The sequence below is a fragment of the Mesoplodon densirostris genome, chromosome 2 (assembly GCF_025265405.1).
Source record: "Mesoplodon densirostris isolate mMesDen1 chromosome 2, mMesDen1 primary haplotype, whole genome shotgun sequence".
NCBI lineage: Eukaryota > Metazoa > Chordata > Mammalia > Artiodactyla > Ziphiidae > Mesoplodon > Mesoplodon densirostris.
The window spans coordinates 21,143,758-21,283,382 of record NC_082662.1 but is presented as its reverse complement, the minus strand read 5'-3'; the positions used below and the strand labels follow the sequence as shown (position 1 = coordinate 21,283,382).

The 139,625-nt window shown below is 47.5% G+C and overlaps 6 protein-coding genes and 1 non-coding gene across 14 annotated transcripts; 4 read left to right on the top strand and 3 right to left on the bottom strand.

The window, feature by feature from the left end:
* Nucleotides 1–17,392: 17,392 nt before the first annotated feature.
* On the top strand, nucleotides 17,393–17,466 carry TRNAG-GCC (transfer RNA glycine (anticodon GCC)). Its single transcript has one exon. It is a non-coding gene; the product is annotated as a tRNA-Gly (tRNA).
* A 12,961-nt stretch (nucleotides 17,467–30,427) lies between these two features.
* STMN1 (stathmin 1) lies at nucleotides 30,428–35,954 on the top strand. Its single transcript, XM_060081043.1, has 5 exons — nucleotides 30,428–30,511; nucleotides 32,095–32,167; nucleotides 32,675–32,847; nucleotides 34,802–34,993; nucleotides 35,438–35,954. Exons 2-5 carry the CDS (start codon nucleotides 32,155–32,157, stop codon nucleotides 35,507–35,509), a joined length of 450 nt encoding a protein of 149 aa, XP_059937026.1. The 5' UTR covers nucleotides 30,428–30,511; nucleotides 32,095–32,154; the 3' UTR covers nucleotides 35,510–35,954.
* An 18,325-nt stretch (nucleotides 35,955–54,279) lies between these two features.
* Nucleotides 54,280–55,400, bottom strand: LOC132502612 (V-type proton ATPase subunit e 1-like). Its single transcript, XM_060118600.1, has 2 exons — nucleotides 55,372–55,400; nucleotides 54,280–54,830 (listed from the first exon to the last, which is right to left on the bottom strand). Exons 1-2 carry the CDS (start codon nucleotides 55,398–55,400, stop codon nucleotides 54,503–54,505), a joined length of 357 nt encoding a protein of 118 aa, XP_059974583.1. The 3' UTR covers nucleotides 54,280–54,502.
* Nucleotides 55,401–68,357: 12,957 nt separating this feature from the next.
* Nucleotides 68,358–74,695, top strand: PAQR7 (progestin and adipoQ receptor family member 7). Its single transcript, XM_060089188.1, has 2 exons — nucleotides 68,358–68,446; nucleotides 72,599–74,695. The coding sequence occupies exon 2, from the start codon at nucleotides 72,620–72,622 to the stop codon at nucleotides 73,670–73,672; it is 1,053 nt and encodes a 350-aa protein (XP_059945171.1). The 5' UTR covers nucleotides 68,358–68,446; nucleotides 72,599–72,619; the 3' UTR covers nucleotides 73,673–74,695.
* AUNIP (aurora kinase A and ninein interacting protein) lies at nucleotides 68,388–109,900 on the top strand. The gene is given in 7 exon segments (XM_060089196.1): nucleotides 68,388–68,446; nucleotides 75,535–75,719; nucleotides 75,928–76,022; nucleotides 105,299–105,440; nucleotides 106,977–107,798; nucleotides 109,763–109,774; nucleotides 109,777–109,900. Coding segments are annotated over 5 exon segments (1,110 nt in total). The 5' UTR covers nucleotides 68,388–68,446; nucleotides 75,535–75,719; nucleotides 75,928–75,941; the 3' UTR covers nucleotides 109,830–109,900.
* Nucleotides 108,987–120,575, bottom strand: MTFR1L (mitochondrial fission regulator 1 like). 6 transcript variants are annotated; one of them, XM_060089193.1, is made up of 8 exons: nucleotides 120,515–120,534; nucleotides 118,554–118,633; nucleotides 117,490–117,631; nucleotides 116,962–117,066; nucleotides 114,033–114,142; nucleotides 113,603–113,814; nucleotides 112,069–112,390; nucleotides 108,987–109,996 (listed from the first exon to the last, which is right to left on the bottom strand). In XM_060089193.1, exons 3-8 carry the CDS (start codon nucleotides 117,511–117,513, stop codon nucleotides 109,891–109,893), a joined length of 879 nt encoding a protein of 292 aa, XP_059945176.1. In that variant the 5' UTR covers nucleotides 117,514–117,631; nucleotides 118,554–118,633; nucleotides 120,515–120,534; the 3' UTR covers nucleotides 108,987–109,890. The 6 variants fall into 6 exon arrangements, with proteins under 6 accessions (XP_059945176.1, XP_059945173.1, XP_059945175.1 ...); XM_060089190.1 differs by having other exon boundaries at nucleotides 120,487–120,529; XM_060089192.1 differs by lacking the exon at nucleotides 118,554–118,633 and having other exon boundaries at nucleotides 120,487–120,575.
* A 1,768-nt stretch (nucleotides 120,576–122,343) lies between these two features.
* SELENON (selenoprotein N) lies at nucleotides 122,344–139,333 on the bottom strand. 3 transcript variants are annotated; one of them, XM_060089186.1, is made up of 12 exons: nucleotides 139,104–139,333; nucleotides 138,345–138,462; nucleotides 134,851–134,984; nucleotides 131,908–132,120; nucleotides 131,567–131,691; nucleotides 130,872–131,009; nucleotides 129,190–129,271; nucleotides 128,583–128,771; nucleotides 128,099–128,204; nucleotides 126,897–127,009; nucleotides 126,702–126,803; nucleotides 122,344–124,767 (listed from the first exon to the last, which is right to left on the bottom strand). In XM_060089186.1, the coding sequence occupies exons 1-12, from the start codon at nucleotides 139,284–139,286 to the stop codon at nucleotides 124,597–124,599; spliced, it is 1,674 nt and encodes a 557-aa protein (XP_059945169.1). In that variant the 5' UTR covers nucleotides 139,287–139,333; the 3' UTR covers nucleotides 122,344–124,596. The 3 variants fall into 3 exon arrangements, with proteins under 3 accessions (XP_059945169.1, XP_059945170.1, XP_059945168.1); XM_060089187.1 differs by lacking the exon at nucleotides 131,908–132,120; XM_060089185.1 differs by lacking the exon at nucleotides 139,104–139,333 and having other exon boundaries at nucleotides 138,345–138,666.
* Between the last annotated feature and the right edge of the window lie 292 nt (nucleotides 139,334–139,625).

Sequence of the window (139,625 nt, the reverse complement as noted above, 5' to 3'; positions counted from 1 at the left end):
AAGATGTTATTGCCATAGACTGAATGTTTTTGTCTCCTCAGAATTCATATGTTGAACCTAATCCCTGTTGTGATGGTGTTTGGAGGTGGGGCCTTTTGGAGATATTCAGGAGGGTAGAGCCCTCATGAATGGGATTAGTGCCCTTATAAAAAGGACACCAGGGCTTCCCTGGTGGCGCAGTGGTTGAGAGTCCGCCTGCCGATGCAGGGGACACGGGTTCGTGTCCCGGTCTGGGAAGATCCCACGTGCCGCGGAGCAGCTGGGCCCGTGAGCCATGGCCACTGAGCCTGCGCGTCTGGAGCCTGTGCTCCGCAATGGGAGAGGCCACAGCAGTGAGAGGTCCGTGTACCGCAAAAAAAAAAAATAAAATAAATAATAAAAAAATTAAAAGGACACCAGAGAGTTCCTCCTCCCCTTCTACTATGTGAGGACACAGTGAGAATACAGCCATCTATGAACCAGGAAAGGGGCTCTCATTAGACATGTAATCTGCTGGTGCCTTGATCTTGGACTTCCTGGTCTCCAGAACTCTGAAAAATAAGGGTTTGTTTTTTAAACCACCAAGTCTATGGTATTTTTGTTCTAGCAGCCCAAACAGACTAAGACAGTTACCACTGGGTTAAACTGGGGAAGGGTATATGGAATGTCTCAATATTATTTTGTAAAACTGAATGTTAATCTAAAAATTAACTCAAAATAAAAAGTTTTTGAAAATCCACTATGATCGACATCTTTTGTATGTACATGTGTACATCTCAACTCCTAATTATTTCCTTAGGGTAGATTCCTAAGAGAGAAATTACTCAAAAGAAAATTGGGTAGAAATAAGAGCTCTCAATCACAGCACATTGAGGTTTATTGGCTATCACCCAAGAAGCTTCATGGGCGTGGAAAACTGATCTGTATGTCAGCAGAGGAGGAGGGGTTAGCCATACTCACAGACTGTTCTACAAACCCTGAATGCCAGCGCACTAATTTACAATGAGAAATGTAAGCGGAGGGGACTAGGCTCTCCTTTTTCTGCCCGTAGACCCTCCACTGGCAGAGCCATGTTATAATCAGAAGATTGATTGGTGATATGGGTGCAGTCAGAGCCAGGGGAATTAGGTGACATGATCCAAATGTTCAAGATATCAGGCCAAGATCTGCTACACATGTCTCTATAGTAGGGCTAAACCACTGCCACCAGGGACACACAAATGGGTTGCTGGGCCAGGGCACCCTTCACTTAGTATGTAGTGCTCGAGTGGGGACATCCTATGTTTGCCTCTGTATCTCTCCACTTCTGTGCTCCCAAGGTTTACTAAGCCCTGTTCTATACACTACATTGTCTCTTTAGTTGTGGGAATATATTCTAGCGAGCTATAGTCAAATTTTGTTGGCCTGGGAAACCATCTGTTTCTTTAAGGCACTTGTCCTTAACCCCTGGCTCAGTGGCCCCCTGGAAGGCTCCAATCCCCTCTGAAATTGTAGGCAAAATTTTGAGTGTATGGTCAAATGTGCATTTTTCTAGAGAGAGAGTTTGTTGTGTTTATCGGATTTTCAGAAAAGGATATTAATTTAATAGTAAATGTCATGTGGTCCCCAGGTTCCAGCCCTGGTACTGAGGGTTTTACATACATTATCTCATTTAATCCCCCCTGAGGTTAAGACACTTCCCCAGGTTATCAGTTTGGGCAAGTTAAAGAACTACTGCTTTTTTTTTTTTTTTTTTTTTTTTTTTTTGCGGTACGCGGGCTTCTCACTGTTGTGGCCTCTCCCGTTGCAGAGCACAGGCTCCAGACGTGCAGGCTCAGCAGCCATGGCTCACGGGCCTAGCCGCTCCGCGGCATGTGGGATCTTCCCAGGCCGGGGCACGAACTCGCGTCCCCTGCATCGGCAGGCGGACTCTCAACCACTGCGCCACCAGGGAAGCCCAAGAACTACTGCTTTAAAGTGAGTTCGTGGGAATTCCCTGACAGTCCGGTGGTTAGGACTCGGCGCTTTCATTGCTGGGGCCTGGGTTGGATTCCTGGTTGGGGAACTAAGATCCTGCAAGCCTCGTGGCATGGCCAAAAAAAAAAAAAAAAAAAAAAAAAAGTGACTTCATAAATCTCTTCTCTGGTACAGTTAGTGTCTGTGCTGCAGGAAGTCTTACCTGCACACCCACCCCCCTTATCTTCCTAAATGAAAAAAAAGCTATTGGCAATCCATGCCAAACAAAGCTGTGGAATGGCTTTGTTGATTCTTCCTAGAGACTGAGCTCTGTTGTCCGCCCAGCATCTCTAGTTACCTGTTTTATTTTCTTACACACAGATCCCTGTGTGCACTCAAATTAACTTGTGAACTAGCACCTCATATCTGCATCTCACCCACTTTGACAGCTTGGATGCCAATTTCTCCTATAAATGCCTTTTTTTCCAAAAAGCAAACCCGCTGTCTGTTTATTCTGTCGGAGTCTAGAAACTTCAGGTTTTCTAAAGGACCATTGGGTTGCTTTTTATCAAAAGTGGAAGGCATTACTGCCCACTTTCCAATAGAAAGTCAGGCAAGAGGTTCAACATTCACTTATTCACTGAATAATTCACTCATTTTCCAGACACTGTTCCTAGGCGCTAGGGATATGGATAAAAATCTTTGCCTTCATAGAGTGTAGGTTGTATGGGAAGGAAACAGACAATAAGCAAATAAACAAGGAAAGATACAGTAGGCCAGATGCTTTTAAGTGCTGAGAAGAGAAAGAAAATAGGGGGACTTACCTGGTGGTCCAGTGGTTAAGACTTCGCCTCCCAATGCAGGGGGTGCGAGTTCAATCCTGGTCGGGGAGCTAAGATCCCACATGCCTTGTGGCCAAAAAAACCAAGAAAACATAAAACAGAAGCAATATTGTAACAGATTCAATAAAGACTTAAAAAAAAATGGTCCACATCACAAAAAAAGCAACCTTGAAAAAAAGAAAGGAAATAGTGACAGGGCATAGAGAGCCCCAGGAAGGAGGCAATGCGTGTTTACTCTGGGGGGTCAGAGAAGGCCTCACTGAGAAGTGGCAACTGAGCAAAGATCTCTGTGGTGTAGCAGAGAAAATGTGGGTTTGGGGGGTCAGACAGGCCTAAGTTCAGATCTTGGCTCTGTGCTTTTTATTGTGTGACCTTGGGCTATACACTTACCCTGAGCTTTAGTTTCTCTATTTACAGCAATGCAAGTAAAAGTACCTACTTTATGACGATGTTGGAATGAAATAATATATATAAAGGATATGGCTCCAACACTATACATGGGAACCACTGTCATAGTATTTGCTAGATGACAATGAGAGTCCATTCAGTCCAGGATTCTCTTAGTTTTGGAGGGTCTCACTTGGGTCTGAAGGACCAAGGAGTGGGGCTAGAGTCTACTTCCCTTCCTGAGTCCTGCACCAAGATGGGGTCTAAATTTTTTCCAGGGATGATTTAGATGAAAGTCACTCTGCAGCCATATGAACACTCCTCTCTGAAAAAAGAAGCTCTTCATTTGTAAGAAAGACTCCTCATATTTCTCTCTTCTCTCTCTCTCTGAGAAGGGTGTGGTCTCCAATCTAGTTCACTGATTGCAAAAACCTGGGTTGATTCAACACACTTGATCTCTTTTCATCTCTCTACCACTTGCTTAAAATAAGAGCTCATTGCTATTCTGCCCACGGCTGCATCTAAATCATAACTAGGTTGGGTGTTGAATACATTTTTCTCTCTTCTGTTAAATACCATTTTCATCTGTGCTGAGCCCACAAGCCCTCAGACGACAGTGTCTGCTTTAGCAGCCCACACGTGGGCCTGAGGGAATACACGGGTGTTGAAGGAACCCTTGCTAGCTCAGAGTGAGACCCCCTCCTAAGACCTGTTTGTCTCCCACTGAAAATCCTCCTATACCTGCAGCTAGCCAAAGCCACCTTCCAAGCTGTCACCAGGTCCTCCTGCTGTCACTATCTTTCATTCCTTGGTGAGGGTAAGAGGGCTTTGTGAGCCTTTGAGTCTCTAGTTTCTCCTGCAAAGGCTTGAATCTAAGCACCCGCTGGACTCGTCTCGCCTTTTTTTGACTCTTGTTATAGGAGATGGAAAATTAGCAAAATGAGGAATTCAAGGAACTCCAAAAAGCAGTTTCATAAACATGAATTAAAAGAGACACGACTTCTAAAAAGAATGATGTCATACTCTAAATTCAGCCTGAAACTCATGCTTTTTCATCTCTAATCTTCTCTCTTCCGAGCTTTAACTCCTCCCACATACTTCCTCTCTTCCTTCTTCCCATGAAAAGGGTCAGCATTATTGCCATCATTTTAACAGACAATCACATCAGCCCCACTGGGGAGGGAGTCAGTGACTTGGCCCAGATTAGGATGTGAGGCTTCCCTGAGGACCGACAGGATCCTGAAGTGTCCCTTGACTGCCTCATCATTTTAATCACTGTGAATTTTTCCTTTTCAGTCAGCCTCCATGCACTTGTATTAAGAAATCCTTGGGCTTCCCTGGTGGCGCAGTGGTTGAGAGTCCGCCTGACGATGCAGGGGACACGGGTTCGTGCCCCGGTCCGGGAAGACACCACATGTCGCGGAGCGGCTGGGCCGGTGAGCCATGGCCGCTGAGCCTGCGTGTCCGGAGCCTGTGCTCTGCAACGGGAGAGGCCACAACAGTGAGAGGCCCGAGTACCGCAAAAAAAAAAATCCTTGCCCCACCATTGCAGACATCAGGTATAAGGAAAGGAAAAGGATAAGTGGCTCATTCTGCTTTGAGAGAACTGAAGGTAACTGGGAAAGCCAAGGGTAAGGGCCCCAGAGAGAGTCAGGAATACAGGAGAGAGGATCAGGAGCAGCCTCTGCCTCTCAGCTGGAGAAGTGGCACTATGAAGGAAAGGGTTTCCAGCAGTGGAGGTGGATGGCATTGAGCCAACTACAAAAATGGCAAGAAAACAGACTCTGAAGCTAGTCATCCTCTATGCAATCCTGATTCTGCTATTTCCTAGCTGTGTTGTCCTAGACAAGTTACTTTGCCTTTCTGAGCCTCAGTTTCCACATCTGTAAAATGGGAATGATAATATCTCTACCTTGTAGAGTTGTTGTAAGGAATACATGAGATGATACATAAGAAAGTGCCTAGCACAGTATACAATAAACGGTAGCTATAATTATTAAATGTCTACCGTGTGCTAGGCACTGTGCCAGTTACTGGAAATACTTGAATAAAGCAGATTCCTCACCTCTGAGGAGTTTATTTTGTGGATAGGACGGGCAAGTAAATATTTACCAAACAGTGCAATAGGAGCGGCACTGTCTATAGCTTTGGAATAGATCTCCCTGTCTCTAGGTGAAGTTAATTGTGTGGGAACAAAGACTGAACTCATGACCTTAATAATGGGAACATTAAAAAATAATAATAATAGCAGATAGCAACTGGCTATTTCCAGGGAGAGGGTATAAAATGTCACAGTAGTCAGCCATTTCATTTTATGCTCTGCAAGGCCTTATAATATTTGAATAACTGAAGAGGTGAGTGTGGCTTTTCTGGAGCCTTAATAAAAGTAATTGTCCCTAAGGCCCTGTGCATACCAACCCCTACCCCAATAAAGACCAGCAGGGTCGGGACTGGTATGTTACAGACCTCCCACCCACCTCTTAGAGGGGAAAATAAGTAGCAAAATGGCCAAAGGGTAATCTGGGAAGAGGCTGCTGGCCAGAATCTGGTGAATCTATTACCTACCAGTAAGTAGATCATTTTTATGAGGTCAAGGAATTTAGGAAAATGCCTTTTTGCAGGTTTAGATTGAAGTGAAACCCTTTACCCTGCCCTTTCCCCAGCTGGCTATAGGGCAGTGACAGGAAAGGCAGGAATGATATGACAGAGGGCAGCTTGTGCCAGTGACTTCTGCTTAAACATAGAGCTCCGAGGCCATGTCCTGGCACAGGTCTGAACTTGAGGCCTTGTCCACCTTGCCTTGTATTTGCCATGTCATTTTTGTCTTTCCCCTCATATACGTATGACACTTTAACAGAGAATAAATTATTTTACGCCCTGGATGGCCACAGATTCTATAATCGCCCTGTGAAGCCGACACATGCCACTTCTTAGGAACTGAGGCTCAGAGAAAGTAAATGACATACCCAAGATAAAATAGCTAGAAAGTGGAAACCCCAAGACTGGAGCCCAGCTCTGCTGGCTCTGGGCCCAGTGCTTCCACAGTTTCAGATGCCTTCTTCCCTGGGCTGTGGATTTGGGCTTTTGCTAAGAAGGAAAGGTTCCCCCCAAAGGACCAAAGGATCCTTAGCCTCAAGCTCTCTTCCTTTTCCTGACATCCCTTTTCATGTGGGACATGAGGAAGCCAGTGGTGGCAGTGGAATGAGCTCCAGCTCCAGAGTCAGGAGGTCAGAACTCTCCTATGACTCTGTGCCATCTCTCCTGTGACCTTGAGCAGGTCACTGTACCTCTCAGCATCTTGGAGTCCTTGTCTACCAAAGGGAGTCATATTCCTCTCCATGCCTACCTCTTGGGTATGATGAGAATCAAAGTAACAAACAATGTCAGAAATGCTTTGAGAGCATTAAAAACATGCTAACAAATGCAAGGCATGATTCTGAACATCTTCACACAAAAATGCGGGCTGGCGGCCCTCAGATTGTCTCTTTCATTCATTCACTCAATGCTGGAAAAGTGTTTATTGAATACTTCCCCTGTGCTAGATACTGTGTTAAGTACTGGGGACCCAAGAAAATCCCCAGGCTATGAGGAATTCAAAGGGAGGAGAGACAGATCTAAACAAATAATTGGCACATAGACGTGAGGGCTTTTAAAAAGATGTCCACAATTGGGGAGACCTTTTACTGAGGTGTCCAGAGGTGCTATGAAGTTTAGAGAGTGGTACGGTGAGCAACAATTAGAGCCAGAGAAGGTTCCACATAAGGAGAATAAGAAGGAGCTTTCTAGGGGTGGGGATGGAGGGGGAAGGGCAGAGGATGGCACGGGGGAGTATAGTTTAGTGTAGCTGGAGCACAGGGTATTGGAGGGAAGTGTGGTGGCTGTTTCTCATTGTTCGGATGGAGCCTAGCAATCACCCTGGTGTTCTCTTAGGTGTATATGTCTGTGTGTATTGGCTGCAGGAAGAAGCCCACGTAAATAAAATTCAGTGATGGAACTTCGTTATGAGATTCCACGGGGAGAGGAGAGATTTTTAGGAAACAATCTCAGCTACTAGCTGGACATGCTCTGGATCCCTAACCTTCCAAGTCAGTGCAGAGCTATTCAGGTTACAACCTGAGCTCCAGGGTCCCACCCTCTCCATGAGCACCTCGTGTTGGTTGTTGGTGGTTCCTGAGAGACAGAAGGTCCAGTTGTATTGGTTTGCTTCTGACCGATGTAACGCCCCATCAGGCAGAGTTTTGAGCCCAGCCACCATGGTACGAGTTGGTTTCCATACTCGGGCCCAGCATACATCAGGTCATCCCATCCTTGGTCCAAGCAGAGTTGGTTTTAATCATAATCCACTACAAACTTATGCAGAGAGAACTCCTTAGGACACCTTCCTCAGGGGTACTGTGAGTGGGGCAGGTACTCAGCTTTCCAGAACTCACCTCCTGGATGGCATTTAATCTGCATAGACTGCATTGTCTATTCTCCGAGCCCTTTTCAGTTGTGACATTACAGTCTGTTGCTGCCATTTCATGACTTTTTCTCTTCCTTAATTTATCTTGATTTTGATCCAATTTCCCCTACGAGAGCTTTGTGGATTTCTCCCTGAGACAGAGAGAGTGGGAGCTAAAGAGGAGACTTTAGTGATCACAAGTCCAACTTACTTCACCCATGGGGAGAGTGAGGCCCAGAAAAGGCAACAGACTTGCTCAAAGCCGCGCAGCAAGTTAACTGCAGGGCTAGGCCTAGAACAAGTCCCTTGACTCAAGTCAGATTTTTTGGCTGGTACATAAAGGTACTTCTGTGCTATTGAGGTGTTCAGGAACCCACCTGCTGTGTACGAGGCAGTGTGCTGGATCCTGGGAAGAGGCAGCCATATAATCCCTGTCCTCTAGGAAGCTTATAGCCAGGGTGTCAGAAGCACAGATAGAAAAAGATAGCTGTCCAATTAAAAATGGCCCTGGAGGAAGCCAGGCAAATTAGGAAGTTAGGCAAATTTTATTATGTCCAAGGGAGAGGTCTGTAAACCTCTGAATACCTGCCTGACCCTCCGGGACGTTCTGAGAAAGGAGATCATCAAGATTTTTTATGATTCAGGCTTGTGAGAACCAGACAGGCGACAGAAGGCCTCCTGGACCCAGCCACAGGCCAGCAAAGAGCAGTGAGGAGCCTGAGGGAATGGAAAGGGGTAAGATTGTGGACCTGGGTGCAAGTGACCTGTCCCTTAAGCCATCTCTTTTTGCAAATCCCTACTAGCAGCCCAGAGCAACTAGGGAGAGGGACGGGGTCTTTGAAACACAAATCACCAGTGATTACAAGGCCATTGGGCGTGTCTTTCCTCTCTCCAAGGGGATAAGATTTATAAAGGATAAGTAGTGTGTTTTTTCTAGCCGGCCCAGGGTGCCTCCCATGCAATGGCTAGAGGATGCTGTCAGAGGCTCCTGCGAGTGGCAATTGACTGGTTTCCAGAAAGATAAACTAAAACCCAGCTCCAAGGTAAGCTCCGGAGCTTGGACCCTGGCAAATTAGTCTTTTGGCCTGGTTGCCATGGAGACAGACAGGCAGCAGCTGCGCGGGAAGAGGGACCAGCAGCTTCACCAACATCTAGGATTGAGACAGCCATGGTGGGGGAGGGGCTCGGCACCGCCCTCTCTCCCCCAGATACAGAGGTTCCTGTCTGCCCCCCAACATCCAGACTCGCGGGACCTGGTGAGTTGCCAGGGTCACAAAAGGAGACATGGCAGCGCTGGCTCCTGAAGCCCCGGTTTTCTGCTTCCCGGCCAGTGCCCTCCCGCTGCCCCCCCGTTGCCTCCTGCTCAGCTTTTGGAGCAAACAGACCTTCCAGCGCTGAGCTCCTGGGCCCCGGGAGGGTCCCCAAGCTCCCTCTTTGGAGGGGATAAGTCATTGGAGGTGAATCCCAGAGTGTTCACCACCAGAGGCCAATTTGGCCCCGTGCTCTGTTGCTGTCTCTCTGGAAAACCTGGCAGGGGCTGTGACCAGCCATTGTCTGGGAAAGGAGCTTGAAGCTGAGCCCAGAGGGAACTCGGTAAATGATGGGGTTTATTGTTCCCTCATTTGACACTACACTGATATCATTAATTTGTGGCTTCAATCCCTGTCCTCCCTGGCCAGGAGGAAAGAGTCCTGGCTCTCCCCTCCTATGGGTTATTTCTGGAAATTGAAGGTAGGAGAGAGGGGGCCTGGGATCCAGATTGCCCGAGTCCACTTTTCCTGCAGAGCTGCCAGGAGGTCGTGTCTCAGCGTCTCGGTTTCCTCAGAGGAGAAACGAGGCTGGTGTCCTGGTGTCATCTGGGGCTTTGCGCTCCTGGGCATTGCATGTGAGCAGGGTGGTCACCTGAGAATAGAGCCTTAGTGTGGAGGGACAGCAGAGAGCTGGGGAAATGCAGAGGCTACTGCCTACCAGGAGGGCTTTTGATATTGCTGTTTTAATTATGGAGGTAGTTAATGGGTGGGCATAATTAAAGAAAATGTCAATGCCAAGGTATATAAAGTAAATTGAGAAAATGACCCATCACCTTAAGTCCCAATCCCTCATCCCTGCTGGAAACTACTGATAATTTTGTTGTGTATCTTTTCAGGTCTTTCTCTATGCTTATACTTTTCCCCCTGTTATTATTATTTTTTAAATCACACAAATGATATGAGAACACATTTTATAAAAGATGCAAACACCACAGATAAATGTAAAGTCAAAAGGGAAAGTGTTCTTTTTGTGTATTCCCTTCGCCAGAGGCAGTTATTGTTAACAATTTAATGTCCTCCATATATTTATGTCCAAACACAGAGTTTCAGCTTTCCTTTCTTTAGCATAAATGTAGTCATAACATCCATATTGTTCTCCAAGTTGCTTTCCCTGCCACAATAATATGTTACTCTGCAGATTTTTTTTAATGTTGGTTTACCTACCCCATTCTCCATAACTGCTGCTTCATATTCTGCATTATGGATGTTCTGTACTTATTGAAGTGGTCTCCTTCAATAGATGCTTGAGTTGTTTATGATCTTTTGTTATTAATAATAACACTTTGCAAACTTGTGCATCTATTTATGCAGGGTTTATTTCTAGAAGTAGAATTGTTGGGTTAATATGTCTGTATATCTTTCATTTTTCTAAATACTGTGGGGATTTATTCTTAAATTTTGTTTTTTAAAGATTATCTAAGACATAGATGCCCATTGCAAAAAAGTGGGTAAGTATACAAAGCTATATAGGGGGGAACAAAGTCACTCACAGTCCCTCCACCCAGCAGTCATGACTGTCTACTTTTCAGTAATTATTGTCTATGCCTGCTATTGTTACAGTGATCAGAGCATATTGCACAGATAATTTTCTACTTGGGTGTTTTTTTTTAATGTAATGCTATAAGCATTCTCCTACGTCACTAAAATATTTTTGTAAACACCCTTTCTGTGATTTTATGACAGTATTATATGTACATACCATAATTTTCTTTTCTCTGTTGTTGGACTTTTTTTAAAAAAAATAAATCTATTTAGGGCTTCCCTGGTGGCGCAGTGGTTGGGAGTCCGCCTTCCCATGCAGGGGACGCGGGTTCGTGCCCCGGTCCGGGAGGATCCCACGTGCTGTGGAGCGGCTGGGCCCGTGGGCCGTGGCCGCTGGGCCTGCGTGTCCGGAGGCTGTGCTCCGCAACGGGAGAGGCCACAACGGTGAGAGGCCCGCGTACCGCAAAAAAAAAAAATAAATAAAAAATAAAATAAATAAATCTATTTATTTATTTTTGGCTGCATTGGGTCTTGGTTGCTACTCACGGGCCTTCTCTAGTTGCGGCGAGGGGGGACTGCTCCTCGTTGCAGTGTGTGGGCTTCTCATTGTGGTGGCTTCTCTTGTTGAGGAGCACAGGCTCTAGGCACGCAGGCTCAGTAGTTGTGGCACATAGGCTCAGTAGTTGTGGCTCGCGGGCTCTAGAGCACAGGCTCAGTAGTTGTGGTGCTCGGGCTTAGTTGCTCCGCGGCATGTGGGATCTTCGCGGACAGGGATTGAACCTGTGTCCCCTGCACTGGCAGGAGGATTCTTAACCACTGCGCCGCCAGGGAAGTCCCCTGTTGTTGGACTTTTAAGTTGCCTACATTTTTCTCACTATGATCACACCTCAATGAATATATTTTTGCATAAATCTTTGTCTGAAATCTAATAATTTTCTTAAGCTAGATTCCCAAAAGGAGAATTATTGGGTCTAGAGGTCGGAATTTTAGTGAATCTATATTTTTAAGTTGAATTTTGAATTGCTAATACGTACACATGCTAAAAGTTGCAAAGGTACTAAAGATTACACAATGAAAAAAATGTCTTTCTCCTAATTGGTCCCTCGGCTGTGGTTTTCCTTCTTAAAGGCAACACTATTACCTGTTTGTGTATCTTTCTTCTGGAAAAAAAAAAAAAAAAAAAAATATATATATATATATATATATATATTCCTCTTTCCATATAAAACTTGTAGCACATCATATACATACTTTTTCCTCTTTTCACTTAATATTTCTTGATGATTGTTCCATATGTAAAATAGAGAACTGCCTTATTTTCTAGAAATACTACATAGAATTTCCTTAAATGGAAATGGTTAATCAATTGGTACATTGGTACATTTTTAGGTTGTTTCCCATCTGTTGCTATTCAAGCAGTGCAGTAATGAATGTCCTTCCATATATACCATGTTCTCCATGTGTTAGTGCATCCATCTGTAGCATAGATTCCTTTAAGCGGAATTGCTGGGTCCTAGGGAATATGCATTTTACATATTGAAAGCTATTGCTATCTCTGCAGAGGGTGACCATTTCCTCATTAAAGGATGTGGACAGTTTTTTAAGCTCTTGATTCAAATGGCCAAACTGCTTTCCAGAAAAGTGTTACCTATTTACACTCTCACCAGCAATACAGTGTCCTGTTCACTCCTCCCACTGAGTTAAAATAGTATGGTGATGTTTGCAGTGTTATTGTTTCAAAAGGATTACCAAAAGTAAGCAAATAGTGACTTTTTAATACTTTTTTAAATAAAATAAATAAAAAGACAGGATCTGGGAGAAATTCCTAATCCCAGATTTGCCACTGTGTGCGTGACCCTGGGAAATCACTCAACCTCTCCGAACGTGTAATGTCTTAGAGTTGTCATGAGGAGGAAAGGAGGTAATACCCCTAGTACAGTGCTTGGCACATAGCAAGGGCTCAAAACGTGGTAGCTAAGAAGAAAATTTTGTTAAGGAAAATTAATAAAAAATTCCAGCCCTCCCAGTAATCCCGACTGTGAGGGGATGGGAGCCTCCCAGGCGCTTTAAGTGGCCTGGGCGGGGCCAGCTTTGTTCTTTCCCTCAGATTATCCCACTGATCTTTCCTGCCTTGGGGAGGAAAAAGGAAATCTGGCCACCAGCTCCTGGGGAGAAACACCCCACGCCAGGACTGGCTCTTAAGAGGGGCTGGGGTCCGGGACCTCACCCAGCTTCACCGGATGCCTCTCGGAGGAGCCCAAGCAGAATTTAGTCGTCGCCCTCCCTGGAGGTCCCTTTCGCGGAGCTGACACCCTGATCCGAGGCTGGGGAGCGAGAAGTGCCGGCCCAGCCTTCCATTGCTCCCTCAAAGCGAACGGCAGACGGCCGCTGCCCGTGCTTCGGTGGGCGCGGCTGGGAGGTCCCGGTGAAATCTCCTCTGTGCCGTTCTCTGCGGCTCTCGCCCCCTTCCAGTCCCTCGGCCGCCGGCTGCAGGCCCCGCCAGAGGCAGCCCACCCTCTCCGAGGTGCTGCAAGTGGCAGGGAGGTGTCGCCAGGGCTTGGTGCTGGATGTTGCGGTCCGGCTTGGCGAGGCTCTGTCCGGATTCAGGGCGGCCACTGTGGGCTCCACAAGCCCAGCGAGGCTTGGCCGCCCCCTCCTCCCAGAGGAGCTGCTGCCCTGAAAAAACAGGCTGCTGGAGACGCCATTTCTGGTCCCACCCTGTGTCGGCCGAGGAAGAGCCAATCACCATCCTTGTGTGCAGCTCTGAAAACTGCAGGTAGAAACTGCCTCGGGTGGGAGAAAAGATCTGCGGGGCGAAGCCATTTTCTGGGAGGATTTGCAATCATTACTACTCACAGTATAATCACCATGCTGGAGAATTTTAGTCATGCCGTCCCCGCCCACCCCCCTTACACTGGAGTCTTTCCTGGATTTTCCAGGGAGAGCTAACAGGGGCAATACGGCGTGGTGCAAAATTGTGCCTCGGGTACCAGCTGAGGAGGGGTCTAGCTTTGACCCTGAACTTAACCTGTTCTGTGACTGAGAAAGAAGTACAGCCCCAGGCCTCATTCGTCTCATTTAAAAAAATGTAGGGAAGGAATAATATCAGACCATGGCAAGGATTGGTGAGGTTGTGGGGAAATGGATTCTCTCGATTTGTCCTTATCTAGTAAAACCGAAAATATTCATACCCTGTGCCCTGACAATTCTCTTTCTTGGTTTCTACCCTGGAGAAATACTTGCACATGTATTCAAGAAGGCTGTCCATTGCACACCCATATCTAATAACAAACCCTTGAAAACAGCTCACTGGCCATGAATAGGGAAAGTATAAATAAAATAAGGACCGTATTCATAATGAGTCACTATATTGCTGTTAGAAGGAATAAGTTAGATCTATATATGCAGAGACGTGCATAGAGTTCAAAATCTATTAAGTAAAAACAGTTGTAGAATAATGCGTACAACATAATACGGTTTTTGCAACATATCAAACAGAACTGTGGATTTTCTGTATCTTCAAACATATGTAATAAAAGACTTTTTTTTTAAATGAAAGGACTGAAAAGTGGCTTTCTCTAGGGAGAGGGGCAGGGAGTTGGGATAGTGAGTGGAGGTGAACAGGAACCTCAGCCTTCTTTGTAAATTCTAATTTTTTCTTTAAAAAAATGACAGTGCATTCCTATATTAAGGAATTTTTATTTTTATTTATTTATGGCTGTGTTGGGTCCTCGTTTCTGTGCGAGGGCCTTCTCTAGTTGTGGCAAGCGGGGGCCACTCCTCATCGCGGTGCGCGGGCCTCTCACTGTCGCGGCCTCTCTTGTTGCGGAGCACAGGCTCCGGACGCGCAGGCTCAGTAATTGTGGCTCACGGGCCCAGTTGCTCCGCGGCACGTGGGATCCTCCCAGACCAGGGCTCGAACCCGTGTCCCCTGCACTGGCAGGCAGACTCTCAACCACTGTGCCACCAGGGAAGCCCTATATTAAGGAATTTGAAACTTCATATTCATAAAGAAGACACTGGAAACAAATGTCAAAATGTAAACAATGGTTTATTCCAGGTGATGGGAAATATGTGTTATTTTCTTCTTTGTACTTCTTGGGGTTTGTTTGAGTTTTTAAAAATGCAGGGGTAGGGCTTCCCTGGTGGCACAGTGGTTAAGAATCCGCCTCCCAATGCAGGGGACACGGCTTCGAGCCCTGGTCCGGGAAGATCCCACATGCCGCGGAGCAACGAAGCCCATGCACCACAACTACTGAGCCCGCGCTCTAGAGCCCGCGAGCCACAACTACTGAAGCCTGTGCGCCTAGAGCCAGTGCTCCGCAACAAGAGAAGCCACCGCAGTGAGAAGCCGGAGCACGTCAAGGAAGAGTAGCCCCCACTCCCGACAACTAGAGAAAGCCAGTGTGTAGCAACAATGACCCAATGCAGCCAAAAATAAGTAAATAAGATAAATTTTTTAAAAAGAGAGAGATCTAATGCTATTTTATAAGGAAAAAGAATGCAGGGATATTTGTACACCAGTGTTCATAACATCATTATTCACAATAGCCAAAAGGTGGAAACAACCCAAGTGTCCAATCAAAGGACTAATGGATAAACAAAATGTTGTGATAGAATATTAGCCTTAAAAAGGAAGTAAACTCTGACATATGCTACAACATGGATGAACTTTGAGGGCATTATGCTAAGTGAAATCATCCAGCCACAAAAAAACAAATACTGTATGATTTTGCTTATATGAGGTACTGAGTAGTCAAAATCATAGAGACAGAAAGTAGAATGGTTGCCAGGGATTGGGGAGAGAGGAGAGGGGGAGTTATTGTTTAATAGGGATAGAGTTCCAGATCTACAAGAGTTATGGGAATGGATGGTGGTGATGGCTGCACAAGAATGTACGTGCATTTATTTATTTATTTATTTATTTATTTATTTATTTATTTATTTATGGCTGTGCCGCGTGGCTTGAGGGATCTTAGTTCCTAGGCTAGGTATCGAACCCATGCTCCCTGCATTGGGAGCGTGGAGTCTTAACCACTGGACCACCAGGGAAATCCCTATGTGTACTTTAACAGAATAAAAAAAAATTTGTAAAAAAAATTCAGTAGAAGACATAGCTATTTAACAAAATCCTGCTATCAGCCGTTCCATCAATCTAGTAGAATACATCATCAAATCTAAGATGTTGTCAACTGTAGAATGCACCATTATTTTATGTAATGCCAAGAAAGAAAAACTGGTACCAGTTAAACTCTGATATCAACCAATTAAAAGACATTCTATTCCAAAGATGGTAATTTTTTTATTTTTTGCGTACACGGGCCTCTCACTGTTGTGGCCTCTCCCGTTGCGGAGCACAGGCTCCGGACGCTCAGGCTCAGTGGCCATGGCTCACGGGCCTAGCCACTCCGCAGCATGTGGGATCCTCCCGGACCAGGGCACGAGCCCGTGTCCCCTGCATCGGCAGGCGGACTCTCAACCACTGCGCCACCAGGGAAGCCCAAAGATGGTAATTTTTTAAGTGCATCTTAGATTCAGTAGAATATGGTAAGCAGTTTATACAATAAATGATCACCTTTTAAAATCCACCTGCAAAGTTCAGACTGGTTTTTAACTGTCCTTTGTTTTTTGAACAGATTGTGTTTGCAAACCATCTCTGAAAAATAAATGGTGACTTGTCTACCTAAAAAAAATAAAAGGCAGGGAAGGGGTTCAGGAGTGACTGTGTGACCCATCAAATCCCTCAGCTCAAGAGCCTGCAATCCTGTGATTCTAGTCATCATCCTTAAAGTCCTCGCCCTACCCTAAAGGGCTTTCAAGGGCCCTGGTGCTCCAGCCTCCACCCACTCCGAAGTCTTGGGTGCAGTCTCACCAGTTGAAGCTGGAGGGCTCCAGCCAGGGCAGGCCTCTAGCGGTTCACAACGGTGCTAGGCTCACTCTCTCTTCTGGGCACTTATTTGTGCTCTTTCCTCTTCCTGGCACCCTGTTCCCTTCCTCTCAGCCTGCAGACTTCCTTCAGGTCTCCCTAGCTGAGCTGCCCCTTTCCCTAGCAGGCCTTCCCTGCTGTCCCTCCCCTGCCTGCCGCTGCTCCCTGTACCCTCTCAGTACTCTGAGCTGATTGCCATTTACTGTGAGCTCTTGGGACCAGGGACTTGCCTTCCTCATTACTGTACTCCCAGGGCCTAGCGCAGGGCTGCCCCCTGGTAAATGAATGTCCAATTAGGATCAAAAGCAGCAAACTCTTCTCGGGCTGTTTCCTGGTATTCATTCTAGAGACTCTGAAACTCTGGGGGTTCCACTTGCATAAGGTAAAGGGCAGAATGGGCTTCCCTGGTGGCACAGTGGTTGAGAGTCCGCCTGCCGATACAGGGGACACGGGTTCGTGCCCTGATCTGGGAAGATCCCACATGCTGCGGAGCGGCTGGGCCCATGGCCATGGCCGCTGAGCCTGTGTGTCCGGAGCCTGTGCTCCGCAATGGGAGAGGCCACAACAGTGAGAGGCCCGCGTACTGCAAAAAAAAAAAAAAAAGGGCAGAACCAGTATTTGAACCCAGACTATGGCCCCAGAGCCCACACTCTTAACCACTATGCTTTAAGCCCCTGATGCCTCAATTTGTTCATGAACCAAATACGTACTGAGAGCCTACTATGTGTCAGGCACTGTTCTATAGTAATAATGAAAACGTAATAATGTAAAACACAGCCCCGATTCTCACGGATCTTACATTCAAGTTGGTGGTGGGGGAGAGACAGAAATAAATAAGTATATAATTTGCCTATTTGTGATAAGAGGGAGGGAATATACAGGACAATGGGAGGAACAGGTTGGAGGGTGGGGGAAGATCAGGAGTTCAGTTCTGGACACACTTAGTTTGAAATACCTAAGAGACAACCAACTGAAGATACAGAGTAGGAGTTGGATAAGTGTCTAGAGCCCAGGGTGTAAGCCTAGGCTAGATGATACAAATTTGGAAATCAGCAGCATAGATGGTATTTAAAACCATAGGACTGGGACTTCCCTCGTGGTCCAGTGGCTAAGACTCTGCACTGCCAATGCAGGGGGCCCAGGTTCAATCCCTGGACGGGGAACTAGATCCCACATGCTGCAACTTATTATCCCATGTGCTGCAACTAAGACCCGCCACAGCCAAATAAGTAAATAAATAAATAATTAAAAAAATAAATAAATGAAAATAAAACCATAGGACTGGCTGAGATTGCTAGGGATGTGATTGCGTGTAGAGAAGAGGTCCAAGTACTCAGTCCTGCCATACTTAGAGGTGAAGGAAATGAAGAGAATTAGCAAAGGAGACTAACAGGGAACAGCCAGGGAGGTAAGAGGAAAACTAAAAGAGTGTAGTACCCTGTAAGCCAGGGAATAAAGTGACTCAAGGTCAACAGCGGCAAGGATGAGGTGAACATGGAGTCGGCCATTGGGTGTGGTAACGTAGATGTCATTGGTGATCTTGACAAGCAGTGTCTGTAGACAGAGGTGCAGCACACATCTGTATGAGGAGGGTTTAAAGAGAAAAGGCAGAGAGGAGTCGGAGACAACAAAAAAGACGGCCCTTTTGGAGAATGTCGTTATAAAGGCTGAGCAGGGAAATGGGGGACTCGGGAAGGAATTGTCGTTAGGTTTAAGGCGGAATGAATAGCAGCCTGGAAACATGCTGATGCAGGGAAGACTGATGCAGGAGAGAGATGTGAGACAAGTATGGGTCCTAGGTCCTCCTTTTCATACTTCTACCCCTCCTCTTTCTCCAGCTTTGTTTCCCTGGGTTTTCTCCTGCTTTCTTCTCCTTGCCCCACTCTCTCTTCTTGTCATGAGCCACCATAGTCAACTTTATCTCTGCGAGCATGCAGTGCAGCAATTTGCTCTTTCTGGAAAGTTAGCCAGGTTTTATCTTGACCTTTCTTCCTAAAAAACAGTGCTCCATGAGACCACTAAAACAGGATCTTTTCTGTCCCACATGAGGATGACCACCAGAGGCCCCTGGAGCCTCTCCTTCTGCCTGTTGTCATATACCACCAGTATGGTTTGCTTTTTCTTTGGTGTGTATCTTGTGAACCCAGCTGAACTGTAAGGACCTTAAGGACAGGGACTCCACATGATGCTTCTTTGGGTCCCTCATGATACCTAATTGGGTGTTGTGCAGAGTATTCATTTACTCAACATTTATTGAGTACCTGCCGTGTGCTGGGATCTGTGCTAGGTGATCCAGATCAACAGTCCCTATCCTCAGAGAGCTTGTGGTCCAGACAAGAGGCAGACGTGTAATCAAATAATAGCAAATAAAATGTTGTGTGCTGTACTAGGGAAATGTAGGGTGCAGTGGAGGCTTAGAGAAGGAAGAGGTTAACTACATGGGGGATGGACAGGGAAGACTTCAGGGCGTCTTCCCTGGGGGTGGCAATGAGAAAGCACTTGAAAGATGGCCAGGAGTTTCCTGATCGACTGGAGGAGAGAGGGCATCAGGCAGAGGGAGAGTGCAAAGTCACAGAGGTGTAGAACAGCACGGCATGTTTGGAAAAGGACAGGTCTTTTGATATGATGGTACGGTGGGGAGGGGCACTGCAGGAACAGTGGTGGGAAAGGATCCTGGAGAGACAGAAAAGAATTGGATTGTGGAGGGCTGTGTGTGCCAGGCTAAGGAACTTGGCCTTCATCCCATAAAAGGGAAGGATGGGATCAGACTTTTAGAGAGAACCCCGTGGTGACCGTGGAGTAGAGGTTGACTTGCTTTTGGCAGTCATGGTATTAGAAACAGTTTACTTATTATCTAATTAGATGCCGATATTTAAAAATCAGGCGGTTTCACAAGAAATCCTAAATTCCAGCTTCTCTAGCCACACATTGTTCAGCGATAGCCATCAGCCAAAGCTAAGTGGGAGCCTTCTGTTATGGATTGAACTGTGTCCCCCCGAAGATGTTGAAGTCCTACCTGTAACCTTGAAAGTGACCTTGTTTGTAAATTGGGTCTGTGCAGATAGATGATCAAGTGAAGATGAGGTCACCAGGATAGACCTTAATCCAGTATAACTGGTGTCCTTATATAAAGGGGAAATTTGGACACAGACAGATGCACGTAGAGGGAGACAATGTGAGGACGTGGGGAGAATGCCATCTATAAGTCAAGGAACAGCTGGGACTACTAGAAGCTAGAGGAGAGCACAGCACATTCTCCCTCCCAGCCCTCAGGAGGAACCTGCTATCATCTTGATTTTGGACCTCTGGCTCCCAGAACCGTGAGATGATAAATTTCTGTTGTTTAAGCCACCCAGTTTGTGGCACTTTGTTAAGGCAGCCCCAGGAAAGTAATGCTCTCGCTTAGATGGGGCCCGCACTCTCCAGTGATTTGAGTTGGTAAATGCCTATGCTGGGAATGGATTCGAGGAAGGGGACGGACTGAAGACCATTTAGTAGGTGGTCTGTGGTGATCCAGTAAAGTGGTGGGGAAGGAGGAGCGGTCTGTCAGAGCTCCACAGTGCTAGTGCTTACTGATGGATGTAGGGCTTAGCAATAAGCCCAGAAGGTCTGTAAACCAGCTCTGAGTTCCAGAGCCGCATCATCTGCTTTTCTTTCCCTCGTGTATTTTCTCTTCCACAGTATCCCACCCTTCTCCACCTGACGCCTCAGCCAGCTCCACCTTCCGGGCTTGAATTCTACTCAGTGTATAACTTTCACCCTGCCTCGGAATGGGTGTGATTTCAGCAGCCTTGGTTTCAACTTCCTGTGACAGCTGTAACCTCAGTTCTCACTGAATTACTAAGACTGCTGATAAATGCCAACTGCTTGGAAGTTTTTATAAGTAACTAGGAACGTGTTTTGTGCCAGGCCATGGGAAAATGGGCTATGGAATGGCCCAGAAATTTAATGAATTAAAAGTAACGAGTCAGGAATTCCTTGACAGTCCAGTGGTTAGGACTCAGGGTTTCCACTGTGGGAGGCCCGGATTCCAACCCTGGTCAGAGAACTAAGATCCCGCAAGCTGCGCAGAGCGGCCAAAAAAAAAAAAAAAAAAAAAAAGTAACTCCCTGCTGTTTTTAGGCCCATATGTGTCCATTCAAGAAAAAGACTAGATCTAAGATGAAAATCATCCTCCCAGCCCCATGTGGGAAGAACGGTTCATTTCCCTGTTCAAAGTCCCAACACCCAGCAGAGGGTGAGTGCTTCTACGTCACCATCCCCATGCCATCGCCATCTTTCGTGTCATATTTTGATTATTTGGAAAAGGTTGATTGGAAGGAACAATAGAAAGCGACCTGCCTACCCCTCCACCCCCAACCCCCGCCAAGCCTCCCCACTAAAAGAAATGTCACTGGCTAAGGAAACAGGATGCTACCTGCGAGGCGGTATCCTGAATAGGATCCTGAAACACAGAAAGGACCCCAATGGAAAAATGGGGAATCCAGTTAAAGCTGGCCATTTGGTTAATAGTGCTGTACCAGTGTTAATGTTTTAGTTTGGATAAATGGACCATGATTATGTAAGATGTTAACATAGCGGGGAGCTGGCTGAAGGGTCTATGGGAACTCTGTTTACTACCTTTGCAACTCTCTGGAAATCTAAAATGATTTCAAAATTAAAAGTTTAAAAACAAGTTAAATATATATATATTTAAATGTCTCTGTGATAATACTGGTCCAGAATATACCCTTAGTTATGCTGTCTGACCCTCAGCCCTAAGTGTTGTTTAATGGCCAAAAAGACATCAGCCAGATGATTTGACATTTGCCGACTGTCTATTCATGGCACTGTAAGGATACCAAGACAAAACCATATAGAACCCTGCTCTGAAGGAGTTTACTCTCTAGTGAGGGTGACAAACATATGTATAAATAGCTACAATACCAGGAGAGTGTGTGGGGATCGGAGAGATTGATCAAGACCCTGAAGGTGGAGAGAATTTCAATAGAGACAAAAGCCAAGGACTCAAGGCTGGGGGTTGGTGTCAGCAAAACGTATAGGTGTGTGACTTTCCAGGGAGATGGGAAGAGTCCAATAAAGCTGAAACTCGGAGGCATGGGGGGAAGTGGGGACAGAGGTCTTAGAGACGTAGAAGGACCTAAGCTCAGTGAGGAGGACAAAACTCCTTTCTATTTTTAATATATAATTGTTTTATCATTAATAAAAGGAATATATGTTCACTTCAAGAATGTTGGAAAATCCAGACTAGTACAAAGAAGAAAACTAAACTCAACTGTTGTTTTGCACTCCCAGAACAAATATTTTGGTGCATTTCCTTCATTATATTTTGCTCCTTGTAGTTGAGCTCATATTGTACACACAGTTGGGTAGCCTTTGTTCATTTGTTTCATTTAGCTTAATATTACGAGCCTTTCCCCATCTCATTTAAAAAGAATCTTAAAGCACGAAGGGAGGTCACTTTCCTCTTAATACAAGAATCCTTCTTCACCATCTTGGTAGCTGGCTGACAAATCTTTGTCTGGACACCTCTCCTAGCCAGAATCTCATTCAGTCTTTAAGACATCCATTCTATTGTTAGCTAAGTCCAGTGACCACAGAGTTCTTCCATGCATCTTAATTGTGCTTCCCTACAACTAACCCTTTTTGAGATGACAGATCAAGAATCAAAGAATCAAAGAATTTCAGGGTTTAACTGATCTTGAGGTAGGTTGCAGTTACCTCAAATGCCATGCCAAGGACCCTTGGACTATAATCTAAGGGAGTCATCAATTTTTTTTCAGGTTTCAGGAATTTTAATTTTTCTCATATAATGTGCCCCAAAGTTTAATTCATCAAATGTTTTCAAGCAGAAAATTCGTGTGGTCAGAGCTTTGCTTGATGATAGCTGTCACTTATTGAAGGTTTATTAGGTATCAGACATAATGCTAGGTACTTTACACATATTATTTCATTTAGTCCTGACAACAACCCTATGAAGTAGGGGAATCCTCCCCATTTCACAGATGATGAAATGCAGGCCCCAAAAGAGGACATCACGTGCCCAAGCTCACACAGTAGTAACTGAACAGTACCTACAGCATCATTTAAAGCACAGATTCAAATTCCTGCTTGTGTGACCTTGGACAAATGTCTAAAGTTCTCTGGGCTTTCCTCCCCCCATTCGTAAAATAATAGGGTTAGGCTGGTAAAACAGTTTACAGTGACAGCTAAAAACACAGACTTGGAACCTGACCGCAAAACGTCTGTGCTTCTCTGTGTGTGGACTAGTTGGTTAAGTGACAATCTCTTTGTGGGCCTGCTGCTAACATTTGCCAGACCCAAGTCAGGAGTATAAAAGGGAAGCCCACATACCTTACGGCTAAGCATTTAAGAGTTATAAATCAAGCTAACAAACCATTTTCTAAAAATATATGCTTTATCCTTGTACTTTGACAAGTATACCTCCAAAGTAACTTAGAAAGCCAGGTTTTGAGTTGAGAATTCTTGGGTTCCTTGGAGTTCCAGGTCAGACTGTGGCCGAGCTAGATCCCTTCTCTTCCTATTTCTGGCTCCTGTGTGCACCCCCTATCCCCCAGCCCCCACACCCCTTACGAGCAGCAAGCCTACAGGGGTGTACTCATTGGCAGGGAAGTTTGCCTTTGGGAGGATAGACCCAGGGAAGGGGCTGGTGCAGTTGCTGAAAGTGGACTCTGGCCATTTGGACAGGGGATTCTGGAGTCCCGGTTCCCAGAGTATGGTCTAGAAGGGTGCCCAGGCTCAGGGTGGGCAGGGCTCCTTGGCCCCAGGGGACTCCTCGCCTATGAAAATGGGCACAGCTGGAGGAGGGTCAGAGTGAAGCCCTTTAAAGTGCAGAGCCTAGCACAAGGACCCTGTTGACAAGTCTAGGAAGATACTGTCTCTTTGTGCCTCAGTTTCCTTTAGAGTGACCAACTCATCAGGGTTTGCCTCGAGCTTTCACGGTTGTAGCACTGAAAGTCCTGAATCCCAGGAAAAACCCTTAGTCCCAGGCAAACCGGGACAGTTGGCCACCCTCACTTCCTCATCTTTACAATTAGGTTAATAAATCTCATAAGATTGTTCTGGAGATTACCATGAGTTAACAAACATGGAGTGTTTAGACCAGTGCCTGCCCTGTGGTAAGCAGTCTATAAGTATGTTGGCTATTATCATTTTTTTTCCAAATTTCTTTATTGTAGTAAAATATATATAACATAAAATGTACCATCATAACCATTTTAAAGTATACAGTTCAGTGATATTAAGTACATTCATAATGTTATGCAACCATCACCACCATCTATCTCCATAACTCCTTTCATCTTATAAAACTGAAACTATCCCCACTAAACAATAGCTCCCTATTCCCCCTCCCCCCACCAGCTCCTGGCAAACACACTTCTACTTTCTAGCTCTAAGATTTTGCCTACTCTAAGTATTTCATAAAAGTGGAATTAGGGACTTCCCTGGCAGTCCAGTGGTTAAGACTCCACACTTCCACTGCAGGGGGCACGGGTTCGATCCCTGGTCGGGCAACTAAGATCTCACCGCCGCAAAATGTGGCCAAAAAAATAAAATAAAAAAAATAAAAAGAAAGTGGAATCAAACAGTATTTATCTTTTTTTGACTGGCTTATTTCACTTAGCATAATATCCTCAAGGTTCATCCATGTTGTAGCATATTTTAAAATTTCCTTCCTTTTAAGGCTGAATTATGTTCCATTGTATGTCTATACCACATTTTGTTTATCTATTCATCTGTCAATGGATATTTGAATTGCTTCCATGTTTTAGCTACTGTGAAGAATGCTGCTATGAACATGGATGTATGAATATCTCTTCAAGACCCTGCTTTCAATTATTTGGTGTGTATACCCAGAACTGTACTTGCTGGATCATATGATAGTTCTATTTTCAATATTATGATGAACCTCCATACTGTTTTCCACAGTGACTGTACCATCTTACATTCTCACCAACAGTGCACAGGTTTCCAATTTCTCCACATCCTCATCAACACTTATTATTTTCTGTTTTTTTGATAGTAGCCATCCTAATGGGTATGAGGTGATGTCTCATTGTGGTTTTGATTTGCATTTACCTCATGATTAGTGATGTTGCTTATTTTCCATTTGTACAGCTTTTCTGGAGGAATGTCTATTCAAGTACTTTGCCCATTTTCTTTCTTTTTGAAAAAACTTTTCATTGAGGTATAATTGACATATAACATTATGTTAATTTCAGGTATACAACATCATGATTTGATATTTGTAGTAGCAAAATTGTTACCATAATAACATCTAATTAACATCTGTCACCATACATGTTACAAAAAATTTTCTTCTTGTGATGAGGACTTTTTAAGATATACTTTCTTTGCAACTTTCAAATATGCAATGCATATTACTAACTATAGGCACCATGCTGTACATTACATCCCCATGACTTATTTATTTTATAACTGGAAGTTTATACCTTTTGACCTCCTTCACCCATTTCACCCTCCACTCTGGCAATAACCAAGCTTTTCTCTGTATCTGTGAGCTTGTTTTTTTGTTTTGTTTTGTTTTGTTTTAGATTCTACATATAAGTGAGATCATACAGAATTTGTCTTTCTTTGTCTGACTCATTTCACTTAGCATAATGCCCTCCAGGTCCATCCCTTGGCACATTTCAAATCAGGTTGTTTTGTTTTGAGTTACAGGATATTAATCCCTTGTAAGATATATAATTTGCAAATATTTTCTCACTTTCTGTGGGTTGCCTTTTTACTCTGTTGATATTGTCCTTTGATGCACAAAATTTTTAATTTTCCTGAAGTCTAATTTTTCTTTTGTTGCCTGGTGTCACTCTGAGAAATCATTGCCAAATCCAACATCATGAAGCTTTTGCCCTATGTTTTCTTCTAAGAGTTTTATAGTTTTAGGTCTTCTAATTAGATCTTTGATTCATTTTGAGTTAATTTTTGTATATGGTGTGAGGTAAGAGTCCAACTTCATTTCTTTGCATGTGGCTATCCAGTTGTCCCAGCACTACTTATTGAAAAGACTATCCTTTCCCCCATTGAATGGGTCTTAGCACCCTTGTCAAAAATCATTCAACCGTATATGCAAGAGTTTATTTCTAGGCTCTCTATTCTATTCCATTAGTCTATATATCTGTCTTTATGCCAGTACCACACTGTTTTGACTCCTGTAACTTTGTAGCAAGTTTCTAAATCAAGAAGTGTGAGTCCTCCAGCTTTGTTCTTGTAGATACAATCATTTTAAAGGTTCCATTCTATTAGAAAATGCTAAGTTTCTATAAGTGGAAGCTTGGGTGAGAAAGAGGGAAGAGTTGGGTTTGACTGAAGTTTTAAATCTGGAGGGCAAGAGTCTAGCAAAGCCTCTAGCAGAATGGGGAATTGAGATATGGTTGGTGGGAAGATGTTAGTTCAATGTGGGTCATACAGAATTCGAGGACCTTATGGGGCAGCCATGGGGAGATGTCCTTTAGGCAGCTGGAAATGTTTTTTAAAGTTCAGGGGAGAGATGGAAGCTCAAGAAGGCAAATAGGGAGTCATCCCCATAAAAGGAATTGTTGGAGGAAGGCATGGAGGTAGATAAGAGGGATGAAGGTTAGAACATAGAGTGAGAAGATGGCAGGGGCAGTGACATCTAGGCCCCGTTCCACTCACACATTTAATATGTGTGCATTTTACCATATTTTGTTGACTCACATATGCCATTTATTTTTAAGATAGCATTATTTTATATGCCACTAAGAAAATGTGCTGTCAGCAATTATGACATGGTACTTATGGACTATGAGCACACTGATTTCAAAGATACACAAATGTGGGGGAAAATACATCTTAGAATGGATTAAATAAAATATATGCCAGCCACTGTGTCAGGCATCATGGAGAGGGGAGTGGGATCCAGCTATGAAGAAGACCCTGCCTTCAGTAATCTTCCAATCTCATGGTGACACCTGCAGATACTTCTACCACAAGGCTGATTGAGACAGTGATACAGTGCAGGCACCAGAGCTGTACTGAGATCAGCTGCTGCTTTTCAAGTATTGAGAGGAGTTATTAATATAGACAGAACTGACAGCCATGTCTTTCTTGGGATTTCTAGTCCTCCCCCTCCTTTTCCCTAATGCCTGAAATTTCTAGGGACAAAGCCTTTCCATCCATTTTTTAATGAACTGAGATAATGAATTAAAACACCATTGTTTTGTGGTGGGTGTTGAATTGGTACAACTCCTATGAAAGGCAATTTGGAACTATCCAAATTACAAATGTATTTGCCCTTTGACCTAGCAATACCACACTTTCAGATATACTTACCCACATGGAAAATGCCATATATACTAGCTTGTTTATTACAGCATTGTTTGAAATAGCAAATAATTGGGAATAACCTAAGAGCCATGGAAGGGGGCACTGGTTAACTAGATTATGGAACATTCATACATTGGATCCCAGATCCAGGAAATGCTTGATGTATGAACAGGGAAAAGATCACTGATATGTACTGTAAACTGAAAAAATGCTAAGTGCAGAACAGTTACAGCAGACTACCATTTTATTACGAAGTGGGGAATAAGAATACATAGCTAAAAATTTGCTTATGTACGCATGGAGAAACCCTAGGATACATAGGAAACTGATAACAATGGTTAAGGTGGGGGAGGGGTAAGTAGAGAATTTGGCAGATGGGGATAGAGAAGGGAGGAGGACTTTCTATACTTTATTTCTAAACTACGTGAATGTGTTGATCTATTCAAAATGTTAAATTAATTGAATTTTTAAAAATACCCCATAGGAAGAGTTAAGCCATTGACAATGATTCCCACCAAAAGGAGAAAGTCTACTAGTCATCATTCATTCATTTATTCAGTAACCTATAGTAATCAAGAAACTTCTCTAGCAATAATGGTTAACAAGTCTCAGCACTGAGATGTGCCAGGCATTGTGCTAAGCACTTTCACATACATTACCTCATTTAATCCTCACCACCTCTATCTGGTGGAGGTGTCCAGCACCAGAAGAGGAAGCTGAAGATGAGAGAAGTGGTTGTTGCCTAAAGTCAACTGCAAACATCCAGGCCCCACCATCCGGGGCCAGGCTCAGTTCTGGGCAGTCATTAAGGATACCGAGACAAGGACACAACCCCTGCCCTCTTGGACTTAGTTGTCTGGTGAGGGAGACAGACAAGTAAAATAGCAGATTCACAGACAGGTTTTGAACAGGAAAAGGAGTGTTAGAGCACGATGCCTAAGGATTAGGGGACAAAGGGAACAGCGAGGCTGGGGACAAGGAGAAAACCTCTCCCACGACACCCTTTGGCCAAGGACAGGCCCTGTAAGCAGCCGTGGAACCTGGAGGCGCCTCTGTGGCAGACAACCCTGCAGCCTCAAAACCAACAATGAACAAAGGCTGCCGGTTCTCTGTAAGAACAGAGCAGATCTGACAACAGCCCAGCTTGTTTGATCAGTGTAGACATCCCTTCTGCACTTTGAAGCCTGAAGCGCTCTCCTTTAGCTGTCTACACAGATCAAATAAGCTGGATGGCTGCCATATCTCTACTTCACTTTGTGTTAATCCATAGTCCCAGCCAGCTCCACAGCAATTCGACCAAACCATCTGAGCAGAGGCAAAAATAATTCTCATGGGCAAAGACAGACAATTCCAAGATGTGAACATTAACTCCTTGCTGCCATTTCAGGAGGGAGTGGATTTTGAAGTTGGTTTTAGGAAGCTTCCAAGAAGTGAGCTTCTGCCCCTCTCCAAAGTGAAATGGCAAAGCTGTTTCCTCTCCTTACATCTGAAGCCCTTCCTATTCCAAGGCTCATACATGAACACTCATAAGAGTTGACAATTGGGGCTTCCCTGGTGGTCCTGTGGTTAAGACTCCGAGCTTCCACAGCAGGGGGCACGGGTTTGATCCCTGGTGGGGGAACTAAGATCCCGCCTGCAATGCGATGTGGCCAAAAAAAAAAAAAAAAGAGAGTTGACAATAAATAGCTGTGGTCTAGCTCTTAGAAAAGCAGCCCCATCCTAAAGAATAGGATCATCCCACCGGACACATTTTTATTCACAGGATCATTCTGGGGGAAACATTACTCCAGCCCCCTCAAGTCCTCAAGCAGCAGTGGGGATCTCAGGAAATCCTTGTCATAGAGACTGGCAGGGCGAGGCTTCTATCAACAAACCCAGGAGCCAAGTGGCATCGTTAAAAAAAGATTAAAAATCTACATGAGTTCTAACATCTTCATTCCTAGCTGTGGTTTCCATGGAAATAGACATCTGCTCCAGGGAGAAAGAAAAGGTGGGGGGAAGCGGTATAAGTGCTTTAAAATAATCAGTGTTTTGAAAGATTTATTTTTTTTTTCTGTCAAAACATTAATAGTCAGAAATGTGAGATTTTTGTGGCAATTTCTTGTATTAAAAAAAAGTGTATCAAATGGATGGGACCTTCCTCTGCAAACCTCCAGATCAAGTACAAAGACTTCAAGATAAAGGCTGGTTCAGGGGATAACAGACCTCTTGGCCTTGGGTTTCTTGCTCATGTGTGTTGCCTACCAATCTGTCACTTTTCAGCGAGCTCTTATCCCCACTCCTCTTCCTAACGATTTCTGAGATTTTGCTCAGAAAATCTGAAAGATGGAAACACCTGGCTGTTTGGTGGCTAAGTTTGGTCTGAGAGGGAGAAGGCTCTCAGGGCTCAGAATCTGAATTATTCTTGGTCCTGCTCACATGCTAAGGGAAAACCACTTAGATCATGGGCGGGGGAGAGGCCGACCCCACACAAGGACGATTGTTGGAGAAAATGCTGCAACAAGCATATTTCAGGCATCAGTGCATTGCTAATTGTTTGCTTTGTGTGGTGTGTCTGCTGCCTGTATGATCCAGTTTTCCTTGTCTCAGGCACTCTGAATTGTATTTAACTCCAGCATATCCCTAGTGACTAGCTGGACATGGGGAGTCTTTAAATTAGGACTCCTGTTTCAGCAAACTGGGTCATGTTTGTTTTTTGGTTTGGGGAGGCGGAGCAATAAAATGAAGGTGTCCTTTTGCCTAGTCAGGACCTCAAAACAGGTGCTTTGGTGGAATGACCACCACCGAGGACAGAGCCTTGGTCAGGGGAATGGGAGAAGGGGCTCGGGAACCATGTTCATTTTATTTATTTTTCCTCTGGCTTTTCTGTGGTAAGAATGAGGCTAGTCGTTCTAAGATAGCCAGGGTCAGACCAATTTCCTTTGTGTATCTGCTGTGCTTCTCATCCATCCAGGGCAGGGGGAACCGTGACCTTGTGGCTTCTTTTGATTCTTTAAAAGCGCCCCCACTGATCAGGGAGCACGTGCTTCAAGAACAAAAGCAACACTCAACTGCAGTCTGTGTAGTAGTCTAGAACTGCTATTGCGCTTCCTTCCCTATCATCCGGCAAAAGGCTTGGCAGAGCAGATGGGAGTCTGCATTTAAGCCGAGTGACTTTGTTAGACCAAAGGAGATCAAATTCCAGAGCCTCTTGCTTTACCCCCACAGGTCTCTGGTCGCCAGCTCAGGGACCCTAATGTGGTAGCGAGAACTCACTGTGTGACTTAAGGGCCACGCCCGTGCCCTGTTAGGGCTGAGTGGGTTAGAGATTATGATGATGTCACAATACAGGTGACAGATGGGGGCGTCGAGTGGCATTGTCCTGTCACAAGGGCTTGGGCGTCTTAGGTGGCGGTACAGGGTGGGGCACCGAAGGGGCAATGCGCTGTCCGAGTGCTGCCCTTGGGGCGACGTGGGGCAAGTAGCTCAACAGACGCGGAGTCCAGGCGGCCACCGTCTGAGAGGTAGAAAGGGACCCTGCCCCGCCCTTTTCCTAAGGATGGGAGAACTGGTTCAGACCCAGGCAGGGTCACCGCATCACCCTCTTCCGCGGCCAGACGACCGTCCTAGCCCCCGGCTCACACCTGGAGACACCGCCAAGAAGCCCTCACCCCTCGCATTGTCCTTCTGTCCCGCCAGCCTGAACTACACTTCCCGAGGTGCTCCGGGGTCCCCAGGGGCGGGGCCCACTTGGGCTGTGGGGGGTGGGGAGGGGCCGGCACGTGCCGCCTCTCTCAGCCAATGCGGAGCCCTGCGGGGAGGTCACGTGCCGCTGTTTGGCGCTTTTGTGCGCGCCCGGGTCCGTGGGTGCTCAGAGTGTGGCCAGGCGGCTCGGACCGAGCAGGTGGGTGAGGGGTTCCAGGAGGAGGTGGCGGCGGCGGTTGCAGGTTGGGGGCAGCGAGAGGGACGCGGCCGGAGGGAGGGGCAGGGTCTTGGCAGCGACCCCTTGCTGGAGGGCGGCGGGCGGGGCCGCGGGCCCCAGAGTGGCTGGCAGTCGGGGATCGCTCCGCTTTGTGTGTGGCTCGGGCGGAGCCTCGGCTTTGTCCCCGCTCCCCGGGGGCGCGGCTGTGGTGGGGAGGGGGCGCGGCCTGCTGGGCGAGCTCAGTGCGTTAGCCCCGGGAGGTCGTCGAGGAGACAATAGGGGGCGTAGGCCCTCGTTTGGCCCCCACCTTCCTCCTGCAGGCGCGGCCCCGCTGGGGTCCCCATTGTCTGAAGGGGCGGGGCGGCGCCCCCAGGGAGCAGCGCCCGAGAGGCTGACACCCCATGAGAGCGCTCCAGTCCTCGCGGCGTGGGGCGCGGACCGCTTGGGTGGCGGCAGATTGGAAGTGAAGGAAAGAGGTGGCGAGCCGATGGTGGGGTACCCCACGGTTTCTTTCCGGGGACTGCCCCACCCGCCCAGCTGCGGCGAGGGTGGGGGCCGCCGCAAGGTGTTTTTGGCGGCAGCTGGTGGGGGCGTCCGCACGGGGCGAGCCCGGGAAGGGCGGAGTTACCCGGATAGGACCGTTAGCCCCGCCTATCCCGCCCCTTCCCACGCGCGCGGGCTCCGGGGTGTTGTGAGTTCGGGGAGATTCGAAAAGGCGCGGGGAGGAAGGGGGCGGGGCCAGGGACCGGAGTGTAGGGCGTGCTCTGATTGGCCGGGGGCGGCCTGCCGCTTTTCCTCGCTTGGGCCAGGGCCACGCCCACCCTGAATCTGGTGCTGAGTCTATTGCTCCGCCGGGATTAGACCGTGTTGCTGACTCGGATTTTAAGTTCCAGGTGTTGAGACCCTGTATTCCTACGGTTTTGGTACTCGTCTGGGGTCTACAAGAATCATGACCTTTAAAAAAAATCAAGGGATGTAGAATTTTTCATGAAAAAATTCTACACAAGGCAGCAACTATTGTAACCTAAAACCTAGAGGTTCATAAAACTAATGTTACCAGCTGTTGGACAAGGAGCTTAAACCGCAGGAACAATGGGAGTTCGACATTTTTGGTTAATATTAGCTTGGGCGTTTTGTTTTCCACATGGCAGACACAGACAAAGCAGGGGTGGGTATTTCATTTGCACAATGAGTTGTAGGCAGTGTTAAGATGGCTCCGGTCTCACTAGGCGTTGAACCTGGAATATCTTCTCACCAGGAGGAAAATATGGGGGAGGAAAAAAATCTTGTGACTTAAACTCCGTCTAATTTTAAAAATATAAGTATTTTTTGAACAGGCAAGCTCAGTTAACTTCATCTTCTGCAACCAGCGTTCTATTCAATTCAGATTTTCCAGTGTTTGAGTATTTTATGGATTTTTATAATTTTCTAGTTGATGTCTTATTTAATTCCACAGTAGTGATTTTTCTGACATTGATTTATATGGGTGTGATTTGAGGTCCCTTTGAATCTATGGCATGGAAATGCAAAGAAATTGATCGCATGCTTTTGAAAATCGTTTCCAGGGTTTTCCTTGCTAGTGGATTGTGTAGAATACACTGCCAGTCTCTTGTCTTCTGTTCACCATGGCTTCTTCTGGTAGGTAATCTATTTGGAAAATCCGAAATTGTGATGGGCTTCTAATTTTAGAATAGGAGATGGCTCAATTCTTAAGCTTATAATTTGGCACTTGTGTTTTGGTCTTACCAAAAAAAAAATCTATTTTATAAATCAGAGAATAATTAAAGAAGAAAAAATTATTATTACTTGAATGTACTGAGAGCTCATAATTAATTGTTTCATTATTAGATGATTTGGCTTGGTGTAAAGCAAAATGTGGAGTTTTGCATAAGTCTTTGTTTTGTTCAGGGAAATGATTGTCAGATACGGATATCTTAGAATGGTATTTATTAATCCAAAAATGTTGAGCTTTGTTTTTCTGGGAGGTGGTATTTAGATAATAATTTCTTGCCTGTAAACACAGCTGCTTCATCAGCCCTAATTCTATTCATTAAATTGATTTGGTTTTTAGAAAATGGTAGAACAGTTTATTAGAATAGGAAAACTCCATTTTTCTGAATATATTATAAATATGATCAAATCCAGATATCCAGGTGAAGGAACTGGAGAAGCGTGCCTCAGGCCAGGCTTTTGAGCTGATTCTCAGCCCTCGATCAAAAGAATCTGTCCCAGAATTCCCCCTTTCCCCTCCAAAGAAGAAGGATCTTTCCCTGGAGGAAATTCAGAAGAAACTAGAAGCTGCAGAAGAAAGACGCAAGGTAAACATCAATTCACAGAAAATAGGATATTTATTAATGTAATATGGCAAATCTGTTTTATTTTTATAAGAGGAGGAAAACAGAATTGTAGCCAGATGGTGATTATAACTGTGAAAATTACATATGCCAGTAGTGGGAACAAAATACCAGCCATCATTTATTGAGCTTCTATTGTGTACCATCTCCTTTACTTATATTCTCCTTTTCTACAGTGACCCTAGAGGGTAGGTGTTGTCTGAGATACTAGATTAGAAAATGGTCTCAGGAATGTTGTCATTTTTCTGAGTCATATAGCTAATGAGTATTGGAGCCAGAATTCAAGCCCAGGTCTGCCTGAAACCAGTTCATGCTTCTCATGCTTTCCTTTTGAAAAATAGATTTGTTGGTGGATGATTCTTTTTTTGTCTCTTAAGGTTTTGGGTTTTTTTGTTTTGTTTTGTTTTTTGGGTTTCTGTGTATGTCTGTGTGGTTTTTTTGTTTGTTTTGTTTTTTGAGAGCTGTACAATAAAAACATTTTAAATTGCTAGTTATGTGATTGTGTTGCTCAGCTGGCATACTGGTAGTGTGGCAGCTATTATCTAAGTACTTCTATTATAAAGTAGCTATCTTTAAAAAGAACTAGTCAGAAAAGTCAACAAATATTAATATGCTTGTTATAGAAAAATTGAGAACCGCAGAAGTTTATAAGTAGGAAATTAAAAGTATCCATTATCCTACTTCGCAGAAATAACTATTGTTAACATTTTGGTGTATTTCCCTCTGTTCAACGTTTCATTAAGAATTTTACATAAATTCTCATTTAGTCCCCCTTTCCAACAACCTTGTTTGGGGTAAGTGGGTTTAATTTTAAAATTAGAGAAATGAAGGCACAAAAAGGTGAAGTAGTAACCTGCCTACGACCAACACAGTTAGTGTTTTGAAGTCTGGTACATATAACCACACACAAACACTTTGGGCCCCTTTTTAAGCTGCTGTAGCATGTGCTGTGCACCTTTTGGTGCCGCATGTTTTATGCATGTGTGCTGACCCACTGTCAACATGGAATTATTTCCCCAGGAAGAGTGGCTGTGTTTGCAATGGTGTTTCATCTCCCACCTGCTCTTCTATTTAGCCTGAGTTGATGGAGTTTGATGGAGTTCACGTAGTTTGAGTTCATGGAAGAGATGCAGCCGAAGGCTGGACGGAGACTTTTTTTAGGAATCAGTGCTGGCCCTGTAGTCATTAGTCTGCGCTTTACATAGTAACTGGCTAAATATAGTGAAACTCTTATCACGACTGGGATTTTGAAGAAGAGAATGAACAGAACCAGTGGCAGATGCTCTGAAGTTTTCCTGCAAGTTGATGCTTCCAAACACATTGGAATCTGTTTGGCAATAAGCTATTCTGAGTCTGTTGAAGGAGGCATACCGTGGTAACAGAGCTCCAGTGGTCTGGAATTTAATGCAGCTTCCACAGAAAAAAGCTAATAAGCCTTTCCTTGAAACAAATCCTCTGACTTAAATAGTAATTTGGAGGCTTAGTCTTAAATTTTCTATCATTGCCATGTATTTTCTTTTTATCAATATGGTTACATTTTTCATAATGACCTAATTTTCTTTAGGTAGCCTTTGAAGTTAAAAAACCAAAATTCTTTACAATAAAGTGCCATTCCTAAGTGCATGTCACTCCAGTCATCTTGATACCATTAAGCAGTAAATCTTACGAATATTTCCTTAAGGAATAATTGGGCAAGAATCTCTGAACAAATATGGGCAGTCTTCCAAAGTAAATACAAACACTAGAAAAAGAATATCATTTTCACGGTATTTTGATATGGATAATTCAGGTCCTGACTTCAGTATTATTTAAAGAGATCAAATTTTCTATCTTCAATCCTCAATTAATATTTCTTTTGTGATTGTTAACTATGCTAAATAACATTTCAGAGAGCCTAGCCTGTTGAATTTTTTTCCAGTCCCATGAAGCTGAGGTCTTGAAGCAGCTTGCTGAGAAACGAGAGCATGAGAAGGAAGTGCTTCAAAAAGCGATAGAGGAGAACAACAACTTCAGTAAAATGGCAGAAGAGAAGCTGACCCACAAAATGGAAGCCAACAAAGAGAACCGAGAGGCGCAAATGGCTGCCAAACTGGAGCGTTTGCGAGAGAAGGTTGGTGTATCTTCCTGGCTTTGAGGGGCTTAAGAGCTTGAGGTTTGATACACCAATGAAGTGGCTTGAACTCTCTGCCTTGATCACATGTGCTTGGTGCCTTTGTCATCAATTTTGGGGTTAACATGTTAAATCAGAGGCATCTTATTTTAAATAAGGAGGAATATTCAGCAATTTCCAGCATAATTGCACATTCTTTGGAAGAGCAGTAGAAGGCTGAATCACTAGGTTCCATGAGTGACCCAGGAAGTTCAAAGATGATGTCTTAGAACTCTAATTATGTGATTCCCATAATATATAATTATATAATAATAGTATATTATTATACTATATGGGGTTATATATGTTATATAACATACGTCCTGATGCTGATTTGGGCCTCTTGGGGGTGTGACCTGGCAGGCTTTTTTTACTTGACTGATGATATATACTGTTTCTTTACAGGACAAGCACATTGAAGAAGTGCGGAAGAACAAAGAATCCAAAGATCCTGCTGATGAGACTGAAGCTGACTAATTTGTTCTGAGAACTGACTTTCTCCCCCTCCCCTTCCTAAATATCCAAAGACTGTACTGGCCAGTGTCATTTTATTTTTGCCCTCCTGACAAATATTCTAGAAGCTGATGTAGGACTGTATAGGTAGATCCAGACTGTATGATGTTGTTTTAGGGGCTAAAGGGGAGAAACTAAAAGTGTTTTACTCTTTTTCTAAAGTGTTGAAGTCTTTCTAATGTAGCTATTTTTCTTGTTGCATCTTTTCTACTTCAGTACACTTGGTGTGCTGGGTTAATGGCTAGTACTGTATTGGCTCTGTGAAAACATGTTTGTGAAAAGAGTATGTAGTGGCTTCTTTCAAACTGTTAGATGCTGAATATCTGTTCACTTTTAAATCCCAATTCTGTCCCGATCTTAACAGATGCTACTGTACTTGAATGGTTAATAAAACTGCACAGTGCTGTTGGTGGCAGTGACTTCTTTCAGTCCAGGTAATAAATTGTCCAGTGATAGAGACCCTCCTAGTTTATATCTGTTCCAGATGGGGCCTTTAGGCTGACGGAAATACCCAGTACACACATCACTGTGAGTTCTCTGCCCTGGAGTTTCTCGCTCCAGAGTTGTATGCATTGTCTTCTTCCACAATCATCACTTTGTTGTGATGCCTCGGCTCCGATCAGCTGTTATGATAGTGTTTCAGATGTTTATTGGCAAACAAGCATTTTTTGTTTCTGTGCCCCCATTAAAAAGGCAAATGGTGTTTCTAGAGAACAGTTGAGAGAAATCTTAAGATCCTAGTTAGATATATTTGATGGTTTATTTGCTTTATGTTACAGCGGGGGGTGGCGTGAATCCTAATGCTTTCCTGCCATAGGAGCCATTTCTCAAGAATCAAGAGTAGTAAAACCTTGTGTACCACTGTAACAACCCTTATGAACTGATAAAGGGAACCTTATTTTCTGGAGCAGCGTTGACTTGGGTGGTGAAGGTTGGCAGTTGCTTCATCTTGTATCCAGAGGCTACAGTAGTCACAGTTGTCAAGGATTGCCTCTCAATTCCGGGAAAGCCTTTGGCAGCTTTCCTAGGCTATTTGGGAAATAGCCTTAATTACGTATGATTATTTGCTTCTCAGACATCTGTGGAAAAGCTCTTGGAAGCCACACCTTGAAAGTTTCCAGGATGACTGCTAATACTGCAGTGGGGTCTGCATATTGCCATGCTTAGGCCTCTGCAGCTCTTGATTTGGGTTTTACCAAACTTATAATAATAGCCTACCAACCTTTCTTCTGTGTTGTTAGGATTAAGTGAGTGTGTGTGTGTGTGCGTAGAGAGCACACTTAGAACTGTATTTAGTATATATTTAGCACTATATATAAATAACTTTTTAACCAGAGGCTAGTGAGTGAGCTAAGCGTATACTCTTGAGGTAGAAATGACTATGAAGCTTTTGTATGCCTTGAATTGACTTATAAATTTACTAGGTGATCAATTGTAGGGGTTCTGAAAGAAGGCTGAATTTAAAGAGTCATGACCATGTAGGGCAAACAGGAAAAGGATCAAGTGTAGTTCAGTTAATGCTGGCAATACCTGAACACGTAGGCAAAGGTGAGGCTTGTGTGCATATAGTAGGTATTAGAGGTTTACATGGGTGAGATGGTGCCTCTGGGAGTCTTTAAAGCACCAGTTCTGAGTCGTTGGGATATAAAGATGGCGTGAAGATAGAAATTTGGAGTAATGATACTAGATGTCCTACAGTTAGCCAGTAAGTTTTTGTTTATATGGGACATGTAGGCTAGGGAACAGAGATCTGGAAAAAGCAAGAAGAGGGTCAAGATGGGCTTGAGAGATCCCCCAGTTAGTTATAGCCAACCCCACAGTGGCCCTGACTTAGTATCAAAAAGTGGTCCTGAGCTCCCACCTTGTGACAATTGTCAACAGGGAACTGAAGAGGATGCATCTTACCCACAAAATCAGAAGCCCTGGCTTTTCTATTTTACCTCTGACCTTTGGAGAGGTACTAGTCCTGGGCCTCAGTTTTCTCCAGGATAAAATGAAAGGGTTGAACCAGGTTAAGTAATTTCCACTCAAGTCTTTGCCTATAATTTGGAGAGAAGGAGGAGTGGGTGTCCAGGAGCTTCTGGGGAGCGTCTGTCTGTGCTTTCCTGGGCCCGGGGACTCTGTCCTGTCCTTAGAGTGAACAGGGCCAGCCTCTCCTGGCAGGACTTCTGTCGTAGGTTGGGCTTGTAAGGCCAGAGTGGTTTGACTGCAGTCTGGGGGCTGTCATCATGGAGCACACTCTGTTTCCTTTGACTTGAGTGGAAAGTGAGGTGTGTCCCTTCTTCCTGAGGCTTTTGTGCTTGGACATGGTGATTGAGTGGCCTCAGCAGAAGAGAGGTTTGAGGGATGAAGAAAGCCCTTAAATCCACCTTTAACAAGCTGCTAGAGTGTGCCCCACACTGAGCTATGTGCTAGCGATGAAAAGATGAGATGGGGTCCCAGCGCACCTTGTGCTTATGCGTGAAGTGGGCAGGAGGGCTGTGGAACACTTTGCTGAGAATACGGTCTCGACCACATGCTTGTACTTGGCCAAGTGTGTTTTGGTGGTTTGGTGGAGAGTGTAACCACAGGCGTCAGTGGTCTGGAAAGCTTAACAGAGGAGGGAAGACTTGAGCCAGTCCTTTGAGAAGTCAGATGTTGACCCAAGCATGCACTGATGAGCACGCACTTTTTGAGAGCCTGCCATGATTACTGGCTCGTGGCAGGCTCTCATTCCCTTTATCCTAAGCAGTGGGGCTTTAGAACACAGGAATGGTAGTGTTCAGTGAACAGAGCCATTCTGAGGGAGAGAAAATGGAGGCAGGGGCAGGATGAATTGGAGAGAAGGCAATGGAGACCACAGCAGGAGCCTGTCTCAGCAGCACGGGGATGAAGTGATGAGTGTCTGAGCTGGAGGGGGCCACCCCATATAACTCTGCCCACCCAGGTAATGGTTTGGCCACCTTACTGTTAGTTTGGCTTCTGAATCACTGTTGAAAGTGATTTGTTTGGGGACAACAAGAAGATAAGGCCAGGCTCCTTATAGAGGAGATTCCCCCTTTGGATGGGAGGCTGGACTAGGTGCCCTGGGAATTCCCTTCCACATTCAAGACTAGTTGCAGATCTTCTCTACCTGGTTAGATCGGGGACCAACCATATCTTGGCCATTGAGGATCCCTCCACAGAGCTGAACTTCAAGGCCCCAGAAACATTGCTGGCACTTAAGCCTCTTGCCGTCTGCCTCCCCGCTCTTTGCCCAGGTCAAATAGAAGGTCCACAGTGTCCCCCTGCCAGTGGAAGCTGGTGTTCTGCACGTCAGCGGCACCAGGAAGGTTTTCTGACTTGTTTTACACAGGCACTCAGATTTGTAAAACTTAGTTGCAGGGTTTGATAAGCTCTGAAGTGCAGCAACCTCAGTGGAGGGGCTCTGGCCCATAGTGGGAAATGCCCAGCTTTCTCCCAGTGTTGTCAAGAGCAGTACCTTCCCTGTCCTTGGGCACCAATCCTACTAGGGGCCAGTGGGCTGTGAAACTGATACAAGGGGAGAAGAAACAGGTGGGAGATTGGCCAGATGCCCGTGGCCGCTACAGCAGAATGGTGGGTCCAAGGAGGGCTGAGCTCTGGGGGTGCAGCAGTCCCTGGGCCTTGCTGGGAACAACAAGAAGATAAGGCCAGGCTCCTTATAGAGGAGATTCCCCCACTGGACGGGAGGCTGGAGGCCTGTGGCCTCCCACTCCCCTCTCTGGGGAGAAGCTCCAGTATCGTTGGGATTGGGGGGCCTTGGTGGGATTCTCTGCGAAGCCTAGGCTCCCTCTTACGTGATCTCACAGCTCTATATACTTCATGGCAGCGGCTAATAATTATTTGCATTATCTCAATGGATCCCCAGAACAACCCTATGACATTATCATGCCCATTTCACAGGCAAGAAACGAGGCAACTGAGACAGGTTAAGGTATTTGCCCAAAGTGACATAACTGGCTAGGTGTGGAGTCAGGAATCTAACCCGAACTTTTTTTTTTTTTTTTTTTTTTTTGCGGTACGCGGGCCTCTCACTGCCGCGACCTCCCCGCTGCGGGGCACAGGCTCCGGACACGCAGGCCCAGCGGCCATGGCTCACGGGCCCAGCCACTCCGTGGCACGCGGGATCCTCCCGGACTGGGGCACGAACCTGCGCCCCCTGCATCGGCAGGCGGACCCCCAACCACTGCGCCACCAGGGAAGCCCTAACCCGAACTTTTTTTTTTTTTTTTTTTGCGGTATGCGGGCCTCTCACTGTTGTGGCCTCCCCCGCTGCGGAGCACAGGCTCCGGACGCGCAGGCTCCGGACGCGCAGGCTCAGCGGCCATGGCTCACGGGCCCAGCCGCTCCGCGGCATATGGGATCCTCCCAGACCGGGGCACGAACCCGTATCCCCTGCATCGGCAGGCGGACTCTCAACCACTTGCGCCACCAGGGAGGCCCTAACCCGAACTTTTAACCCCCATGCTATGCTGCAGCTCCTCATGTTTCACAAATGAATTCATTATCATGCAATTATTTATTTCAAGTGTGTCTCTCTAGTTAAAAGGAAGCGTCCCCCAGAGCAGGAGCTGTGCCTGTCACATCACTGGATCTCCAGCACTGAGCCTGGCACATGGTGGGAGGTTAATATGTGCTGAATTATGAGTGGGTGGTGACTCCTCTCGGCACCTGCTTTGTTCTTGTCCTGTGTGGACCCCGTGGGGAGTCAATCCGATTTTCTAGAAGCAAAGACTGGCTCTGTCCTGGCTTTGCAGACTGGCCTTGGAGGTGCCCAATCCTAAACAGCATCCTCCTAGATCCAAAGGCGCCAACTGGTGGCCTGCAGCCAGAGTCGGTCAGCAGGCATGTTGTCTTCACTCCATGCTGTGCTTTAAATTTTTGAATTAGTTGACAATTAATTACACTTGGAAATATGATTTCAGGCTTATCTTGAAAAACCAGAAGATCTGGCCACCCTGGGCTCACAGTCCCACCGAGCAAGCTCTGGGCAGCTGCTGCCCCCTTGAGGTGGGATGTGTGCTCTATAGCTCTCCATTCCTCTGACCCACCCACTTCTGTCCTTAAGGACCGCAGCCCACAGGCCTAGAGTTTGCAGTTCCTCACATAGATGACAGCCACCTCATCAGTCAGTCAGCCACACATTTTTTTTTTTTTTTTTGCGGTACGCGGGCCTCTCACTGCTGTGGCCTCTCCCGCTGCGGAACACAGGCTCCGGACGCGCAGGCTCAGCGGCCGTGGCTCACGGGCCCAGCCGCTCCGCGGCACGTGGAATCCTCCCAGACCAGGGCACGAACCCACGTCCCCCTGCATCGGCAGGCGGACTCTCAACCACTGCGCCACCAGGGAAGCCCAGCCACACATTTTTTTAAGGTCAAAGTCCAATCAGTACAAAAGGATATATAAAAGTGCCACTCCTTCCCAACGTCCCCCAGCTCCCGTCCCGGAGGCCCCCGAGTCTCCTTCCACAGACATGCTGCACCACTATGACCACAGTCACCAACCACTCGAGGGCACCTCTTATGGGCCAGACACCAGCTGGGCATCAGAGTCACATGGCACTTTTTCAAAATACAGAGATTCAGGACCCTCATCAGACCTTTGGAGGTAGACTTTCTGAAATTGGAGCCCAGGTGTCTAGATCTTTCAAAAGCCCACAGTATTTTCTGCTGCTCAGCCAAGCAGAGACCACTGTACTCAGATGCAACATCCCAGACATGGGCCCCTCTCTGGAGTACCCCACAGCCTGGTGGAGATGGGCCCGGAACCCCAGTCATCAGCGCAGTTGCTCAGAGTTGTGCAGATAATACCCTGCGCAAGAACGCCTAGCCAACGCCTGAAATCTGGCCAGACCCGCAAACCCCAGAAGAGTAGGCACCACTTTCAAATTTTCCACGTCAGCCATTCAATGAGAATACAGGGAGATGTGAGCAGGGGGAGCTGGAGGCTCCTCAGTTCCACTGTGGGCCCAGGATGACTTCCTGTAGGAGGTGATGCTTGGGCCAAGTTTGCTATAGGGGTTAGATCACAAAGAAGATCACAGTTCTACCCTGTACTTCTCTCTCTCCCAGTTCACCCCACTCCATCCCCTACCTCACAATTCCCTATGCTTATCGGGGCCACGAACGGGGCCACGTTATTAATAATGCACATCAAGAAGACCCTGGGAGACAGACTAGGGTGGAAGAAGGGGTCCAGGCATAATTCAGATCAGTGTGCCTGGCCTGGGGCTGCTTGGGGTTGACTGGCTTGGTATCCAGAGGTATCTGCCTGGGGAGCAGAAACCTTGTTCCTTCTGGAAGGTCTCCTGAGAGGCTCTGCAAAGCCAGAGTCCACCTCTCAGCACCCTGAATCAGTACTGTCAAAGAGCAGTCCTGGGGCTTCCCTGGTGGTGCAGTGGTTGAGAGTACGCCTGCTGATGCAGGGGACACAGGTTCGTGCCCCGGTCCGGGAGGATCCCACATGCTGTGGAGCGGCTGGGCCCGGAGCCATGGCCGCTGGGCCTGTGCGTCCGGAGCCTGTGCTCCGCAACGGGAGAGGCCACAACAGTGAGAGGCCCGCGTACTGCAAAAAAAAAAAAAAAAAGAGCTGTCCTGGGGCCGCTGTCAGTCCACAAAATATTACTGGTCTGCAATGAGATAAGTACAGAAATGGAAAGTAAGCATCTAGAAACCCTCATAACAACCTTACAAGGTCTGTTGAAGACTATTAAAGTTGAGGCTAGCATTTTGCATCTTTTTTTTTTCATTTCATCATAAATTTTTTATTGTAAAATATACATAGCATAAAATGTACTGTATTAATCACTTCTAAGTGTACAATGCAGTCGCATTAAGAACATTCATAATGTGTAACCATTACCACTATCTAGTGTATTTAATTTTACAAAAGTCTAAGTTCTTAGCAGATTAAAAACCAATTTTTTTTTTTTAGTTTGAGAAGCACTGACCGAAATCTTGACCTGTGGGCTCCCCAAAGCCTTGAAGATTTGGGGGGGAATAGGCTTCTGATTGAAGGGCTTGATTCATTGTTTTAGTTTCATTTCCCCAAACTGCTGAGCTGAGATTTGCCCCAGAAAGTGGGGGGTGCTGAGGCCCAGGCTCCCTGGGCTAGAGGCATGGAGGGATGGGTACCACCCTGGAAGGGAGGGGAGGAGGCATCGTGCTGCCCGGGGCTGGGGCAGGACGAGGGGCTCTCCCTGGGCAGGGCTGCCCTGTGTTCCCAGGGCAAGAAGGCCGCGTGATAGGCTGTGGGGTATCTGGCAGGCCTTTCTCCTGACTCAGCCGGGGGAGGCTTTTGTTTAGAATTCTAAGAATGTCAGCTCCAGCTGGAAGGGCCCTCAGTGACCAGTGTCTACCTTCCTTGTTTAGAGGAAGAGCTTGAGGCCAGAGAGAAAGGATTGCCCAAGGTTACAGCCAGTTAGTGTTGGTCCCAAATCCAGGCCTTTCAATTCCCAGGCAGAAGCGGGGCAGGGCTTTTTGGAGTCACACAGACTGAGGTTGAAGTTCTAGCTCTGTTAGCTCTTCAGGGGCGTTGGGCATCTGTGCCCTCACCTGTGAAATGGGGATAATCTCTCTCAGACTGGATGAGTATTGAGTCTGTGCTGGGTTTAAGGAAGTGCCTCCTAGCACAGGGCCTAGGCAGGATGAGTCGGTCCCCTGCCCCTCCCTGCCCCTCCCTGTCCCTTCCTGCCCAGTGATCCTCTTCTCAGTCTGCTGTGATCTGAGGGGTCACTGTGGCCGAGGGGATAGGAAGGCAGACCCTCTCCCTCTGGACTGCGGAGAACAGGAAACGTAAGCCAGGGCACCGGCCCGTCTTTGCGGCTCCCTCCCCAGCTGGCCATCATCCCTCCGCACTTGGCTCCTCTGCCAGCCCTCTGGGCATCTCAGAGACATTTTTGTTCTTTCTGGGACTCAGAACCTTTATAAAATGAAGGTGTTGAACCAGAAGAACTCAAGTCCATTTTGGGGAGTGGGTGCTAAAGTTTGGATGCTTTACCTTTCTGTATCTTTTGTGGGAGAGTCAAACTTCCAGCGGGTCAGACTGGGCTGCCCCTGGGTTACCAGCCACCTGCCTCTCTCTGTCGTTGCCTCTTTGCACTTTCTGACTCTCTCCTGTCTCCCTTTCCTCCTTATGGCTAAGGTGTTTTGAGCACTTACTATTTGCCGCACACCATATAAGTGTTTTACATATTCTGTCAATGAATCCTTAAAACTTTCCTGTGAATTAAATATTATTCTTATTCCAGGAGAGGAAACTGAGGTTCAGAGAGGTTACAGTACTGACCCCACAGCTTGTCAGTGGCCAAGCCAGCAGGGGGCGCTCTCAACATTATTCCCCAGATGTTGGTCGGAATAGAGCAGGCTCATGTGGTGCCTGCCTGTGCTCACCTCCTCCCTCCTTTTTCTCCAGATGGGCTCTCACTTCCACCCCAGAGGCACTCTGCCTGGCAGGATCACTTGGGCAGTGAGGGAGGAGGGTTTGGATGTCGGTGGAAAGTTGGTCACTTGTTGGTTTCAGTTTCTGACTTATATCTCAGGTATCACGTTCCCTACCCCCAATCTCTTCCCTCTCCTTTCTCTTTAGATGTCCAAGAGCTGGAAGTTTCCCTAAGGGAACACCCCAAACAAGCCTCTCCACTCATTCATTTATTCACTGGATAAATACTGAATCCTCCTACATGTCTGGCACAGTTTTAGACCCTGGGGATACGGCTGTGCACAAGGCAGACATGGTCCCTGCCCTCATGAGCTTACATCCTGGTGGAGGAGAAAGACAGTAGAAAAGCTTATGAGGAGTGCATGGAGAACATGAAAGGGGTGATGTGGTGCAATAATAGGCAGTGACCATGGCAGGGAGTGAGGGGTCTCCACAGATAGCTGGGCAGGGGGCAGTGTGTTCCCGCCAGAGGAAAGAGCTAGCGCAAAGACCCAAAGGCAGGAGCCAGCGGGTGTGAGGAAGGGACACATACAAGGCCTGCTTAGCTGGATGAGGTGAGCAAGGAGGTCTGGGGTAAGGGAGGCTGTCAGGGCCCAGCCATGCAGGCCTGTGGGCCGGGCGGGGTTGCATTATATTCTGTGTGATATGAAGCCTCTAGGGGCTCTAGGGAGTGATGTGATGGGGTTACATTTGTAAGGGATCCTTCGGCCACTGTGAGGAGGATGGATGTAAAGTGAGCAGGAGTGCAGGAGGGAGAGATGAGGGTAGTTTGGACTAAGGTGGGGTCAACAGGATGGAGAGACAGGGCTGGATTCAGGATCTATGTCACAGTGCAGCCAACAGGATGCTGATGGGCTGGATGTGGGCTGTGGGGTGAGGGCTGACCCCTGGGTTCTTCACATGGGCAACTGAGTGGAGGGGTCATCTACTCCTATGACGAAGTCTGGGGATGGAACAGACGTGGCGGCTGCAGGCTGGGGAGAAGCAATGACTCCATTTAGCCATCATGGCAGACGTTGCTGGCTGCCCTCCCCATATCAACTCTCTCCTTCCTTGTAACAGAAGCCTGACAGGCTTTTCTTTAAGTATTGAGCTTTTGCCCCTTTCCCATCCTCCTCCTTCCTTCCTGGAATGGAGCCATGTTACTAGAGGTACAGCATCCACCTTGTGACCATGAAGATAAAAGCCATATGATAAGCTGGCTGGAGCAGGAAGGTAGATGGAGCCTGAGTCCTTGGTTATACCAATGAGCTGACATACCAGTCTTGGACTGCCTGCCCCCAAGTTCTTGTTACGGGGAGCAAGTTTTTCCTTTTACTTCTTTAAGCCACCATTTTGTGGCTTTTCATTGTATGCTGCTGAATGCAATTATAGCTAATGGAATCATGCTGAGTTTGAGATTTGGGGAGGGGGAGCCAGAATTCAGTCATTCATTCAAGAAATGTTTATTGAGGACCTATTATGTACCAGACACCCTTCTAGGTGCTGAGAATTCAGCAGTGAATAAAACAGGCAAAAATACGTGCCCTCAAGGAGTTTACACTCTGGTGTAATCTGGAAGCCAGACCTGAGTTCTGGGCTGTACATTCTCATTTGATCCAAAGGTAGTAAGGTTTGAAGTACATACAGGTGACGGGGCTAGAGTGTGGCACATCTGTTCTCACAACCTTCCTCACCCACCCACTATGTTCGTAAATCAAAATGGTCAACATATTTCTCTAGTGTTTTCTATGAGCCGAACACGGGGCTGCATTCTCTATGAGGCAGATGTTTTATTATCATCCCCATCTCGCAGGAATTTCAAGAAATCAGCCCCCTGGGACTTCCCTGGTGGCGCAGTGGTTAAGAATCCGCCTGCCAACGCAGGGCACATGGGTTCTATCCCTGGCCCGGGAAGATCCCACATGCCGCGGAGCATCTAAGCCCGTGCACCACAACTACTGAAGCCCGAGAGCAAGAGAGAAGCCCGTGCAACGAGAAGCCACCACAGTGAGAAGCCCATGTACCGAAACGAAGAGTAGCCCCCGCTCGCGGCAACTCAAGAAAGCCTGCGTGCAGCAACGAAGACCCAACGCAGCCAAAAATAAATTTAAAAAAAAGAAATCAACCCCAGTCACACAGCTAATAAGCGGCTGTGCTGGGATTTGAACCCAGGACTTTCTGACTTCAGAAACTCCGCTGCACTCACTGCCCCCCTGGGCAACCTTGTGACCCCTTTTCCCTACACCCCTTTTGGTCATTGTTTGACAAACCATTTCCTGATTTCCCCTTTCTCCTTGCTTTGGGCGGGGACTGTGTCTCTTGGTCGTCTGTCTAGTCCAGGCACCCTTCATTCATTCGTCCCATTTTTCAAGAGGATTTCTTTGCAGTGAGTGCTAGGAATGCAAGACAAGTCACAGAACAACACGCACAGCCCAGGAGGAGGACAGGCAATTAATAGGAGTCAGTGTACTGGGTGTTGGTATCAGAAGAGTCAGCAAAAGCACAGAAAAGGGCAACCAAGTCAGATCGAGATAGTGGCAACCAATCAGGGAGGACTTCTTGGAGGAGTTCACACCTGAGCTGAGTCCCAGAGGAGAAGCAGGAGTTGAGCAGGTGAAAAAAAACAGCGGTGGGTGTTTCAGACAAAGGGAGCATCACGTGGAGGGCTGAGAGAGGTGAGGTGGCAACACGTGGGGGTGACAGAGGTGACTGGACTGTGGATGGAGGGGCAGTAGGGAGGCACGAGGCTGTGAGGCCACGCAAGACATTGTCAGCTAGGACAAGGAGTTTGGACTTGATTTGGTAGCCACTGGGGAGCCACTGATGGGTGGTGAGCAGGGTGGGTCCAGGTCAGATTGTCTGGACAACCCATAAACACTTGTTGCTGGAATGAACCCATGGAAGAAGGAATGATAACTATGGGGCTCCGTGCAGGGAGGGGACGGTTGAATGAGCTGACAGTGGAAGGACAAGCCAGGCAGCCACCTGGATGCTGGACACCACTTCTCTCACCTCCTCCTCCATGACTCCCATGACTGGACCAGCACCATCACTCTCTGGGATCTTTACGGGAGCCTCCACACTAGCCCCCCCAAATGCTGCCCCGGCCCCTCTACAGTGTGTTCTCGAAGGCAGCCCCATGACGCTCTGGAGTCAAGTTCTTTACCCCAGCGCTCTGCCCAAGGCCTTTGCTACCTCGGCTACATCAACATGGAAGCAGCAACTGCCACGCTCATCCAGCCCTTCACCCTCAACGACTCTGGCATGTGCAAAGCTGGCTTTAGTGGGAATGACGCCCCCAGAGTGTCATGGGAAACATAGGGCAGGACAGATATGTGAGTGATGAACTCAGAGCAAGAACGGCATCCTGACCCTGAAGGGCCCCCTCCACCTTGACCTGGGCTGACAAGGAGGAAGACCCGGCATCATGCCCTGTCCCACGGCTTCATGTTGCCCCGAGGAATCCCCTGTTCCCTTCACCAAAGCTTCACCAAACTCTAAGACCAAGAGAGAGGATGACCCAGGTGGGGTGTGAGACGTCCGGTCCCCCCTGCCCCCCGCCCCACATGTGCTGCTGCCCAGGTGGTGCCCTCCCGGGAGCCTCTGTTCATGCCACCAGGATGGTTGTGGACTCAGGAGCAGTGTCACCCACACGGTGCCCAATAGTGAGGGCTAGCCCTGCCCCCCACCAGCATCTGGGCTTGGCCAACAGTGATTTGAGAGACGACCTCATAGAGATCCTGACAGAAAGAGGTTATGGCTTCACTACCACAGCTGGGAGGGGAATGGTGCTTGACGTTGCGGGGGACACAGTGCTACGTCACCCTGGACCTGGAGCAGGAGACGGCCCTGCTGTGTCCTCCTCCTCCTTCCCCTAGAAGGGCCATGAGCTTCTGATGGTCAGGAGGTCGCGCCTGGCAAAAAGAGGTCCTGATGCCTGGCAGGAAACTCTCTGATCCCATCACCTTCTTCTCTTCCCCTGCTGTCCTCAGCAGGCCAGCCAAGGCCCTGCTTCAGGGCTTTTGTACAGCAGTCCTGCCTTATCCGTGGGGGATATGTTTCAAAACCCCGGGTGGATGCCTGAAGCTGCAGATAGTACTGAGCCCTATCTACATATGTGATGTTTTTTCCTTTATCCTATGTATACATACATACCTATGATAAAGTTTAATTTATAAGTTAGGCACAGTAAGAGATTAACAACTATAATAATAAAATAGAACAATTATAACAATATACTGTAATAAGTTATGTGAATGTGGTCTCTCTGTGGCTCTCTCTCAAAATTTCTTATTGTACAAATTTAATGCCTTTTCCATCTTAACTAAGCATTCACTGTGCACAGTGGCCGTAACTTTTGTAATTTGAAGCGTGACGGCAAAACTAGCTCAAATTTCTTTACCTTCTTCACAATTTCATGGATAGACGATTCAGTCAACCTCAGCATAGAATTTTTTTTCTTTCCTTGTTAAGTCCACAACTCTCACCCTTTCACTTAAAGAAAAACTTTACTCTTCTCTTTGGCATATCCGAATTGCCAGCATCACTGCTCTTGTGCTTTGGGGCCGTTATTTAGTAAAATAACGGTTGCTTGAACACAAACCCTGCGACTCCTGACAGGCGTTCTGATAACCCAGCTGGTTACTGAGTGAGTAGCGGGTGGGATGCACTGGACAAAGGGATGATTCTCGGCCTAGGCAGGACAGAGCTGGACCACACGAGATTTCATCACGTGACTCAGAATTGGTTACTTTTGTAAATTTCCAATTAATATTTTCTGGCTGTGGTTGTGGTGGGTAACTGAAACTGAGGTAAGGGAAACCGCAGATAACCGGGAACTATAGTACTTGCTGTTCCTCTGATAATCACACAAATGTCGCCTTATCCACAGCAAGGCCTTCTTTGGTCACCTCCCGACCCTGCCCCCAGCATCACAGCCTTTTCCTTACCCTGCCTCATTGTATTCACAGTATCTATGTATATTCTCTTTCCCCCATGAGGAGACAGGTGTCTGTCCAGTCCTGAGTCTTTCCTGTCCTGAGTTCCTGGCACCTGGAATAGGGCCCAGCACACAGTAGGTGAGGTGCTCCATAACTACTTGTTGAAGGAAGATGCCTGGGCCACTGACAAAGCCTGTGTGGCCTATAACCAGGTGTTTGTCCCCCATCACCGCTGCTGTGACCTCTCTGTGTCTCCAGCTCCAAGGCACTGTGTCTCCCACCAGCTGTCAGAGGGATAGTGGAAACTTCCATTAGAAATTGGAACAATAGCCACGTTCCCTGAGCTTGGCTAGAGGGGCTGAGAGGAAATTTCCACGAACCATGTCTGGCAGCCTGACGGAGTGGCCCAGGAGCTCAGGGAGGGGCCAGGGGAGGACCAATCTCATGAACCTCTAAACCTGCCTCAACCCAGACTGGTGTGCAGCATCCTTTACAGATCTGCTGATCTGGAACTCCATCTGGGCTTATCTCACACTAGGCCCAGCCTGCTGGGGCCTTGGGTGTCCTCCAACCCTGGAGCCAGAGGGACCTTTAGCCATCATCAAGTTCAATCCCCTCCTTTTCAAGATGGAGAAACTGAGGCCCAGAGAAGGGAAGCAATTTGTCCCAGGTCACACAGAAAGTTAGTGACAGACAATGGACTCAAACTCACCGCTCTGCCTGGGTTTTTGCTTCTTTTCTCTTCCATTCTTTCCCTCCCTCCCTCCTGCCCTTCCCTCCCAAGGTCCTCCAGCTAATCTTTCCCAAAGGCCACTTCCGGCCAGCCCAGTGCCCTGGGCCCTGCTCCACCCTGGAACCTCAGGCTTTGAGGTTATGTCATTGCCACTTCCTCCTATGAGACCTCCAGTGCTCCCTGCCCCTCCACTCTACACCCTGTCCCTGCCACCAACTTTGCAGCACATTTAAAAATCCTGATGCCCTGGTTGCTCCCCATATCAATTAGATTAGAATGTCTGGGGGTGGGGTCCAGTCTTCAGTATTTTTTTAAAGATCCCTGGGTGATTCCATTGCAGCAAAGTTTGGAAGCCACGGTTTTGGCCTTGATTAATATCACCTCCACCTCCTGTCCCTTGGCCCCTAGGTTGAAGATTAGCTGGTGATACAGTATATATATATATTTTTCTTCCAGATCTACTTTCTGTTGCATGGGCCTGGGCCTCAAGCCCGACCTCAGCTGAGCAAACCTCTCTCCCGCCTGCTCCTGCCCTTTGCCCAACTCTGGGCTTCCAGTCTGACTAGACTGTGTGGTCTGACCTGCCTCACCAGCACCAGGTGATCATTAAATATTTGCTATTAGTGATAGCAATGACCTCAGTCCAGCCAAGAGGATCTTTGACATGGAAGAAAGAAAATGGCTTTGGTGTCAGGCAAACCTGAATTCTAATTCTAGCTGGTTCTATTTGCTGTTTCTGGGTCTTAGTTTACTCAGCTATGAAGGGAGGTTGAGCGAGGGGTGAAAATGCCTACCTTATAGTTTGCTGTAAAGCTCAAATATACTACCTAATGTCATGGTCCAAGCACGGGTTGGAAAAGAATTTCCAGACACAAGGCAGAATGTAAGGAAGATAGAGTTTATTAAAGTGAAAGGGTCGCTGCAAGAACAGCGGGCCGACTTCCTGGTAGCCAGGGAAAGTCGATAATGAGCATGGGTTGCTTATCCGTTTTTATAGCCAGGGAACCTGTTAAGTCATCTGCTGACTGGGCAGAGTATGTATAATTTCAGTGTGCTGAGCGGGAGAAAAACAGGGCAAATGTCTTTCCTTATATGGATGGGAAAGGGACAGGGCATGCTGCTTGGGAGGGCTCTGGGACATTGCAATGGTCACATTGTGACCAAGTGATAGGAGTCCTGTAGGTCTTTGTCCCGGCAATATTGGCCCTTTGAGTTTACCTTGTTTTTTGTCCTTGGAGCACACCACACCTAATACATGTAGAGGGCCCAGCAGCTCCCCATCCAGGTCCTGTGGGAACAGGCTGCTCTTGCCCAGATGGTGGGCAACTGTAACTGTTTCTGTGGGTGGGAGAAGTGGAGCCTTAGGAAGGAAGGTGGCTGTGATCCTGCCCAAGGGGGCTTCCTCCCAGGGCAAGGTACCTGCAGTGGAGAGGTGCATGGGGAAGGCAGAAGTGGAGGGGTGGGGGTCATAAGGGGTCAGCTGGAGAGTGCCACCACCCTGCCTGGGATGCAGCATGAAGTCCTCGGTGGGGCTTTCTCTTGGGAACCCACAAAAGCATCCCATGAGGACAGAATCTGCATGTGGGTACCTGCCATGACCAGAAGCACCAAAGTCCAACATCAACCATTCCAGACAAAGAATAACTCTCCTACTTCTATCTCTTCCTCCGAGGTGTCAGAGAGGGGAAGCTTTAGACCGAATAGAACCTGAAATTTTAATGGAAAACAGGACTGGACTTTTTGTAACCCAGAAAATGAGACTGTGCTTGTACACCCAAGAGGGAAAGGGTACAGGAGCATCTTGAGCAGGAACAAGGGTCTTCAGAGAAATTAAAGGGGCGCTGGCAGGAATGAACCACGGGACTGCCGGTGCCAGGCCGAGTCCAGCTTGATCAGCGACCGGCTGCCCTTGTGTTTGTATTATGAAGCCAGTCTGTGCTGGGCACTGATGGAGCTGTTGCAAATTCCTGTGCTGCCTTGGCAAGGCCTTTTATTTCTCTGAGCCTCAGTTTCTCTAGCTGTGAAATGCCTCTGTTTTTATTTATTTTTTATTTTTTATTTTTTTGCAGTACGCGGACCTCTCACTGTTGTGGCCTCTACCGTTGCGGAGCACAGGCTCCGGACGCGCAGGCTCAGCGGCCATGGCTCACGGGCCCAGCCGCTCCGCGGCATGTGGGATCCTCCCGGACCGGGGCACGAACCCGCGTCCCCTGCATCGGCAGGCAGATTCTCAACCACTGCGCCACCAGGGAAGCCCCGATGCCTCTGTTTTTAAATGGCCCTGCCAGACTTTGCCAGTCCGTAAAAACACCTGAGGTCTCGCAGTTTTAAGCAGGAAAATTAAGTGTGTCCTAAGCCCAAAGTCTGAAATAAACTCAGGTGAGCCTCAGGAAGCCAGGCAGCAAGCTGAAAAATGATCTCCTCTGATAGTGAGGAAATAAAACAGTTTTTTAATTTGTTGTTTAGAGATTAATTACAATGTTATTTTAAACAGTTTTATTGAGACAAAATTTACATACCATAAAATTTACCTCTGTGAAGGGTATAATTCAATGACTTTTAGTGAGTTTATAGAGGGGTACAACCATCACCACAATCTAATTTTAGGACATTCTATCATCCTAAAGAGATCTCTCATGCCTATTCCCACCCCCAGCCCTGGAAACCACTAATCTGTTTTCTGTCTTACAGATTTGCCTTTTCTGGACATTTCATATAAATGAAATTGTGCAGTATGTGTTTTTTGCATCTGGCTTCTTTCACTGAGTGCAGTGTTTCTGAGGTTCATCCATGTTGTACCATGTATCAGTACTTCATTTTTTTTTATGGCCAAGCAGTATTCAATTGTATGGATATACTACATTTTATTTATCTTTTCATCATCGATAGATGTTTGCGTTGTTTCCACTTTTGGAAAATGCTTCCTTGAACATTTTTGTATAAGTTTTTTTTTCTTCTTCTTCTTTTGGCCATGCCATGCAGCTTGCAGGATCTTAGTTCCCCAACCAGGGATTGAACCCACTCTCTCAGCAGTGAAGGTGTCAAGTCCTAACCACTGGACTGCCAGGGAATTCCCATTTGTCTTTGGAAATTCCCATTTCCACATAAGTCTTTGTGTAGACATATGTTTTCAGTTATCTTGGATAGACTCCTAGGAATGAAATTGTTGGGTCATATGATAGATAACTCCATGTGTAACTCTTTGAGGAACTGCACATTGTTTTCCAAAGTGGCTGTATCATTTTTATATTCCCATCAGCAGTGTATGAACAGTGTTCCAATTTCTTCACATCCTGACACTTGTTTCCTTTCTTTTAAATTATAGCCATTCCAGTAGGTGTGAAGTGGTAACTCCTTGTGGTTTGGATTTGCATTCCTACAGTGACTAAAGATCCTAAGCATCTTCTCATGTGCTTATTCACCATTCATAAATCCTCTATGGTGAAATATCTATTCAAATACTTTGCCCATTTAAAAGTTGAATTATTTATCTTTTTTATTTAGTTGTAAGAGTTCTTTGTATATCCTAGATACAAGTTCATTAGCAGATATGTGATGTTTAGGAATATTTTTCTCCCAGTATGACTTATCTTTTTTTTTAGTTAATTTATCATAAATGTAAAGGTTTATTTCTGGACTCTAAATGTTATTCCATTGATCTCTATATCTATTCTTATGCCAGTGCTACAGTGTTTTGTTTATGTGGTTTGATAGTATAGTTTCAAATCTATTCTTATGCCAGTACCACAGTGTTTTGGTTAAGTGGTTTGATAGTATTATTTTGGAATCATGAAGTATAAATCCTCCACTTTATTCTTCTTTTTCAGAATTGTTTTGCTTATTTTGTGTCCAATGCATTTTCATATTTTAGGATCAGCTTTGGAGGCTGGATCAGGACCAGCTTGCCAATTTCTGCAAAAAAAAATGTCTGCTGTGAGTTTGATAGGGATTAAAGTGAATATATAGATCAATTTGGGGAGAACTGCTGTCTTAACAATACTGAATCTTCCATTACATGAACATAGTTTGTCTCTCCATATATTTATATATTTTAAAATTTCTTTCAGAAATATTTTGTAGATTTCATTGTACAAGTCTTTTTTTTTTTTTTTTAGAGAGCAGAAAAATAATTTATTCCAAAGGAGGGCAGAAATAAGAAACTCATCCTGAAAATATACTTTGGTATAATTCTGGTGGGACAGATTTTCCCTCTGAACATGTTCTCCTACTGACTGCCCCACTGGAGTCTTACTGTCATGTAATAGTTTTTAAACACTGCGCTGATTCTCATGTTGTGAGCAGGCAGGAGCCATCTTCAAATCCACAGTTTCCCAGGAGAGAGTAATGTTATTTCTCAGAAGAACAGCACTTTCTATCTCCGAACAGTACATAAACATTTTTTTTTTTTTTTTTTCTTTTTGCGGTATGCGGGCCTCTCACTGTTGTGGCCTCTCCCGTTGCGGAGCACAGGCTCCGGATGCGCAGGCCCAGCGGCCATGGCTCACGGGCCCAGCCGCTCCGCGGCATATGGGATCCTCCCAGACCGGGGCACGAACCCGTATCCCCTGCATCGGCAGGCGGACTCTTAACCACTGCGCCACCAGGGAGGCCCCATAAACATTTTATAGAGGCAGAACAGTTTAGATTCAATAGGCACATCATTCATCAAAGTGTAAAAAAGGTGACAGGAAAAAATACTGCATTGTAGAATAAGATATTCAAATGTGGTGGGAACGTTTAAGGCAGCTGACAGCCAAAGTGGGCGAGTCAAGGAAGGTGGTCTGGGTATGGAGGTGATTTTGCAACTAGAGGAGTTCTCTTCGTGACCTCAATGACTGAGCACTGGCGAGCAGGTCTTCTTACTCAAGGCCAATGATGCTTGAGGTACCAGATGGTTTCATTTTTCAACTGCGGTCCAAAGAGAGGGTTGAGTTGGGCCAGAATTGCAATCAGCCGAAAGAGATAGCAGCAAACGGAACAGGTCACCAACATGGTGATGATAACTCCCCGGTTGGGACCCTTAGGGATGAACCAGGGCACCAGGAAGCCGACGAAGCCCCAGAACACGCTCATCACGATGAGAGGCACAGTGAGACCGGTATACGCCGTGGTTGCTGCGGGAGGTGCCAGCCCCTGCCCCGCCGCCTCGCTGTGGTCCCACCCGGAAGTGTCCCATTGTACAAGTCTTGCACTATTTTTATTCCTCAGTGTTTACTTCCTTTTGATGTGATTATGTGCAATGTTATTTTATTTTATTTATATTTATTTATATATTATATTGAGGTATAATTGACATCTAACATTATATTAGTTTCAGGCATACAACATAATGATTCAATATTTGCATATATTTCAAACTGATTACCATAAGTCTACTCAACATCTTTCACCATACGTACATAGGTACAAAATTTTTTTCTTATGATGAGAACTTTTTAAGATTTATTCTCTTGGCAACTTTCAAATAGGCAATACGTTATTATTAACTATAGTCACCATGCTATACATGGTGACTTATTTATTTTATACCTGACTTATTTATTTTATACCTGAACATTTGTACCTTTTGACCTGCTTCACCCATTTCATCCATCCCCTACCCCCCACCTCTGGCAACCACCAATCTGTCCTCTGTATCAATGAGCTCAGTTTTTTTGGTTGCTGTTGTTGTCTTAGATTACACATAAGTGAGGTCATACAGTATGTGTCTTTCTCTGTCTGACTTATTTTACGTAGCATAACACCCTCGAGGTCCATCCATGTTGTCGCAAATGGCAAGATTTCATTCTTTTTTATGGCTAAATAATATTCCATTGTATATATATATATGTGTGTGTGTGTGTGTGTGTGTGTGTGTGTGTGTGTGTGTGTGTATGCCACATTTTCTTTATCTATTCAACCACTGATAAATACTTAGGTTGCTTCCATGTGCAATGTTATTTTAATGCTGAAAGAAAAAGAGAAAACAAGGAAAATAAAAATATCCTGAGTAGGCTTTTGATAAATGATTGAGCAAATGATTGTCTGTTCTACTGATGGGATATTCAGGGATTATTAAAAGTGGTTGTTATGTGTTTCCCCCAGAAGGATCATTCTGACCATGGAGAATGTAGAGGGTAGGGACAACAATGAATTCATCTCCCTTTTCCTGGGACTGAGCAGACAGCCAGACTCAGACTAGACACTCTGTGTGGTAGCCACTCATGCCGGCCACCAAATATTTGTTTCTTCTCCTGTTGCACTTCTCCACTCCTTGAAGTTAATTGTGGCCCTGTGACTTGCTTTAACCAATGAAATGGGAAAGGATGTGCTATATGTCACTCCTGAGCAGAAACTTTAAGAGCCAGTGTGCAACTTACCATTCTTTAACCTCTGCAGAGGTGGCCGAATGCACCTCAAGGCTGCTCCATCAGCCTGGCCCTGGAATGAGGATAAGGAGTAGAGACACTGCCAATGGACATGTAGAGTAAACAAGAAATACAACCTGCTTTACGCTGCTGAGATATTGTTGTTGTTACTGTGGCATAACCTAGCTCATCCTGACTAGTATATGGATAAATGTTTGTTGAAAAAGAAAGATGAATGAAACTAAAGGGCAGAACATTAAATTCTGTCTTCTCTAAAACTATGAAAAACAATGTCTGAAAATGGGCTGTAAACTTAGGGAAATTAAAGTCAGCTAGAGTGTTAGAGGAGGGGATTTGGGGTGAACTGTTTCTCTTTTAAATGTGTTTTTTGGATTCCTGGACCTGATTCCAATGTCTGAGCTGGGGGCGGGGGGAACTTCCCACACAATTCTCAAACCCAGCAGGGCTTCTGAGAATTCAACTCAATTTTGACACTTTCTACCCAGAGACAATGTGAGATTCCGAAGGTTTAAGAGCTCAGTCCCACAAGACTAACCCCTTCCCCCACTTCAGATGCCAGTTGCAAGCTCAGGTTATCACCTGTGCTTCTGACCCCCTCCTTGGATCTGATTAATTTGCTAGGGTGGATCACAGAACTCAGGGAAATACTTACTGACATTTACCAGTTTATTAAAGGACATGATAAAGGATACAGGTGAACAGCTAGATGAAGAGATAACAGAGTGAAAACTGAAAATTCTAAGCTTCTAATCATTGTTTGGTTTTTCTGGCTACAAGCCCCCATCCAGGAGCCATCCAGGAGCCCACCCAGAGTCACCTTAATAGAACAAAAGGTGCTCCTAGGGCTCTTATCACTTAGGAATTTATGAGGGTTTTAGGGGCCCTGTGTCAGGAACAGGGTCAAAGACAAATATTACAACAAGAGATGCTATTAGTGTTCTTATAACACAGGAAATTACAAGGGTTTCAGGAGCTCGGTGCCAGAAACCGGGCCAAAGACCAAACATATATTTCTTAAAATAAATCACAACATCACAATGTTTTCTTTTGTTTTGTTTTGTTTTTGCGGTATGCCACCAGGTCTCCTGTATTTCAGGCCTAGAACCTGATTCTTTAAACTTACTCCACCACTCACACCTCTGCACCTTTGCACATGCTGTTCCCTCTGCTTGGAAAGTTCTCTCCCCTCCTCATGGCTTGGTGAACTCCTCCTCATCCTCTAAGACTCACCCCAAGTGACAGTGAATCTCTGTAGGAAATCAGTCCCTCCTGCATTGCACTCCCAATGCACCAGGCATGGTTAAGATTGTGGTCTTGAGTCAGATTCCCTGGGTTTGAATTCTGGCTTCACTATGTGTATGAGTCAGGAATTGCTTCAATGATGCTGTGTAACAAACCATCTCAAAATTTGGGGGCTTACTACAAGCCTTTATTTTCCTCACCTATTGGCAAAGGGAGGGAGTAAAGAGTTGAAATTGAGTGATAGTTGGCATTTATCAAAGCAGTCATTCTATGCCAGGCTCTGTGAGCATGTCACATGTATTTATTTCATTTACTCCTTATACCAACCCTATATGATGGGTATTATTAACCTGTTTTAGAGTGGAGGAGATAGATGTCCAGAGAGGTTACATAACTTGCTGGTAAGTGGTAGAACTAAGATGTGAACCCAGGCAAAATACACTCATGTGTCTCACTGCTTTGCTGCCTCCAGTGAATGGAAGCACTTGTTTTGGGGAAAAGACAAGACTGTGTTCCAGACAGCTCAGGCACCCCCATTCATTCTTTCTCTTACTTTGAGTCTGCTGAAGCCCTTCCTGATGGTCTCCCAGCTCAGAGCCTGACTTCTGAGGCCTTTGGCTCCTTAGGCCTGCCCAGGAATCCAGTCTCCCTGTTCCTTCAAGGGCCGAGCCTGGCACCTGGGAGGGCAGATGGATGATGCACAGTTTACCGGATAGGTTCCCTTTTCCAGGGACTGGACTCAAAGTCTTATAGGGCTCTGGGATCCTGGAACAGTGGAGTCACTGGGCCTCAACCAGGTGGGCTGAGCTGCGGGAGGGCAGGGAAGGAAAGTGACCTTGGCTGTCCTGGGGCTGCTCTCACCCTCCCTGGGCTGGAAGGAGTTGGAGCGGAGCAGGGCAGGGAATGAAGTGTCCTAGCCCCATAGCTTCGTTCTTTGATACCAGTACTGTGTAGGAGATAAGAACTGGCCTTTGATTAAGGTCTAACACTAGACAGCTGGGTGGCCTTGGACAAGTAGGATCCTCCTGAGCCTGTTTCCTCATCCACAAACAGAGATAATGACAGAACCCTATTATGGCATACAGTGTATGTAATGGACTTTGCACATGGCAAGTGCTCCATGATGGATCACTGTTCTTACTTTTTTATTTTTATCATTCAGCTCTCAAGTATCCACAACCAAGTTTCATGGTTAAGTGGCTTTTCTCCCCCAAGCACACCTCCAGGTTCATTTCCCAGAGCCTGGATACATCGGGAGCTTCATGACCGGGAATATGTCATTTCTCTTCACTTGGCTTCAGGTTTTCTATCCATAAAATGGGGACCAACACACTCAACATGCAGGAATGCATGAGGCCAAGTGAGATTTTTTTTTTTTGCGATTTAAAAAGTATATACTTATTTTATTTATTTAGGCTGCGCCGGGTCTTAGTTGCCGCATGCGGGATCTTCCTTGTGGCATGTGGGCTTCTTAGCTGTGGCATGCAGACTCCGTTGTGGCATGCATGCGGGATTTAGCTCCCTGACCAGGGATTGAACCCAGGCTCCCTGCATTGGGAGTGCAGAATCTGACCCATTGGACCACCAGGGAAGTCCCAAATGAGATAATTTAACAGTGCTGTGTCCCCTTGCTGAGCCTCAGTTTCCCAATTTGTAAAGGGTTAATAGGATTATCTGGATCAAAGGAGGTAGTCATGGCAACTGTTTAGCACATGGCTCTGCAAGAGCTTAATAAACTAGAGCTTTAAAAACAAGTCTAGGACAGAGCATGTGTTTCAAAAATGGAAGCTGAATCCAAGACACCTTTCAAGTTTTTATTCACTATGATAGGATATATTTCATTATGTAGAATATAATCTCCATATTGTCCTTACTTGTTTTCATTTCCTAGAGCTTACCTGTTCTAAATGATTGGATTTTCTATGCCACTTTTCCTAAGCATAAGGGTAATGGGGATTTACGTAATTCTTGTATGTTTGTCTGAACATGTTGAAGTAAAGACCTGTTTCATCCTATTACATTATGATTATATACATTTTGTTATAATATAATAAAGAAATGTATGTTCCTCTAGTACATTGCAGTTGACAAACAACCTTCATATCCACTGTTTTATTTACTTCTCCTAACACCTCTGTCAGGTTGGTATTATTATCTCCATCTTACAGGTAAAAAAAACTCAGGCCCAGACAGCAGAAGCAAGAAGAACTACAATTCTGGAACCTGTGGAAGGAAAACCACATTCACAGAAAGATAGACAAAATGAAAAGGCAGAGGACTTTGTACCAGATGAAGGAACAAGATAAAACCCCAGAAAAACAACTAAATGAAGTGGAGATAGGCAACCTTCCAGAAAAAGAATTCAGAATAATGATAGTGAAGATGATCCAGGACCTCGGAAAAAGAATAGAGGCAAAGATCAAGAAGATGCAAGACGGCTTCCCTGGTGGTGGAGTGGTTGAGAATCTGCCTGCCAATGCAGGGGACATGGGTTCGAGCCCTGGTCTGGGAGGATCCCACATGCTGTGGAGCAACTGGGCCCGTAAGCCACAACTACTGAGCCTGCACGTCTGGAGCCTGTGCTCCACAAAAAGAGAGGCCGCGATAGTGAGAGGCCCGCGCACCGCAATGAAGAGTGGCCCCCGCTTGCCGCAACTAGAGAAAGCCCTCGCACAGAAATGAAGACCCAACACAGCAAAAAAAATAAACAAACAAATAAATAAATAAATAACAACAACAACAAAAAGAAGATGCAAGAAATGTTTAAAAAAGACCTAGAAGAATTAAAGAACAAACAAACAGAGATGAACAATACAATAACTGAAATGAAAAATACACTAGAAGAAATCAATAGCAGAATAACTGAGGCAGAAGACGGATAAGTGACCTGGAAGACAGAATGGTGGAATTCACTGCCATGGAACAGAATAAAGAAAAAAGAATGAAAAGAAATGAAGACAGCCTAAGAGACCTCTGGGACAACATTAAATGCACCAACATTCATATTATAGGGGTCCCAGAAGGAGAAGAGAGAGAGAAGAGACCCGAAAAAATATTTGAAGAGATTATAGTTGAAAACTTCCCTAACATGGAAAAGGAAATAGCCACCCAAGTCCAGGAAGCGCAGAGTCCCAGGCAGGATAAACCCAAGGAGAAACATGCCAAGACACATAGTAATCAAATTGACAAAATTAAAGACAAAATTATTGAAAGCAACAGGGGAAAATGACAAATAATATACAAGGGAACTCCCATAAGGTTAACAGCTGATTTCTCAGCAGAAACTCTACAAGCCAGAAGGGAGTGACACAATATATTTAAAGTGATGAAAGGACAGAACCTACAACCAAGATTACTCTACCTGGCAAGGATCTCATTCAGATTCAATGGAGAAATCAAAAGATTTACAGAAAAGCAAAAGCTAAGAGGGCTTCCCTGGTGGCACACTGGTTGATAGTCCACCTGCCGATGCAGGGGACATGGGTTTGTGCCCCGGTCCGGGAGGATCCCACATGCCGCAGAGCAGTTGGGCCTGTGAGCCATGGCTGCTGAACCTGCGCGTCCGGAGCCTGTGCTCTGCAACGGGAGAGGCCACAACAATGAGAGGCCTGCGTGCCGCAAAAAAAAACAAAAAACAAAAACAAACAAAAAAACCCCATATGATCCCTCAATAGATGCAGAAAAAGCTTTTGACAAAATTCAACACCCATTTATGATAAAAACTCTCCAGAAAGTGGGCACAGAGGGAACCTACCTTAACATAATAAAGGCCATATATGACAAACCCACAGCAAACATCCCTCTCAATGTTGAAAAACCTGAAACCATTTCCTCTAAGATCGGGAACAAGACTAGGATGTCCACTCTCACCACTATTATTCAACATAGTTTTGGAAGTCCTAGCCACGGCAATCAGAGAAGAAAAAGAAATAAAAGGAATACAAATTGGAAAACAAGAAGTAAAACTGTCACTGTTTGCAGATGACATGATACTATACATAGTGAAACCTAAAGATGCCACCAGAAAATTGCTAGAGCTAATCAATGAATTTGGTAAAGTTGCAGGATGCAAAATTAATGCACAGAAATCTCTTGCATTCCTATACACTAACAACAAAAGATCAGAAAGAGAAATTAAGGAAACAATCCCATTCACCATTGCAACAAAAAGAATAAAATACCTAGGAATAAACCTACCTAAGGACACAAAAGACCTGTATGCAGAAAACTATAAGACACTGATGAGGGCTTCCCTGGTGGTGCAGTGGTTGAGAGTCTGCCTGCCGATGCAGGGGACACAGGTTCATGCCCCGGTCTGGGAGGATCCCACATGCCACGGAGCGGCTGGGCCCGTGAGCCATGGTCGCTGAGCCTGCGCGTCCGGAGCCTGTGCTCCGCAACGGGAGAGGCCACAGCAGTGAGAGGCCCGCATACCACAAAAAAAAAAAAAAAAAAAAAAAGACACTGATGAAAGAAATCAAAGATGATACAAACAGATGGAGAGATATACCATGTTCTTGGATTGGAAGAATCAATATTGTGAAAATGACTATACTACCCAAAGCAATCTACAGATTCAGTGCAATCCCTATCAAAGTACCAGTGGCATTTTTTACAGAACTAGAACAAAATATCTTAAAATTTGTATGGAAACACAAAAGACTCCGAATAGCCAAAGCAGTCTTGAGGGAAAAAATGGAGCTGAAGGAATCGGACTCCCTGACTTCAGACTATACTACAAAGCTACAGTAATCAAGACAATATGGTACTGGCGCAAAACAGAAATATAGATCAATGGAACAGGATAGAAAGCTCAGAGATAAACTCATGCACCTATGGTCAACTAATCTATGACAAAGGAGGCAAAGATATACAATGGAGAAAAGACAGTCTCTTCAATAAGTGGTGCTGGGAAAACTGGACAGGTACATGTAAAAGAACACTCCCTAACACCATACACAAAAATAAACTCAAAATGGATTAGAGACCTAAATGTAAGACTGGACTCTATAAAACTCTTAGAGGAAAACATAGGACGAACACTCTTTGACATAAATCACAGCAAGATCTTTTTTGATCCACCTCCTAGAGTAATGGAAATAAAAACAAAAATAAACAAATGGGACCTAACGAAACTTAAAAGCTTTTGCAAAGCAAAGGAAACTACAAACAAGACGAAAAGACAACCCTCAGAATGGGAGAAAATATTTGCAAACGAATCAACAGAAAAGGATTAATCTCCAAAATATATAAACAGCTCATGCAGCTCAATATTAAAAAAATAATTCAATCCAAAAATGGGCAGAAGACCTAAATAGACATTTCTCCAAAGAAGACTTACAGATAGCCAAGAAACACATGAAAAGGTGCTCAACATCACTAATTATTAGGGAAATGCAAATCAAAACTACAATGAGGTATCACCTCACACCAGTTAGAATGGGCATCATCAGAAAATCTACAAACAACAAATGCTGGAGAGGGTGTGGAGAAAAGGGAACCCTCCTGCACTGTTGGTGGCAATGTAAATTGATACAGCCACTATGGAGAACAGTATGGAGGTTCCTTAAAAAACTAAAAATAGAATTACCATATGACCCAGCAATCCCACTACTGGGCATATACCCAGAAAAACCATAATTCAAAAAGACTCATGGACCCCAGTGTTCATTGCAGCACTATTTACAATATCCAGGTCATGGAAGCACCCTAAATGCCCATCGACAGACGAATGGATACAGAAGATGTGGTACATATATACAATGGAATATTACTCAGCCATAAAAAGGAACGGAATTGGGTCATTTGTAGAGACGTGGATGGACCTAGAGACTGTCATACAGAGTGAAGTAAGTCAGAAAGAGAAAAACAAATATCGTATATTAACGCATATATGTGGAACCTAGAAAAATGGTACAGATGAACCGGTTTGCAGGGCAGAAATAGAGACACAGATGTAGAGAACAAACGTACTGACACCAAGGGGGGAAACTGGCGGGGGTGGTGGTGTGATGAATTGGGAGATTGGGATTGACATATATACACTAATATGTATAAAATAGATAGCTAATAAGAACGTGCTGTATAAAAAAATAAATAAAATTAAATTTAAAAATAAAAAATAAAATAAAAATAAAAAGGAAAAACCCCCCAAAACTGAGGCCCAGAGAGAACAAGGAGGAGCCTTGCCCAAAGTCACATGGTGAGTTGGGGTAACACCACCAGGACTTGGATCCTGTCATCAGGCCTGTGCCCCACAGCTGTCTCTCTGAATGGGCTCAGAGCTCCCTGAGGGCAAAGGGGTGTCCCTCCTAGACTGTCTTCTCTCAGCGGTCCATCCATCAGGCTGATGCTTCCAAGAAGGGTTGGGGTGTCTCCCCACTCTGCCTGGTCCAGGTCTTTGCACACCTGAGGAGCTGACAACCCCTACCATTGTTGGTCCAATATTTACTGAGGGCCTACTATGTGCAGGGATTCCTCACCCTTCAGGTGCTCCCACTCCTGTAGGGAGATGTTACACTAGGAGTAGAAAGGTGTTTCAACAGAAGTCCTAACTATGTGCCTTGGGTTGGGCATATCAGGTGAAGCTCCCCGAAGAAAGGGCTTTCGGTGGGAACTTAAATAAGTTAGGGGAGCAGAGGTGGGGTAGAGCTCCCCAGAGAGATGAAGATGGGGAAGGTCAGGTGTGTCCCGACCAGAAGCATCCTAGAGAGGTGGGCTGTGTGGGTTTAAGTGCCTTCAGGGTTGGGCCGCACGCTCTCGCTGGGAAACTCGGGTGCTCCTGCTACAACTTGCCCTCTCCCTCTCAGGTCAGCCAGTTCCAGACTGCGAAGCTTGTGGCTCAAGGCGCCGGAAGTGGAAACCGCTCAGCTGGAGTGCCTGCTGAGCAAAGACTTCTGCTCTCTGGGCCTCGGAGTTCCCATCAGCACGAAAACCACAGGAACTCCCAAGACTGTCGTCACCGGTGTGGGTGACCACTCTCGGCTCCGCGTGCAACACGTGGACGCCATTGGGTAGAGGCTGCTGGCGCCCGGCCAGGCGGGCGCGGTGGGCGGGCGGCGGCCTACTCCTGGGCCCGAAGCCCCGAGCGAAGGCCCGCTGCTCCCCGCCGCCGCCCCGCCCTCCCTCGGCTCGGGGCGGAGCCTCCGCCTGGCCGCCCCTTTATCTGCCCGCTTGCCGCCGGGATGCAGAGGGCTGCCGAGGGCCGGCGGATCGCAGTCGGGCCTCCTTTTGCAACTCGGTTCGGTCGCAGGTACGGCCGGGGGAAGAGTGGGAGGGGCGGGCGGCGGGCAGAGGGGGCGCTTCCCGCGGGGCGGAGAGCGGGGAGCTGTGTGCAGCCGAAACTCGGGGCTAGGTGAGTTGGGGGCACATGGGGAGGGTGTGGGAGGCTGACAGCGGGGATCAGCTGGAGTGGGGCGCCACTGAGGAGGGACTGGAGCAGGAAGGAGCGGAGCTGGAGGCGGAGAGTCTCAGGGAGGAGTGGGAGGAGACTGGGGGAGAGGGGCCATCAGAGCCGGAGGGAAGCGCATCTGTGAGGGAGCGAGCAGAGGCGCGAGCTGGCCTGGGAGTGCCGTGGTGTCTAGGAAGAGAATAGGCACGGAGCACGCTCCTTCCACTGAAGGAGGAATCTAGTGAGATTCCGGAGGCAAAAAGGGGCGTGAGTACCTGGAACTGGGTGATGTGAGGGGCTCCCAGTTGGGAAACCGGAAACCGTGGAAAGAGCGCTGCTGGGGCTCAGAGGGGCTCTTGCTCCAAAGCAGCTTAGGTCCCGTGGGAGGGGGAAGTCTCCTTTGGGGTCGGGAGAGCATGAGGTTTCCTCCCACTCAGTGAGGGAAGCACTTGCCTCAAGACTATAGGCTTTGAGGACCTCTAGAGGTTTCCCTGGGGCATGCCACCGCCCCCCCCAATCCCCTCCGCCCCAAGCCTGGCGGGAGTGAGAGGTCAGGTCAGGCCAAGGCTGGGGAGTTTAAGAGTTAGATGTATTCTCAGGGCCTGGCTGGGTGCTCCTAGGTGGATATCCCATTAGAGAAGGACTCAGCCTCCCAGCATGTGGTTTGTGCCACCGCTGAGCCCCTTAGTAGAGGCTGCTTTTCCCCAGCCTCAGTTTCCCTGCCAAGAGATCAGTGGTGAAACTGGTCAGTGGTAAAACCCAGGTCCCTTTTCTGTCCCCCTGGGCTGGAAACTGTAGCTAGCTCACCCACCCTCTCTGGGCCTGCTTTCCTCCACCAGGTGCTTCCTATTCCTCAGAGCAGTTCTGAGTCTGAGATCCTAGGAATTCCTTTAAGAGTGATTTATTTCATGCTGATCACACTTTTCAGTACAAATGGAAGCCCAAAGTGCAGTTACAAAAACAAAAGCGTTTTCTGTTCGGTTTTGGAAGACATGGAGGAACTTTTTCTTTAAACACGTTGGGCAGAACTGGGGAATTGGTTTGCATCGAGGGAGGTGACCCAGTTGCTGAGATATCAAGAAGCCAGCCAGGGATGAAAATTTTGCTTGTACAATCCGTGGCCACCCTGGGAGTTGACCACAGCAGGTGAAGGGCAAGAGCACTGGTTTCGGAGTAAGATGTGCTCTGCCATCCTGCCTCAGTCTGGGGCTGTGACAACAGCTTAGCCACAGGTTCCAAGAGTTGCTCAGAGGGAGAGGTGAAATGCGTGTAAAAGTTCTTTGTAAACAGCAAGCCACTGTAAATTATTAATGTTAGTGCCTAGTCTTTTTTTTTTTTTTTTTTTTGCGGTACCCGTGCCTCTCACTGTTGTGGCCTCTCCTGCTGCGGAGCACAGGCTCCTGACTCACAGGCTTAGCGGCCATGGCTCACGGGCCTAGCCGCTCCGCGGCATGTGGGATCCTCCTGGACTGGGACACGAACCCGCGTCCCCTGCATCGGCAGGCGGACCCTCAACCACTGCGCCACCAGGGAAGCCCAGTGCCTAGTCTTATTAATAATATTTCAGGCTCTGCCCTATTGTGTCATCCTTGTCAGGACCCCTCAAAAGGGTTTACCTCTGACCGCCCCATTGTTAACACTGGTCTGGCTTTTTTGTTATTTTTATCTAATGAGGCTAAACTTTGCCTTTCATGGCAAGATAAAGTTGTCTTTAAGGGAGTTGCTGAAACATCAGGGCCCAGAGAAGCAACAATGAATATTTTGCATGCCAGGAAGGAGGCAAAAGAGGAAGTAGAATTATAATCATATGATACTTAAAAGAGTTAGGTGCTATTTAGTTAGGTTATTAAGCTTCAAATGAGCAGGGTATTAATACCCTTAGGGGTTACCCTTAGCTATTAATTAGCGAGACTATTAGTTCTATGAGGGCGTGTTTTAACTGCTTTGTTCACTGCGGGAAGCTTCAGATCTTGACACACAGTAAGCCTAAAACAAATATTGCTGGAATGTCTCAGGGACTGAAGGGCCCTTTGAAATCATTGGTGAATTTACAATGGCCTTTGACATTTGGAGAAACAGGGCCAAGAGCGGAAGGGACTTGTCCAGGGTCACACTGGGATTGAGTGGCTGAGTCAGGACTAGAATCCAACAAAGATAGTGGAGCCCATGCTGTGCCAGAGCCAACACCTAGCTAGCATCTGTGACTTTGTTTTGCTTGAGGTAGCTATTATTATCCTCCGATTTCAAATGAAGAAACAGGCCCAGAGAGGTAAAGGAACTTTAGCAAAGTCACACAGCTGCTAAGTTCCAGACCTGAAATCCCACTCTCACATAAAAATGGGGACCTGGGTTCTCTTGAAATATCTGCCCGAGGTGAGTGGTAGGTGCCCTCCCTGGGGGGAGCAGCTCTCTCCAGTTCTCCATGGTTACCATCAGGGTGGCTTCTTGCTGGGCTGGATTTTCCTGGGCCCAAGGGCATTTCATTTGTGTGGGTGAGCCCTGTCAGGGCAGGGAGCCTGTCTGCCTCGTTCACCATGTGCCCCAGCCTTGTGCCTGGCATATGGTAAGCACTGAGTAAAATCTGTGGGATGGGTATAACCCAGGGCTCTCCCACTCCAAAGCCTATTCACTACCCCATCCCCACAACTTGGTCTGCTGTTTCGCTCCCAGAGTTATCAGGGAGAGACCAGGAGGAACTAGGGGTGGCAAGCCTTGGTTGAGGAAGGAGGTGAGGAGGTTGACCTTGAGTTTAGAAAAGGGGAATGTGAATTGGGAGGGCTGGGGAGGTAGGAGAGGAGAAGAGGAAGGTGCTGCTCAGATTGACAGAACAATTCCCACCTGGGCCCTGGAGATCCCAGTTCTGAAGTTCAGCCAACCCAGGAGCTGCCCAAACCTGCAAGACATGCCCCAACCAGGCCACAGTCCTTTTGCATTACCTGCTAGCACGGTCTACCCCAGCTACCCTCCTGCTCCAGGATGGGGCTCCTGGGGCTGCTGAACTTGAGGCCCTTTTCTCTGGGGATTTCACTTCCCAGCCACTTCTCTTGGGTCAGTGGGCAAGTGCAAATCTTCAGAGCCCTGTGAATCCAGAGAGGTTACTCTGAATGGTCTTTGTTGAGCACACTTTAATTATTATTATTATTTATTATTTTTTATTAGTTTCTGCTTTATTACACTTTAATTATTAAACTCCAACCAAATTCCCCTGGTCCCTAAATGCATCCTCAGAGAAAGGTAAAGATTTAAAGAGACAGTTAACTTTCTAAGGCCTCCAAACCCAGTGGAACCAGCTATCAAGGGCTAAAAGAGGACCGAGTTTTTTAGAGAACCCCAAGTAAATTTTTCAAGCTGGGAATATTTTGAATACTAATACTCAGGCTGGGAATATTTCAAATACTACTACTCTTAATAATAATAATTACCACTACTATTAGTAATTAATACTAATAATAGGAATCATTTATTGAATCCCTAAGCAGTGCTAAAACTGTTCTCATAAATTTAATCTTTGTAGCAGTCTATGAGGTAGGTATAATTCTTATGTGGGAGCTGAGGATCGGAGAAGGTGAGACACTTGTCTTAGGTCACACAGTTAGGCAGGAGTCAAACCTGGTTTGTCCAAATCTGAAGTCCATCTCCTTCACGAGCCTTTGTAGTGTCTCTTTTCTCCTTGGTTCCTAACTTCCTTTCATTGTGATTCCCACTGAGTAGAGGACAGAAGCCAGTCAAGTTTGCCTCACATCCATGAACCAGGCCCTGGACACCTGGTCTCAGCCCAGCTTTGCCCGCCTTGCTGTGTGATCTTGGGTAAGTCACAACATTTCAGCTAGCCCTCGGTTTCCCCAACTGTTTCATGCCAAGGTTAACCACAAGCTTCCTTCTGCAGCTGAGGCCTGGCTAGGGATGCAGAGTTTAGCCTGGACTTGACCAATGTGGGAGTGGTGATCGGGGGAGGGGAGAGGGTGGAGGTTGTCTTTAGCCCCATCCTCTGGTGACATCACACCCTCTGGTGACATCACACAAGACCCCTACAGTCCCTGGAAGCCCCACCCCTAGTGACCCTCAGCTGTGGAAGTGCCAGCCAGTGCTTGGCATCTGGCAAATTTGCCCTGTTCCACAGCAGAAGTCATCAGCCCCTGGGTTCAAGAGAAATCCTTAGGTAACCAGTGCAATTAGGCAGACTTGGAGGGGGGCCATGGAGGTGTACTGGATTGGAGTGGGATGCCTGGAACAGCCAGATTCTGGCAGCCTGGTAGGTAGACTACTCAAAGGATGCCCTGAGGGTGTCCTCTGAATACTCACCCTCATCCTTCTGGCTCTTGCTAGACTCCTGCCCCTGCTTCTTTCCCCTGGATCCAGTGCCCCTTTCCATGGAGCCCGGAGATGGGAACTAACTCTGAAAATAGAGCTATTCAAATGGAATGGGGCCACTGGTCTAAAGGTCTAAAGGAAATAGGGCAACTTGACCTCTGTCATCCCAGTATGCAGCCTCTGGGTTCTGTGCTTAGGGCCCACTGTGTCTGGGGGAGGGGAAGGGCTGCAAGTGAGCTATTGCCCACCTGAGGAGGTAGCTGTGAGCCAGGGCTTCATTGGTGCAGAGAGAGTGGGTAGCTGGTAACTGGGTGAGTCTGAGGTCCCTGGATGCAAGTCAGTTGCTAGAAGCCTAAGGAAATAATTTATGGGAAAGGACCTGGTTGCCTGCTTTAGACCAGTGTTTTCCAAAGTAGTTCTTTGGGATGCAGTTAGGTGTGACAAGAAGCAGGGCAGCAGGAGTGGCTGAGAGTATCTGTGCTATGCAGTCGGGGAGCTGGGTTCAGATCCTGGCTCCATCTCTCTCTCTCCCTCTCTCTCCCTCTCTCTCCCTCTCTCTCCCTCTCTCTGTATGGCCTTGGCTAAGGAGCTCCCAACCTCTGAATTTCACTCAACAACAAAATGGGCATAGTAATACCTACTTCACAGGCTAGTTATGAGAATTAATTGCAAAAAGGCTATGAAGAGTGAGCATATAGTAAACACTTCCAAAATTTCAGCTAGCTTTATAATATAATCATTACTGGGAAAGGAATCCTTGGTCATGTAAGCTTGGCAAATGTAAGTTCAACAAAGTGAAGCAGGCTTCTTTGGTGCAGACCTTCTCCGAGCCTTTAATATGCTGTTATTACTTGGGAAGTTCTAAGGGTGGGATGTGGAGCATCGGACTGGACTTAACAGATCACAGGGACTCAGGAACTAATGCACCATCGAATGTCATCATTCCCTGGTCTTTGCCCTCATGGTGGAATGGAAACGTGGCTGGATTGGGCAACTCTGGGGAAGGCCTTGCTGTCTCTGGGCTCTTGTTTTCTCAGTGTAAAACAAAAGAGCTGCGAGATGCTTTCAGAGGCCTTTTCTGGTCCCCTGAGGTTCTTAGTTGGGAAGACAAAGTTGTAGACAAGGGTAGGGGCCAGACTGTTGAGGCTAAAGTCCTGTCTCTTGGGGAGGAGAAGAAATCCAGTGCTGGCTCCTCAACCAGCAAGCGGGCCAAGGGAGTTCTTGTGCTCTGGACAGAAGTGGCCCCACTAATTAGTTTATCAGCAAGGCCTGCTTCCTAAACCTGCCAGGCTGTCTGGGAATAGAAAGTAGTGCTGTAATGACATTTAATTCTTTCCTCCCTACCAGACAAGGAAAGGCCAGAGACCAGAGCTGACTCCAGAATGTAATGCAGGAGGAGCTCAGGGATGCAAATCAGGCTGGGGCGTGGAGGAGTGTGGGCTGGGGGCTTGTCTTGATGTCGCCTTTGCATAGCAAGCACATTGCATTTACTTGGACCATGTGTGAATTATTGGGTGGCTTTGGGGGTGATCACGGTGCTGCTGGTGGCGGGGAACTTGAGTGCAGATCTTCTTGCCTCTTAGAATGACTGGTGCAAAGGAACTTGCAACAAATATCTGATGAATGATGGACAGAGTACATCTGGCTGCTGAGTCCAATAAGCTTCTTGGGGGAGAATCTGAGGGAGGGGAGTTGTCTGTCTAGCTAGTTGTCTGGCTACTTTTTCAACAGATATTTGATTTAATGAATGAAACAGTGAATAATGATAAGCCTGAATTAAGCAATTAGTACCAGGCAAAAGCAGTATATAATTATGAAATGATTAATAGTACTTGCCACCTTGTTTTGCAAAGGGCAGTTTAAGGAAGTGGTTAAGATTGCAAACTGAGGGCGTCCCTGGTGGGGCAGTGGTTGAGAGTCCGCCTGCCGATGGAGGGGACACGGGTTTGTGCCCCAGTCCAGGAAGATCCCACATGCCACGGAGCGGCTGGGCCCGTGAGCCATGGCCGCTGAGCCTGCGCGTCCTGAGCCTGTGCTCCGCAACAGGAGAGGCCACAACAGTGAGAGGCCCATGTATCACACACACACAAAAAAAGATTGCAAACTGAGTTTACATCATGCCTCTGCCACTTCCTAGGCAGGGTACTTAACTTCTCTGTGCCTCAGTTTCCTTATCTGAAAAATGGGCATAATGATAATACCTATCTGATAGGGTGCTATGATGCTTAAATGAGTCAAATATGCATAAAGTGCTTAAGACACTGACACATAGCACATGCTGTGTAAGCATTTGCTATGCTTTGTTTTCCCCTCTATAACTTCTACCATATCATGAAGTTCCTGAAAGCAGGGATCCAATTCTTTTCCACTCTCCTGCCCACCACCACCTTTGGGATCCGGCACAGCACATGAGGCAGAGAAGGGGCTCAGTAAGTGTTTGCTAAATGAATGAATGTGTTTTAAATGCTAAATTGTATAACCCATTATAGATCTCCCACAGGGAGGTGGCAGCTTGTACTGGTTTTAAAGGATTTCAGTAGAGGGAAAGGAAGTTGGCACAGGGTCTGACATTTGGGTTAGGTGGGAAATGAGGGTGGGAGCAGGTCATGGGGTCTTGAATGCCAGGTGAGGGGTTAGATTGGATTTATTTGCAATTAACAATGGTGGAAGGGCTAGAGGGGGGAACTTTTGAGTGAGGGTGTGGCTGAGGGAAAGGGTTTTTTTTATAGGATCAGTTGTTACTAGGGTCTTTTGGGGAAAAAGTGGCTTTTCGAGTTGGGCCTTGAAGGCTATGAAGTATTATCAGGATGCTATTATGTTGTTTTTTTCATTCAACAAACATTGAGCACCAGCTACCTGCTAAGCACCAGGGGTTCACAAAATAAGACAAACTGCCTACCCTGAAGGAGCTTGCATTAACAATTTAATGCCTGTGAGAAGTATTATAATGGTCAAAGGATTGTAGGCACTCAAGTTAGAGGGGTCATCATCGGAGGACCTCCAGGGAAAGTGTCACAGAAGAAATGGGTTTTGAGGGATGAATAGGAGTTTGCCAGATGGGCAAGATGAGGTAAATGGCTCAGATGGAGGGAACAGCTTGTGCAGAGCTATAGACATGTGAAACAGCAGGCCCACGGTTTTGATGAGGCTGTGGCTGGATGTGAAGTGCACTGTGGTTGAGTAATAAGGCTAGGAAAGGTAGTAGGGACCAGATCATGTAGGGTGATGGAGGGTCAATGGCAGACCCTGGCCACTCTGAAGGAGTTAAAGGTAGAGGCAGCAGGTCTGTTAGCAAGGTCATTGTCAGGTAAACACTGATGGCAACATGAACACAGGAGAAAACAGTGAGGGTTGCTGTATGGAGCCTGGACTGGAAAGAAGTAGGATGACAGTGAGCCTCCTTAACACATGCCTCAAACATTTACTGAACACCTACTATGTGCCAGGCACTGTTCTAGGCACTTGAGATACATCAAGGAGAAGAACAATCATGAGTCAGAGCTGAGCTCTCCCTTAGGACAACTCCCCTCCTCTTAAACTCAGTGTAGGGATAAGGGGGTGGGGAAGAGCACAGCCCCCCAGCTGCTGCTCATGGGGCAGGAGGGTGAGGACACCAGCCCCCTGACCTTGCTCGGGCCTCTCTCCCAGCTCCTCGCCCCGCCCACAGCCATGGCCACAATGGTGGCCCAGAAGCTCAGCCACCTCCTGCCCAGTTTGCGGCAGGTCCACCAGATGCCTCGGCCGTCTGTGCAGCCAGAGCCTGTGTTCACAGTGGACCGAACCGAGGTGCCGCCCCTCTTCTGGAAGCCATACATCTATGTGGGCTACCGGCCGCTGCATAGGACCTGGCGCTTCTACTTCCGCACACTGTTCCAGCAGCACAACGAGGCGGTGAACGTCTGGACCCACCTGCTGGCGGCCCTGGTGCTGCTGCTGCGGCTGGCCATCTTTGTAGGGACCGTGGACTTCCAGGGAGACCTGCACGCCCTGCCCCTCTTCATCATTGTCCTCGCCTCCGTCACCTACCTCTCCCTCAGTGCCTTGGCTCACCTCCTGCAGGCCAAGTCCGAGTTCTGGCATTACAGCTTCTTCTTCCTGGACTACGTGGGTGTGGCTGTGTACCAGTTTGGCAGTGCCCTGGCACACTTCTACTACGCTATTGAGCCCGCCTGGCATGCCCAGGTGCAGACCTTTTACCTGCCCATGGCTGCCCTTCTCGCCTGGCTTTCCTGCGCTGGCTCCTGCTACAACAAGTACATCCAGAAGCCCGGCCTGCTGGGCCGCACTTGCCAGGAGGTGCCTTCAGCGCTGGCCTACGCACTGGACATCAGCCCCGTGGTGCACCGCATCCTCGTGTCCCCCAACCCTGCCACGGATGACCCGGCTCTTCTCTACCACAAATGCCAGGTGGTCTTCTTTCTGCTGGCTGCCACTTTCTTCTCTGCCTTCATGCCTGAGCGCTGGTTCCCTGGCAGCTGCCACGTCTTTGGGCAGGGCCACCAGCTCTTCCATGTCTTCTTGGTGCTGTGCACGCTGGCTCAGCTGGAGGCCGTGGCGCTGGACTACGAGGCCCGGCGGCCCATCTATGAGCCTCTGCACACCCGCTGGCCCCACAACTTCTCCGGCCTCTTCTTGCTTACTGTAGGCAGCAGCATCCTCACTGCATTCCTTCTGAGCCAGCTGGTACGGCGCAAACTCAATATCGCTCAGAAGACCCAGTGAAGCGGGGTGGCAGATTTTAGGGAGGGAGGTATAGTGGGGGCCCAAGGGTCCGGGCTTGGCTCCAGATGGGAACAAGGCCTGGTAAAATTGCTTGTGTCTGGCCCGCGGTGACTTCTCTGTACACGCCTCAGCTGCCAAGTGGGGCACTGGCCAGTCCTTGGATTTGAGGATTGGCTGGAGCTGCTGGGGTCCACTTCAGGGCCTGCCCCAGCTCCGTGCCCTGGGAGAGGGAAAAAGAAAGATGTGGGCCACCCTGGTTTGCCTCCCCCCATTGCCTCTCACTTAGGGGTGAGGATGGAGGATCAGCTGGGGCCAAGACACTGGCCTGGGCCTTCCAGATTATCTGGGAGGGGGTGAAGTTGGGATTTAGGTCAGAGTCAGATCTGAGCTGAGAGATAGGGGAAGCATCAGCAACTGTCCCCTACCCAGATTTCACTGGTGGATAGGGAAAGGACAGGCCCAAAATGTGTGCAGGATCTTACCATTCTTGAACCCCAGCCTGAAGTTTTGATGCTGCAGAGAGCCCCCAAAGATAGAAGATTGTGCCAGGTAGAAATAGATCCCATCCAGTGCCCCATACCTCTTCAGTCACTGTCCCAGACAGTGAGCCCTGACCCTCCTAGCTCTGGCCTCTATGTCCCACACATCCTGTTCCCAGTGTCTTTCCTGGTTCCCTTGTTCATGATTCAGTGTTTATCCATTCAGTATTTCTTGGGCCTCTGCTCGGAGGCAGGCCACTGACTGGGCTCCGTGGATCAATGCAGGATGGTAAAGGCTTTCATATTGGAATGAACTGTCAGGGGAAGCACTGAGGAGGGAATAATTAGTGTTGCCTGGGACCCTCAGGGTCTTGGGTTGGGAAGGGTGAATAGGAGTTTACAGATGGAGAAGAGGAAGGGCATTCCAGGTAGGGGGAAAAACCTGTCCAAAGGCCAAGAGGTATGGAAGAAGGAGTTCACTGCGGCTGGAGTTAGGAGTGGTCTGGACTCTGATGTCCTGGATGCAATAAAGTGACTGTGATAAGAGCTGCCTCTTTGCTTTTTGTCTCCTATCCTAGAGAGGGAGCCCTGGTCCCCCTTGAATCTGTTCACTGTGTTGGAGGAGGTTTTCAGGGGGAGGCTGGGGGTGGGCATAGGGAGGAGGGGACAGATCCTGTCTTATCTTTGCCTGGGGTTGGGGTTGGGGTCTTATTCACTATATACGTGAACTTTTTTTTTTTTGGTAGGAAAGGTGGGGCAGTTTTATTACTAAATAAGTTTTAGAAGTTAAAAGAATGTGTTTAAAAATATATAATTTGACAGATATTTCACTTTTTGGTTTTTCAATCAAGGAGGATCTTATATGTTAACTTTTATGATATTGTTATATGTTAATGTTTACAGTATTGCCTTTTCCACAGTACATAAGCAATGTATGGTAATATATGTACAGTGAAGGAAAATTAGGAAGTACAGGTAAGGAAAACAAAAAAACCCTGAATGAATAAGAAATATCACTCCACTGCTAAAATATCCTGTTATACATATAGTACATCTATGGAGATTGTGGTTATGGTTGCCAGCATTTTTGCATCTCTGAGGGGCTCTCAGAATTTACAAAGTACTTTCACAAACCTTATTTGATCCTCTTTAAAATCCAAGGCCACACAGCGAGAAAAGCAATACTGAAAGCTAATTCTTGACTGCAAATTTTTAATTTTCATTCTACTTAACGTTTTCTAAATCCTCTCCCATGAGGTTTCATAGTTATACTTAGCTTTTTGTTTCTTGTTTTGAATTACAAAAGTAATCCATTTAAGGTAGCGTTGAGGACCCCAGCTTTGCAGTTGGCGGACCAGAGCCTCCTCTCCTCTTCCTTTTGAGATCTTCGTGAGGATTCAGCGATAAGACAAGGAAAACCCTGAGCCCCGATAGTTATCAGTACGAAAGTGCAACTCACTCAGCAAAAAGAAAATGTGCATTCCTTGTGCAGTGTCGCGAACGCGTTCACACAACACAGTTCTGGAATACAACTTCTGAATGAAAAAACCAGCAAGAACGTGGCCTTGGTAACATTAAGGGGTCAGGCTGGCAGGGTTTAGGGAAGGGGCGGGGCTTGGGCCGGGGCGGAGCTGACGCTGGGGGCGGTGCCTGAGCGGGGGCGGCCGCGGCGTAGCTCCGCTCCCAGCGTTGGCGCGAGATTCGAACGTCGGCGGAGTCAGTTATGGCGGTTCCCTGAGGCGGCCGGACCCCGACTCCGTTATCACGTTGTCTTAGTCTCCTCAGCGGCCATGAGGCGCAGAGGCCCGGAGGAGGAGGAGGCCTGTGGCGTGTGGCTGGACGCGGCGGCGCTGAAGAGGCGGAAAGCGCAGGTAGGGCGTTGAGGCGAGAGAGGGTGTTGGGGGAGGGGTTAGAGGCCCGGAGGCGTGAGAAGTGAGGAGTTTGGGAGCACCTGGATGTGATGTGGAGATAGAGTCGGGGACCGAGAACGAATAGCTTTGGCTATTCAGGGGAGAGAGGGGCTGGAGTCTGAAGAAGGTTGAAAAATGGGGTTTGGAAAGGGTGGAGAGAAAATGGGGGCGGAAGGCAGGCAGGCAGGCTGGCGGGGGTGGTGGGGTGGGGTGGGGTGTGTGTGGAGAGACAGGGGCAGCGAGATTTCGAGGTGAGGCAAGAGGGTGGAGAGAAAATTTGCTCCGAGGAGCGTAATGCAGCAGACCCCTTAACTCGGAGTCCCTTCAAGAAGGTAGCAGAGGCTGAAATACGGAGGGGTGGGTGCATATGCAGACTTCGGAAGTTCTCGCCCCGAGGTCCGTTTCTTCCCTACTTGTCAGGTTGCCGGCCATCTACCTGCCCAGAACATGTAACTTTAGGGGAAAAAGTAGAAGAGACGGGGAGGGGAGCTGGCCTAATATTTATTAAGCATCCGCTGGGTGCCACATACTGTATTAAGTATTTAATATGTGTTATATGTGTCATCACCCTTATGGAAATGAGGAAACTGAGGTGAGGTAATGAACCCGGGTTCACCCAACTAGGAGAAGTGGGAAGCCCACCCAGGTTTGGCACATATGCAAGATTCTCTGTTAGTCATTACAAAGAAACAAAAGTATGGGATAATAATAGTTAATGTTTATTGAGCATTTTAAGCTGGACACTGTGCTGAGAATTTGTTGAGTTATCTTATTTGGTGCAATTCTGTGTAGTAGTAATATAGTGATACCCATTTTACACATGAAAAACAGGCTCAAAGCAGACAGTAACGGTAGAGTTCTTGCTCTTAAGTTGCTTACAGTCATGTGGGGAAGAAAAGATGTACAGATAATAGTAATATATAATTTATTGATTACTTTCTACGTGTCAGGCACTTTGCTGGGACTTTACATGTCTTATCAGTGGCAGGTACCCAAAATTCAATGAAGTAGGTACTCTCATTATCTCTGTTTTATATTTCTCATATATATTTGGTCTTTGTCTTTGGTTCTTGGCTTACAGCTCCTAAAACCCTTGGAATTTCCTGTGTTATGAGTGATAATGGTGTCTTTTATATTTAATGAGGTGACTTTTGGAAAGCCCTTAGGTAACCTAAGGATGAGCTGGTTTGCCAGGAAAGCCGTCCATGTGATTAGAGGGTTGGAACTTTGACTCCCTCCATTCCCCTACCTCTAAGGAGAGAAGGGCTGGAGATTGAATTCAGTTACCAATGGCCATTGCTTAAATCAATCATGTCTGTGTAATAAAGCCTCCATTAAAAACCCAAATGGACAGGGTTCAGAGAGTTTCCAGGTTGGTGAACATGTGGAGGTGCAGGGAGAGTGGCGCGCCTGGAGAGGGCATGGAAGCTCCGTACCCCTTCCCACATACCTTGCCCTATGCATCTCTTCTATCTGGCTGTTCCTGAGTTATATCCTTTTATAATAAACGGGTGATCTAGCAGGTAAAATGTTTCTGTGAATTCTGTGAGCCACTCTAGCAGTTGAACCCAAGGAGGGGGTTGTGGGGACCTCTGATCTATAGCCAGCTGGTCTGAAGTATAGTTAATAACCTGGACTTGGGATTGGCATCCTGAGTAGGAGGGGGTTGTTGGAACCCCTAATCTATAGCCAGTTGGTCAGAAGCACAGGTAATAGATAGATAGATAAATAAATATATGGATGTATTTTCCCCACAAATGAGATTATATCAGTTTGTTCTGCTGCTCGCCTTTCACTAAATATATGATTTTAGTATGGTTTTTTTTTTTTTTTTTTTTTTTTTTTGCAGTACGCGGGCCTCTCACTGTTGTGGCCTCTCCCCTTGCGGAGCACAGGCTCTGGACGCGCAGGCTCAGCGGCCATGGCTCACGGGCCTAGCCGCTCCGCGGCATGTGGGATCTTCCCGGACCAGGGCAGGAACCGGTGTCCCCTGCATCGGCAGGCGGACTCTCAACCACTGCGCCACCAGGGAAGCGCCTAGTATGGGTTTTTAAAAAGACCATTTTGGGACGTCCCTGGTGGTCCAGTGGCTAAGGCTCAGCGCTCCCAGTGCAGAGGGCCTGGGTTCAATCCCTGGTCAAAGAACTAGATCCCATGTGCCGCAGCTAAGAGTTCGCAGGCCTCAACTAAAGATCCCACATGCCACAACGAAGATCCCGTGTGCTGCAACTAAGACTCGGTGCAGCCAAATAGATAAATATTTAAAAAAGAAAGACCATTTTAATTTACGTGATTTTCAAATGTGGTGTTTTAACTTTGTTGCCTCTATATTAAAATATTGGAGAAAAAAAATTTTTTTTTTTTTTTTGTGGTACGCGGGCCTCTCACTGTTGTGACCTCTCCCGTTGCTGAGCACAGGCTCCGGATGTGCAGGCTCAGTAGCCATGGCTCACGGGCCCAGCCGCTCCGCGGCATGTGGGATCTTCCCGGACCACGAACCCGTGTCCCCTGCATCGGCAGGCGGACTCTCAACCACTGTGCCACCAGGGAAGCCCTGGAGAAAATTTAACAAAGGTTTTCCTGTACATTAAAGAGGTAAAGAGATTTAGCATCTGATTTGTATATATGCTGTCTCTTAAGTGTATTATATTTAAAATGTCATTATAACTTAGAAAATAATTTCTGTTTCTTCTTCATCTATGATGCAGTTTAGTTCCCTACCCTTGAGATATGTAGCAGAGAAGGGGAAGTGGACATAACTAAGAGGGAGACGGAAATGCAAAAATATCAGAAATCTTGGCTGAGTCATCACTGGTTTCTCCACCAGCCTTGGAGGAACACTGAATGCCACTGACATTCTGCAACTTTATTAACTTTCAGTCCACCAGCAAATGCTATGGACTGTGCCTTCAAATGTATTTAGAATGTCATCATTTCCTACTGTTTCTACTGCTGCCCCCTGAGCCAGAGTGACCCTTTGCTCACTGTTAAGTTTAAAACCATCTAGTGGTTTCTTACCTTCTAGTAAAAACCAAAATCTTTTTTTTTTTTTTTTTTTGCTGTACGCGGGCCTCTCACTGCTGTGGCCTCTCCCGTTGCGGAGCACAGGCTCCGGGGCCATGGCTCGCGGGCCCAGCCGCTCCGCGGCATGTGGGATCTTCCGGGATCGGGGCACGAACCCGTGTCCCCTGCATCGGCAGGCGGACTCTCAACCACTGCGCCACCAGGGAAGCCCCCAAAATCTTTTTAATGCCCGTAAGACACCATCTGGTCTTGTGTGCCCTCTTATGCCTTTTAGACCTCATCTACTCTTCGCTCTGCCTCTGCTCCAACCATACTGGCCTGCTTGCTGTCTTTCAAGGCAAGCACATCTGTGCTTGGGACTTTTAGATACTTGTGCCTGAAGTGTAAAGGGCTTAGAGAGCCACATTGTTCTGCTCCTTCATTTGTTCAAATGTCAACTTAACTGAGTTTTTTCTTAACCATCCTTTCCCTTATACTCTACTCCCCATACTTCTAACTACCTTTAATCTTGCTTTTTCTCCATAGCACTTTTCACCATCAGACATATTATATGCTGCATATTTACTTTTTCATTTATTGTCTTTCTTCCCCTACTAGAATGAAAGTTCCATTAAGCAGTCCTTCAGAAACTTTCTGGCATGTAATAGGTACTCAGTAAATATTTATTGAATGAGCAAATGAGTGAATGAGTGAATCTATCTGGTGGGCTTGGCTTTCAGAAATGCAAATGGAATGGAGCAGTGGGTGGCAGCTGGAAGGACGTTGAAGGGAATGCTAGTGAAAGCTTGAAGAGCTTTTAAGGAACTGTTTCTAGAAGTCTGATGACCTTTGAGGAGGCTGTGGGTGAGGGTTTAAAGGAAAGTGAGAAAAATCTTGGAAACTGGTTACGCGTTGACAAAGTGTAGCAACACTGTTGGCTGTAGTAAAGTGGAAGGTAGAAAATGTACCTAATGAACTGGATGATGTAGCTAAGGAGATTTCCAGGCAGAGTGTTAAAGGTGCTAGCTGGGTTTTTTTTTTTTGACTGGTTATAGCAGAAAGCTAGAGGACAGAGAGAAGCTGAAGGAATGTCTGTTAAAAAGAAGTATAGCCTAGCTGGTTTTTGAAAATTCCCAGCCTCTCCAGGCAGCACACAGTGGGATTTATTTATTGGTTGATTTATTTACTTATATTAAACTAAAAAAAATTGAAGTATAGTTGCTGTACAATATTATATAAGTTAAAGGTGTACAACATAGTGATTCACAGTTTTTAAAGGTTTTACTTCATTTATAGTTATAAAATACTGGCTATATTCCCTTTGTTGTACAATATATCCTTGTAGCTTATTTTATTTTATTTATTTTTTTAATAGATCTTTATTGGAGTATAATTGCTTCACAATACCGTGTTAGTTTCTGTTGTACACCAAAGTGAATCAGCCATATGCATACGTATGTCCCCATATCCCCTCCCTCTTGAGCCTCCCTCCCATCCTCCCTATCCCACCCATCTAGGTCATTGAAAAGCACAAAGTTCATCTCCCTGTGCTATGCTGCTATTCCCACTAGCTAACTATTTTACATTCAGTAATGTATATATGTCGATGCTACTCTCACTTCGCCCCAGCTTCCCCCTCCCACCCTATGTCCTCAGGTCCATTCTGTACGTCTACATCTTTATTCCTGCCCTGCAACTAGGTTCATCAGTACCATTTTTTCTTTTTTTTTTAGATTCCATATATATGTGTAAGTATACGGTATTTGTTTTTCTCTTTCTGACTTACTTCACTCTGTATGACAGACTCTAGGTCCATCCACCTCACTACAAATAACTCAATTTCGTTTCTTTTTATGGCTGAGTAATGTTTCATTATATATATGTGCCACATCTTCTTTATCCATTCATCTGTCGATGGACACTTAGGTTGGTGCCATGTCCTGGCTGTTGTAAGTAGTGCTGCAGTGAACATTGTGGTACGTGTCTCTCTTTTTAAAATTTATTTATTTTTGGCTGCGTTGGGTCTTTGTTGCTGCGCGTGAGCTTTCTCTAGTTGCAGTGAGCGGGGGCCACTCTTTATTGGGGTGTATGGGCTTCTCATTGTAGTGGCTTCTCTTTGTTGTGGAGCACGAGCTTTAGGCGTGCAGGCTTCAGTAGCTGTGGCATGTGGGCTCAGTAGTTGTGGCTCACGGGCTCTAGAGCACAGGCTAAGTAGTTGTGGCCCACTGGTTTAGTTGCTCCGCGACATGTGGGATCTTTCTGGACCAGGGCTCGAACCCGTGTCCCCTGCATTGGCAGGTGGATTCTTAACCACTGCGCCAGCAGGGAAGCCCACATGTCTCTTTTTGAGTTATGGTTTTCTCAGGGTATATGCCCAGTAGTGGGATTGCTGGGTCATATGGTAGTTCTATTTTTAGTTTTTTAAGGAACCTCCATACTGTTTTCCATAATGGTTATATCAATTTACATTCCCACCAACAGTGCAGGAGGGTTCCCTTTTCACCACATCCTTTTCAGCATTTATTGTTTCTAGATTTTTTGATAATAGCCATCATGACTGGCGTGAGGTGATACCTCATTGTGGTTTTGATTTGCATCTCTCTAATAATTAGTGATGTTGAGCATCTTTTCATGTGCCTCTCGGCCATCTGTATGTCTTCCTTGGTGAAATGTCTATTTAGGTCTTTGGCCCATTTTTTTTGCGGTACGCGGGCCTCTCACTGTTGTGGCCTCTCCCGTTGCGGAGCACAGGCTCCGAACGCGCAGGCTCAGCGGCCATGGCTCACGGGCCTAGCCGCTCTGCGGCACGTGGGATCTTCCCGGACCGGGGCACGAACCCGTGTCCCCTGCATCGGCAGGCGGACTCTCAACCACTGCGCCACCAGGGAAGCCCCCCGCCCATTTTTTAATTGGATTGTTTGTTTTTTTGATATTGAGCTCCATGAGCAGTTTGTATATTTTGGAAATTAATCCTTTGTCCATTGTTTCATTTGCAAATATTTTCTCCCATTCTGAGAGTTGTCTTTTTGTCTTGTTTATGGTTTCCTTTACTGTGCAAAAGCTTTTAAGTTTGATTAAGTCCCATTTGTTTATTTTTGTTTTTATTTCCGTTACTGTAGGAGGTGGGTCAAAAAAGACCTTGCTGTGGTTTATGTCAGAGTGTTTTTCCTGTGTTTTCCTCTAAGAGTTTTAGAGTGTCTGGTCTTACATTTAAGTCTTTAATCCATTCGGAGTTTATTTTTCTGTGTATGGTGTTAGATGGTGTTCTAATATCATTCTTTTACATGTAGCTGTCCAGTTTTCCCAGCACCATTTATTGAAGAGGCTGTCCTTTCTCCATTGTATGTTCTTGCCTCCTTTGTCGTAAATTAGGTGACCATATGTGTGTGGGTTTATCTCTGGGCATTCTATCCTGTGCCATTGATCTATATGTCTGTTTTTGTGCCAGTACCATACTGTCTTGATTACTGTAACTTTGTGGTATAGTTTGAAGTCGGGGAGCCTGATTCCTCCAACTCTGTTTTTCTTTCTCAAGATTGCTTTGGCTATTTGGGGTCTTCTATGTTTCCATATGAACTGTAAAATTTTTTGTTCTAATTCTGTGAAGAATGCCATTGGTAGTTTGATAGGGATTGCACTGAATCTGTAGATTGCTTTGGGTAGCATAGTCATTTTCACAACATTGATTCTTCCAATCTAAGAACATGGTATATTTCTCCATCTGTTTACGTCATCTTTGATTTCTTTCATCAGTGTTTTATAGTTTTCTGAGTACAAGTCTTTTGCCTCCTGAGGCAGGTTTATTCCTAGGTATTTTATTCTTTTTGTTGTGATGGTAAATGGGATTGTTTCCTTAATTTCTCTTTCTGATTTTTCATTGTTGGTGTATAGGCATGCTGGTGATTTCTGTGCATTAATTTTGTATCCTGCAGCCTTACCAAATTCATTGATTAGTTCTAGTAGTTTTCTGGTGGCATATTTAGGATTTTCTATGTATACAGTGACGCAAACAGTGACAGTTTTACTTCTTGTTTTCCAATTTGTATTCCTTTCATTTCTTTTTCTTCTCTGATTGCCGTGGCTAGGACTTCCAAAACTATGTTGAATAAGAGTGGCGAGAGTGGACATCCTTGTCTTGTTCCTGATCTTAGTGGAGATGCTTTCAGTTTGTCACCATTGAGTATGATGCTAGCTGTGGGTTTGTCGTATATGGCCTTTATTATGTTGAGGTAGGTTCCCTCTGTGCCCATTTTCTGGAGAGCTTTTATCATAAATTGGTGTTGAATTTTGTCAAAAGTTTTTTCTGCATCTATTGAGAGGATCATATGGTTTCTATTCAATTTGTTAATGTGGTATATCACATTGATTGATTTGTGTATATTGAAGAATCCTTGCACACCTGGGATAAAATCCCACTTGATCATGGTGTATGATCCTTTTAATGTGTTGTTGGATTTCTTTTGCTAGTATTTTGTTCAGGATTTTTGCATCTGTGTTCATCAGTGATATTGGTCTATAATTTTATTTTTTTCTGATATCTTTTTCTGGTTTTGGTATCAGGGTGATGGTGGCTTCGTAGAATGATTTTGGGAGTGTTTCTCCCTCTGCAATTTTTTGGAAGAGTTTGAGAAGGACCGGTGTTTGCTCTTCTCTAAATGTTTGATAGAATTCTGTGAAGCCATCTGGTCCTGGACTTTCATTTGTTGGAAGATTTTTAATTATGGTTTCAACTTCATTACTTGTGATAGGTCTGTTTATATTTTCTAATTCTTCCTGGTTCAGTCTTGGAAAATTGTACCTTTCCAAGAATTTGTCTGTTTCTTCGTGGTTGTCCATTTTATTGGCATATAGTTGTTTGTAGTAGTCTCTTACAATCCTTTGTATTTCTGCAGTGTCAGGGTGATTTCTCCTTTTTCATTTCAAATTTTATTGATTTGTGTCCTCTCCCTTTTTTTCTTGATGAGTCTGGCTAAGGGTTTATCATCTCAAGGAACCAGCTTTTAGTTTTATTGATCTTTGCTATTGTTTTCTTTGTTTCTATTTCATTTATTTCTGCTCTGACTTTTATGATTTCTTTCCTTCTACTGACTTTGGGTTTTCTTTGTTCTTCTTTCTCTAGTTTTTTTTTTTTTTTTCTTTTTTTTTTTTTTTTTTTTGCAGTACGCAGGCCTCTCACTGTTGTGGCCTCTCCCATTGCAGAGCACAGGCTCTGGACGCGCAGGCTCAGCGGCCATGGCTCACGGGCCCAGCTGCTCCACGGCATGTGGTATCTTCTTGGACCGGGGCACAAACCGGTGTCCCCTGCATCGGCAGGCGGACTCTCAACCACTGCGCCACCAGGGAAGCCCTCTAGTTGTTTTAAGTGTAGGGTTAGATTGTTTATTTGAGATTTTTGTTGTTCCTTGAGGTGAGATTGAATTGCTATAAACTTCCCTCTTAGAACTGCTTTTGCTGCGTCCCATAGGTTTTGGGTCGTCGTGTTTTCGTTGTCACTTGTTTCTATGTATTTTTAAATTTCTTATTTGATTTCTTCAGTGATCTCTTCGTTATTTAGTAACGCATTGTTTAGCCTCCATGTATTTGTGTTTTTTACAGTTTTTTTTCTGTAATTGATTTCCAGTCTCATAATGTTGTGGTCAGAAAAGATGCTTGATATGATTTCAATTTTCTTAAATTTTCCAAGGCTTGATTTGTTACCCAAGATGTGATATGTCCTGGAGAATGTTCTGTGTGCACTTGAGAAGAAAGTGTATTCTGCCACTTTTGGGTGGAATGTTCTATAAATATCAATTAAATCTATCTGGTCCATTGTGTCATTTAAAGCTTGTGTTTCCTTATTTATTTTCTGTTTGGATGATCTGTCCATTGGTGTAAGTGGCGTGTTAAAATCCCCTACTATTATTGTGTTACTGTCGATTTCTCCTTTCATCGTTGTTAGCATTTACGTTATGTATTGAGGTGCTCCTATGTTGGGTCCATAAACATTTATAATTGTTATATCTTTTTCTTGGATTGATCCTTTGATCATTATGTAGTGTCCTTTTTTTTTTTTTTTTTTTCTTTTTGCGGTATGCGGGCCTCTCACTGTTGTGGCCTCTCCCGTTGCGGAGCACAGGCTCCGGACGCGCAGGCCCAGCGGCCATGGCTCACGGGCCCAGCCGCTCCGCGGCATATGGGATCCTCCCAGACCGGGGCACGAACCCGCATCCCCTGCATCGGCAGGCGGACTCCCAACCACTGCGCCACCAGGGAGGCCCCCTGTAGTGTCCTTTTTTGTCTCTTGTAATAGTCTTTATTTTAGAGTCTATTTTATCGGATATGAGTATTGCTACTCCAGCTTTCTTTTGATTTCCATTTGCATGGAATATCTTTTTCCATCCCTTCACCTTCAGTCTGTATGTGTCCCTAGGTCTGAAGTGGGTCTCTTGTAGATAGCATATATATGGGTCTTGTTTTTGTATCCATTCAGCCAGTCTGTGTCTTTTGGTTGGAGCATTTAATCCATTTACATTCAAGGTTATTATTGATATGTATGTTCCTATTGCTGTTTTCTTAATTGTTTTGGGTTTTTGTGGGTCTTTTTCTTCGCTTCTGTTTCCCACCTAGAGAAGTTTCTTTAGTATTTGTTGTAAAGCTGGTTTGGTGGTGCTGAATTCTCTTAGTTTTTGCTTGTCTGAGAAGCTTTTGACTTCTCCATCAAATCTGAATGAGATCCTTGCTGGGTAGAGTAATCTTGGTTGTAGGTTTTTCTCTTTCATCACTTTCAGTATATCCTGCCACTCCCTTCTGGCCTGCAGAATTCCTGCTGAAAATTCAGCTGATAACCTTATGGGGATTCCTTTGTATGTTATTTTTTTCCCCTTGCTGCTTTTAATATTTTTTCTTTGAATTTAATTTTTGTTAGTTTGGTTAATATGTGTCTTGGTGTGTTTTTCCTCGGGTTTATCCTGTATGGGACTCTGTGATTCCTGGACTTGGGTGACTATTTCCTTTCCCATTAGGGAAGTTTTCGACTATAATCTCCTCAAATATTTTCTCATACCCTTTCTTTTTCTCTTCTTCTTCTGGGACCCCTATAATTCAAATGTTGGTGCTTTTAGTGTTATCCCAGGGGTCTCTGAGATTGTCTTCAATTCTTTTCATTCTTTTTTCTTTATTCTGCTCCTCGGCAGTTATTTCCACCATTCTGTCTTCCAGCTCACTTATTCGTTCTTCTGCCTCAGTTATTCTGTTATTGTTTCCTTCTAGTGTATTTTTCATTTCAGTTATTGTGTTGTTCATCTCTGTTTGTTTGTTCTTTAGTTCTTCTAGATCTTTGTTAAACATTTCTTGTATTTTCTCCATTCTGTTTCCGAGATTCTGGATCATCTCTACTGTCATTACTCTGCATTCTTTTTCAGGTAGATTGCCTATTTCCTCTTCATTTATTTGGTCTTGTAGGTTTTTACCTTGCTCCTTCATCTGTGACATATATTTTTGCTGTCTCTCTTTTTTTTTTAATGAATGGGAATATGTTCCTGACTTACTGGTTGTTTGGCCTGAGGCTTCCAACACTGGAGTTTGTAGGCTGTTGGGTAGAGCTGGGTCTTGGTGCTGAGATGAGGGACCTCTGTGAGACCTCACTCTGATGAATAATCCCTGGGGTCTGAGGTTCTCTGTTAGTCCAATGGTTCCGACATGGAGCTCCCACTGCAGGAGCTTCGACCTGACCCCTGGCTTGTGAACCAAGATCCCACAAACTGCGTGGGGTGGCAAAAAATAAAAAAAAGAGAGAGAGAGAGAGCAATAACAAAGTTAAAAATAAAATTACACTCGGAAACTAACAGACATGTTAGAAAGAATATAAAAGTAAAAATATAGATGAATCAACAACCGGAAGGTACAACAGTACCACAATAGTAAAAAAAGAGGAGGAGGGAAAAGAGAAAAATACAAAAAAAAAGAAAGCTGGGGAAAAGGCCTTGGCTGTGGAGGGTGGGACCCAAGCAAGGATGAGGTTTGGGTGGTGGGCGGGGCCTATGCTTAGGACCCACGGGGCTGGAAAAGGCCCTGGGGGCTGTGGGGGGTGGGCTTAGGCTCAAGGAACAGAAGGGGCACAGGCGTCCCCCCCACACCTGGTCTCAGAGGGCAGGGGACCTCACCTGGGAGCCTAGCAGGCTTCCTGGGCTTGAGTGGGTGGGACAAATGGTCTCCTCTCCTCTCCTCTCCTGCTCCTCCTGCTCCTCCTGCTCCTCCTGTCCTGGAGGGCTCCTCCTGTCTTGGAGGGCCCCTCCCGCCTGCCTCTCCTGTTCTCCCCTTGGCCTTCTTCCTATGCCCCCAGGACCCATGTGGCCTGGAGAGGGCTTTGGAGGGCAGGGGACCGGCCTGGGAGCTCAGTGGGCTCCTGGGCCTGAGTGGGCAGGGCAAACGCCCTCTGCTCCTTTGTCACTCCTCCCGGAGGGCCCCTCCTGCTTACCTCTCCTGATCTCCCTGGCCTCAGGGGCGCCAATCCTGTCTGGCCTCCACTTCTCCTCCCCGATCTGTCCCCCCACATCCTACTGGTTCACTTGGGGGTTCCTCCCATCTCATTGGGTGTCAGGGTTTCCCACCAACGGCCGGCAACCACCCTAGTTGTGGGGAGACGCTAACTTGGTGTCTTCCCACACCTCCATCTTCACTCTGCCTTCTGTAGTTTATTTTATATCTAATAGTTTGTACCTCTTAAGCCCCTACCCCTGTATTACCCATCCTCGCCCGCCATTGGTAGCCACTAGTTCTCTTAGTCTGCTTCTTTTTTGTAACATTCACTAGTTTGTTGTATTTTTTAGATTCCACATATAAGTGATTTCATACAGTATTTGTCTTTCTCTGTCTGACTTGTTTCACTTAGCATAATGCCCTCCAAGTTGTTGCTGCAAATGGCAAAATTTCATTCTTTTTTATGGCTGAGCAGTATTCCACAGTATGTATGTATGTATGTATACATACATCGTACATACCATGTCTTTATCCATTCATCTGTCAATGGAACGGTGGGCTTTTTTTTTTTTTTTTTTTGCAGGAAGTTTTAAAATTACTAGTTCAGTCTCTTTATCTCTTCAGGTAGAGACTTGAAAAGATACTCAACATTTTTAGTCATTAGGGAAATGCAAATAAAAACCAGAATGAGGGCTTCCCTGGTGGCGCAGTGGTTGGGAGTGCGCCTGCCGATGCAGGGGACACGGGTTCGTGCCCTTGTCTGGGAGGATCCCACATGCCGCGGAGCAGCTGGGCCCGTGGGCCATGGCTGCTGAGCCTGCGCGTCCGGAGCCTGTGCTCCGCAACGGGAGAGGCCACAACAGTGAGAGGCCCGCATAACACACACACACACACACACACACAAAAAAAAAACAGAATGAGATACCACTTCACATGTGCTAGGTTGGCTGTAATGAAAAAGACTGATAATATCAAGTGTTGACAAGCATGTGGACAAATTGGAACTCTCATAAATTGCTGGTGCACATAAAATGGTTTAGGCAGTTTGGAAAATAGTTTGGCAATTCCTCAAAATGTTAAACATAGTTACCATATGACCCAACAGTTTCACTCCTAGGTATATACCCAGCGGACATGAAAACATATGTCCACACAGAAACTTGTACATGAATGTTCACAGCAGCATTTCTCATAATAGCTAAAGAGTAGAAACAACCCAATTGTCCATTAATTGATGAATGGATAGATAAAATGGTGTATCTATACAATGGAATATTATTTGTCAATAAAAGGGGAATGAAGTACCTATACATGCTAAAACATGGATGAACCTCCAAAACGTGCTCAGTGAAAGAAGCCAGTCACAAGAGACCAATATTGTATGATATATGAAAGGTCCAGAATTGGTAAATCCTTAAGAGACAGAAAGTAAGTCAGTGGTTTCTCGGGGCTGGGGTAGGATGAGAATGGGGAATGACTGCTAATGGATACAGGGTTTCTTTTGGGGGTAATGAAAAATATTCTAAAATTAGATTGCGGTGATGTTTACATAACTGTGAATATACTAAAAAACACTTAACTGTATACTTAAATGGGTGAATTTTATGGTAACTGAATTATATCTCAATAAAGCTGTTAAAATAGAAAGGCTTTGTGGTAGGTGGCATTTGAGGCAGACCTTAAAGCAGGGGTTAGATATTGTTGGAAAGCAGTGGAGGTGAAGTAGGTATTCTAGGGACATTATGAATAGTGGCATAGTGGCAGGAAATATAAGAGATGTTTGTGAAACAGCGGGTGAAAGTTAGAGAGTCCCCAGGACCACCCTCACTTCTGACACCCAACTCCATGTTTGCGGGTATAGGTTTTACCAAATCATGTTCGTTTGCCCAGTGCACAGCAAGCCAAACACTGAGACACCAAGGTTTGCAGCAGAGAAAATGTTTATTCAGGAGGCAGCCAAGCTAGGAGACTGGGAGAACAAATCTCATGTCCACCTCCCCGAAGATAGGGTTTAGGGATATTTATGGGATAAAGAGGCAGGGTAGTTCGAGGTGTGGGGAAAGGTGATTGGAGGTAAGAGAAGTAAGGTAATCAGTGGTCTGTGCAGGTGTAGTCAAGCTTCGTGGCTCTTCATAGGATGCATGTTCAGAAAATTGTGGCATGTTCTGAGGGTGGAGTTTTTGGCCCTCTGGCATCAAAAGGTCATCCATTGGACACTCACACAGGCCCAGTTGAATGGTCAGTGGTTTCAATTGGTCTGAACTGGGCAAGAACTAGCTCCAAGTACCTGAAAAACAACTTAAGCAACTGTTAGTGTAGTGATTCATACGTCAGAGGTGTTATCTGTAAGGAAGCTAGTGGGAATTTATGTCTATCTTTTCAACTATTTATCTATCTTAGCTACTGACTGTTAGCTATATGGGTTGTTTTTTTTTTTTTTTTTTTTTGGCGGTACGCAGGCCTCTCACTGTTGTGGCCTCTCCCATTGCGGAGCACAGGCTCTGGACGCGCAGGCCCAGCAGCCATGGCTCACGGGCCCAGCCGCTCTGCGGCATGTGGGATCCTCCCGGACCGGGGCATGAACCCGTGTCCCTGCATCGGCAGGCGGACTCTCAACCACTGCGCCACCAGGGAAACCCAGCTATATGGGTTTTTAAATGAACTAAAAGCAAGGGATTAAAAGCAGGAGAGGCAGGTTAGGTTTGGCAGGCCTAATCAGGTTAGCCCTCTGTTTCATGGGGGAGGAAAAATAATATTCCATCTGCCCTCCTAGGTTCTTGGCTGAGACACCCCTGTAATAAAAGACAAATCAATGGGAGAAAAACAAACAAGTTTAATAACATATGTCTCCTTTATACTGGGAGATACCCAGGAAAACTGAGTAACTACCGTAAATGGCCCAAGCCATCACTTTAAATAACATCTCCAACTAAAGACAAAAGATGTTGGGGGGTTGGGGAAGGCCAGTTATGGGAGGTTATTAGGAAAAGCACAGTAAACAAGGGTAAGGTTGTTATACAGATTTAAGCCTTTGCCTTCTCTGTTGATAAGAGTTTCTAGAGATGTAGAGTCATCCTTCTCTTCCAGGTACAGAGAGGAGGACACCCTTACAAATGGAGATTTCCCTTATAAATGTAAATTTCTTTTATTACAAAAGGGTAATTTCTTGGTTTTCAGAGCTTCTCCCGTGTATGCTGTTTCTTAAAAATAATCAGCCTAGGACTTCCCTGGTGGCGCAGTGGTTAAGAATCCGCCTGCCAATGCAGGGGACACGGGTTTGAGCCCTGGTCCAGGAAGACCCCACATGCTGCGGAGCAACTAAGCCTGTGGGCCACAACTGCTGAGCCTGTGTTCTAGAGCCCATGAGCCACAACTACTGAGCCCGTGAGCCACAACTAATGAAGCCTGTGCATCTAGAGCCCGTGCTCTGCAACAAGAGAAGCCACTGCAGTGAGGAGCCTGCGCACTGCAATGAAGAGTGGCCCCTGCTTGCCACAACTAGAGAAAGCCCATGCACAGCAACAAAGACCCAACGTAGCCAAAAATAAATAAATTAATTTAAAAAATAATCAGCCTAAAATAATCCTTATGCCAAACAGACATACTTCAGGGTGGCAAATTTTGCTCCCCTTCAGGGGTCCCCCAAACCATTGACAGGTTTGATAATTTACTTAGAAGGACTCACAGAACTCACTGAAAGCTGTTATACTCATGGTTACAGTTTTTTAAATTGTCATTTTTAATTGAGGTGTAGTTGATTTACAATATTATATTAGTTTCAGGTGTACAACAGTGATTCAAAATTTTTATAGATTATACTCTATTTATAGTTATTTTAAAATATTTGCTATATTCCCTGTACTGTACAATATACCCTTGTAGCATATTTTATACATAGTAGTTTGTATTTCTTAATCCTTTACCCCTATCTTGCCACTCCCTCCTTCCCTCTCCCCACTGGTAACCACTAATTTCTTCTCTTTATCTGTGAGTCTGTTTTGTCGTTGTTGTTGTTATATTCACTAGTTTGTTTTACTTTTTAGATTCCACATGTAAGTGATAGAAAACAGTATTTGCCTTTCTCTGTCTTACTTATTTCACTAAGCATAATACCCTCCAGGTCCATTCCTGTTGCAGATGGCAAAATTTCATTCTTTTTTATGGCTGAGTAGTATTCCTCTCTCTCTCTCTCTCTCTCTCTCTCTCTCTCTCTCTCTCTCTCTCTCTCTCTCTCTCTGTGTGTGTGTGTGTGTGTGTATTTTGGCTGTGCCACGTGGCTTGCGGGATCTTAGTTCCCCAACCAGGGACTGAACTTGGGGCCATGGCAGTGAAAGCGCTGAGTCATAACAACTGGACCGCCAGGGAACTACTCCACTGTATGTATATGTATATGTGTATGTGTATACATATATATATATATATATATATACACCCCACATCTTCTTTATCCATTCCTCTGTTGATGGACAGTTAGGTTGCTTCCATATCTTGGCAGTTGTAAATAATGCTACTCTGAACATTTGGGTGCATGTATGTTTTTGAATTAGAGTTTTCATCTTTTCCAGATATATGCCCAGGATTGGGATTGCTGGATCATATGGTAGCTCTAGTTTTAGTTTTCTTAAGGAGCCTTCATACTGTTTTCCATTATGGCTGCATCAATTTATATTTCCTCCAGTAGTGTACAGGGGTTTCCTTTTCTCCACATCCTTGCCAACATTTGTTATTTGTGGTCTTTTTTGTTTTTTTAATCAGTGTATTTATTCTTGGCTGCATCGGGTCCTTGTTGCTGCACGCAGGCTTTCTCTGGTTGTGGTAAGCAGGGGCTACTCTTTGTTGCAGTGCATGGGCTTCTCATCGCTGTGGCTTCTCGTTGCGGAACACGGGCTCTAGGCATGTGGGCTTCAGTAGTTGTGGCTTGTGGGCTCTAGAGCGCAGGCTCAGTAGTTGTGGTGCATGGGCTTAGTTGCTCCGCAGCATGTGGGATCTTCCCGGACCAGGGCTCGAACCCATGTCCCCTGCATTGGCAGGTGGATTCTTAACCACTGCGCCACCAGGGAAGTCCTAGATATTTTATTATTTTTGATGTGATTGTAAGTGTTTCCTTAATTTCTCTTTCTGATAGTTCATTGTTAGTGTATAGAAATGCAACAGATTTCTGTTTCTTAATTTTGTATCCTACAACTTTACCCAAATTCATTGATGAGCTCTTGTATTTTTATTTTTGGTAGCGATTTTAGAATTTTCTATGTAAAATATCATGATATCTACAAACAGTGACAGTTTTACTTCTTCCTTTCTAATTTGGATACCTTTTATTTCTTTTTCTTATCTGACTGCTGTGGCTAAGACTTCCAGTACTGTGTTGAATAAAAGTGTCTAGAGTGGGCATCCTTGTCTTGTTCGTGATCTTAGAGAAAATGCTTTCAGCTTTTCACCATTGAGTATGATGTTGGTTATGGACTTATCATATATGGCCTTTATTATGTTGAGGTATGTTTCCTCTATTCACATTTTCTGGAGAGCTTTATCATAAATGGATGTTGAATTTTGTCAGTCTTTTTATGTTTGCTTTGTGTATCCCTTAACTGCTTATTGTGCATATAGATGATTTTACTACTTTTGTCTTTTAAGTTCCCTACTACTGACTTTGTGTGGATGACTTATTACCTTTACTGTATATTTGCCTTTATCAATAAGCTTTTTCCTTTCATAATTTTCATGTTTCTAGTTATGGCCTTTTTTTTTTTTGCTTAGAGAAGTCCGTTAAACATTTTTGTAAAGCTGGTTTGGTGGTGCTTAACTCAGCTTTTGCTTGCCTTAAAACTTTTGATCTCGCCATCAAATCTGAATGAGAGCCTTGCCAGGTAGAGTATTCTTGTTTGTAGGTTTTTCCCTTTCATCACTTTAAATATATCGTGCCACTCTCTTCTGGCCTGTAGAGTTTCTGCTGAAAAGTCAGCTGACATCCTTATGGGAGTTCCCTTGTATGTAACTTGTTGCTTTCCCCTTGCTGCTTTTAATATTCTCTCTTTATCTTTAATTTTTGCCATTTTAGTTGCAGTATGTCTTGGTATGGTCCTCTTTAGGTTGATCCTGTTTGGGACTCTCTGTGCTTCCTGGATTTAGGTGTACTTTTCCTTTCCCAAGTTAAGGAAGTTTTCAGCTATTATGTCTTCAAATATGTTCTCTGCCCCTTTCTCTCTCTTCTCCTTCTGGTACCCCTGTAATGTGAATATTAGTGTGCTTGATGTTGTTCCAGAGGTCTCTTAACTCATTATTGACCAGGGGATTTTTGCAGAAACGAATGCCTGTGGCTGGCAATTTGTTATGTAAGTGAATATTGAAACATCTCCGGTCAATAACATTCAGGTAGCAAAGACTTATTAATATGTCTCTGGTCAATAATGTGTTAAACTGTCCTCATTTCTTTTTATTTTCTTTTTCTGTTCAGCTTCAGTGATTTCCACTGCTCTGTCTTCCAGCTTGCTCATCCATTCCTCTATATTACTTAGTCTACTGTTGATTCCTTCTAGTGTATTTTTAATTTCAGTTATTGTATTCTTCACCTCTATTTCGCTGTTCTTTATATTTTCTGTTTGTTAAAAACTTCTAACTTCCCATGCTGTTCATCCATTCTACTCGTGAGTTCTTTGGTCATCTTTATGATCATTGTCTTAAACTCTTTTTCGGGTAGATTGGCTATTGCCACTTCACTTAGTTCTTCTGAGATTTTATCTTGTTTCTTCATTTGGAACATATTCCTCTGTTGCCTCATTTTACCTGACTTGCTGTTTTTATTTCTTTGTATCTGGTAGGTTGGTTATATTTCCCTGCCTTGGAGAAGTGGCCTTTTGTAGGAGACATTCTGTGTGTCCCAGCAGTGCACTCCCCTCTGGTCCGAGTGCCCCTTGTGTGGGCTGTGAGGTTCCTTCTGTTGTGGCAGGCTGACTACTATGAGCTGTCTGGTAGGTGTGGCTGGCCCCCTCTCGATAAATCAAGAGATGAGTTGTTAGGGCAAGGAATAGTGACTTTATTTGGAAAGCCTTGTTAGGGCAAGGAATAGTGACTTTATTTGGAAAGCCAGCAAACTGAGAAGATGGTGGACTAGTGTCCCAAAGAACCATTTTACCCAAGTTAGAATTCAGGCTTTTTTTATACCAAAGGGGGAGGGGGTGTGGTTGATTGTTGCAAACTTCTTGATGCTGGAATCCTTTGTTCTTGCAGCTGTCCACATAGGTCAGGTCACAATGTTCCCATAAACTTCCAACTGAGACAAAGGTTATTTTCTGTTCTGCAACTTTTTTTCTCCATGTAAATGGAAAAGTGTTGTAACTTTAAAGGTCAGAGCCTTGATAATGGGCTATCCTGTATATTTCGGACTACAGGCAACATTCTTGTAGCAAAAGCAGTAGAATACAAAGGTTAAAGTAAAAGAAACATCTAATATGGAGTCAGATTTGTTCTTCCCTATTACAGTGCCCTGTTGGTGAAGCCAGATCCTGGGGCTTGTGCCCGGCCACTGGCAGACAGAACAAGGTCCTGATATTTGGCTGCAGGGCCCAGGGTCCCAGGCCTGATGCTGGCTTGCTGGTGGATGAGTTGGGTCCTGTCATAGCAGGCAGCAGGGCCGTGGTTGTCTTGGGGCTCATGTCCTCCTGCTGGTGGGTAAGGCTGGTCTGGAGGCTAGAACAGGTTTGCTGGTGAGGGGGCTGGAGCCCAATGGGTTTTGGGGCTGGTGTCTGCCCACTGATGGGTGGAGTTGGGTCCCAGCTTCTCTGGCTGCAGAACCCTAGGGGTCCTGGGTCAAGTGCCTGTGTACTGGTGTTTGGGGCTGGGTCCTGGCCCCTTTGGTGGGGAGGGCCGTGTTCAGGGATGATTGTAGGCTTAGCAGGGGGTCTTAAGGCAGCCTGTCTGCTGGTGGGTGGGGCTGTGTCCCCACCCAGTTAGTTACTTGGCCTGAGGCATCCCAGTACTGGTGCCTATAGGCTGGTGGGCAGGGGTGGGGCTGGGTGTTGAAGCTAATAATAAGCTAGAGGGGGGATTCCAAAATAGGCTTGCCAGCCCCAGTGTCTGTATCCCCAGGGTGATCTCTAGTTGCCTCCTGCCTCTCCAGGAGACTTTCCAAGATCAGCAGGTACGTCTGACCCAGGCTTCTTTCAAATTACTGCTTCTGCCCTGAGTCCCAGTGTGTGCACCCTTTGAGAGTGGAGTCTCTTCATGGTTACAGTTTATTACAACAAAGAGATACAGATTAAAGATTAAAGGGGCAGATTCTAGGTGAGTTTCAAGCACATAGGACAGAGTCTAGGAGGATTGCAAGCATGACATTTCCACTGTCCTTCCAGTGGCATATTGGACAGCACTCATTACTCCCAGTGTCCTCTACCAGTGACAGTACACACAGAGTACAGCCAGTCATGGAAGCTCACTGAGCCTTGGAGCTTTTACTGGGGCTTAGTCTTGTAGATGTGGTTGATAACTTGTGCGCCTGACCTTAGTTTCTACTCCCTGTTCAGGTCAAGCTGATACTGTTTGGCCCAGAGCTCCTGCCATAGATCACATTGTTAGTACGGACTATCTGGTGTGGCCCAAGGCCTCAGGGTAAACAAAGACACTCCTGTCAGGACATTAGAGATTGCTTCCTATTAGCTGAGGGCAAAGGCCAGACCTCTCTTTGGGTAAGATACTTTCCTACATGGGAGTAATTCAGTTTGGCTAATGTGTAGGGTATACGTAGAGGAGTTGAAGGTGAGATTAGGAGAGTAAACTCTTGCCATGTTGTTGGAAATTCATGGAAGGTGTTTGACATAATGGGAGGTGTCTCTAAGAAGATAAACCCAACAGTGGTTATAGGAAAGTCAACAGTGGTTATAGGAAAGTAAGTGGTACAGTGAAATGTAGGCTGGAGGAATATATTGCAGAAGTTAAGGCAAGAAATAACTGGGCCCAATCCAGGATAGTAGAAGTTGAAGTTTTTTGTTTTGTTTTGTTTTTTTGGATTATTGATCTCTAAAAGTGAGTGTTATTGAACCAGGTTTGTTTGCCTGATGTGCAGCAAGCCGAATATTGAGATGCTGAGGTTTGCAGTAGAGAAAGGGTTTATTTACAAGGTAGCCAATCAAGGAGATGAGAGAACAAATCTCATATCTGCCTCCCTGAAGGCGAGGGGCTTGGGATATTTATGAGATAAAGAGGCAGGGTAGGGGCTCCCCTGGTGGCGCAGTGGTTGGGAGTCCGCCTGCTGATGCAGGGGACGCGGGTTCGTGCCCCAGTCCGGGAAGATCCCACATGCCGCGGAGCGGCTGGGCCCGTGAGCCATGGCCACGGAGCCTGTGCTCCGCAGCGGGAGAGGCCACAACAGTGAGAGGCCCGCGTACCGCAAAAAAAAAAAAAAAAAAAAAAAAATGAGGCAGGGTAGTCTGAGGTGTTGGGGATGTTGCAGGAGAATGGGGTGTGAGAGAGTGGTCATGTCCCAGGTCTTGGATGAATTCCTGGGATATGCCACCAAGTGAGGGTCCTTGGCTTCACGAAGGAAAGAATTCAAGAGCGACCCATAGTAGTGTGAAAGCATTTTATTTAGAGAGATACACATTGCATAGGCAGAATGCGGTCATTCTCAGAAGGCAAGAAGCGGCCCCAAGGTGTGGTGGGGCTCGTTAGCTTTTATGGGCTGGGTAATTTCATAGGCTAATAAGTGGGAGGATTTTTCCAACTATTTTGGGGAAGGGGCAGGGATTTCCAGGAATTGGGCCACCCCCACTTCTGGCCTATTATGGTCAGCCTCAGAACTGTCATGGCACCTGTGGGTGTGTCACAGCATGCTCATGTATTACAGTGAGCACATAATGAGGCTCAAGGTCTACTGGAAGTCAAATCTTCCGCCATTCTGGGCCTAGTAGGTTCTAACCAGTTTTTGACATATCCTCAACATCTGTGCCGTTCTTTTAAAGGTTGTGCCCTGCCCCATTCCCTCCTGTCTCAGGGAAAGATGATTGGAGGCAAGAAAAAGGTGGAGTAATGGGTGTTCTGTGCAGGCATATCTGAGTTACATGCTTCTGTCATGGGACGCATGTTCAGAAAATGGCAGTGTTAGCATGATCTGAGGGTGGAATTTTTGGCCCTCTGACATCAAAAAGTCATCTATCTGACACTCGAGCAGGCCTAGTTGAATGGTTGGTGGTCTCGACTGGTTTAAATTGAGCAAGACTAGCTCCATGCTCCTGAATTACAACTTAAGCAACCATTAGTATAGTGACCCATATGTCAGAGGTGTTATCTATAGGAAGTGGTTAAAGGAGTCTTGTGTTATTTTGTCTAAGCTACTTGAAGCTTAGAGGGTATGCAGTTTGCAAGAATAGTTAAAGCAAGCTTGGTCAGTAAAGGCAGGTTACATGATATTATTTATTAAGCAAGTTATAGTTTAAGAGAGCTAACTGATGACTACCCTTTGTTTCTTAAGTATATATCTAAAATATAGCTATGCTCAAGAAGGACCTAAATGTGGGCTTTGGTGAGGGGAGAGGGGTGTTGCTTAAATGTTTTTTTTTAAATTAAATTTATTTATTTTATTTCTATTTATCTTTGGCTGCGTTGGGTCTTTGTTACTGCATGTGGGCTTTCTCTAGTTGTGGCGAGTGGGGGCTACTCTTCATTGCAGTGCGTGGGCTTCTAATTGCATTGGCTTCTCTTGTTGCGGAGCATGGGCTCTAGGCACGTGGGCTTCAGTAGTTGTGGCGCATGGGCTTAGTTGCTCCGTGGCATGTGGGATCTTCCCGGACCAGGGCTCGAACCTGCGTCCCCTGCGTTGGCAGGCGGATTCTTAAACACTGTGCCACCAGGGAAGCCCTTAAATATGTTTTTTAAGCTGTGACTTTGGTCCAGTTATCTGCAGCCCTCAGTGTCTCTCACCTTTTAAAGGACCTTTGCATCTTCCCTTCGGTTCTGTTTACATTTAGGAGCCAGAAATTGGTACCTGAGTAAGTAGAGGAGGATTATAGAGAAAAAAGTTTTTAACTTGAAATAGTGATTGGAAATTGGGAGAAACAGTATAGGCTGATTTGTGTGTGTGTGTGTATTGTAGAGGCGGAAAAAATTTCCCTTGTTCCCTTCTGGGTTCTTTGGCTTGTCTAATAATTAAATTGATATAAGACAGATTAACAAAAGAAAAATCAAACAAAAGTTTAATAACGTATATCTCCTGCATAGATGAGAGAGACGCAGGAAAACCTAACTCTCAGAAATGGCTAAAGCTATCACCTTAAATACCATTTTCAGCTAAAGACAAAAGAAGATGTTGGGGGTGGAGAGTCAGTTATGAGAGGTTACCAGGAAAAGCACAGTAAACAAGGGTAAGGTTGTTATGCAGATGTAAGTTGTTGCCTTCTCCATTGATGAGAATTTCAAGAGATTTAGAGTCATCCTCTTCCTGGTACAGAGAGGAAGACAGCCTTACAAATGGAGATTTCCCTTAATTAATAAAAATGCCTCTTACAAAAGGGTAACTTATACTCAGAGCTTTTCCTATGTCTGCTTTTTCTTAAAAATAATCAGCCTAAAATAATCCTTATGCCAAGGAGGCATATTTTGGGGTGACAAATTCTGCTTTCCTTCAGTATATCTATATACATATCTATATCTGCATCTATATCTATATCATCTGTGTTACACACACACACACACACACACACACACAATGCTTCTATTCACAAAGTTGACATCGAGGTGGATTTGCAGAGTTGTCCCAGAATGCGGATTCCCCCTCCATTGTGTTTCAGTTGAGGCACCTACTTTCCCATTTAAGTGAGCACAGTGCTCTTCTTTCTTTCATGGGACTGTCATCTCTACTACTGAGAGGGTCACATGTGGCCATTCCTATTTTGGAGGTAGTTAAAGCAGGATGTTTAAACAGATCTTCAATAAATAGTCTTTATTAGGGCAAAACTGATGGTAAATGTACTAAACATTGTACTACAGTGAACTCTGACATGCATGACATCCTTTAAGTGAGAAAAATCTCATTAGCAAGAAGCACCTTTGTATGAGACTTAGTGTTGCTCATGGGTGTAGACATATCAGGTCTCTAGTTTAGGAGTTGTGAAACTTAGAAGAAATTGCTTTTCTCTTATCATTGCTGAATTTTCATTAGGTCTAGGTGAAAAACCAGTGCCAGGTCATTCTAGAGAAGATTCTTGCAATAATTTTCTAGTGTTAGATTACTTTGGGAGGAAAATCTTCACAGTTTTCAATGGGTGTATGCTGCTGTGTTCTAGACCTTATGTGTGTGAAAGGAAAATCAAAATGGAGTTGGTATTGCTAAGAGAACTCTCTAAAATGGAGCTGGGAGGCCATTAAGGAAGTGTGACTTATGCACATCTCAGCCTGGATGGAATCTGACCTTTTGACCACTTATTGTCGTAATGAAGACATCCAGAACATCTGCCAGAAACACAAGATACTTAGCGGATCCTTACCCTAAAATAATTTGTGATTCCTTAAGGACAAATATTTCCTGACTCACGTCAGAGTCAACCACAGTTCTCGCCAGGCAACTTTGAACAACCTCATGGCTTTTTGTCTTTATAAGCCCCTCTTTCTCTTCTCTGGAACACTCTAGGTTTTACCAGAATCTGTGTCTCCCAAATTGCAATTCTTAAGATCCCCCCCCAAAAAAACTTTTCTTACTTGCAGCCTTCTGCATTGTTTTTTGGTCTATATGTGTGACATCAACTACAGTGACAGGAGCTCATCTTAACCTTGATCACAGTATTAGAAATGCTTTAGTTTTTTTCTGACAGCTTTGTTGATGTTGAAAATGTAATGAGTAGGTATATAATAAACAGAAACTGGAATGTATCCTTCTGGTATGTCCACTTTCTTCCTAAAATATTTGTTGAATTGAGTACCTAGTGTGTATTAAGCTGGTTGTGTGGAGGATAGGAAAAAAGTATGTGAATCAAATGTTGATCCCAGGATTTTGTGGTGTAAGTCTTGAAATACCAAGTGATAAATGTCAAGTTCAGAAGAGGAAGAGGACACATGTAGCTGTGAGAATTAGGAATACTTGGCTCTTAAGTTGAAGAATAGGTAACATTTCAGAGTTGGGTGTGAAAAAGGCCCTTCTATGTGAGGCACAGAAGTGAGGAAGGTGAAGTCCATAATAGGCACTGGTATCTAGTTGAGTATTGTGTTAGAGTGTGCATAAAGGGTTTTTGGTAATGGAGAAAAAGGAAGCTGAAATTGTATCAGTGTGTGCAGTCTAAGAGTCTACATTTTATGCTATAGGTTCTTGCCAGAACAAGATGGTATGATCACAGTTGTGCTTTAAGGTTTATCTAGATGTTGGGTATGGGACTGATTGAAACAGGTAGTAAATGGGGGCCTGACCAGTCAAGAGACCGTTATTCTAATAGTCTAGGACTATGCAGAGTTTATGAAATTCTGAACTAGGGTAGTGTATTATTTGTTTTGAGGGTTTGGAAAGTTTGAAGCAAGTTTTGAATTAATACTTTGTTACTAATTCAACAGAGGTGATTTTTATTGTTGGCGATGATGAGAATTCGGACAGCTTTCCTTGGTCAGACTCCTTAAACAATCCTCCTTAGGGCATTCTTATTAGGTGGCATCATCCTTTCAGCCTGACTTGAATGAGGCATGATAGTGACTAATGGGAAAAGGTTTTCATTCAGAATGTCATCAAATTAGTGCTGTGAGAGACTAAAGAGGAAGCGGGGGCTTGATGATGTTGCTTTCTGTGATTCTAGAAGTGGGAAAAGATGAGTATGGGCCCTGGGAAGCATAAAGAGGTAGCATGGCAAAAAGAACTAATTACACACATTCGTGTATTTCAAAGCTGTCACTTTGTATGGAAAGTGATACTTCATACACAGATTCAAGACCAGAGTAACCATTATGAAAAAAAGGAAGTTGGATCAAATTATATACCAGGCTTGAAACCATATGAATCAAAAAAAATGGAATTGGTTTAAAAGTAGAGCTTTAAGACAAACTTGCAGATAAATTATCAGAAGAGATAAGGATAGAATGGGGGCTAAACAGAATTTAAATGCTATGGGGGCATGAAAACATTTTCTAATAGAGAGGTGATGTATATGATCCCAGATTTGCTTTGCTACTAGAGTTGTGAGTATAAGAAAGGATCACTTTTGGGGTAATCCTTGCCCCCCCCTCCAAAGCATCATTCTCTGTAGGAACACGTCATAGGGGATCCTTGTAATATAGCAAGAGTAGCAGGAGCTCCATAGTTGTAGGAAGTCAGTTTTTCCTTCTACCACTATGAAAGAAGAAAACGATTGGGCCATGAATGTCATATACCAAAGGATTAGAGATTCTTTAGTTTTGGAGGGAATGTGTCTCTTGAAGTTAGGTTCTTCAGGGCATTCTTGTAGGGTAAAAGTTGTCAATATGTAGGCTGTGGCTTACCATGGGGTTTGGTCCTGTAGGAACCCGATGCCTATTAGATAGGCCTTCTTATACTATGTACATACAGGGGCTGCCTTTATTTTGAGGTAGGGATAATCAGCTGAAGGACTTTGTACCTGGGCCCTCCTCAGTTCCAGATTACCTCCTCTCACTCAGAGTCTTAACATTCTACTGAGATAAATGTAAATACTTGAAGCCATGGATTTTCTAAGAGGTCTTTATCTGGGGCAGTATTACTCCTGACATCACTCTGACCCAAGGATGGAGTCTAATCCTGCTAAGTATGGCCAATTTGGTAAAAAGCTTATTCCCAGATGTTTTGCTAATTGAGGTCTTAACTGTTTTCTGATATCGTTTTCTGTAAGTTGTCATTATAGGATTTAGCATACATGTAGTAATTTAAATAACTATTACTAGTTTGTCTGTTTTCCCCCTTAAGCTGTAAGCTTTATCAGGGCAGAAACACTTGTTTTGTTCATCACTGTTTCCTAGTACCTAGCCTGTAGGTGCTCAGATGCTTGTTGGCATACTAACTCACATTATTTCACATATCTAGGATGTCTCCCATACAATTTAGAGAGCCGTGTGCCCGCTTGGGTTTCCTCATAACATGGGGGCCTGGTTCCAAGAGTGAGCATCTCAAGAAAGTAAGGCAGAGAAGTGCATGGCATTTTTATGACCCAGTCTTGAAAATCATGTAGTGTTGCTTCTATCATACTTTATTGGTCAGGCAGTCACAAAGTTCTTCACCAGTTCAAGGTAAGGGAATATGACTCTCACCACTTGATGGGAAGAGTAGTAAGGTCAAATTATAAGAAAAGCATGTGACATGGGAGATCTTGTATTGGTCTTTGAATTGCCTTTGGTCTTTGATTGTCTTTGAAAAAGACAATCCCTTTGGTCTTTGATTGTCTTTGAAAAAGACAATCACAGTTGTTTGTAGTTTTCATCAAATTTGGAAAAGTTTGGGCCATTATTTCTTTAAGTATATTTTCTGTCCACTTTAACCTTGTTTTTTGCAGTTCTCATTATATGTATGCTTGATACCCCACAGACCATTAAGAATTTGTTTATTTTCATTTTGTTTCTCTCTCTGCTTCATTTTGGATAGTTTGTGTTGCTGTGACTTCAGGTCCACTGTTACTTTTTTCCTGTAGTCTCTTAATCTGTTGTTAAGCCCATCTAGTGAATTTTTTGTATGTTCTTTTTCTCAGTATTTTCATGTTTTCCTTTAAATCCTTGAGCACATTTATTGTAAAGTTTGTCTGCTAATTCTGTCATCCCTGATATTTCTGACTCTGTTTCCATTTAACCGATCCCCCACGCCACCCCCCACCCCCCATTATGGATTGTTTTCCTGCTGTTTCACATATCTAGCAATTTTTTGTTGTGTGCTACGTTGCTGGGTATCTGGATTTTACTGTCTTTAAAGAATGCTGAAATTTGTTTTGGCAGGTAGTTACTTGCTAATCAAGCTTGCTTTTAAGCTTTGTTAGGACAGGTTTGGAAGTTTTTGCTCTGCAGCTAGTTTAGCTCTACTGCTAAGGGGTGATCCTTCTGCTAATTCTGTTGAATGCCACTGGTATTAAAAAGGTCTTTCCACTTTGGCTAGTGGGAACTCTCCCAGCCCTGTGTGAGCTCTGGGAATTGTTCATCTTGCAGTTCCTAGTTCCTTTGTCTGGCCTCACGGGGTTTCGCCTAACACACTTGTAGGTTAGTATTCAGTAATGGACTGAAGGGATCTCTATGTAGATTTCTGGATGTATTTCTCTGCACTGCAAATCCCAGCCACCTCATCTTCCCCAAATTCCAATCTCAGTCTACTCAATTTATCAAGACTGCAGTGCTTTGCCTGAGTACTCTCTCTATACCTTGCATTCTGACAAGTGCTTCCAAGCAGAAAGCTAGGGTGTCCCAGGGTTCACCTCATTTGTTTTCCTGCTCTTGGGATCACAGTTCTGCACTGCCTGTTATCCATTGTCTAAAATCAGTTGTTTCATGTATCTTATCCAGTTTTCTAGTTTTGTATGGTGGAAGAGAATGTTCCATACCAGTACTACAAGTCAAAGTATGAATTTTACATCCAGAATTTCTTCCATCTTTTAACCACTTAAAGTACATTTTAGTTTCCAAATGTAAAAATGAAATGAAGTCAACTTTGGGCTAGAATTAATAATTGGCGTTCAAGTTTCAGGGCTACTTCCAACTTGGTACATGGATATTGGCAAATCTCATTTCTTCTGTGGCTTTCACAGCCAAATTGAATTGAATATAATCCTATTCTCCCTACTTCTCAAGCATTCCATAACAAGCAAATGGAAACAAAACCAAATTACATTAAATAAGGATGAGGTATAAAAGTTGACACATCCCAAACCTCTCTGGCTCATCTTCCAGTTCATACTCAAAGTATAAAGGGCGGGGAGATGAAAATGTAGTAAGACTGTTGCTGTTTCATTGCTCCTCCTCTGAATAATAGCCAACTATTATTAAATGCTGTATGTGTGCTAAAACTTTGTAAGCCTTTTATGTGAATTAACTCACCAAATCCTTGTAACTGCCCTATGGGCTTGGTACTATTATTGTCCCCATTTCACACATGAGAATGAGACAGAGATCAGACAACTTCTAGAGGGTCATGTAGCTGGTAATTGGCAGTGGCAGAATTGGTACTGGTTTGAATAGAAGGTGTGTGACTCAGGAGCCATGCTGTTAACCACTGTGTGACTATTTGAAAATTATTAAAAATGTATCAACTGCTACTCATGTAGAATCATTTATTATCTATTATTTAAAAAAATAGTTATTTACTTATTTATGTATTTGGCTGTACCGGGTCTTAGTTGCACACGGGATCTTCGTTGCCGTGTGCACAATCTTCAGTTGCGGCACGCGGGATCTTTTTTTTAGTTGTGGCATGCAGGATCTAGTTCCCTGACTAGGGATCGAACCTGGGCTCCCTGCGTTGGGTGCACAGAGTCTTAACTACTGGACTGCCAGAGAGGTCCCTAGTTGCATTAATTATCTTTAAATATAAAGGAGAGAATATCACCTGTGGAATCCCTTCCTGTTTGTTAGTCAGCCTCCCTGATTTCCATGGGGAAGCAGAAAGAATGGGCTATGGTTGGAATATGTGATTCTTGAGGAAAAACAAACACCATCAGTTGGTAGAAAATGGTGGAAGGTGATGTACAGCAAGACTAGAGTAGAGGATATGAGTCGAGTCCAAGAGGTCTAGTGTGTTTCCAAGAGGGTAACTGGTGTTTATTGAATACTGTCTGGCAGCTGTTTTGATATTAATAGGTTTCTCTTATTCTTTTTCTCCCCTTTCTCAGACACATTTAATCAAGTCAAGTACCAAAATGCTAACACTCTTTCCTGGAGAGAGAAAGGCTAACATTTCTTTTGCTCAAAGAAGTCGTCCACCTGCAGGCACTCGGCAGACCAGCATTGCTTCCTTCTTCACCCTGCAGCCAGGTATGGTGACTGGACTGGAAGCAACTAGGGAACAAAAGGGAGTGCATTCATTTTTCCATGCCGGAATATCTGAGAAGTGGTGCCATAAGTGCATTGTGTTGAACTTAGCTGACCTATTAGAAGATGTTTTAAAACACAAGAAAGCATCGTCTTTTGGAAAGCAATATATACATACTTTACAAACATACTTTTCTGTTTATCTCAGTCTAAACAGAACTAGAAAAATATTGGTATTCCCTGACAGAGCAGTGAGGAAAGGTATACTTGGGAGTTGGGGGTGCAGAGGGGAGCTGATGTGCCATTAGTAAGATGTATGTCTTGGATTGGCCACAATTAGCAGTCTGTATAAGATTAATTGATAATTGATATGTCTGTATGAAGCTTCTCAAATTAAAGTTCAAAAGCGCTTTTTTCTTAGAAAGCTTGGCATAAAGTTGGCTTGTGTTTCATCATCCTTTGGCAATTCTTTGCTTGCATGTTCCTCTTCACGGGACCAGCTGCCTTAGACCAGGCTGGGGCTTACAGAGCAGGGTTCTTGCCAGTTGAAGGGTGCGGGGAAGAGAGCTCTAACTCTTGGTGCCGTTCCCAGGATTGCTTTGCATAAACCTTCAAAATACCTTCTCCCTACCACAAACAAAAACTTAAACTCTTTTGCTTTAAGTAACAAGGGCAGATTTTCTCAAAACCACTTTCCATTTCAAAATTCTGATATTTTCTACATAGTCTGTATTGAAGTCTTAGGCCAGTTGAGAACGCTTTTACAAAACAATTTCTATAGTATATTTCTTGGAAAGGAAAGAAGGAATCAGTCATTCAGCCTTGTTTGTAATTAGATCTTGGCATAATTTGGTGTTGGGGAGTAGGAATTCCATGTCATCTATCTTTAAGGCAGACAGGATCCATTCCACACCTGATAAAGTGGACAGGCTGGACACTAATAGTTTTTTAAATTGTCCTTTCTACTGATGGACTTAGCATCTAATTGTGTCTTTACTCCCTTTCCCATGAAATGTTTGGGGAGCAGGAGACCCGACCCACATTCTTTCTCACTGTCACCAGAAGGTTTTTCAGCATTGGCTGGTCAATGTGATCTTTGAGACTTTACAAAAATGGTGTATATTGAACATGTTTCTCAAAGGATAATATCCAGGGGTGATATTTGGCCAGGATCACTATTTAGCAGAAACTATGTTAAATAAAATACAAAAGCAAAACTGATGTGGCCTATGTTAAACAAACCCCACTCAACTGGAAAAGTAGGCTGTGGTCTGACTCTATAACATGATTGACTTTATTAGGTAGGTCATGGGAAGCATCCATATATTTGAGTAGGGGACTATAAGAGCTGTGTTTTAGATCACTCAGGAAAGAAAAGAGATTGAAAGCAGGAAGATCAGCTACAAAGATCTGTGAAGAGTCCTAAGACCCCTGCACTAGTAGTTACAGTAGCTGATACTGATTTCAGAAAAAGCCACCTAAATCCTACTCAGGTGGAGTTTTCCTGCAGAGTAATATTTGTTCATCTTGTTTTACTAGGAAAGACAAATGGTGGTGACCAGAGGAGTGCTTCATCTCATATGGAAAGTCAGACCAACAAAGAGTCTAAGGAAGATGCAACTCAGCTAGACCATCTGATCCAGGGCTTGGGGGATGATTGCATGGCACCCCCTTTAGCCACTTCAACCCCTGCAGACATCCAGGAAGCTAGACTCTCTCCTCAGTCCTTCCAGGCTTCTTACCACCATGGAATAGGAAGCCCATGCGTGACTGTGCTGTCTTTTTTCCAGCCTGATACCTTTGTCTGTGCTGGAGAGAGTAAAGCCTCACTGGCCTGTTCCTTCACCCAAGACCTGGAGAGTTCTTGCTTACTGGACCAAAAGGAGGAAGAGGGTTCTTCCTGGAAAAGGGAATGGCCTCATGGATCTAAGAAAAAGAACTCTCAGAATGTGGAGAGACACAGTAGAACACCTGGGCACAAGGGCCATCAGCTCTTGGGTAAGACTAACTTGGAAAAGGTGTCTGCCAAAAGAAACAGGCAGGCCCCCATCCTCCTTCAAACATACGAGGATTCCTGGAGTGGAGCAAACAAAGAAGCAGTGAAACAAAGCCCTTGTCCTATTCCTGTGTTTTCCTGGGACAGCGAAAAGAATGACAAGGACTCCTGGAGTCAGCTTTTCACCGAGGATTCTCAGGGCCAGAGGGTCATTGCCCACAACTCTAGAGCTCCTTTCCGAGATGTAACCAATGACCGGAATCAGGGCTTAGGACAGCTTCCTAACAGCCCTTGGGCTCAGTGCCAGGATAGGACCACCCAGTTAAATCTGCAGACTGATTTGCTCTTTACCCAGGACTCTGAAGGTAATCAAGTTATCAGGCACCAAGTCTAAATGTCTTTGTGAGGGTTTGGTTCTAAAAGTACCTTGAAATGACATATAAGAAAGTATCTTCAGCGGGTGAGGATATTGCAGTAGGGGAATGTAAGATCTTTGTTTTAGAAAGGTCATTCAGGAGAATGATCTTGGGTGGGAGGGAGGCATGGGATGATGCTGTTATTACTGAGCATTTTGTTTGTGTAAATAAAGCAGGTGGTGCCGCTTGTTGAGACAGTATGATTGGCATCATGCCCCTCCCTGAGGAGGAGGGTGGCTAATATATTCCCTGTATGAGTCTATGGTGAACACTAAGGAGGGAGGGCAGGTGCTCATCGCTCCACTGAAGAGCCTGCTACTCAGCCTGCACAGAGCCACCTCTTTGCCCTTTCAGATGCCTGACTGGGATACTGCTTCTTATGGATGTGTGGTCTTTTCATCTCTGGCTGTAATCGTACCCATGCGACCTAAGCTGTGACCATTATTCTTGACACTTTTTTGAGTGATCAGGCAAATCTCCCAGACCCAGGTGTACAGGGGCAGGGAGGATAGAGAGAGAGGTAGAATGATTAGGTAGTTTTGTTATTTTATTCTTGTGGTAACTTTACAGCATTTTAAAGTTATATACTATATGTTTAAACATCTCCCTAAAAAAGGCTGACCTATATAACAATCTAAATGGGACTATAGCGTTCTTCTACTAAAGGTGAGAGAGAACTCCCTTTGTAAAACTATGAATCCAAATAAATGACTGTTTACAAAGCTGGCTCTGCTGGTAATTAAAACATTACCAATTTTATTTTTGGAAATGCAACTCTGCTGTCATTGCCATGGGTCTGATCTGAACACAAGTCTAATTTGACTTGGGTTCTACTCAAGACATCCACTAGGTGGCAGTTTCCCATGTTGCAGGTGTGGTACCTAAGAGGCTTAAAAATAAGCCTCTGTGGGGCAAGCTTGCAAGTTATAAGACAGGATCGGCTTTGAAAGGTTAGGGCAAAATCTCTCTGTAAAGAAAGAGATAAGAAGCTCTCTAGGGAAGCTTTCTCTTCTAAAGGCAAGGGGAAGCCAGGAACCTGTTTACAGAAGTTCATATACCTTAAAATTAATAGAAATTCTATACCTGTGGGAGATACTGGGTGATCACGACTCAGAGATGGACACAGCAAATGCAATATCTCTCCAAATCCTTCCTTTAATGTCAGGTAGTGCTTCAACCCAAACACACAGGATACATACCATAGAGAAAAGGGACCTGAGGGCATCTGAGTCATGCATGGTGTGGTAGGTACAAACCTTGGCCCAATGCAAAGGAGCAGTCAAGGGCCTGGAAGAAGGATGGTACTCTCTTTCCCATCTCCATTTCTCTTTCCTACTGGGCTTAAACTAAAGTCCATGGAAGAGAAAGAGCTTTCAATTAGTGGAACCAATGAGGGCCCAGGGCTTTGGAGGGTAGATTTGGTTGTACAGTATTACAAAATATATTTAAGAAAAAACAGCCCAGGCCTCCCAGCAGCCCACGTGTCAGCTGGTCCAGTGGCTCGACCTCTACATGTAGGTGTTGGACAGGGAAGGGGGAGAGAGTGATTGCTGGGCACTGGTGTCAGTTCATGATGGAGCAGCATAAGATTTTCCCTGCCCTGTGAACATGTACATAAGCATAGCCCCCTCCCCTCAGCCCTGCTCTGCTGCAAGGAACTGGCTGAGAGTAAGTGACAGCTGGGCACAAAGTGTTCAGTGAGACCAGTTATGGGGTCTAGTGCAGTGAAGTCAGTCATTCATTTAGGACCTATTTTCACACAGGGGCAAGGAAAAACCAGAAACTTCTATCTCACCCTTTAAACTGGGACATTCCAACCTACACAATTACCTGTAACGTGTCTCAGCTCAAAACAGGCAGCTTCTGCTAAGGTTTGAAGTATGGAAAAACATATAATGCAGCTCTTCTCTTAGTCCAAGCTCTAGCTTTCAGCCAGACTGTTGCAGATTTCTTACTGAGAGGCAGAAACATCTGCAGTGAGGAAGGCAGCTATTGAAAGAATTCCAGGAGCATGAGACTGAGTTTGCAGAGCTGAGTGCCATCAGTTTCCTTTTCTACTGATATCTTCTTCCTTCAGTGCAAACTTCCTCCTTAGGACCTCAGAGATAAGGACGGCTGGGTCTTCCTCCTTCAATAAACTCCGGTTCCTAGAGACACAATAATAGCTTATATTTATTGAGTACTTACTCTGCCCTGGGCAGTGTTTTGTGTGTTGGAATACAATCTCATTTAATGCTCACAACACTCTTATGAGGTAGGAGCTACTACAATCCTTTTACAGATGAGGAAACTGAAGCCCATTGAGGTTATGAATTTACCCCAAGTCATTAGTCACTCAGTAAGTGGTGAATCCAGAGTTCAAAACCAAGCTTGCTAGTTACAAATCTCATCTCTTAACTAGACATGGCTTTACTATTTCCTGAAATGGCTACAAAATGTGGGCAAACCTGTTGGTATTGGCCTGTGGTGGCTAAGCTTCTCCTCCCACCTTCTGGCCCTATCTTTTCTTAGTAGCATTTCCCCAGGTCAGCAGGGGAAGTGACTGATGACTCTTGCCTTTTCTGACATTTATTCATTTTAGGGAAAAGGTGTGCTGAGGATTTACTATTACCTCGTCTCCCTGTCAGGGAAACTGAGAGGTTTTTTATAAGCAATCCAGAATTTACAGTAAAATGTTCACATCATAAGGGACCCGTGGGAACAAAACCAGTTTCAGATTAGGGTAGGTTCAAATTACCTGATAACATCAGGTACTTTCCTGGAAAACAGTTGCTTGAAATTCTAGTGAACTCTTACAATACATACATCCTCATGAAAGCATTTTATTGGTCATTATGCTAGATGTAAAGGCCAGGATTGATTATTAAACCTTGAAAACAAAAACAAGAGCAACTGCCTTCAGTCTGTCACATTTCTGAACCCTGATGATGGGGCTACTTTCCTGTTCTTAGTCATCAACCCAGCTCCTTAGTCATCAACCCCCAGCTCCTTCTATCAACAAAGGAGGAAAGGGCCCAGGACACAAGTGAGAGGAAGGGTTTGGCAGTAGGGGGTCACAGATCTAATATGGTACAAGAGGCAGGTATAAGAAAGTTGGAGAGTCCAATCTATAAAACATTGACCAGAAGAAAAAGGCTCAGTGTGGCCCCAAAGCAGCAGCAGCAGCAGCTGAATTTGGGAATGCAGGAGACCAAAGAACTGCGGGTCCGTATGGCCAGAAAAGGAAGGTAAAAGTAACTTTCCTACAGAATCGACTACCAGGACCCTTGTCTAGTTTTCAGAAGAAAATGGGGCCAGAAAACACAAAGGGATCCTTGTGCGAGGTGAGTCACTATTCCTTTAAGAGGAACTTCGTCATCTCAGGAGACAGCCCTCACCTCCCCACCCCCCCCCCAACAGCTTTTTAACGGCATTAACAAAACAGCTTCACATCTGGCCTCTGGATTTTGAGGTCTGGATGTCAAATATTTCAATGCCCAGGAAACTGCATTTGAATAAGCTCTTCTGGTATGTCCTGTGCGGTAGGGAAACACCACAAGGTGGTGACTCCCTCAGGCTGGAGCTCTAGGGCTTCTCTGCTAGATGAGTTTCTCATGGTAGGTGCTTCCCACATCCCCTTACACTGACATCAGAAACACCTAGAGCTCTGCTCCTTGGGGGTTCTGCTTTGGTGAGTTTAAGGTATATATATATTTTTTAACAAATCTGAGCAATTCTGATAGGCAGCCAGGTTTAGGAACTACCTAGGAGTCTCAAAAGCCTTGTTCGTAAATCTCTGAATTTGCAGGGCTGGTTTGAATAATGGACCACTGTGTTTAAAGGAAATGTTCCTTTCACCAAGTCAGTCTACTTCTTTGAGATACTAAAATAACTTACGCAATTATGTTTTGAAGGGTGGGGCATGGGGACACTTGTCACTAGCAGTATGAAAACTGAAGTGGTGAAGCCCCTCTGGGGGACAGAAGCTGGATTAGATGAGCCTTCTTGTAAAATCCCTATTAGTCTAACAACATTTGGTTGGGTTAGATCACCCCAACCAAGTGTTGCTCTTTCCTCAAACTGGGGACCCAGGCACTAGCAAGCAGGCAGCAAGCTTTGTGAATGAAATAACACATGACTGCTATTGAGGACTTACTATGTAAGTACTTTCTATTAGATAACTGGCCACAGGCAACTTAAACAATAAACAGATCAGCACAGCCCCTTATAATATACTTACAGATCTTGGCTCTGCTTCACCCGGTGAAAGTCCTTTAGGATACCCATCATATCTGCAAAGCTGCTGGCCTTGGACAGAGAGACGCAGTCATCTTCTTCAGACGAGCTGCAGGTAGCCTTGTGTTCTGGTTTGCAACATTCAGGGCTGGCAGAACAAAGCAGGGGGACTGATGGAAGCTCAGGGACCTCTACCTCGGTCTCCTCGGTGATGTCACTAATGACAAAGGAAGTTGTAGAGTGGAATGAGGATCCAAAACAAGGTAAGGGAGAAGAGACATTTGAACTTCCTGGAGATAAGAAATCTGGCGTTAATGAAGCCGAAGCTGAAAGAGAAAACAATAGGCATGGATGGACATTGGGGCTAAAACACAGCAGTTACATCTCCCTGCAAGCACTGCCTACCAAACATTCATTTCCTAGGCTGACACCATGACATCCTGGGTTCCTCCACTACCTTCCCCTCTCAGGATCTCAAGAAGATGTAGCAGCACTGGGCTCTTCCAGTGTTCCAGGAGCGCAGGAGAAAACCACCCCATAAGGGCCTTGCCTCCTAAAAGCTCCCATTCTGCAGTGGGCTGTGGAGTGACAGCACTCTTTAGACTGAAGCAACAGTGCAGAACCAAGGCCTGAATTTGTCCTTTTCTCTAGGCCAGTGCTTCTGACTGTGCTCCTTTGAATCCAGCTATCTGTGACTGAAAGAATTGTTCTGAAGCAAAAAACCAGAATGGTGATGGTCCTCCTAGTGCCCAGATTTTAATGGATAGAATTTCCTCAATTTCTAAGTTTCTAGGGAACATTCTAGGGACAAAAAAGTAGCCAACAAATATAAATGGAAAATTCAGGTCCATTTCCTCTATAAAACTGCCATATGAGGGAATTAAATACATGAAGATTTCAAAGAGAACACCGTGATTTTTATGTGTTCTACCAACTGACAAAGTTTGGGAGCTATGACTCTGAGTCAGTGAGGACCAAAACAGTGAGAATGGGAGGAATATGAGGGCTAAACATTGAACACCTTGGCAGAGATCCACCTGTTAGTATTTCCTGCATCTGGTCATCCCATTCATTTCCAGTGGTTCTGCCTTAACTGCAGACAGAAAGGTGGAGGAATGGGTGGAGGGTCTCTGCTGGAAAAGGCAAGGAAAGGGGAGATAGGTGCTTACAAAGGGGGATGTCTCTTAGTGGTGGGGAATGCTTATTTTTCATATTGAAAAGGAAAGCCATGAGCGCTCATGGAAGACATGATCTTAAAGACACTTGGGAGAGAGTGTTGGTTTCTGTGGCCAAGGCGGGGAATCTGCCTGGGGCCCCAGGTTAAGTGAAGATTTTGTTCCTAACCCAACCAGTCAGCCCCAAAATGGCTGACGGAAACCATCCAAAGATTATAACAGGCTAGCCAGGCCTCATGGCAACCTCAGAGCCCTAGGCCCGAGCACTCCCGAAGCCAGGACCATCCTTATCCCTATCCTGTCCAAAAGCTAAGCAAAGAGGAACAGCCTGCTATATCCTGGTCCTAGCTCAGGGGCTCTTACCTGCATCAGCTGCCACTATTTTAGCAATCTGGCTGCGCAGGTGGCTCAGCTCCTCCTGCAGCTCTGTGGTGCGGCTGAGGGCCGGCAGGGCTGGCTTCTTCAAGGCCAGGAGCCTCTCCTCCGACCCACGGAGGTTGGGCACTGAGGCATTGCGCTGAATGACGATCAGAGGGCTGGGCTTCCACGTGTGCCTCAGGGGGCGTGTATCGCTCCTGGACCAGGGAAAGACAGTGTGTCAGAGAGCGGGCCACTGCACTGCTTCCAAAATTCCTTCATCCACTCCAAGAGTAATACAGCCAGGTTCTGCTCCCACCCTGAGCCCACAGCTCTCATTCCTGCTGCCCTCCACCTCTCTCTCTTCCTGCTGCCTACCACCTCATCTGGGAAGAAGCTTTTCATTCCCCAGCCGGCAGGCTATTGCCTCCGCTACCTGACCCGGGCATAAGTCTCCTCTTCATCTGCAGCAATCCAGGCGATGTCAGCCAGAGTAGGGACTGGGGGCACATCCCTCAGACAGAGGTCAGAGATGTTGGGCAGGGTCTGTAGGGAAGCAAAATTCATCAACATTTACTGCCTTCATGATTAAACAACTGGAGACTGGGCAAAATACAAAGGAGGAACACCTAATGTGTAGGGAAGTCTTCGTAGAGGAGGTCCCAGTTGGAAATAGCTTGAATAAGAGGCCAGAAGCAAGAGTCTGTGAAATTACAAGTAATTCAGCATGGCTGCAACAGGATTGGTGGGGTGGAGAGTTGGGAGAGACTGGAAAGTGAATTAGGAGCTTTGATTCTAAGATCAATAATGAGCCACTGGAAGATTCTGAGTAAGTAAGGATCAGATTTGAGGTTTTAAAAGATTACTCTGGCTACTGGATGGGAAGGTGCAAACACCAGTCATGAGCCTGTTGTATCCTCTAAGCAAAACATGGTGGCTGAGAGCAGGGATGGGATCTGTTTTTATATACAATATTTTACTGGAAAAATGGTCATACCCATTTGTTTCAGTATCATCTGTGGTGGCTTTTAAGCTATAACTGCAGAAGTAAGTAGTTGTAATGGAGAGCAGTATGGCTCAGAGCCTAAAATACTGGGTTGGCCAAAAAGTTAGTTCGGTTAAAAAATTATTTATTTTTTGGCTGTGTTGGGTCTTTGTTGCTCTGCCTGGGCTTTCTCTTGTTGTGGTGAGTGGGGGCTACTCTTCGTTGTGGTGTGCGGGTTTCTCATTGTCTTGGGTTCTCTTGTTGCAGAGCATGGGCTCTAGGCGTGCGGGCTTCAGTAGTTGTGGCACGTGGGCTCAGCAGCTGTGGCTCACAGGCTCTACAGTGCAGGCTCAGTAGTTGTGGCGCACGGGCTTAGTTGCTCCGCGGCATGTGGAATCTTCCAGGGCCAGGGATCGAACCTGCGTCCCCTGTATTAGCAGGCAGATTCTTAACCGCTGCGCCACCAGGGAAGCCCTAGTTCGGTTTTAAGTAAAAAATAAATGACATTTTTCATTTTCACCAAGAACGTTATTGAATGTATTCACTAACCCAATGAACTTTTTGGCCAAACTAGTATTTACTCTCTGGCCCTCTGCTGACCCCTGGCTAGAGCAAAGGGGTCTTCAGTGGTACTGGCCAGAGTTACTTTTTAACAGAGATGCCCACAGCCTAAGAGTGTCTTGCCTTCTGGTTGTGAGAATACAGGTGCAAGGACATGGACAATCTGTTATAGCAACAGGAAATTTCTCCTGGCAAGCTCTTTACAACACCTTTGTAGCTAACTGGGATCTACATGTTACAGCAACAAACACTGTTAGAAGCAAACTTGATAATCTGACTATTTAGATTTAAATAAAAAAATAATTATACAAAAGGAATCATAATGTAACTCCTTAAAATAGCTCCTTCACCCAAATGAACAACTAGGGAACAGAGAGACTGAGTGACACCATGTTAAATGAAAAATTAGGAAGGTTCAATTATGTACTTACTGATTACAACAAAGAAAGAACCATGCATTTAGAAAAAGATGGAAAAGAACTACACTAAAACATTAACAGTTATTGTGTCATGACTGTGTGATTATAGGTAATCTGTTTCCCTTTCTCCTTGTTTACTTTTCATAATTTAATATTCTTATATGGGTAAATTAAAGAATAATAAATCAGCAAGATTCCCTTCAAATATTTAAAGTAATCAATTTACAACAAATCTAGAGATAATTTCTCAAAAATCCACCTATACATGAGTTAAATTCAGATGTTTCTGTTACAGACTGTTTGGTAGGTAGATCAGGAGTTGATAGCTCTGGCTTTTTGATAGGGAACCTGGGTCTCACAGTAGTGAAGTGATACTCCAGGGTTACAGAGGAGGACTTCCACTGAGCCAGGAGCTAATGCTAAGATGGGCCATTTAGGGGAAGCCTCCATTTGCTTTCCTTGATTAGCCAGAGTGCTCCTCTGCTACTGGCAATTAAATGAGTTAACATATATAAAGTACTTAGCACAGAGCCTGGCACATTGTATGGGCTCAGTCAATGTTAGCTAGTATTACTAATACTACTCCTGCTCCGTGGGAGCCCGTGCCCTTGACCATCTCTGCCCAGCAGCGTGCAGGCAAAGGACTGGAGGGGCTACAGCCGAGCGTGGGGGCAACCCTGACAGACTCACACTCCCTAGCTGTCCTTCCCTTTGCTCCTGATGCTTGAGGCAGCTAGGGCCACTTCCTGCCCTACACAGTGACTGGCAATCTGGGTCAAGGGACAACACCCCCGCAACCCATTCCTCACTAATACCAACCCTGACACCAATTCAGACTCCAGATCAAGCTCCTACACAGACTTTGCAGCTCAGCCATGTGACATACAAACTCAGCTCCTTCATTTTTGTTTCGCCCTGGGCCCACATCTTTTCAGGCATGTATTTCTGTCTCCCTTGTGTAGGCAGAAAGCTGAAGTATCTCTTTTGTGTCCCAGCTCCCCAAATGCTCACACCTTAACCATCTAGCCTGGAGCTGATGCTTAACCACTAGCTCTCAGAGGGAGGCAGCTGGGACTAATAAACGTTACTTAGCTTTCCACTGCACAAGGGGGTCTTACTCACTTGGGCCAGACAAGAATCTGTGCTGCAGAGTGGGTACTAAAGGCCCCCTAGGCACAGAGGTGAGACTGAAATAGCCCAGTAAAGGAATGGCTAGACTTGGCCAGAAGGAAGAGGATGGGGCGTAATGGCCTCAGGGAAACACTGAAAATAGGTAGCTAGAAGAAGTGACCAGGAAAGCAACCTGCCTTGGCAACGCCAAGGAGTCTGGGGCACAGAAGCAGCACCAGCCTCCCATATACTCTGAGCCTCTACTCCGCCTGCCCTTCCAGCTCACTTACCTCAAAGGATGCCCGGGGACATGGCTTCAGGGGCAGGTTGGTCCCGATTCTTCTCACTACACTTCGAGCAGCCCCATGCGGCTTGTTTTGCCAGATCGGGATGGTCTAGAGCAGAAAGAGACAGGGACGGCCACAACCTCAGAGAACATCCAACTACTGTCCCCATACTCTCTCCCTGTCCCCTTTAGCAGGGGCCAACCTTCACCTTGGCCAGCCACCTAAGGGGACACCTGCTGCTGTCGAGGCACAGTCAATGCTGGGAGGGTCCAGTGAAAGGGTGAGAAATTAGCCGGGTGTAGGGATCAGCCAGGCTGCCCTCCCTTCCCTCTGCACAGAATGATGGAAACACATTGACTCCTTAACTGCCCCAAGATCATAGCTGGTTCTGCCTTGGGGGAGGGGATGGAAGGGAGGACCCTTCAATTCCAGGCCTGGGTGGGGGAAGAATTAACTTGAGAATCTCAGAACTGCAGCAGGTCCAATGCTTGACCTTCCCCACCACACCCTTGCCCTGGGAATGCCCCTTACCACATTGGCTTCCATTCCCGACATTTCGACTGGCTCCTGCACTTGAAGGACAAGGCAGCCACAGGGTAGCTCTGGAGGCTTGGGGATGCAGGAGGCGTGACGCCTTCATATCAGGCCATCTTAAGGAACCAGACTCCTCTTCCTGTGAAAGAGCCCCCACAGGAGACTCAGTGGCCACCACACAAGCCCCACAAAACCAGGCCCTGCAGAGCCATGACTAACGCTGAGGCTTCTCTGACATTTCACAGGGGGAGAAAACCAGCCGAAGAGGCTGCCCTCACCCAACAATGGCTTCAACAAATCCAGACCCTTAAAGGTTCTATTTCAGATTCGCTATATGAGCTTGGCCAACCCTGGGAGCCTTCCTGAGCCCTTAGGTTTCCTGAGGCAAAACTTCTAAAGAATATATATGTATAACTGAATCACTGTGCTGTACACCAGAAACATGACATTGTAAATCAACTATACTTCAATTAAAAAAAATTTTTTTAAGTTGATAAGAAAGATAAAACAACAAGCAAACTTCTTAAGATGTAAACAGAACCCTTTGGTAGTTAAAAAAGCTCATGGGAAAGCCAGAGTGTAGGTACCATCCAAGCCCAACATTCATTCCTGGGGATAAGATGTAAAAAGGCCAGCATGTGCCACCCAGCCTAGCGCTGCTGGGCCCCCATAAGGGGAAGAGGTAAAACAGACAACAGTACAAAGAACAGCCAGCGACCGGTAGCCAAACTCAGTCTACTGGGCTACAGGGGGAAAGAGCCAAAAGTGTTCATCCTGGCCCAGCCATCTACTGGCTTAGTAGCCATAGGCAAGTCACTTGACCTTTCTGAATGTTGGTTTCTCCATCTGTAAAAAGATGACAGGAAGAGCTGCCACTCTAAGTTACCTTAAGAGTCAATTAGTGAAACGGGATTTTAAAGTACTTAATGAACTGTTAAAGCAAGACACAGATGGGTGGAGTTGCCGCTGACTGGATTCCTCACAGCTGCCCTTGCATGGTGAGCAGTTGCAGTCAATGAGCTCATTCAGTCCCTTGTTCATCAAACACTAACAATACTCACTCTGTGCCAGGCCCTGTGCTGGGCACTGTAGGGGCTATGGAAGGAGTAAGACGCAGCCATGCTCTCAGGGAACTCATAATCTAGACGAGAGATAGGACTTGATTACATAATTCTAGCAGAGGCTGAATATCACTGCTTAAGAAAGGCACACCAGGCAGGTGGCCAGGTGAGTTCAGTCCCCGGCCCCAAGGTGAGTTCAGAGGGGGTAAGAAGGGAAGGAAAACAGCAACACCACCACAGGTCTAGGAAAGGAATGTGAAGAGATATGTAAAGAGCAGAGTATGGTAAGGCCGCAAAGGTAGATAGCGGGGCGGGGGGGGGGGGCGGTGGTTCAAGTCACAAGGGCTGGGAATGCCCTGGGTAAGAAGTCACTGGGGAGCCAAGGGCAGCCTCTGAAGAGGGGCTGGGCTGCGCTGACCGAAGCAGCTCTTTCTGGAAACCTCCCTTGGAGGGTCTCTCTTCTACCGCTAGGAGAGGAGGTATCACTCACTTTACGATACATGAGGAAAAGACGCGCCAGAGAGGAGGGGACTGGTTTAAGGTCACTCAGTGGTCACGGCAGTAGAAAGTCTGCAGACCCTGCTGCCTCCTGCACGGGCCTCATCTTCTCAGCAAATTCAAGCCTTTTATCAAAGTCCTTTTGTGTGCCAGGCTCTTTGCTGAATTTCAGTGGCTGCCACAAGCTCCACACAACACTGTTCCCCTGTGTTTCTCACTTTAGTCACTGCAGCCACTTCCTCTCCAAACTTTACCTCCAAACTCAGTTGGGCCTAACCCTCACACGACAGCCAGGGGAACCTTTCTAGAACACAGTGCTAATCATATCCCTGCCATGCTTCAAACCCCCTCTGCTTGCTAGAGCCAAGAGGATAACGTCTAGACTCCTCAGCATGGCCAGCAGGCCGTCCCCAATCAGGCCCAACCTCATCTTTCTCTGCCCTGTGTACCCAACTCCCCGCAGCCTACAAGGCCTGTCCACTCTGGTCCCTGCACACTTCACAGCCACACCTGCTTTCCCCTTGCCCTCCAGCCACGCTGGCCTTTCAGCCCCTCGATGGCCTTGTCCACAGTACTGCCTCTGCTCGAAACACCAGCACCCCCTTCTCCAAGCTCATCCTTAATCATTCCTGGAGCGCAACTCAAGCATCACCTCCCCTTCCCCGACTGGCACCCCGCGTTTCCTTCGAGCAGCAGTAACTAGGTAACGGTGTGCTGTGCAGTTTGTCCGAAGGGCGGGGACTTCCCAGGCACAGCCCAGCGCTCGCTCAGTACACAGCAGGCACTCGAGCATTTGTTCAGTTAAGACACGGACCAACGAGAACGCCGACTTAGCCTTGAACCCTCCACAAGCGTCTGGCTAGAAGACGCCCCCAGCTCGCTGGCCGCGCCGGCTGGTTCCTACCACCTCTGGGCGCGCACTGCCCCTTCCAAGGCTGCTGCCCCAGTGCTTACACGCGGTCCCCCGCCGGAGACGCAGCGCCTCCCGAGCGGGGCCTGGACGCATCACCCCGGTCCCCGCCGAGGTCGCCGCGCTCAGCGCAGTTCTGCGCCGGGGGAGCCGCCGCGGGGACCTTGCCCGGGACACGCCTCCCCTCCCCCGCAACAGCCCGACCCGACAGGGCCAAGGTCGGCCAAGTTTTCGCCGCGGCTCGGGCGGCCCTTGGACCCACAGGCCCGGGGCCGGGTCCCGGAAGGAGCGAGGAGGCGGCCGAAACGAGAAGCCTCTGGTGCAGCTGGGTGACTCGGGCGAGCAACTGCCCCTGGGGACTCAGTTTCCCCCCTGACATAGTGAGGCGGACGACACAGGCTCCCGCGAGAACCGGCGCGGGCACAGCAGCCGCGGGCACCGCACAGCGCCCAGCACTAGGCCGCGCGACGGCCGGGCCGGAAGGCCACACTCCCGCTCCGGGGCGGCGCTCGGACCTAGTCTCACCTCACACTGCAGCTCCGGACTCACTCACCTCACGGCCCCTCCTACCACAGCGGGCCGCCCAGCCTCAACCGCCCTCACTTCCGCTGACCCGCCCCCCGGAAGCGATCCCTAGCAGCTGCGCACCGAGCCGCGGCGGCACGCGCCCTCGGAAGGCGGGCCCTGCTGGGGGCGGGGCGAGCGAGGGCTCTGCGGGGGAGGGGCGGCGCACTCGCCGATCCCGAGGGAGGAGGCACGCCCACCCGAGGCCACGGCCCCGCCTGTCAAAGCCCTGGGGAAAAGCTGATTGCGCTTGGAGATCCCTGAGGAATGCCCGGTCTCATCCGCCGCTGGTCTCGGCCTCCTTGCCACTCTCCGCGCTTAGTCCCGAAGCGACTTCTGGAAGGGGTCTGTGTTGCTATTCGGCCCCCCAATTGATCGGTGACTGCTGTCCCCACCCCTAGTGCAAACTTCAGAATCCTCCCTCTGGCGTTCAAGGCCCCAGACTTAGTGCTTGGTTGCCTCATCTCTCCCTGGTGCCTTCACAGTTCATGCTTCCCAGCCAAGACCCTCTACAGTCTTCTCTGCAGCAAGAATGGGCCTCTTTCTCCTCTGCCTCCTGCCCTCCAGTGCTTTGTAGCTTTATTTTAGCCTTTATGTATTTCTCTCTCTCTCTCACACACACACACTCACACACACACACACACACGGTACATTCTGTGAGTTGGTTGATCAGATGGGTAGATTGATGGGGAAAGACACCAGAGGCATTGCGAAAGAGACCCACACTCCTTCCAGTCTCACTCACCCACTCCCTCTTCGTGCTCAAACCTCCAGGGTCCTGTCTCCACGGCATCCAGGCCTGGTCACATGCCCTCCTCTGACTTCAGCACGTGGCTGTGCCTGGCTCCCAGGCTGCAGTTTTTCGGGCTCAAGGCTTGCAAGTCCTAGCTGCCGGGGAGAGATGGGCTTCATGGGGAGAACCTGTGCAGTCACAGGCCTCATGCTCAGACTGACTCGTTCTTGCTTTAATGCCCTGTTGTTGACCTCTTGAAATTAACAAAATAGTTTTCTTCAACAGGGCCCTGCATTTTCATTTTGCACTGGATCCTGCAAACTATGTAGCTGGTCCTAGTCAGAGACTGTGTCCACCCTGATCCCCACCATATTTCAAATGATGAAATTTGACTTTCAGGTCCAGCCCTCTTTCCAGGATGACAAATTGTTGCTTTAATCATTGCTTTCCCATCCTGGGCAATGGCAGATCTTGCAAATCCACTCTAGTTGCCTTTCCTTGGTTCTCCCCAAAGATCCCTTTTACCCAACCTGTGAATCCATCCCCCAGCAGCTGCCCCATTCTCAGAATGGAAGCCCTAACCTGGTAAGTTACCCTACCCACTAAACCACTGACTGACTGATACAGGGTACAAGAGGCCAGTTCAACTTGGCAGTGTGGTTTGTGCTCTAGAGCCCTGCTCCTGCGATCTGGCCAAGGCTTGGCTTTGAGACTCTATCCCTGCTCAAGGTTCTTCCTTTCCCCCCTTCTGCTTCAATCCTTCTTTTACAGGTTTTTCCTGAAGTTCACACCCTCAAAGAAATTTACCTAATGCCTGTCTCAGGCCCTGCTTCTAAGATGATGGGTTAAAATTCAGAATCTCTTTTAACACAGAGCACCAGATTCTAAAAATAGTAAGTTCTTCCTCTAGGTCTATCACAAATTTATTTTAAGCAAATCACTCAAGCCTTCTGGTGACAAATAAGATAGTCCCCAAAGGCATTCCAGCCATGCTCCCTTGTCCACCTGCCAAGCCAATCCCAGCAGAGGAATGAGACCGAGGACAGAACTGAACAACATCCAGCTCAAAGGAAAGGCACTTAGAACCACCCTAATCTCCAATTTTATTATAGGACACATTGGGGACAGGGGAGGGAAGTGGCAGAGGGGTGACAAAAGAGGGCAGCTGGGGCCCTCCCCCACCATGAGCCTCAGGGCTCAGGTGGGGGGTCAGGCAGAGGCATCAGGTGAGGATGCAGAAAGCCCAAGCAAGCTTTACCTTTCACAGGGTACGGGTCGCTCATCACAGCACCGGCCTTCCCAGACCAGAGTGAGGGGAAGAGCCTGCTAGGTGGGAGGGCTGAGCCTCTGCTGACACTGGGTGGCTCATGGGACAGGCTACTGCCACCCATGCCTGGAAGCACTGAGACAGGCTCGGTGCCCTCCCTCCCTGTAAGCAGCATGGAAGCACCGCCTTCCAGAAGGGACACAAAGAACTGGGCTGAGCTTGTTGGCTCACGCCTCATTTGCTCTGGAGAACAGAGGGGAATAAGACATTTTGGTTTGAAAGGCTTTGTTTCTCACCTCAGTGAAAACAGACAGGGGAGAGAGGGGGCGGGGTGGGGGGTGGCATGTGTGGTGCAAGGCAAAACACTCCAACATCAAGACACAGGCTGAATCTCAACCCTACCACTGAGTGACCTCGGGCAAGTCACTTCTTCCCTGAGACCCAATTCCTTCATCTGCAAAATGGGAATGATTAATATCCGCCTCACGTGTTGTGAGGATTAAATAAGGAAATGCATGTGATCTTAACCAAGTGCCTTAGGTAGAGAAAGCTCTTGGCAACTGGCCATTATTACGATACTTGATACAACACTGAGAACACGACAGTCTGAGAGGAAGACTCAGTGTGGAAGCTCCAGTGGCAGGTGGGAGGCCTGGGAGTGCATCTGAGGAAATGTTTGCCTTCCTTCCTCTTCCAGGTTCAGGAGGGAGCCCCCGTGTGGGGTGGTGGAGGGGGCATAAGCGAGGGCTGGGGTGGGCAGCGGAGGGGGCTTTAGGAAAGCCCAAGGGCCCCTCATGGGCCTGAGCGGAGGACAAGGATAGAGCAGGGGGTATACTGACCCTCTGAGGACTATTTTTAAACAGTTGGAAGAGGAGAAGGAAGAGAGGGGTGTTTCTTCCCACAGCAGCAACTGCAAAGACATCAAGCTGGATCCACCTAGGCTTTCAGATCCAGCCATCATGGGGCGGCTGCTGGGGGGTACCACTGCCCCCTCCTTTCTCCTCAGTGCTGAGGCTATCAAAAATACATATAAACTGTGAGAAAGTTCACATAAAAACACTTTTCCTGCGTGTATAAAAAAGAGACTGGCCGTGGTCAGTGGCTCAGGATGTGGACCAAGGCCCTAAGAGTAGCCAAGGAGAATCAGTGGCCACCCAGTGGTGGACAGGCTGGTCTGGACTGCCTGATGGCTGGGACAGTGCCAGATCTGGGGGACGCTGTGTTCTCTGACTGGGCTACACTTCCGTGGAGCGGAGGTCTGAGGGGCAGGAGGTGTTACAGGGACGCTGACTCCAGCAGTCCCGCTGTGGCCTGTGCTGGGGTAGGGGTGCCATGGTCCTGGGCCTCAGCGGACTCCTTGCCAAGGGCAGAAGCTTACTTCATGGTAAACCTCCCTAGAGAGCTGGCTTCCAGTAAGTCCTGAAATAGGTTGCAGGGTCCTATCGTTAGGTTGGATTGAGTGGTCTGGGGAACAGCAGGGGTACAGTACGATTTCCGCTTCTGAAAGAGGGTCCTACCCAGAGCTTCCAGAAGGCTGTCTCCAGCTGAGACTGACTCCACTGGGGACACCAAGCACAGGAGGGCAGGCAGGGCTACGCGAGGAAGAAGGCTCCAGACAAACAGGAGGGCTTCCCTGGCAGCCTGCCCACACCCTCAGGCCAGGGCTTCTTGATGTTTCCTTTGGGAGGGGGTGAAGGTAAGGAGAGAGGGGTGGCCCTGTCTTCCTAGCACCCACTCTTCCCTACTACTCGCCCTGCAAGGGCCGGGACTATGTGCCTGAGTGAGTGAGGTCCAGGGAGATGACCCCGGGCCCTCTTCTGGGGTCCCAAGCGTTTCCGGAGCCAGGTAGGTAGTAAAAGGCTGATGGTGGCAGCTGGAGCTCGAGGTTCATCCACCTGGTCAGCCAAGGACCCCCTGTCCCTGCTTCACTGAGGCAAAGCTCGGATGGCCGCAGACCCCACGGGCAGCCTGAGAGGTGGAAGGTGAAATGTGTGAGGGCTGCTCTAGCTCCGGGGCAGAGGGGCCTGTCCAGCTCCCCGTCCAGGGGGCTTCTCACTGCCCAGCAGGCGCACTAGGCCTGGAGGAGGGGCAGGCCGCGCCGGAGGCCCTCCTTCAGGAACTGCATGTAGGTGGCTGTGGACGGGTCTTCAAAGGTGGATGAGAAGCTGAAGACATTGTTCTCGATGTCCTCAGGCTTCACAGAGGTGATGTCCAAGAAGTAGTTGGCGTTGATGTGGTGGACCTGGGAGAAGGGTGGGGTGAGGAGAGCGGGGGCCCAGCCGGGCTCAGGGCCCCTGCGGCCTCAACTGTTCTCGCTGAGGCAGATGGCCGACAGCAGGGGCAACCCGTTCCCCCTCCTCCTCTGCTCACAGGGCCCTCTGACTCCAGGGCTCCACACCTCGTCCACCAGGTGAAACCTAACGCCTTCGGCATCACCTTTCCCTCCCCTGCCTCCGCGCCCCATGACCTCTCTCCTCTGTTCCCAGAAGCCCTGAACTCCGCACTCACTTCTGCCTTAACGCCCACACGCCTGTGTCCCCATCTGCCTCCCGTTCCAGGTAGGCGCACCTTAAGGGCAGGTGCCGGGTAAACGAACAAACAAATCGAGCGAGCGGGAGAGCACAGGCCACCCGCAGCCCAGGCAGAGTCCTGTCCACCCAGCTTCACCACCCCGGGCCCTGGCTGGGCCGAGTCCACCACAATGGGCGCCTGTGGACGGGCGCGAGCTGGCCGGCTCCCCCGGGCCTTTCCTCTTCCGAACTTCAGACAGAAGGCCCTTGGCTGGCACCCTCCTCCTCGCCACCAAGCCCTCACTGGACGTCCCCATTCCAGGCCAGCCCCAGCTCTTGCTCCTGCACTGTTCCCCACCCGCTTCCATCCCTCAGTCCCACACTAACCATCCCTTGGGACTTAAAGGATAAGGGGCAGCTCTGCTCAGAAGAGCGGGTGATGCTGAGGCTCACAGGCGGGCGCCTGTTTTTTTTTTTTTTTTTTTCCGTACGCGGGCCTCTCACTGTTGTGGCCTCTCCCGTTGTGGAGCACAGGCTCCGGATGCGCAGGCTCAGCGGCCATGGCTCACGGGCCCAGCCGCTCCGCGGCATGTGGGATCCTCCTAGACCGGGGCACGAACCCATGTCCCCTGCATCGGCAGGTGGACTCTCAACCACTGCGCCACCAGGGAAGCCCTGTACTCCTTTCTTTATAAATCCCCCCAAATTCAAAAGTTTTTTTTTTTTTACGCGGGCCTCTCACTGTTGTGGCCCCTCCCATTGCGGAGCACAGGCTCTGGACGCGCAGGCTCAGCGGCCATGGCTCACGGGCCCAGCCGCTCCGCGGCATATGGGATCCTCCCAGACCGGGGCACGAACCCGTATCCCCTGCATCGGCAGGCGGACTCTCAACCACTGCGCCACCAGGGAGGCCCAGGGCGCCTGTTTTGAAAGTCAGCTCTATTTCTTTTTTTTCTCTTTCTTTCTTTCTTTTTTTTTTTTGGCTGCGCTGCACGGCTTGTGGAATCTTAATTCCCCCACCAGGGACTGAACCCAGGCCCACAGCAGTGAAGGCGCCAAGTCTTAACCACTGGACCGCAGGGAGTTCCCGGCAGCTGTACTTCTTAATTATGCAGCTTTTGCCAAGTCTCTGAAGCTTTCTGAGCCTCAGTTTCCTTGTTTGTGAGATCGGCATTTGTGCTCATCTATCTCCCAAAGCTCCCGTGAGAACCCAACGTGACGATGTGAGTGCCATGTAAGGGGCTCTTAGGGAGAGGTAGGGTCTTGAAGCCTGGCTCAGCCTGGGGCGTCCCCAGGTCCTCTCTGCCTGTCACGAGGCCTGTTCCTCCCTCCCTTCCATCCCAGGACTGGCCGCAATGGTCTGAGGCGAGCCTTCCCTTCCAGGTCACGTCCCTGTCCACTCTGCTGCTAGACCATACCCGCTGCTGCCAGGTCCCCAAAGTGCTGTTGAGGTTCCCTTTCTGAGGGAGTGTCCCGACACCTGCACGAGGCAGGCCGAGGGGACATCAGGGGACAACTGAGGCTCGGACTGGCTAAGACACCAGCCAGGAGGTGGTAGAACCAGACCTGGAGCCTGATGAGGTCTGTAAGCTGTGCCCCTTGTTTGCCACTTCCTCTGCCCCATGGTGCCTGGCCCGGGGCCGGGGATGAGTGGTGGGGGACCTACCACGGTGCCATTGGGCAGGCAGATCATCATCTCCACGGGGAAGCTGTACTTCTCCAGGTGCAGGCTGGCCAGCTTCTGGTGGGATGGGTTCTCCTGGTTGTTCTATGGGGACAGTTGGGCACGCTCCTGACACCTCGGCTCCCAGCACTGTCCCAGGGGCTGCCATGGGGCTCTTCCCGCCCACCTGCCACTCACCTGCAGGTCCTCCAGTTCCTTCACTAGGGACCAGGTGCTGATGAAGCTCTCGTTGAGCAGGGCGAGGATGGGCGAACTTTCCAGGACGGTTTCCCGGAGAGTCCGCCCTGAACCTGTTCCGGGAGAGGCAAGGCCAGGTGGGTGAGGCACCCTGCCTGTCTCACTGGGTTTTCTATCAGCAGTAAACCTCATAAACTGTAGAACGGTCAGTGCACCCAGGTGAAACAACAGATTCAAAGAATCTACCACAGAGGAGGTGCGGAATAAAGGGCAGCTGTAACTAACATCAGTAACGTACTGGCATCCTGGGCTGAGACTTGGCTGGGGGCCTACCTGGCCCAGGGGCTTCTAGACAGTGACAGCTTCTTAAATCCACCACACTGTGTCCCAGGGCCTTTGCACAGACAATTCTTCTACCGAAAACACTTCCCCTGTCACTTGGCAAACTCATCCTCCTCATACTTCAAAGTCTCACGTTATATGTCACTTTCTCTAAAGAAGCCTTCCCTGACCCCGCCAGCCCCTGTTACACACTCATGTGCTGCTCTGGACCACGCCTCGTGTAAATTCACCACACTTGTATTTGTTCATTCACTGTCTGCCTTCTGCACACACTGTGTGCTCCCTGAGGACTGGGGCTGATTCTGACTTCCTCAGTGCAGGGTGCCCAACGCCTAGCCTATGGCTCGGCACAGGAGGGGCCCAGGAGGTTCGTCGATTGGCTGGATGGGGGCAGGGCCACTGTTTGCTCATCTTGTACCCAATGTCAGGCACCCAAAGAACTTTGCACCAGCGGGTCTTTGCTGAATTTTCTGAATAAGTGAATGCAGCCCAGGCTCTGGCACTACCTTCTCTCACTCGTGTGCAACACTGCACAGAGTACAGGCACGTCTGTTTTCACAACTCTGGGAGGTAAGTACATTACCCTCTTACTGCTGAGAAAACTGAGGCTCAGGGAAGGAGTCACTTGGCCAAGGTCTCCAGGCTGAAAATGGCTGAGCTGGGCTCTTTCTATTGTGTCCAGCAGCTTCCTCTGGGCTTAGCACAGAACCCTGTGAGCCCTCACCCCACACCCCGCCCCATGTCGTCCCTGAGTCCTTATACTGCAACAGGAGAGGCCCATTGGTCTCAGGGCCTCCTGCACCCACAAGGTACGAAGTCTGCCCCCCTTTTTCCCCTCAGACTGGAAGGGTCTCCCTCACCTCAGCAGGACTGGTCGTCCAGGGCCCCCCACAGCAGGACTGAGTGCACCAGCTTGTTCTCAGCCTTGGCTTGCTCAAAGGCCTTGGTGAATGGCAGGTAGGTGACCTGGGGCCAAGTCGAGACAGAGAGAAGCTATTGTGTGCTGCCAGGGTCCCATTCAGGGGCTGAGTGTGTGATGTGCATGTAGTGTGTGTCTGTAGTGTATATACGTGTGTGTGTACATATGCATGTATGTTTGCAGTGTGAGTGTTTGTGTGTGTCTGTGTATCTGTGTGAAGGGGTGATGCTGAGCCAGGGGATGCCTCCTCCAAGTTCTAAAGGGCAAAGGGGAGGCTCCCCGGCCCAGGCTGGGCCCCACAGGGAGGCAGCCTCAGCTGCAAGCCCTGCACGGCATCCCACGCCCAGTGCCCACCTGCTGCTCCCACAGCTCCGGACCCAGCCCCAGGGATCCCAACCCCGCCCCTTACCCCCGTCTGGCCTCACCTTCTTGAAGGGGTACATGGCCACCTCCAGGCGCCGGGCGGCCTCCTCCCAGCTCAGCTCCTGCTGCCACGTGATCTCCTCAAACACAAACTGCAGGGGCTCCCCCGAGGGCAGGCGGCTGTCGATCATGTTGCCATCCTCGTCCAGGATCACAGAGGGCACTGAGGGGCCCGTGGCCTCCAGCTCCATCTGGGCCGGAGGTCAGCGAGGGATGATGTCACTGAGGGACGTCTCAGCAAGGGGCCTGAGTCCTCCAGGGGCCCCGAGAGACCCTCAAAGACACGCCACTCATTGCAGGGGTGGGGAGACAGGCCCAGGGAAGGGCAGGGCCTGGTCAAGGCTGTGCAGTGAGTCCAGGACAGAGCCAGTGTCCAGCCAGTGTGAAGCCATCTGAGGGCCCATGGCAGACGCTGGCTAGGAAGAACAGGTGGCTTCCTAGGATCCTGCTTTGGGGACAGTGGCTTCAGCCTGCAGGAGCTCTGTCCTTCACTGCCCCAAGGCTCCTAGCCAGCTGGGCCTCCCTGCAGCCAGGCTGAGAGGCCCTGTGGCAGGGCCCTGCGGCTGAGCCCTGCCTTCCTACCTGGGTAGGGACCACCTGTGCGCTCACCTGGGGTATGTAGCCGATGTCCACCTCCATGTTGCTGCTCTCGCTGGCCCCGTACAGCCACTCCATGTCCACATTCAGAGACCTGGGGACAGGTGAGAGCGTGGCCAGGGCAGAACACCACCGTCATCAAGGCCCATTAGCCAGACGTCGGACTTTATCTCACTGAAAGCATGCAGCTGACCCTATTTTATAGGTGAGGATGCTGAGACTTGGCAGGGTGAACCCAAGGTCTCAGAGCCACTGGAGTTCCGACGGCAGAGCCTGGGCCCTTTCCTCTCCCCAGGCCGCCTCTTCGGAAGGCACTGCCACCATACCACCCTCCACTGGCCCAGCCCTTTACAGTTCATGAAGGGCTTCCATACCCATGGCTCATGCACTGTCCACGATCCATGACTCTTTGAGGCAGCGCTCATCAGCGCCTCCCCCAGAGGGAAGTCGGGCCTGAGCATGTGCAACCTGCAGATCCGCCACACGGGGGCGCCCCGGGACAGACAACCAACCACCTTGGGCAGGTGAAGCAGTCAGGGCGAGCTGGGTGCCCTCAGAGCCGGTCAGTGGTCCCGTGGTCTAGGCCTGAGACACAGGCCCAGGAGCACTTGCCCCCTCCTTCTGTTTCATTCAGTCCAGGACCCCACCTCCAACCCTGCCTGGGCTGAGCCCCTGCAGCACAGGGTCTTGCCCAATGAGCAAGGGCAAGGAAGGAGGAGGAGAACGCGTCCTTCCTCCTCATTTTCCCCGTGGCCCGGGAGGCTCCCTCCCTCGGGGGACTGAGAGGAAACTGCTCCTAGTCCTGGGGGCAACTTTCTCTTCCCAGGCTGTCCCAATGACCCCCTCACTCCTGCCCAGGAGCCAGCCTCCCACCTAGCATTTGAGGAAACTGAGGCCTGGAGGGGTCCAGGGCCTTGCCCACAGCCACGGAGCCCACGGGTGCCACGGCTGAGACTTCGCTCTGGGCCCCTCATCTCTCAGCCCAGGTCTTGTCCCTGCACAGAGTCACTCAGGCTCATTAAGTGGCTGCGTGCTATCAGGGAGGAATCTGGAAAGACTCTCTGCGTCCCCTGCTTCCCTGACAAGAGGCTGCCCCTGAGCAGGTCAGGCAGGCAAGCAGGCAGGTGACTGGCATTGAGTCCTTCCAGGAGCCGCCCCCTGGCCCCCCAGGGTTTGTGGTAGCAACTGCAGGCATAGAGGGCCTGCTTCTTAGGCCTTTGTATGTGCCCTTCCCTCTGCCTGGCTAAACTCTCCTCAGCCCCCAGGTCGCTGCACAGACGTCCCTTCCTTTGGGAGGCCTTCCTGGACCCTGACCAGCCGGGTGCCTCCCCACCTGCTGGCCTTTGCCTAGGGTGGCGTGAGCAGGCTGTGGTTACGGGTCTGTTGGAGGTCTGTCAGCAGTATGGGGCGGGGGGGAGCAGTTCCATCTTTAGGGAGGGGCTGTTGGCCGCTGCGTTGGGTCCCAACACTAAGCTGGCAGGCCAGGCCCACAAAGCGCCTGGGACGTGCCTATCAGATGATGGAATGACCCCCCTCAGCCCACCTCAAGCTACCTCCTCCTGGGTCAGCTCTAGGCCCCTCCCAAGAGAAGTAGCTCTGGGGAGAGACTGAGGGGATCTCTGGGCCCCTGCATCTGAGCCCCTGGAGCTGGTGGGGGGCAAACGGGAGCAGGGTGCCGGGGCCAAGGCTCTCACCTGTGGTTGGGCACGAACAGCCGGAAGTCACGGACATGGGTGGCGTCTTTGGAGAGGATGATGTGGCCCGTGAACTGGCCGGGTGAGAACCAGAAGGGGAAGTCGGGCGGCTCGCTGAGCTGGAACTCCGCGTGGATGCTGGAGGGAAAGGGCCCGGCTGGGAGCAGGTTCCCCGCTGAGCAGAGCCTGCCCACCTGCCCTCTCACTTCTGCCCCAAAGCCTGGAACCCTTGGCCAGACTCTGTGCGGGGCAGAGGGCTGGGCGGGGGAGGAAGAAGTGTGTGGGGCAGGCAGAAGGGACGCCCTCCAAGCGCTGCCCGTCCTCCAGGGCCCAGTTCATGCGCTGCCTTCCCCGGAAGCCTTGCCCGAGTCTCCTCTGAGCCCTCCAGGGTGTGTGTGACCTGGTGTCACAGCTCTTACGCACCCCCTTCTGTGTGGATGACAATCACAGCCAACAGCCCCATGCTAAGCACATTCAACACCTTTTCTCTTCCTCCTGGAGGAAGTCACCACCGCCCTGATGCACAATGAGGAAAGGGAGGCTCAGAGAGCCAAAGCTGCTTGCCCGGGGCCACAGGGTGGTAAGCGGTGGGGCTGGGGGCTTTGAGTCAGGCCCTGCCTGCTCAGCCCATCTGTGCTTCCCTGGTGTCCCAGGCCCAGGTGGGAGGCAAGGATGGGGCTGCCAGGACCCCTCACCGGAACATCACGGTGTAGTAGAAGTCGCTGGTGGCGGTCAGGCAGGCGACGGCCCCCTGAGGGGCAAAGCGGGTCTTCACGAAGGGCCGAGGGTGGAACATGCTCAGGAGCCGGTGGATGATGACCTGGGGGGAGGGCAGTGGGACCTGGGCTGGCTTGCTGGGCCCAGCTCCCCTGGGTGAGGGTCAGCTCTGGACCTGGGGTCCAGGTGGGGGTGGGGCCAGAGGCAGGCCAGAGAGCAGGTGGGGTAGGCGTGGCCCTGGGGGTCCAGTTGCCGATGGGGAGGGGCCGTGCTGGGGCTGGGGGGCAGGGCCCCGGGGCTTGCCACGGGCTACCCTCACCTCCTTGCCCTTGGGGGGTGGTGGGTAGAAGCGGTTGTTGGATAGATAGCCGGTGAAGACGCTCAGCTCACTGGGGATGATCCACCAGGGCTCGCCTAGCTCCGCGTGGCCCCGAGGGGGAAGAAAGGGCCGGAAGTGGCGGGCGGCAAACACCGCGCTTGGCGAGGCTGCGGTCGTCCAGTTGCGGAGGCCGGACAGGGCCAGGCGGGAGACCTGGGGCAGAGGAAAGTCGAAGCTCTGGGGCACTGAGAACGTCCCAGGCATGTGCGGAGGTCTCCTCGAGCCCTGAGCCAACCCACAAGCCCAGGAAGCAGAGGGACCCAGGAGGCTCCTGCCTGCTCACGGCCACGAGCCTGGCACTCTCCTGCCAGAGCTGAGGCTCATCTCATCTTCCCCGGCCCCTTGCCCAGAGAAGTGGTGCCCCTGTGGCCCCTCAGGTCCAGCCCAGGCCGGAACAGCTCGCTCGAGGGCAGGGGAGCAGAGGCAGCTGGAGGGGCCCCCCAGGACTGGAACGGGGGGCTCTGTGAGGGGGCTTCTCACGGCCTCTTCCCTCCCTCTCCAAGCCCAGGTCCCGGGCCTCACACAGTCCTGCCTGCCTCTTGTACATAAGCCAGCAGACCAACCCCGGGTGCCCCGCCCTGCCCTGGGCTTCCTCTCCCCGTCTGCCGGCCTTGCTTTCTTCTCTCTAATACCCCCCCACCCCCTGCCAAGTCTCCTCCCTGCAGCTAATGTCCCGCTGACGAGTCAGAATTTAGGTTTGGAGTTAAGTCTGTGGAGGGAGGCGGGAGCCACCTTTGGGTGAAACCTCTAGGGCCAAGAGCAGGATGAGGCCACAGAGAAGGGGAAGGAAGGGCACCCCCAGAGAGCACCCTGGGCCATGCTGTCTGGGCACCCCTGGCAAAAGGCCCCCCCTGAGCCATTTCCTCATCAGTAATCCACCCCACTGCTGTCTGATGAGCTGAAGGGCGGGAGAGAATGAGGGTCAGACGCTCTGCAGGCCTCTCTGCACATCTGCCTGGAGCAGAGGCGGGACCTCGGAACATGCAGGTCCCCAGGTCAAAGCTGCACCTTCAGTAGCTCCTCCCTGCCCTTCTGGGCCACCATCAGTGGCCACCAGGACAGTGAGTGCCTGGCCCCCCTCAGGGCGCTCAGCCACCAGGGAGCTGCCCCACCTTTGACCTCCCTGGTGATGGGACCCGGGCTCAGTGGGAAGCTGAGGTGGGAAGAGAGGGGTTTCACAGGCAAGTTCTCAAAGCGGGGCTGGCTTGCAGGCCTGCTGGGTCCTGCTCACAGGCTGGCGAGCTCTTAGCGGAGCAGCCCGCAGAAGGGGGCTGAGCTAGGGACGCAGGGCTGGGGTGCTGCTCCGGACCCATCTCCCCTGTAAGTGCAGGTGGGCCCCCTGCACCTGCCCCACCCTGTGTCTCTGCCCTGTAGGAGGGACTCATCCGCTCAGACATCACTTCAGCCCATCAATGCCAGACCTTTCTCCACCCAGATCTTACTGGACTCCCCCCACTGGACATCTCTCAGGGAACTCAACTTCAACAGTCCAAACTGACCTCATACCCTCCCTACCAGACCTGCTCCCCTCCTCCAACCCCCATCGGGCAATGGGCCCCCATGCACCTGGCCACCAGCCAGAAGCCTGAGTCACCTCAACTCCCCCTCCCTCCCTTTCCATTAGTAGCCACACCCTGCCTTTCTTCCTTTCCCAGCATCCCCCGGGCTGCCTTTCCTCTCCATCACCATGGCCTCCCCCCACCTGTCTCTCCCTCCCTCCTGGGAACTGGTCTTCTTGCCTCCCTTTTCTCCCCAGCTGCCAGTTTGGAGAGCCTAGATCTGATGAGAGAATTCTCCTCTTCCAAAATCTGCTGTGGTATTTTGCTGCCGCAGAACGAAGGCCAAAGTTAGGCAGCTGAGGCCCTTTGCCATCTGGCAACTTCTCTTCCAGTCCCACTGACCAGGATGCCCCCGCACGTGTCCCCCATGCCCTGGGTCCAGCCACCCCTTCTCTCTGCCCTCAGTGGCCTGCCTGGCATCTCCTGCTGAAATGACAGTGCAGCTGAGCTGTAAAAGCTGAGTAGCTGTGAGTGAGGCAAAGAGAAAAGGTTGTTCCTGGCTGAGGGACCAGCATATGAGAAGGCTCTCAGCTGGAAGAAAGCCTGGACATCTGGAGTAGTGGAAAGCTGAGAGGAGAGCGCAGGGGAGAGAGCGGGAAAGGCGGGCAGGGCCTGGGGATGCCTAGGTCCTGGGAGGGATTGAGACCTTGTCCACAGGGCCTTGGGTCCTAACCACAGGGCTGGTTAGGATGGCACTTGTCAGGGTCATCCCCACCCTACAGCCGTTGCCAGGGGCTGAACCTCAGGTCCGGGTGGGTTCATCGGAGCTCAATGGAGCACCTGTCAGGCTCCAGGCACTGTGCTAGGGACCTGGGGAGGCACAAATGTGTGAGTCACCGGCCTTGCCCTGAGGAAACTCACAGCCTGGGGGGAAAGACTGATTTGCAGAAAGTAATGATTACAAGGGAGGCGGCTGCATCAGCACAGTCTCCAGTGCACCTGCTGTTTCCTCCAGCCGATCCTTCTCCTACGCCTGCTGACAATGGGCTGAGGCCTCGTCCCTTGCAGTCACTGTCAAATGTCATCCTGTCCAGGAAGCCATCCAGATCCCCACTCTGGGTCAGAGGCTCGTGCTTATCCCTCCTACCTCCCCTACCAGACTGTGTGCCTGGACAGCAGGGACAGCATCGCACCCACTTCTGGACCCCCAGGGCCTGGCGCACTGGGTGCACAGAGGGTGCTGATAAAAGATGGGAGGAAAGACAGAAAGAAGGAAAGATGAGCAGAGCACAGACCCATTCTCAGGAGGTGAGTGCACACAGATGGTCCCTCTGTCTCTGGTCCCACCTGGGGGGGACGCCCTGCCACTCCTGCCCCAACTTACCCCTAGGAACCCATCTTTGCTCTTGGTCATGGACTCTGGCAGCAGAGGCTGGAATCGGGCTTCGATGGTGAGTGTCTCCTCGCTGGGGTCAGGGGGCAGATCCTCCTCCTCATAGCTGGCCGAAGGAGTTGACCCTGTGAGACACAGGTCGCTGGAGAGGGGTCCTGCCTTAGGTGGTAGGGCCTCACTTCTCTCAGGATGTCCACACTGGCCAGTGATTAAGGGAGCCAGGCCTGGCAGGGATGGGGGTGGGGGTGGGGCTGGAACAGGTAACAATCAACAAAGTAACAATATAGATCACATCGTTTATCAAACATACACAAATTGCATATGTATGATATATAATGTGTACATATGTATACCACATGGTATTATCACACATACACATTTTCTCCAATGTATATCACATTTTAGTTTCACAGTAACCCTGTGAAGGCAGTATTATCAATTCCATTTTACAAATGAGAAACTGGGGGCTCAGAGAGGTGAACTCACTTCCCCAAGGACACACAGCAAGGTAGTGTGTGAATCAGGATTCAAATCCAGGCCTGTTTTACTCTAAACCTAGGATCGACCACAACCTTCTTCCGGGGGCATTAAGATCTCAAAAATTTCCTCAAAGGCTTAGTAATCAGACGACCCGGGTTCAAATCCTAGCCCCACTCCTCACCAGCTTGTGTGATGGTTGGCCCAGTGGCTCGTTATGAGGATTAAATGAGATAATCCAGGCCTGGTACACAGTAAACCCGTAATAAATGTCAGCTGTATTGCTATTACCGGTGGTTTCATGGTGGGGGAGCCACAGGGCTAGGGCTCAAACCTCATTCTGACTCTAACGTGTGCTCTCTCCACCAGGCCAGGCTGGCTGCAGAAAGGCCATTCTCACTGTCTCCCTTCCCTCAGCCCAGCTCCGGGTGAGGTTGGCTCCATTTCCTGGACAATTTGGGGCACATCACTCCTCCTCTCCGCTTTTCCCACATTAGAGATGGAGCCCATGCTACCGTGCCTGTCCCATCATGAGGGTCTCATGGAGAGCAAAGGCTGCTCAGAGAGGTCAGGGGACGTGGAATCAGGTCATCTTTGGTGTCACAGAAAGAGCACTGTTCCAGAAGTGAGGATACCTGCTTCTCCCTGTTTCCTGGGTGGCCCATTTCCCCATCAGTACGAGGGGCTGGACTGGCAGTGGCTGAACTTGATCCGTCAGATCTCTTCCTGCTCAGAGACCTGCCAAGTCTGTAGTCTTTCGAGGGTGGAGGGAGTCACGATGAAGGCTTAAGGGAGGCATGACGCCTACTGCAGAAGGGGCGACTAACAGCAGGGTGGGGTCCCATGACACAGATAATGGAATGAAGCACGGTTGGGTCCTGTTACGACTGCTCTCTTGCTGGTAGAGACCACGCCTGGCATTTGTTGACAGACTGGACTGACAGACTGAATGGGTGCATTAAAATGGGTGCATTCTTGGGGCTTCCCTGGTGGCGCAGTGGTTGAGAGTCCGCCTGCCGATGCAGGGGACACGGGTTTGTGCCCCGCTCCGGGAGGATCCCACATGCCACGGAGCGGCTGGGCCCGTGAGCCATGGCCGCTGAGCCTGCGCGTCCGGAGCCTGTGCTCCGCAACGGGAGAGGCCACAACAATGAGAGGCCCGTGTAACGCAAAAAAAAAAAAAAAAAAAAAAAAAAAAAGAGTGCATTCTTAATCAGGAAATATCAGAATCACCAGGATGCCTTTTTAAACTACCGATGCCCAGAACCCGCCTCAGACCTACTGAGTCAGAGTCTTCAGGGGCTAGAATCTGGAAAACGTGCTCCCGATTAATGCTCCCCAGCGGCTCCTGATGCAAATCCCTTTTCTAAAGAATCATGGGTACTTCTGCATTTGTAAGTCAAGGCAACAAAATTTCAGAACAGCAATCTGGAAACCTCAGAGCAAGGGAACAATGGGAATGTGCAGCGTTACTGGTTGGCTTGCTTATCCAATTACTTAACTGTTACCATAGATAATTATGAGTAATAATGCCCAGCATTTTATGGCTCTTTGGTTTTTTAATAAAAAGTTTTATTACCTGACTTACAAGTAAATTTTGCTATTGACAACTTGTAAAACTTTTAAGGTATAAAGCAGAAAATTGAACACACATAACTGTACCAACTAGAGAGGACTGTTTGCCTCTATTTCCTGCTTAGATTTGGTGTTTTTCTGGTTTTGTTTTTGTTTTTTGTACTCACAGTGGCCTAGGAGGTAATTGAGGGAGAGACTCTTTTCCCCTGATGGAGAAAAAGATTTGTGTGAAAAAATTAAAAGCACCCCCAAGCCCAGCAAGCTTGGCCAACATGTCATTATGAGGGAACTCTTGCTCTTTGGCCATAAAAAAGGACAAGGAGGTGGCTGTGTGGCTGCTCGGAGAAGTGTGTGCAAAATAAGAAGTCAAAGCAAATCCACACAGGGCTGAGCTGTGTATCGGCCCATCTGCTTTCATGACAGTACTGACTGCCCCTGGGAGGCACTGACGCATCCGCTCCAGCAAATTAGCATTTTTCATCTGACCCTCCTCCTCTGGCAGTGACCAAAGGCCAGCGGGTCAGCACGTGGCTGACCTACCTGACCCATCCTGAGACACAGAAAGCCCATCACGGTCCTTTAGCGCTTACCTGCCTGAGAGCAGCCGGTGTCTCTTTCTAGCCTTTCCCATCTCTTGACCTACTTACACCAGGCAATTTGGGTAACAAGTAGATGCCCAAGATCATAAGTTCAAGAAACGTCCCAAGATATGGACACAGAGGCTAGGGTGGTGATGGAGCAGTGAGAGAGGCATCTTATAATTCATTAGAATGCTGCAGCCCCTCATCTTCACAATAAAAATCACTGATTACAACCAGGCAGAAATGGGTAACAAGGTGGGATAGGAATCTGACAGCTCCCGAGCAGAGGTTAATATTTAGCAGTAATGGTAATAGCTCCTGTCTATTGACTATCTACTGCATGGTGGGCACTTTGCAGACATTTTTCTCTAAGTTTCAAATGAGCCGGTGCAGGACCTGAAGACAGAAGGCCCCTAACCCTGGCTCTGCACCTGTCCAGCCTGCACAAGCTGGAGAGCCTTCCTGCGCCTCCGTCTCCTAAACCATACACATGAGGATCAGGACAATGTCCATCTCACAGGCACTGTGAAGATTAAAGAGATGACTCACAGGAGGCGCTTAGAGCGATGTCTGGTCCTGAGAAGGTGGTCAGGGAACGTTAACTAGTTTTAGTCACACGTGAGAACAGGCTTGGGTGTGCGAGTATGTGTGGGTGCCCATGTTGAAGCAGCTTGTCCAAACCACCAGCCGGAAAGTGTCAGAGCTGGGAGGACCCCAGGGCTGCCAGGAAGCACCGTCCTCCCCCTACTCCAGGCAGCCCTTCTGTTCAGAGCAGACACAGAAGACACAGACCAAGAAGTCGAGGGCGGTGCCCCGGCTCCCTCCTGCCTAGTCCCCAGCCTCTCCCGGTACCTGTCAGCTTCTCAGCAATGGGCTTGAACTCCTCAGGGCTGAGGTACATGTCGCCGTCAGTGTCCAGAGAGGAAAAGAGGAAGAGGCCTTCTGTCCCCAGGGCTTTCAGCGCCGAGTCCTGCTTGGGAGGAGGTGGCTGGGCTGAGCAGTTGTACACCCAACTGGCATCACAAATGGGCGGAGGGAGCTGCTCCCGCCACACCTTCCTGGGTTCTCTCAGCCCATCTCCCAGCCCATCTGTCCAAACGCCACCTCTGCACGCCCCAGAGCCCCAGGCCCCCTTCCCATCCCTCCTGGTCCCTGCTTCACTCTGAGCCTTCATCCACTGTCCACTCTCTAAGTGCGCCCTTTCTATCTGGGCCCATCCCGCCCATCTCGTGTCACCCTCCTGGTCCACCCATTGTCCTCTCCGGTCTCCCCTCCCCACCGTCCCAGCACTGCCAGCCCGTCCAGATGCTCGGGTCCCACCTTTGCTCTACGCTTTGTCTGCACTGTCCTAGTCACCCATCTGCACTGTCCCCCTGCAGCCTGTCCCAGCTCCTGCCTCACACTGGGCCAGTCCTCTCACCTCCCCCATCAGTCCTTCCAAGTCTGCCCGACTCCTGGAGCCCCGTTTTCCTATCCCTTCCCTGCCGCCCTCCCGGCCCTCCGGCCCCCACCCGCCCCCCGCCCCTCGGAGCCCGGTCCCTCTGCGAGCCCCACCGCTTCCCCGGCCCACCCGAGTCTCCCGGCCGCCGCGCCCTCCCCGCCAGCTCGGACCTGCCGCGCGGCCGCCTGGGCCTCGGAGTGGCGAGCGAAGGCCCGGGCGGCGACGGCCGCGGCGGCGGCGGCGAGGAGCGCTCCGAGCAGCGCCAGGGCGCGGGCGCGGCGCGGCGGGGCCGCGGGCGGCGCGGCGGGGCCGGGGCTGGACGGCTCGCGCTCGCCCGGCCGGGCCCGGCCCATGGCGGCGGCTCCCGGAGGCTCCGGACGGGCGGCCGGGGACGCTGACCCGCGGCGGCGCGGGCGCGGGCGGGGCCGAGGGCGGGCCTGGGCGCCGGGGCGGGGCGGGCTGGGGCGCAGGGTCCGGCTCATAGCGGGTTCAGTGGGCGCGCGAGTCCGTAAGGGGGCGCCGGGGCCCCTGCTCCACAGGCCCCTTCCTGCCAGTCGGTGCCTCCTTCTTGTACTTGGTCTCCCAAAACGAAACCGGGCCTCCGCGTCTCATCCTGCCTGGCGGAGCCGGGAGCCCTTCCAGGCGGAGGGCTGGGAGAAGGAGGGGCTGGGCGGGGGTGGGGAGGACCCGCA

Coding starts and splice junctions, on each gene's coding strand:
- STMN1 (XM_060081043.1), top strand. Junction 32,848..34,801: donor CTGCAGAAGAAAGACGCAAG/GTAAACATCAAT, acceptor ATTTTTTTCCAG/TCCCATGAAGCTGAGGTCTT. Junction 34,994..35,437: donor TGGAGCGTTTGCGAGAGAAG/GTTGGTGTATCT, acceptor GTTTCTTTACAG/GACAAGCACATTGAAGAAGT.
- LOC132502612 (XM_060118600.1), bottom strand. CDS start 55,400: ATGGATGGACCTCGAGGGTGTTATGCTAC. Junction 54,831..55,371: donor CCTCGAGGGTGTTATGCTAC/GTAAAATAAGTC, acceptor GAATAAAAATAG/TGCAAGACTTGTACAATGGG.
- PAQR7 (XM_060089188.1), top strand. CDS start 72,620: ATGGCCACAATGGTGGCCCAGAAGCTCAGCCACCTCCTGCCCAGTTTG.
- MTFR1L (XM_060089192.1), bottom strand. CDS start 117,513: ATGTCGGGAATGGAAGCCAATGTG. Junction 112,391..113,602: donor AATAGTGGCAGCTGATGCAG/GTAAGAGCCCCT, acceptor TTTCTCTTTCAG/CTTCGGCTTCATTAACGCCA. Junction 109,997..112,068: donor GTGAAGCAGAGCCAAGATCT/GTAAGTATATTA, acceptor TTGTGTCTCTAG/GAACCGGAGTTTATTGAAGG.